Source organism: Lonchura striata, chromosome 32 (genome assembly GCF_050655825.1).
Source record: "Lonchura striata isolate lonStrDom1 chromosome 32, ASM5065582v1, whole genome shotgun sequence".
NCBI lineage: Eukaryota > Metazoa > Chordata > Aves > Passeriformes > Estrildidae > Lonchura > Lonchura striata.
Window position 1 is genome coordinate 3,222,021 of NC_140734.1, and position 141,878 is coordinate 3,363,898.

General features: G+C 50.4%; 4 protein-coding genes across 4 annotated transcripts in view; all 4 read right to left on the reverse strand.

Annotated features, from left to right (window-relative positions):
- Window positions 1–43,193: 43,193 nt before the first annotated feature.
- On the reverse strand, window positions 43,194–60,678 carry LOC110484333 (serine/threonine-protein kinase pim-1-like). Its single transcript, XM_085564035.1, has 6 exons — window positions 60,504–60,678; window positions 45,348–45,454; window positions 44,974–45,024; window positions 44,403–44,769; window positions 43,558–43,737; window positions 43,194–43,300 (listed from the first exon to the last, which is right to left on the reverse strand). The coding sequence occupies exons 1-6, from the start codon at window positions 60,676–60,678 to the stop codon at window positions 43,194–43,196; spliced, it is 987 nt and encodes a 328-aa protein (XP_085420161.1).
- Window positions 60,679–75,632: 14,954 nt separating this feature from the next.
- On the reverse strand, window positions 75,633–79,440 carry LOC144247957 (uncharacterized). Its single transcript, XM_085564025.1, has 2 exons — window positions 79,338–79,440; window positions 75,633–77,848 (listed from the first exon to the last, which is right to left on the reverse strand). The coding sequence occupies exon 2, from the start codon at window positions 77,828–77,830 to the stop codon at window positions 76,088–76,090; it is 1,743 nt and encodes a 580-aa protein (XP_085420151.1). The 5' UTR covers window positions 77,831–77,848; window positions 79,338–79,440; the 3' UTR covers window positions 75,633–76,087.
- Window positions 79,441–92,252: 12,812 nt separating this feature from the next.
- On the reverse strand, window positions 92,253–99,390 carry LOC146764620 (uncharacterized). Its single transcript, XM_085564061.1, has 6 exons — window positions 99,333–99,390; window positions 97,563–97,737; window positions 94,815–94,888; window positions 93,923–94,704; window positions 93,802–93,891; window positions 92,253–92,261 (listed from the first exon to the last, which is right to left on the reverse strand). Exons 1-6 carry the CDS (start codon window positions 99,388–99,390, stop codon window positions 92,253–92,255), a joined length of 1,188 nt encoding a protein of 395 aa, XP_085420187.1.
- Window positions 99,391–130,220: 30,830 nt separating this feature from the next.
- Window positions 130,221–141,878, reverse strand: part of LOC146764621 (serine/threonine-protein kinase pim-1-like) — a 17,816-nt gene continuing 6,158 nt past the window's right edge. Inside the window, exons 3-7 of the mRNA XM_085564062.1 lie at window positions 132,224–132,330; window positions 131,998–132,048; window positions 131,427–131,793; window positions 130,585–130,764; window positions 130,221–130,327 (exon numbers count right to left, since the gene is read on the reverse strand). Coding sequence (XP_085420188.1) covers window positions 130,221–130,327; window positions 130,585–130,764; window positions 131,427–131,793; window positions 131,998–132,048; window positions 132,224–132,330 — 812 coding nt within the window. The remainder of the gene's footprint in view (window positions 130,328–130,584; window positions 130,765–131,426; window positions 131,794–131,997; window positions 132,049–132,223; window positions 132,331–141,878) is intronic.

Consider the following 141,878-nt stretch of genomic DNA (forward strand, 5'->3'; position numbering starts at 1 on the left):
TTTCCAGAACAACTCAGGAATGGGCTGGGATGGGACAGAGGGAGATCAAAAATGGATGAGGGCAGCTTGGGGATACCCATGGGGAGAGGAGGAAGCAGTGGGATCTAGAGGGTGATAAGAGGTTTCCTCGTAGATGGTTGTTCTGGGGTCCTCTTCTCAGAACTTCTAGAAAGGGCTGACCACATCCTTACTACTGCCAAAGTTGCTGCATCGCTGTCTGGGTGTGAGGTGTAGCCACTGTCTTTCATCTCCTGTCCAGAAGCGTGACTGTGCAAAGAGAGAAGTGGCTGAGGCCTCAGCTGCCAGTGGCACACAGGGACCCTCCTGCACAGCAGGGCCCAGAGCTGGCAAGGCTCCCCAGCACGGCTGGAGCGGCTGGCACACCTTGGCCCAGCTGGACAGCTGCCCCTCGAGGCCCCGGCGAGCAGGGGACGGCTCTGGGCAGGCTCCCTGGCCAGGAGCGGGCCCCAGAGCGCCTCTGCCTTTCAGGGGCCATCTCGTCCCCGCTCTTTCTCCTCCCCACCTTGCTGTGCCTCTGCCCTGTGCCCCTGGGGCTGCTCGTGGCCAGGCAGCCTCAGGGGGAGCCAGCACTGGCTGCAGCCCCAGCGGCCCCCCAGGACAAGGCCCAGCAATGAAGAGGCCAAGGAAAGCACTGGGCAGCAGCAGAACCCTCAGCAGAGTTCTTTGCACAGCCATGGACTGGTCACAACTCCACTGCAGCCTCACTGGGAATCTTCCCTGACTATCAGCAGATTTTAAAGGAAGCTTTTGGAGAATGAGATCAGCAAAACACTCACCATTTTCTCATGCAGAAATACCAGATTCCAGCCGAGCACATCATCAGGCCAAGTGCTGCAGCAGCCACAATGGCCATCAACTTCATCAAACAAGATGTTCCCCAGCAGAAATCTCTTCTCATGCTTTTCCTGATTTTGTCAGCACGTGTTGAGGTGCCAGCTGCATCTTGGGAGCAATGGGAAGAGTGAGCCATTGCTATGCTGCACTGCTGAGCTGGCAGCACGATGGATACGGCCAGCACATTCTCTCTCTCTGTTTCCCCCAGAGCTGGGGCCTGCAGGCACCTTGCCGCCTCCTGGCACAGGACGGTTCAGTGCCCAAAGCCCTGAGCCTACATGCCATAATTCCTCTCTGCTGTGCTCTTCTGCTACCAGCAATACTTGTCAAAGAGGTGTATAAAGAGAAGGAAAATGCCCAGAGTTTTGGAGCTGCTCCAAAACTCCACCCTCCAGCAAACAGCTGCCTCTCTGCATCACCCCAGAGAGCAGGAAATTGCAGGCATCTCAGGCCCATGGTGTAGTTTGAGCTCCCTATCAGCTGGTGCCAAATGCCTTCTTGCAGAGGCTGGGGAGAAGCTGCAGCCAGCCCAAGCTGGGAAACAGCCCTGCAGGTCCTGAGAGCAGCAGCGGGGCAGTGAGGCTGCCATGGATCCCTTCCCACTGTGTCTGGCACGGCCTGTCCAGATGTGCAAAGAAAGGTCCCGGCTGCTGAGTCCAAGGGGAAGGGGGAGGGAAATGCACCCACCATGCTGTCTCTCCAGATCACTCAGGATTTCTTCCAGATGTTTGGATTCCTGCCGGGATTTACTACTTCCTCTATGTTTGTTCTTTCCTCTCAGGGGATCTTAAGAGAAATATTTCCATTTCCCAGGAATGGATCCCAGAAAACCCATGCTCAGCCTGTGGAGTCAGCAGGGACACACTACTCACCCCTGTGATGGAAGCTGGGCTTGCGAGCAACATCCACCAAAGGACCTGGGAAAGTCTTCTCTGCAGCCACACCTGAAACTCAACAGCCACAGGAGCTTCTGTCATCTCTGCAGATCTGCATGGGCAGCACTGAGCCCCAGGAGCGGTGAGGGGATGGCCCAGGGCCAGGGCACACAAGTGCGTGGTTCTGTCCTGGCACCTGCAGCAATGACGCCCTGGCCGAGCTTTGGGCTCTGAGCTGGCAGCTCTCGCAGGGGGAAAGGCCTTGACCTACCCTCACCATCTCCCAGAGGCTCAGTAATGGCTATGGGTTGGGAATCCAGATCCTCTTCATCCTCACGTTCAGCTGCAAAGAAAGGCAGGACAGTGACACTGCTGAAGATTCTCCTTCAGGCCACAGTGGCAGTGAGTGGCCCTGGGTGATTGGTGCCCTCCAAGGCATTCCCTCAGCTCTGCCTTCCACTCAGGAGCAGGGGCAGGGGACCACGGGCCCGCGGTGGCCCCGCACTGGGATGGAAGGAGCCCCTTGTGGGAGAGTTGGGGCAGAAAGGACTCCTTGGAGCTGCCAGCAGCTCTAAACCCAGCCCCAGCCGAGGCCAGGGCTTGGCAGCAGCAGCAGGAGCAGCTCAGGCTTCCTGGGGCAGGCAAAGGAGCTGTGAAAGGCTCAGCCCCGGGGCACAGCCCTGGGCCCGGCCCCTTCCGTCTCTGCTCTTCTCTGGGGCTGCACAGAGCACATGGAAGGACACACTGACATTGCACATGGGTGGAAGATGGGCAGCTAAATGCTCCTTCCTCCCACTGACAGTGATCCTCCTGTGGGATTGCTGTTGGGCAAAGGAGTAGGAATTTGGGGGACAGGATTTCCAGAATCCATCGAACTTCAAAGGATCTTAAAGGAAATCTCACATAAATATTTGTCTGGACAATGATTTCTCTGTTAGGAAAGGGTTGCTGATAACCTACCTTCACCAGACTCCAAGATCCTTAAACCGTGGTTTACCAGTCTTTCCAAACGCTGCAAGTCACGGTCCCAACCTAGAAAGGAGCACAGATGGGAAATGTTCCATGGTGTGCTGGGATCCCCCCCTTCTATAGGGAAGTGAGCACTTCAAGGGGCTCAGGTAATGCTGTGAGCCCGCACTGCCAAGCAGCAGAGAGGGCAGCTCAAGGCTCAGCAGGGCTCAGGCCCAGAGGCACAGCAATTACCTCCTGTGACTGTGCCTGGCAGCGCCTCCCTTCCTGCAGCAGAGGCTGCCAGTGAGCCACTGCTGCCTCTGGGAAGCTCAGCCTTCAGCACAGCCTCTCCTTCCATCTCTGGGGAAAGGAAAAGGGACAGCTGGATCAGGTGGGGCTGTTCCCCAGCAGGAAGGGGGCATCTAAAGGAGGCAAAGCTTGTCTAAGTCATGGATGAGATTCAGGATAAAGACAAGGATATTGGGGCTGCTCCAGGGCCCACCCTCCTCCAAACATCTGCCCCTCCAGATGTGTTCAGTGACTGGGAAATTGCAAGGGATCTCAGGGTGTGCTTGGGTCATGGGCACCCTATCAGCTGGTGCCAAATGCCTTCCTGCAGAGGAAGGGGAGAAGCTGCAGCCAGCCCAGGCTGGGAAACAGCCCTGCAGGCCATGAGAGCAGCAGTGGGCAGCGAGGCTGCCATGGATCACTTCCCACTGTGCCAAGCACAGCCTGTCCAGATGTGCAGGGAAAGGTCCCAGCTGCTGAGTCCCAGGGGAAGGGGGAGGGAAATGCACCCACCACGGTGTCTCTCCAGATCACTCAGCTTCTGCTCTATGTATTTGTATGTCTCTAGAGCCTTATTGTTTCCTGGAGGTTTGTTCTTCCCTCTCGGAGGACCTTTAGAGGAATATTTGCATTTCAGATGGATGGATCCCACAAAACCATGGCTCAGCCTGTGGTGTCATCAGGGACACACAACTCACCCCTGCGATGGGAGCCGGACTTGTGTTCAGCAACCAGGAAAGGAGCCTGAAAGGTCCTCCCTGCAGCCACACCTGCAACTCAATAGCCACAGAAGCTTCTGTCAGCTGGTTCCTGCCAGGTTGTCAGTGATTATTCTTTTAGGAACATTATCAGTATACCTGCACGAGCCTTAAGAGGCAGGAAATCTTCATGGAGCCAAGGTGCTGGAGAAGCCTTCCTAGCATGCTCATCTAGAAGGGAGCACAGATGAGAACCAGTTCCTGATGTGCTGGAATCCCCCTCTGCCTCAGGGAACTGGGCACTGCAAGGGGCTCGGGCAAGGCCATGGGATCCAGATGTGAAAGGACAAGGCCAAAGCTGCACAGGGGCCTGGGCAGCTCTGGGCTGTATCTTGGCCAGTCTCCACACTTTTGGTAGGCCCTGGGCCACATCTCTGGGAGGGCAGCTGGAGCAACCCAAGGCCCACGAGTCTTCACTCCCTCCCACAGAGGAAACACCTCCCTAAAGCCCAGGCGAAAACCATCCCCAGCGCTTCCCGGGGAGCAGGGAGCGCTGTCCTGGGAAAGGGCAGCCAGGCTGCCGGCTCACCTGCTCCCCGCGCTTGCAGCGGAGCAGCCTGGGCAGCCCTGGCAGGCAGGGCCACGGCCAGGAGGAGCAGGAGGAGGAGGCGCAGAGCAAGGGCCATGGTGCCTTGCCCTGTGCCAGTCCCGCCGCTCTCGCTGCCACCACTGTCCTGAGGCCGCTGTCCCAATGTCAGCACCACTGCTGCCACCGCCGCTGCTGCCGCAGCAGTTGTGCTCCAGGACTGCCTGCTGGGGCCTTGTGGTGCTCTGCAACCACGGGGCTCTGGGACCTCTGTGACCTCAGAGCCTGCTGTGAGCTCAGCCTGCTGTGACCCCAGAGCCTGCTGTGACCTCATGGCCAGGCTGGAGTTGCCTGGGGAGTGGGTTCTGCCTCCTCTGGGAGTGAGCTCATCCTGCCCAGCAGCTCTGCCCAAGGGCTGTGACACAGTCCCAGCCCAGCTGATCTCACAGTTTGGGGCATGAAGGGATGGACAGAAGCCAAGCCGAGGACTTGGGGCTCCTGCTAGATGAGAGGCTGGACATGAGGCAGACATGTGTATCCAAAGGAAAATGCCCAGCAGGTTGAAGGAGGTGATTGCACCGCTCTGCTCTGGTGAGACTCCACCTGGAGTACTGTGGAAGATGTTTTATATTGCTGGCCAGGGGTCTATGTACAAATCTGGAATGGAACAGGGCTGCTGAGGAACACATCTCGAGCTGTTTCTTTTCTAGCATCAGTCTCATTACATGGTTGTGACAATGGGTAGATGCCAGCAGCTCACATGCCCGGCAGCAGACAAAGAACTTTATGTTACAATGTACTTTAAAAGATTTTGACCAGTCATAAAAAGCAAAAGCATACTGACAATAGATTTATCCAACCACTATAAGCACACGTACCTTTGCTTAAAAAAAATGCTTGCTTCTTTCCAATACAATACCTACTTGTATTTTAAGCCTTAAAACCCAATGCCCAGAGCTCCATTAGTAAGCTTAGAACTTCCTAATATCTTGCTAGATATACTTTTCTGTAGATTAGGGAGTTCTTCTAGCCACGTGTTAATACACAGACCATTGTTCCATTTGTCCTTACTTTTCTACTTCTTACATAATTTTTCTGCTGACAAATCTTACTGCTTAGCTTTAGTCACAGTTTTGCTGTCTCTGAGGCCTGCCTTTTGCAGCTTTCCCAAAACCCTCTAATTTTAAAGATTCACGCAATTTACAGCAACTTTGGTGAGCCAGAGAGAAGTTTGATAAGAGGGTCCATGTTTAGCCCAAAAGAATTTTCTACCAAGAGCGTTGACATACAAACCAAGAAAGAAGGATGAAAAAGAGAAACCTGCAACTGCCTATTCCAATAAGTACTTTGCTTGTCTCTTGTGACCAATGAGTAAAGTGTAAACTTACACGCTTTGTAAGAATGTAGGAAAAGCATGCATGCTAGAATAAAAACAGGCTTTGAAGCCTTCTGGAAATGGAGTGTGTTGCTTTGCATTGTCTCCATCTCTACCACGACAAGAGTACTGCATCCAGCTCTGGTCCCCAACACATGAAGGACATGGTTCTGTTTGGTCTAGTCCAGAAAAGGGACAAAATGCTGTGACGGCTGGAGCCCTTCTGCTTTGGAGATAGGCTGGGAGAGCTGGGGCTGTTCCGACTGGAAGAGAGAAGACTCCAGGGAGACCTGATTGCTGCCTTTCAGTAGCTTCAGGGTAAAACTGAGGGGACAGAATTTTTAGTAGGGCCCTTTGTGACCAGAGCGAGGGGGATTGGTTTTAATCTAAAAGATGGTCGATTCAGATGAGACAAAAGAAACCCATTCTTTAAAACTGTAGGCTTTGAAACCCTGGCACAGGTTGCCCAGAGGTGGACATCAACCCTGCAGACATTCGAGCTCGTGCTCTGAGCAGCCTGACCTAGTTAAAGTTGTCCTTGCTCACTGCAGGGCATGGGACGAGATGGCCTTTAAATGTCCTTTCCAACCCAAGCCATTCTGTGCTCCTGTGCACCATCAAAGCAGTGCTGGATAAGTGCTGGGCTGATTATGCTGGCACCTGTATTTTGGTAGTTGTGCCATTTAGCAAATGGCCAAGAGAGGATTGATGGGCTGGGCAGTGAAGTCTGCAAATAATACACAGTGTGCTCAAGGAGAAACAGGAGAGGAACACGGTTTCCAGTTCAGACCAATGCCAGCATTTTGCTGCCCATTCCATGTTAAGAAATAAAGGAATGTCCTGAAAATCCCTTTCTCGTGTGGGTGTATTCTTGGCTGTATCAGTATTTGTGTTCTGTAGAACAGGTAAGTTGTTACAGCTTCTTGCCCCATTTTATTACTGGATAAAACCCAAATACTGCATTGCTCGCTATCTACTTTCTTCCAAGTCAAGGCAAATTTTGCTCATTTTTGAGTGGGACATAATCATCTGTTCACAAGCAAATTCTTGTTGCTATTCACACCATGTTGATTTGCTCTAATCAGACTGCAACTAAGGCCTACCTCTCACTAGAATTAATGTTGATGCATTGTGAGGCAAAGTGTCGAGTAATTTGTCCTGGTGTCTGGCACTGCAGAGGGTTTTTCTCTAATTGAATGACATTTGGAGACAGGTGTAGTCTACCATACTTCTGGCATCCTAGGATTGAAGAAACAGCCTTTGAAACAAGATTTTATCCTTCCTTCCTCCTCCTCCTCCCAGGAATATTGATCTCTGAGGTCTAAGCCCTTCAGCTGCCTCACAAACATTGTTTTAATTCAGAACAGGCATCCAGGCAGTGAGCCACAAATAAGGACTGTGGTTGTGAATCTTGAAGCAATATAGGTTTATATCACTAAAAATAATAATCCGTTACCCAGGTTAAGCCAAGCACTTCCCAAATAACTCTACCTATGCTCAGGGTCGTTTCCAAATGGATCACCATAAAAGTTGGCAGTGGAAGTTTCAGAAAGCATCACCCCCTTGTCAAAGCTTGGAGTGGGGAGTGAGACTGTCTTCAAAATTAAAAATGCAGATTTCTGAGATCTTTATATTCCTAGAAAAATAGAATCAGAATTGTTCATATTTGGAGCATTAATTAATGAATGACAGATTGTCAATATAACTGCTTGGGGAACAAAAAAAAAACATAAATAAAAATAAGTTTACATATAGATAATAAGTAAACCGTAATGCTAAGAGAAAAACCAGACTTAGCAAAACCAAAACCAATAAGGCTGTTTTATCTGTCTCAATGCAAAAAAACCACAATTGACTAGAATCAGAGATCCTCAAGGCCATTACTAGATACAGGAACTTCCAGGTATTGAGAAAAAAATGAAGGAAACGGTAGTGTGCAATTCAAAGAGGTAACCTGGAATTTATTGGTGGACTTGTTGGAAAAATTTCTGAGAGCACACTGGAAAACCATAGGGACTGATCAGACAATGTGTAGGCATTTCCAGCAGTGTGAGGGATGTTTCTGGGACCAACTGCAGGGAAGAAAAGCAGCACACAGTTACAGGGACGATTTCTTTTCTGGCTGTAGAATTGATGACGGTCTGTCCCCATTGGGCTGGGGGAGCTGTCACAGGGCAGGGAGGGCCAGGGCTGGCAGGGGCTGCTCAGGGATGGGTTTGGCCCCTGTCCCTCCAAGCAGCCACGGCCCAAGCAGCTGCGCTGGCCCCGGGCTCTCCTGCCGGCCTGCTGGGCTTTGTTGGGTGGCACAGCCTGTGCCAAGGGGCGGCAAGGTGCCTGCAGGCCCCAGCTCTGGGCAAACAGAGAACGTCCTGGCCGTATCCACCGTGCTGCCAGCTCAGCAGTGCAGCACAGCGCGGGCTCTCGCTCCCCATTGCTCCCACAGAAATGCTTGGCAAGTCCAGTACAAATGCCCTGAATCCACCGAGCACCCCAGGAATTGTCTGCCCCCAGCATGTGCACAGGTCCTGCATGATAGGCACGATGGTGACACTGTTCACTGTGCCACTTGTGCTGATGGGCTGCTATCTTGGCATTCGGAAGCTGTACGAGAGCAGATGGTCAGTAGCTGATTTTTCTCTCCACTTTTCTTGTAGCTCTGCTCATAGCACTGGTAGCCTGACTCGTACTCATGCTGCAGTGGAGTTGTGGCCAGTCCATGGCTGTGCAAAGAACTCTGCTGAGGGTTCTGCTGCTGCCCAGTGCTTTCCTTGGCCTCTTCATTGCTGGGCCTTGTCCTGGGGGGCCGCTGGGGCTGCAGCCAGTGCTGGCTCCCCCTGAGGCTGCCTGGCCAGGAGCAGCCCCAGGGGCACAGGGCAGAGGCACAGCAAGTTCTCAACAGTATTTGGGCAACACACATCAGGACAGGACACTGCTTATTTAGTAGCTCATGTAAAGTTTCATGGTAACAGTGATGTTACCGCACAAGCAAATTTGTTCCCATTCTGTGTTTAAAGAAATCCAACCTGATGAAGGTTTGGCTTTGGCCTTGAGGCTTTGCTCTTTGTGTGAGCCCTGTTCTGGATTGATTCCTACTCAATCTTGGAGCCAGTTTGGGGTGAAGGCTCATCCCAGCCCTGACCCTTGGCAGTTCTGGGCTCAAAGGGACCGCCAAGGCTGCAGTGCACATGACGGGGGTTCAGGGCTCCATTATCCAAGGACTTTGAGAAGTTTAAATAACTCTATTTTACCACATCGTTTTCTTCATGGAATTCCTTCCCTTTTTTTAAAACGTAGTTTTAACAATCTTAGTTTTAAATAAACCTCCTTTTCCAGAGCTTATTCCAGTTATTTGATATAGTGAATGATGACCTAATTACTCCAATGAACTAGAAAACAGTAAGTACAGTACAATAGTGGAGCTGTTTTTGGATAAGAAAATAATCCTAGTGACTAGAAAGCTATTACAGCTTCAAAACAGCCTTGGGACTAGAAACACATGAAGGTCCCCACCCCGACAGACATTACCACTTCAAGTAACATGGTTACTGACAGCTTTGCACCACTACAGAGTAAGCACAACCAAAATGCAATCATTACAGGTTTTTCTTCTTTCTTGGGCCTCACATGGGGTGCCAAAAATGGCTGGTTTAGGGTAAACTTGGGAGACAACTTTTGCAGTGGTTTTTTTAGAAAGCAGATTTAATTGGCCCATCCCCCAACTGGGATGGGAAAAAATACTTCTTTGGAGAGAAGTGGCAATAAGAGAAGGAGTTAACAAGAATGCAACTTCTTTATTGCTAATGTTCAATACTAAATTCTGTAATCTTAGGCTAACTAATCCTATGCTTTTAAGAAATAATCATCTACTCAATCCTAACTTGAAGAATCCTAAAACCTTAACCTTCTTTTAAAATAAAACAGCTCGGATTCATAGATGTTTCCTTGCTGAAGCAGACGACAGGTGCCAGGACTCCACTTGCTGCTTGCCAAATTCAGATACTCATTGCTGAATGTGGGACAGCTTTTTGTGGAGGTATTGGCATCTGCTCTTCATCTCAGAGTAGCTGGGGCTACCCTAGGAAGGAGAAATCAAAAGAAAATTAGGGCATGTCAACATTTCTGCAGAGTTTAGAATTTCATTACCTTTTCATTAAAATAGCCTTGAGGCAGACTCAGAGGCTACCAAGCCAGGCCAGTCTGGTTTTATTAATGTAAAAAAATAAAATTACTCTCAGTTTGACTTTGGACGTATTTTTCTTTGTGAGCCACCATCCTTCTGGGCCGTTGTGTATTACAGACCTAAAAATAAACTCTAGACAAGTCTGAAACCACAAGGACAACAACAACAACCACCCAAAGCACAGCAGCTCCTAAAGAGGGCAAAACTCATTAATGCTTAAAGCCACTGAAGGGAGTCAAACCTTCTTCAATCCCTTCTCCCTCAAATCAACAGGTGTGAGGTTTATCAAGTTCATGATACAAACCCAAGATGAGGTGGCAATGAGAATATTAGATGCCACATCCCAACACTGTCACACCAAAGCTTCTGCTCCTCTGGGACTGAAGATCTGGTTCTCTTTGCAATGGCAAAAAACAAAAACTCATTCCACATGGGAATAAACACTTCAAACCATCCTGAGATAAATATTTACAAGGAATAAATCTTTAACAAGTTAAAATTCAGTACAAGGACAGACAACAACATATGCCAGGGATGCATCCCAGGCCAGATGCACCTGACTGGTGTGCAGGATAAGTTTGAAAATAAAACTCCAGATGCTTTCAACAATTTGAGAGGTTCCCGAGAAGCAGTAACTTCGTCCACTGGCCTCTGCCCAGTGACATTTGCTAGCAAGAGCCCGAGCACAGGTCTCACTGCACTGCTGCCCTGCAGGGCCAGGCTTGCCCTCAGCCTTCCCCAGAGCATCCCTGGCTGTACCCAGCGGGGCCCAGGGCCCTGCCTGCTCCAAAGGCCACAGCTGCCCCAGAGCCCCAGAGCTGCAGGAGCCTGCCTGCCCTTGCCAACATCACTGCTCTGAGACAAGCTGGGAGCAATTCCCAGTGTTTTTTACCACACACACCCACACACATTTCTCCCTCCCCTCCTGCACTGCAAATACAATGAGGGGATGCAGCAGCACTGCTGCAGCTGAGCCTGTGCAGCTGCACTGCAGGAAGGGAGGGCCCATCCGGGCCTAACCCACCTCGGTGTTCATCTCAGCACTTCTCCCCACCTGGCCCATCTCCTCCTTTAGCTTTCTACCTCCTTAGCTGACATTTACTATTAATAATCTCTGTACTATTGACTCTGGAATATGGTCTTTCTTGCACCTTAATTCATGCAGAGGCTTCTCTTAATCATCAAATCTTTACTCCATCATTATCCACACTGGAGTTAGGAAAAGCTGCACATTGGTACCTTCATTGAAATCCAAGGGACACTACTGCTTCAGCCTCCTGAATTCTCTTCACATTCTTTTTGACATGGTAGTCTTCAACACACGAGTGCTATCATTGTAGAACTCAGAAATTTGTGTCTTTCTTGAACCTAAAGGGTGCAGGGGAAATGGAGCCAACATTTGGAGACAGGTAGAAGTAGGATGGGATGTCACAGCCAGCACCCAAGAAGAAGAGTGGCCACCAGGTGCTGGCTGGAGGTAACTGAGCTACTGCTCAATCCTCCGCTTCTTGCTCATTGCAGGACTGGTCAAGCCAGCATCCCAAGGCCGTCTCTACAACAATAAAAAAACAGTTCATTCATCTCTGACCCAGATCAGGTTTTGCTCCCATTCTACAAAAGTAGGATTTGTGAACTGGCAAAGGTTGAAAACACATGTTTTTTAAATAAAAATAGCTGTCAAACATGGAGGACCTCCAGGTAAATATCTGCTCTATTGCATTCCAGGCTTCTCATCTTAGGACTTAGCAAGTCCTTCTCCAAGTCTACTGCTAAAAGGCTTTGGGAAGTAGACACTCCCTTCAGCAGCTCCAGCAAAGCCTCCCCAAAGGGGAGGTCCAGTAAGTTTTATCTAGGTCCCAATTTCTGCTTGCACACACCAGGAAAAGACTCAGCTTTTGCTGTCAAACATCCACATGATTTACTGAAGAGGCCCCTGGCTGTTTTAGAGTTTTATGTGTTAAAAACCAGATTAGTGCTTCACTCTTAGAATCCAGGAGTACAGGGTGCAATGCTTGGTTGTGAATTCTCATCAGGATGAACAAAGACAGCAGCCACATGTCAAGAAACTCTTGTGTTTTTAGGAGGAGCTGTCTTCAATCCAGCAGGCTACCTGCTGTGCAGCCTCAAAAGCTCTTGGCTAACAAGCCCTTGAATTCGTACAAGAGTGTCACAAGTGGTTACCAACAAGCCCTCACTGTTGCTCAGTGCCCTTCAATCATCTCTCAGCTCCTCCCAAGGACCTTCTCACAGCTGCTGACTCACAAGCCACAACACAGAGCCACAAGCTCCCCACACCCACAGCAAACTTCCAAACTGAGGATGGAGCAGAACAGGACAGCCGTGTGTGCCCAGGCACAGTGAGGGAGGAGAGAAATAGAGGCAGAGGAGGGACTGAGGAAATATCACCATTCTGTAGCTCCTGTGTTGGTGCAGCCACGTGGATAGTGCAGAGCTGGAGTCAGCAATGAGAGTGACAGACAGACAGAGGGACAAGAGAGTGAGAGGGCCCCATCTGCCCCACCCTGGTGCGACCTCTTATGTACAGGAGACTTTTCTTGCAGAGCCAGCCCTTTGAGGCCTCCTCCAGGGAATGAGTTGAGGGTGGGGACTGAGCTCAAGTCTTCAGGCAGAGCAGAACTTTGGCTCAGGACAGTGCTGCTCCACCCTGCAGGATCCTCTCTTCTCATCACAGCCTTCCTGTCACAGCACTTGGAATGTCTGAGGCAAACCATGCTTAGGCCTGGCCCTGCACATTCACATCACCAGCATTTTATACCACCAGCAAGTCTGCTGAAACTTAATACAGAGTACAGAATGTTAAAAATGCACAAAATACCTGAGCAGGTCTTGCTGGAGCATCTCTCTCAGAAGGCCCTGGAGATGTTGCTTGGCTGCTGCTGGTGGGGTTCTGAGATGGAGCTGTTTTTCTGTAAGGATGGTCCAATATTTGAAGTTACAAAGCCTAAATATCAACTGTCATAGTCCTTTGCTTGCAGACCTTCAGTGCCAGGACTCAAGGAAACAGCATGAAGCTGAGTTGAGGGAGCTTTAGGCAGGATATCAGGAAAACATTGGTGCCCCAGAGGGTGCTTGAGCACTGCAACAGGCTCTCCAGGCCAGTGGTCCCTGCAGCAAGTCTTCAGGAAGTGTTTGGACAGCACTCTTGAGCACCTGGTGTGATCATTGTGGTGTCCTGTGCAGGGCCAGGATCCTGGCAGGTCCCTGCTGCCTCAGCATATTCTAAGAACCTAAGCTTCATTTCCCAGGGCTTTCTTCTGAAGAGGCTCTTTTCCTTCCCTAAAAGACTGAACTTACCTAGAAAGTATTAACTTCAATTTCACTCTCTCAGTTTTGCTGTAGCCAGGCCAATCAGTCTGAAGGGTTTGAAACAGATGTTCCTTCAGACTGAAGGAATTATCCTTTGCATTCAGGTCAGCAACCTACAGGCAGACATTTTGGAAAACAAATGTTCATTACACCTGTATATGCAAACTACAGAAACCTAAATGGGTTACTTCAGTTGGGATGGCAAAACGTGGCTCTCATTATATTGTGAATGTCTTCAGGGTGAAAAATCCCTGCCACTGCCCTGAGCAAACACAGCAACAGATCTCACAGGTTCAGGGAATCAGTTCCTTAAAGTCACTGTAGGATCAATTGAAAGTGTATCCATGTTAAATTTGAGTCCTTTGACTAGGTTCTAAAATGCTTTTTCCTAGCTAAAGAGGAAATATTCCTATTTGATATATTAATGCTTGCATTATTCAGCAAAAGCCTATGTAGATGGGGAATATTTAAAAAGGAAGGAAGGATCTACTGCATCTTTCAATGGGTGTGCATTTTATGAAAGCCTATGAGAAAGACATCCCAGTGGAACTTAACTCGAAGGAGTATTGGAAAAGTCTCTAATTTAAACAGGTGAGGAAGTAGTAAAATTATGAGCAGCAGAATAGCATGGTGGAAGAAGTGATGGCACATGCTCCACGATCTCACCTCCTGAAGGATTTTTCCAAGGGAATCCTTGTCCTTTTGCCTGACTCCATCTCTCAGCAGACGAGCAAGTAACTCCGGCTCCTTGTAATCCCTCAGAGCAAGTAAATGAATCACCCTGTCCCTGTACGGTCGGCCGTAAACAGCAGCGCAACCGCTCCAGTCAATGTCTGCAAGTCTCACAGACATCATCCTCTTCTTCTCAGGCACAGGACCTGAACGGCTTTGTTGGGCTCCTCTGACATCTGCTTTTTCTCCTAAAGAGAGGGAAAACCAGAAACAAATAGTTCATACTGGAGGTTTGGAGAAGGCAAGGAAGTTGATTCAAAAGGATGTACCAAGACTTTTGAGCCTCTATTTGCCCATAATTTACAGATCTCCAAGAATACAAACAGTAAAGCATTAAAAAGAAACAGTCATTAAAAGCTGGTAAAGGAGTGATACTGGATGGGAAGTTTTTATGGAAAACTATGTTTATGCATTTTGCTTTTATATGATTTCCCCAGTTGGTAAGCTCAAGCATTCAGCTATGTCTTCAATGACATTAAGTGCACCCTCAGCAAGTGCATCCTCTAGAATGGATTAGGTGCACCCTTAGCAAGTTTGCCCAAACCAGAGGAATGGGATGCCGTCTGGAAGGACCAAGAAGTGGGGTCTTTGGAACCTCATCAGATTCAACAAGGCCAAGTGCAAAGGGCTGCATCTTTGGGTTTGGGACATTCCCTGACACCAAGACAGGCTTGGGGATGAAGGTGGGGAGGACTTGGAGGTGCCGATGGATGGGAGGCTCGATATGACTAAAAAAACCATACAGATATCCAGTAAAAAATGAAATAGAAGCATATCTAAAAGTGGTCCATCAGTTTAATACCCTTTGCACTTGGACTGTGTGACTCCTTTTCTGCTTGTGTCCTGCACTTTCTGCTCATCTCTTTGGCGTTGCTCATGGCAAGCATTTTATCGAAATCCAAACGATGGGATTTTTTCACCCTGTCTAACTCTGTTTTCTCACCTTTGGAATAGGGAGTCTTCCCCTGCACCCTGACAGGAGCAGGGATTCCAGATGGAATCCGAATTTTATCTTTCTCTTGTAGCTGACGGGTGGATGTGGAAATGGAGCTGACACTTGGAGACAGGTTCAGAGTTGAGCAGGATGTGGAAGGCAGGTCCAAGGAAGAAGGAGAGCGGCCACCAGTTGCTACCTGGATACCACTGGGCTCTTGGTCAATCCTCTGCTTCTTGGTCATGACAGGATTGATAAAGGCAGAAGCCAGAGGCCGTTTCTGCAAAGATGATGCCAATTAGTTTTGCTCTGAAAAAGCAGCATTTCTGGCCTGGCAATGGTTGAACACACACCTTTCTTACCTAAAACGGCCTGTCATATAAGGAGGTGCTGCAGCTCAGTATGTTCTCTATTTCATTCCTACTTTCTCACCTGAGTATTCAGCAAGTTCTCCTCCAACTCTGTAGCTAAATGTCTTTGGAAGAAAGACATTCCCTTCAGCACCTCTATCAAAGGCTTCCCCAAAATGAGGAGCTCAGGCTGGTTTTATCTTGCTCCCTATTTCTGCTTAGACACACCAGGAACACACTCAACTCTTGCTGTCACACAGCCACACGATTCACTAAAGCAGCCCCAAGAAGCCGCCGGTGCGGTGCTGATCGCAGCGTGTCCAGTGCAGAGATGATAACAACAGAGAGAAGCCCCAGCCTGGCTGCAGGTCTCATTCCTGCTGTTCTCCAGAGGAAAGCCTGGATCACAGCCTCTTCCCTACCAGGCACACACTGCTCCCACCATCAGCAGCTCAGAGCAGGACTGCCAGACACAGCTCTGTGCCAGCCTGCTGACACAAGTGCTGTAGGCATGGAGGTAGGACATAAGAGGATGCTGGGCCCTGCAGCACTTCCTGCTCTGACTGGGAAAAGAGCTAGGGAAAACCAGGGCTGTTTAAAGAAAATTCTTTAAGGTACAGAAAATATACCTTGCATGCAGTATTTTCCAAGATTCTTTCAAAACTTTTTCCTTGCCCTCTTGTATTGGCCATCTCTTGGTGTTTAGCCTGACAAGTCCAAGGTATTCCCTAATGATTCCGAGTCCCCTCCTCACACATGGGATAGCCTGAATCAAAATGGGAGCCTAAATGCTGCTTAGGACAGAAAAACAAGGTTCCTACAAATGCCTCAGTACTGGAATTTGTCCTTATGCTAGACTTCCCTAAGATTTCTCTTCAAACAGTAGCACTGGCATTACCATGCATGATTTAGGTACTAGAGCTGCCATATCATCAAGAACACTGCACAGACATAGCTAGGTACCAAAACCATGTCCACATCTTGTCCTTAGCAGAGTTTCCTATGCACCATGAGAAACAAATCATGGGTGCAAGCTTGTTGCAGGCTTTGACATTGTAACCGTCTTGAAAACCATACAGGAATCCCGTTAGAAGTTACACACTTCAGGTTTATATGATGTACAGACAACACTACTGCTTCATATCACAGCTTGGACACCATGAGCAAGTGGGATAAAACATCATATATGGTAGAGAATGTTTAAAAATTCACAAAATACCTGAGCAGTTCTCAGTGGAGTATTTCTTTCACAAGGTCCCAGAGACAGTGACTGGCTGCTGCTGGTGGCATGTGGAGATGAGGCTGTTTTTCTGTAAGGATGGTCCAGCATTTCAGGTTACAAGGCAAAAATATCAACAGTCATTGTTCTTTCCTCACAGTGAAAACAGACCTTCATTTCCCAGAAGGTTTTTGGAAATGGTTGTTGTCCTGGCTGAACTTACTGAAAAAGGGTCACCTCCAATGTCTTTCTATCTCTTTCACTGAAGCCAGGCCAATCAACCTGAATGTCTTTGAAGAAATGTTCCTTCAGACTGAAAGAATTGTCATTTGCATCCAGGTTGGCTACCTATGGGCAGACATTTAAAATATCAATATTCATTACACCTAAAGGCAGACTACAGATGTAAAACTGGTAGTACAAAGCTAAAGCAAAGCTGAAAAGAAAATCATGCACCAGTTTTCCAGGCCTTTTGTTTGATGTGAAGAACAAAGCAGCTGTCATGTAAGAGGCAGCAATATTAAAGAGATGTGGTCCATTTGGGCTGTAGAAATTTGGATGTAAGTAAATGCCAAACTGCTGCAAGCATGGAGGAAATGGACACTATGAAAACCTCTCCCTGCACCAGGGATCCAGGTTTTTTCACCTTTAACGCAGCTTTGAGAATCAAGGTACACTATGCCAGAACTCTCAGTCTTCACCATTTGAAATACATGGAGAGACCAGTTTTTTCCTTTCTGTTTTCCTTTTCTTTTGAGGAGGACCTGAAGAACATCATCTCCATGAGCAAGTCCATATTTTTCCACCCTCCGAAGGACACCTGCTGCCCTCTTGTTTCACCCAGCTACATTGCCATGGCAGAACACAGCCTGGACCCGTAACGGGGCATGTTTTCATCATCCCATGACGCACCACAGGATGTTGGCATTTGTCTCTGCAAACAGAACTGCTTTTCTTTCTCAGGTGTCTGCTCAGAGGAAACTACAGCTTCCTATGGAACACTTATAGGAGATAACCTACCTAGAGCTACACTTCAACAGCTTAAAAGTAGCAAAGGTACCCAGAATCAGGAATTCACTTTTTAAAAGCAGAACTAAGGCTGTGTTGGAAGAGAAGGAAGGTTGTGAATAGAAGAGCTCAGCAAGTTCTCCCTACTGGTTTTTCATGTATAGCAAAAAACAACACCACCTCCCTATGAAGTTAAGAGAAATGTGAGTAACAGTTTTCAGGATGTAGTGCTGTTCACACAGCCCTTTCAGAATGCAAACCAGTATCACCAGGCAGTTCACACTGCAAACAAGAAAATACTCCTTCAAAATCTCCTTAAACATCAACAAGAATAAAAAGAAAGGAGACATTTTTTTCATCTCTTACCCTCGAAGGAGCTGAGCTTTGAAATCTTATCATCACCTTTTTCGTAGCTCAAAAGGAAATATTGCTACTTGATATGTTAATGCTTGCATAATTCAGCAACAGCCTACACTGATGGGGAATATTGAAAAAGGAAGCAAACAGCCACTGCATCCTTCAGTTCATGTAAATCATATGAATGGCTGTAATAAAGAAATACCAGTGGCACTAAAAAGACAACTGGAAATTTATGAGAAATAATAGGTGCCAAGGAAGTCAAAGACTCAATGCACACAACAGGAATGAAAATCTGTGTTCAAAGTTGGGCCACCATCTTTATCATGTAGGATTTGCCTGGAACACCCTTCCCTGGAAGGCAATCCCCACAGACCCCAGTAGAAGCAAATACCATTGAGAGGCCACCAAGTCCCTTCAAATGAAACACTGCCCTATGCAGCTACCAAAATTCTCTCCTCTGAAACTTGTCCCAGGATATTTTAAGGACCTCAGTGAAGTGTTTCACCCAGTTGAGGGTTTCACCCTTTGAAGTTACTTCATGAAGCAGTTTACCAGTGCAAGGAAAAGAGGGAGGATTAAAATAATTCATGAGAAGGAACAAATTTACAAAGAATTTACATTGTAAGCTATTCTAGAAAAACAGCAACAAGGCCTCCAAAGTTTTGAAGATTTCTTTCTTTTTGTCACATGGACTTGCAGTTGGGTGGAAACTGGGTAAAATGGATGGAAAAATGCAAACAAAGAGCATTTCCTAAACTTCTCATTAGATTCTAATTGAAACCCTGAAGTAAGACTGCTAAGAGTTAGCATTGCTGGCAGCAGCTCCAGGATCTCACCTCCTGAAGGATCTTTCCAAGGGACTCCTTGTCCTTTTCCACAACTCCCTCCCTCTCTAAGCAGGCAAGTAGCTCTGACTTCTTGTAATTCTTCAGAGCCAGTAAATGAATCACCCTGTCTCTGATGGGTCGTTGACAAACAGCACTGAAAATTCTCCGGATATATTTTGCAGGGTTCATGGGCATCGTTCTCTTCCTCTCGGGCACAAGATCTGGACAGCTGTGTGGGGCTCTCCTGAGCTCTGGTATTTTCACTTCAGTAAAGAAAAAAACAGAAAACAAATTGTCAGATGGGGAGTAGGAGGAAGCAAGGTAGTTGATGCAAAAGGATGTACCGAGACTGTTGAAACTCTATTTGTTCAGAATTTATAGATCATTACGAATCCAGACAGTAAAGCACTAGGAGGAAACAGACATTAAAAATACCATGTGAAGGAGTGGTACTGGAGGTGAGGTATTGATGAAAAACTCTTTATATGCATGGTGGTTTTCATTTGATTTCTGCAGTTTGTCAGCTCAGGCACTAAGCTATGTCAAGAATGATATGGACAGTGGGATTAAATGCTTCTTTGGCAAGTTTGCCAACACCAGAGGCCTGGGATGCCATCCAGAGGGACATGGAGAACTTTGGCAAGTAGGGCCCTGGGAACCTCATCAGATTCAACAAGGCCAAGTGCAAAGTGCTGCATCTTTGGGGTTGGGACATGCCCTATCCCAGCTGGGCATGGATGCTGGGATGGGATGAGGAGCCTGGGATGAAGGTGGGGAGGACTTGGGGGTGCTGGTGGATGAGAGGCTGGGCATGAGCTAGCAGCATGTGCTGGCTGCCCAGAAAGGAAACCATGTCCTGGGCTGCATCAGGTGAAGCGTGGCCAGCAGGTCAAGGGAGGGGATATGACACAGCAAGCACTGTTTTGAAACCAGGAACTCCTGCTTAGTGGCTGATGGAGACTTGATGCATATTGGTGAGAAATCCGGGAGCTCTGTCTCTTCCGTCACACACACAGGGACTGACCTTTCTTGACACGCTCCTTCAGTCTTTCAATGTAGCTCAAATTTTTAATGCCTTTCTCCACTTCCTGTTCCTTGGACCATGCCTCTCTGATATTTGTCTGCAAACCTAATTGCACAAACATCACACGCTTCAATTATTTAGAATACTGTAAACATGCCAGTTGTCGGGTGAAGATACTGCTAATGTTCTGAGAAGTTCAATCCAATGTGGATAGAGAAACTTCCCACAGCATTCAAACAAAACACCTCCTAAAACCATATCCCTGAATGACTTCTAAAGAAAATTACCTGAAGCCATAAGCAAGCATTAAGATGGAAATTAGGTAAGAGTTCTTCACCCAGAGGGTGATCAGGCATTGGGACAGGCTCCCCACAAGACTGCTCATGGTCCCAAGTCCACTAGAGCTCGGAAAACATTTGGACAAGTTCCACAGGCACCTGGTGGGATTCTTGGGGACAGAGCTGCACTTGCATATCCTTGTGGATCCCTTCCAAGTCTGATTCTGATTCTCTGATTCTGTGACAAAGCCCAGTCCCTAACTGGTACAGCATGGAGCATGTTGCAAAGGCACCCTGTACCCTAGCAGCAACCAGACCTGTCTCACCTGAGTTTCTCTGTGCCAGCCTAAAGCCAAAGCGGCGCCAAGTTCCACAATTGTCTCACTACTGCCAGTCCCCCAGTTACCTAATGCTAAATATTCCGTTAGGATCTGTGCACACCACCACCAAGAATCACACAAATCATCATTCACATGCAAAACAGAATGTCCCCAATGAGAAATGTGAAGTTTAGTTTTGTCTCTGCAAAAAGCCACCATGGTGCTAGTTTAAAATGCTCTGCAGTAGGCTAAGGCAGAGCAAGAGCTGCACTTGCAGTGGCAGGGAAGTCCCAGCAGGCAGGTGCCTGCAGCCACAGCCAGGTGAGAGCCTGCTTTTCTCAGGGCAGCTGGCTGTACCTGGCTCAGCTCACTGCTGCAGGCAGCACCACTGAGTGCCTGTAAGGGGAATGTGCACCTCGAGTCTGCCTGAAGCCAGGCTCCTTGGGGAAACAGCATTGAGAACAGATTAATAACAAATGACATCACCTAAGTGCATTGTGCTTTGGGGGAAATGATGGAATCCGTGGGGAAGATGACATCAATATCTTCCTTTCAATTTCCTTGACAAAAACCCAACACAGTGTTGTGGCAACACTCATGTATTAATGACCGAGAGAAAAAAATTAAATCAAGCAAAGTTTCCCACACTGACCTTATGAAATTCTCTATGCAACATTCTCAAGGTTGCATAGGTTTACCCATTTAAATTTAAAGGATAATGACACTGCCTAGATACTCCAAAAGCAAAAGCTTAGCTACCAAGGCTGTGAATTTAGGAGTAGTCTAAACCTTGACCTCAATGTTCCAAGTTGCATCCCATCAACCAATATGCCAACAAGGAAGGACTAGCAGGTTTTCACAGGGCAAAAACAAACCAGTGGCTAAGTGCAGTGACAAGAGACTGCAAGGTTGACCTGAGGGCATCCCAGCTCCAGCTGAGATCTCTGAACACAAGAGATCCCCTGTCCCAAGAATATGCTGCAAAAATGAATTACCAAGGTGAAAATCTTGCAGACATTGAGCAAAATGTGAAAGGCAATCATACCTCCAGCTGGGTTATACAAGTTGACATTCTGCGCACTTCCATTGTGCGATGCCTCGCTGGCATTTGGCTAAAAGGAAAAAGATATTTTCTGTAAAAACTTCAGCCTTCTCTCCATTACTGCTGATTAACTAGGCCCTTTGTTTTAAACAAGAGCTGTCTTTGCAAAGGTTTGATGTCACATCACTAGAAAGGGCTGCTTTGACACAGTTCTCCCTCTGCAAGCAGCCGGCTACAGAACTGCCCTGAGAGAGCAACCCTCACCTGGCCTCTAACGCAGCCAAGCGTTCAAGTAGCAAGTCACCCTTTCCCAGTTGCTGGAATTTATAGGCACAGGCTTCCCTTGAAATCAAGCACCTGAGTAGAACTGAACTGGCCAGTGTTCAGCTAACAATCCAGGTGAGAGTGGTTCACAAAAAGATAAGAATTTTGGATGCAACCTGATGCTGGGACTTATTTGGTACTAAGGAAGCACATCTTGGAGTCAGCTCCAAGAAGAATTTCATCTGCATAAGGTGAATTTTGACTCGCAATAGGCATGAAAACCCTTGCTCTTGTCCTCAGCTCTAGATGCAATACTTTGCAGCTGTGAAATGGAAGCAGTTTATCCTAGGTTAATCAGATATAACAAAATTTGTGTTGCTTGGCCGATCTCATAATTTAATACAGAATGTATCACATTCTGCGGGAGGTTAAAAATTACTAAAATGTTCATCAGCCTAAGTACATTTTTTAACGAAAACAACTACTGCCATCCAACTGCTTCATTCTGTAGGCAAAATTGTCTGTTATAAAATCTAAAAAGCTATGATGAATGGACTGAAAGATGTGAATGAATTACCACCAGAAGGGAGACATCAATACCAAAGAGAAGATAGAATATTACTTAATTGAAGAAATTATGTAATTTGGAACCAATGAAGATTAATATTTTGTTTTCAAAAAATGCTGAAATTTCTTTGTTTGGAATAGCTTTGTAAATGGTGTGCATGTGGCTGGAGTTCTCCACTATGCATCACAGCTGAGAATAAAGAAATGGTTATTCGTAATGCTAAAAAATACTGTTAGAGAGTTTCCTTTATCCTGACATGTTTGGTGAGTGCAGTGCAAACATGGAGCAATGAGAAATCCATGCATTTTGACCAAGAGCCATGGCCAGAGCATGAATTTCCTGAGTGTCCCAGCATTGAGAACATCTGACTTTCACTGGCACCTCCTCAGTGTCATCCCTGAGAAACACATCCATCAGAGAACTTCCCTCTTCCACTGGCACCTCTTCCGTGTCATCCCTGTGAGTGGCTTCCCCAGGGCAGCTGCCTCAAAGGGGCCCTTGGAGCACCAGTGGGGCCCCAGCCCTGCCCAACAGGTCCCGCGGGGTCGACAGCACTGACACCAACACCATGGCCAAGCCCCCACCCGCTGGCAGCCCGCAGAGCCCGACACCTGCCCCTCACCTCTTGGTCCTGGCACCTCTGGGTCACCCTGACGGGCACGGCAGTGCTGTCGGGGGCCCTGCGGGACGCAGTGCAGACCGGGGCCCTGGGGAACGCTCTGGATCGTGCCCAGGCCCACAGCTCTGCCATCCTGCTCTGCCTCGGCTGCTCCAGCTCCCACACAGCCACTGGTCCTGCTGGAGAATCTGCAAAATGCAAAATGTTTGTAAGGAAAATGTGCTCTTTGATGTTTGTCCTTTGTGGCTTTCAAGGCTCATCAACAAGAAGGGAGATTATTCCCATGCAACAAGAAGTAGCCAAGGAGTGATGGCCAGGCCTTTGAAAGGCAGGTTACTTCTTGGCTGAATTGCCTTGTTGAGGTGTAGGGCTTGACAGGCTTCAGCTGCCTCAGACACCGGGGAGGTTAGCAAGGCTTGGGAAGAAGGATGTACCACTGATGGTGGGCACAAAGAATGCAGAATTTAGGGGCACAAGGACATTTGGCAGAACCCCCAAGGAAAGGAACAAACTGATAAAGCCAATGCAGAAACTGTGCTGAATCACCTCCTGTGAGATAAAAGGCCATTCCAGCAGGGGCAGACCATGGCCATGCGCTCAAGAAACCATTGACATAAAAGAAGGGAGAGACTGAGCATGCAGACTAATGAACATGAGAAGTGAGAGGATCATTACCCAACAGCAGACAAAATACTAATTATGAAGAGAACGTGGGAACTTGCAGTCAATGAACACTAATTCCTTTCTTTGCTAAAATGTAGAAATACTAAAGACACTGTACTTCTTGTGGTGCTGGCTTGGTCAATTTGTCCCTGAGCCCCCCATTTCTGCACAGAACTGTAAATAATTACCTCCACTCAGTGTGTGGATCAGCCCCTTGACCAACGTGTGCTAGAACCAGCTAAGCTGGACCAACACTCGCTGTCGCTCTGACACCTCCGCTCTCACCGCAGCTGCCGAAGGGTCTGAGTGGTCCTGCTGTGTGCTGGTGACAATGGCCACGTGTCCTTGGAAACGGGGAGTTCCATGTTCCAGGCTGGGCGGGATGTCACTGAGGAGCGGAACGTGACACAGTCGGGGAACAGGGAGTTCAAATGTGCACACGTGGGGAATGCCCTGCCTTAGCCCATGACTGACTCAGCTCATTTCCAAGTGCAGAAAGGGCTGCTCTGGCCACACCAGTTGCTGCAGTAGCTTTGCAAACCAGGGCTAATGAAGTGTTTCTGCACAAAAGTGCTGCACTTGGCTCTCTCTGAGGCAAAGGAGCAACTTAACACCCCTAACCAGGGCAGCAAGGTGCTGTCTCCCCAGCACTGGGCCATCCTGTCATGGGCCAGTCAGTCTGTGAGGCTTCCAGCACATGCACAGTCATTCAAATATCATCTCTTTGACAAAACCCCTGGACCTTTCCTCATCCCAGTCTCCTAAAAGGAAACAAGCCAGCAGCATGCCCAGGCCCCCATGTGCTGTGCAGGAGGAGCTGACAAGGAAAGGCCCACACTGGCCCTGAGCACAATTATAGGCTGATAATTGAGCTGAATGCAGCTGGCCATTGAAATTATAGACACATGTAGATAAACATTTTATACTCAGTTTATGATGGTTTTATTGTCATTCTCCCCCTACCCAAGATTATTCCTGATTTGAGTCAGCTGGCACCAAAAATAAGTGTTGTCCAGTCATTACAGGGAGAGAAAAGAAGAGCATGTAGTTGAGAATGTTGAATATTACCATCCAAAGCACATTTTCTATGACACCTTGTGTTTGTTTTCAAGACCATGTCTATATCTACCCATGTTTTATCTCCTGGCTGCCCCACTCACAAGGGAAAGAAAGTTTGGGGAAAGAAAGGGAGGAAGCAATTTGTCAAACACCAGAGCCCACATCTGTGTCCCTTTTTGGGAGTGACTGTGTAGTAGATAGGGACAGGCAAACGGAAGATTTCGGGATGTGACGGAAAGAAAGACCCCTTCCCCCTCTCACCCTGCAACATGTTATCCATTACCCCAAAGAATGTAACCACACCTAACCCAGTAGTTTTCCACTCCTGACTAACCCTAGAGACCCTACCAACTCCCCCTGACGTAGCAGAGTCCCCCAAGACTATTTAAACCCATGAGATAAGATAATAAACGCTTTTCAACCGTCCACCACATTGGTGTCCAGCGCGTGTTGTTAGCCCGAGTGGCCCAGGGGAGACTGGGCTGCCGTGCTGTTCCTTGAAACCAGGTCGCCTTGCCTTCCCCTGAAGGCAACAGACTGGATGGTGCCGAAGCCCAGGAATAATTCGCTCGGGCAGCGGGTGTCACCTGGACAAGAGCAGCGGCCAGACCGGTAAGACCGTGTTCTCGGCAAGGGAGACATCCCAGGAACCCGCGATCGTCATGGACGCCATCGCCAGGGTCGTAAGTGAGGTTCATAAGCAATGTGGAATTGAGTGTAAGCTCAAAGACTTTTATCTTGCTATAGCAAGGCTGCTTGAGCTTGGGGCAATTGAACGCCCTGTGGATGTTTTGCATCCGGAGATATGGGAAAAATGCACAGCCGTGCTGGCTGAGGACACGAAATCCTCAGGCAGCGGCAAATGCCTTAAGGCGTGGGGCAAAGTAGAGAAAGCCCTGCGCAGAGCAATAGAAGAGCAGGAGACATGGAGCGCAGCGCGTACGTGTTTATTGGTTACACCCAAGCTACGGGTAGGAGTGGCAACGCAAACTACCCCTGAGGACGATCCGCCTGGGAGCCTGGATCCGGGGGGGACCGGCGCGTCGCCCCCCTCCCCGGGCCGGGGCCCGGGACCCCCCGCGGAGCCTTCCCAAAGATCCGCGGCTTCCCCATCCGCCCCGCCACCGCCGGTCAGTGACCCGCTGCCGGAGGTGCAGCAGCGCGCAGAGCTCTGTCGGCGGAGGCTGGCGGGGGAAGCCAGAGGCGCGGGAGCCGCGGCTCGGGGGGAGATCCTGCCCATGCCGCCTCCATACCCCTTTGAATATGGCACCGGCAGCCAAGGGGAGGGGCGGGGCGTGGGCAGTCTCGGCGCGAAGAGCCCAGAGGCGCGGAGTTTTGCTAATGCACATGTGCGGGAGAAACAGGAGGAGAGTAGCAGAGGGCTCGGAGCCGATCGGCAGCCGCGCCTGACGCCGCTACCATGTAAGGGAGAAACCCTCCCCTGCAGGAGGCAGGGCGAGCCCGGGGGGCGGCAGCGGCGCCACCCCCGGGGGGAGGAGTGGGGTCGGAGCCGCACAAAACGGCACCGAGCCCCGGAAGTGCGCTGGCATTCGACTTCCGACTCTGAGTCCAGCAGCAGCTCCGGCAGCTCAGAAGAGCTGCCAGGAGCCGGCTGGGACTCTAAGACGAAGGGAACAGAGCTAACGCAATTTAAAACAAAACCAAGTAAAGCTTTAAGTCGCACCGAAAAGCAGCCACAATACGAACCAGCCCAGTTTACCGACTGGGGAGAAATAAAAATAGCCTGTGCCGAATGGTCCCCAGCGGCTGCCATCCAAGCCTTCCCAGTGAGGATCACCGTCCCGGAAGGGAACCAGCAGAGGGTATATGCCCCGGTAAACCCAAAAGATGTACAGTCAATTGTCAAAGCCATTGCAGAAAAAGGAATCAATTCGGCCATGGTCTCCACATTAATTGATGGTCTTTTTAGTAATGACGACCTGCTTCCCTTTGATATCGAGCGATTAGGTTGCATGATACTTGATGGTGCGGGAATGATTGTGTTTAGACAAGAATGGGAGGATAATTGTACAAAGCTATTAGCCCAAGCATCTGGCGCGAGGCAGCCACTAAACAGATCGACTTTATCCAGGCTTATGGGAAAGCACGATGATATGATCACGCCTCAGCAACAAGCCACGCAGATGCGGGCTGAGGAGGTCAGGGCGACCACTCGGGCTGCTAGGGAGGCTATTCGTGCAGCTTCCCAGGTCGTAGCCAAGCCGTCGCCATGGTCCACCGTGGGGCAGGCAGAGAGCGAAAGCTTCACGCAGTTCGTAGATCGCCTGCAGGCAGCAATAGACTCCTCTACCCTGCCGGCAGAGGCAAAGGGCCCCGTGGTAGCTGACTGCTTCTGCCAGCAGTGCAACTCTGTCACCAAAGATATCTTACGTTCCCTGCCAGCCGGAGCCAGCCTGGCTGACATGATCAGACATGTAGTGAGGGAAGAACACCTGACACCCATTCAGGCAGCCATCCACACCCTGACCAGTGCCATGGCGTGTTTCAAGTGTGGTGAGGCAGGTCACATCGCGGTGAGCTGTCCCCAGCCAACACGGCAGCCCGCCGCAGCGCCTTCACCCCAAACACGCCCGAGAGGAGCCTGTTGGAGCTGCGGGAGGAAGGGTCACCTCGCTAAGGAATGCAGGTCCCAGCCCCAAGGAAACGGGAGAGGGAGAGGGCGTGCGGGCTGCACTCAGCCTCCTCCCGCTGCGAATGCAAGGCGGCCCATCTATGCCAACCCCCAGTGGGGCGGGGCACCCTTATACCCCACACCCCCACAGGAGACAGCCAGCTTCGTACCCTCGCCAGCGAATTTCGCAACACAGCCTGCGGTACCTTCGTACCCACTACCGCCGCAAGCAGCGCCTGTGCCACAGGGTCAGCAGGGGACGCCCCAGAACGGGACCCCTGGGTGGCCCTGGCCATGAAAATAGGGAAGGAGCCACCGAAGGTGTGGGGGACATGCCGCCTTTATGGCAGTCAGGACCCCCATGTCATAGGGCTTCAGTTTTGGGCAGACACAGGAGCAGACTGCTCGATTTTTCCCCAAGCACTGTGGCCCCAATACTGGCAATACAAAGAAGTCCCCCCAGTGAACAGAGTGAGAGGGCCGTCCCGGACTTAAAAATCACCAGACTCCATATGGGTCGAGCAGTGGCCCCTGTCAAAGCCTCGAATGGCAGCCTTGCTGGAACTGGTCGACCTCAAGCTACAAAAGGGTCACATAGAACCCTCCACCAGCCCGTGGAACACCCCTGTGTTTGTATGCTAGAAGCTACCTTTCTAACCCTAAACGAAACCAAACCAAACCTGACTAACTCCTGTTGGCTTTGTTATGATGTTAAACCCCCTTTCTACGAAGGCATCGCTTTAGACACCCCCTTCAGTTACTCCACAGCCAGTGCCCCCCACCAGTACAGATGGGACACTCCCCGCAGAGGAATCACCCTGAGTCAAATCACAGGACAAGGCAAATGTTTTGGCAATGCAACTTTAGCAAAGCAGAAAGGCAACTTCTGCACTAAAGTTGTCAAGCCCAACAGAAAGACCAATAAGTGGGTGGTCCCATCCGCATCTGGGATGTGGGTTTGCCAGCGATCCGGAGTGAGTCCTTGTGTGTTCCTTGCCAAATTTAATGACTCTATTGACTTCTGTGTCCAAGTTCTGATTGTTCCTAGGGTCCTGTACCACTCAGATGAAGAAGTGTACCACCTTTTCGAAGAACCTGACAGACTGCACAAAAGAGAAATAATCACAGGTATAACTATCGCAATGCTGCTCGGCCTGGGAGCAGCTGGTACAGCCACTGGTGTCTCAGCCATCGCAACCCAACAGCACGGACTCTCTCAGCTGCAAATGACCATCGATGAAGACCTGCAGAGGATTGAGAAATCCATCTCCTATCTAGAGAAATCAGTCTCTTCGCTTTCAGAAGTAGTTTTACAGAATAGGCGAGGACTGGACCTCTTGTTCATGCAACAAGGAGGACTGTGTGCAGCTTTGAAAGAGGAATGCTGCTTTTATGCAGATCATACGGGAGTCGTTAAAGACTCCATGGCAGAACTCCGAGATAGACTGGCTCAGAGAAAGAGAGACAGGGAAACCCAGCAGAGCTGGTTCGAATCCTGGTTCAATCAATCACCTTGGCTCACCACTTTAATTTCCGCCCTGGTAGGTCCACTGGCAATACTGCTTTTAGCTGTTACCATAGGACCATGCCTGCTGAACAAGCTGCTCTCGTTTGTTCAGGCCCGTCTAGAACGGGCAAACATTCTGTTTGTAGGCCAGCAACAAATGCTGTAAACCAAAAACTGCGAACACAGTCAGCTGCAAAAGCCTTCAAAACTCACCTTGTGAGATTTACTCAGGTTTACCAAAAACCCTTTTTTCCTTACCAAGTTACAAGTTTGTACCTCACTCCAGTGCCTATATCTACGACTACCTCATTTCACTTATGAAAAGGAGGGGGGAGATGTAGTAGATATAGGTATGTATAGATGTAGGAGATGTAGGCGAACGGAAGATTTCGGGATGTGACGGAAAGAAAGACCCCTTCCCCCTCTCACCCTGCAACATGTTATCCATTACCCCAAAGAATGTAACCACACCTAACCCAGTAGTTTTCCACTCCTGACTAACCCTAGAGACCCTACCAACCCCCCCTGACGTAGCAGAGTCCCCCAAGACTATTTAAACCCATGAGATAAGATAATAAACGCTTTTCGACCGTCCACCACATTGGTGTCCAGCGCGTGTTGTTAGCCCGAGTGGCCCAGGGGAGACTGGGCTGCCGTGCTGTTCCTTGAAACCAGGTCGCCTTGCCTTCCCCTGAAGGCAACAGACTGGATGGTGTTGATGATGGATCCCCAGTTATGAACTATTGGAAAAGCCTGTGTATGAATCATGAAAGAAATCCATGGAGGTGTTACACTGGACTCCAGAATGTCCAGCAGCCTTTCTATATATTTTTTAGGTTATTGATGACAACCCCTGCTCTGGAGTAACCAGGTTTGACTGACCCCTTTGCACTGTTCATATGTGAGTGCCTTTGCCTTGCACAATAACTCCATCTTTAGCTCCAAGAATGGGAGTAAGGGAAGTAACCCTGTGGTATTTTGAGCCTATTTCTCAAAAGACAACCAAACAATGTACTACAGAAATGGCCAATGCACCTCAGAGCAGGAGCCACCATGGTCCTGATTGATAGGATATGGTTGAAAATAAATGGGGAAAAAAGTGACAGTTGATGTGCCACACATGGTTATGTCTCATGTAGAACAAAAAGAAGGTCACTGGTTATCCCTGAGCAGAATCTGAAAGTAACAGGTGGTACTCCTGGAACAAAAGACCTTGAGACCCTGGCCCCTCAAAAACTTTCTTTGTCCTTGCTGCACGTGTGCCTAGAGTGACATGTGGGGCACATTCCTGCCAGTTCAGAATGTGCAGAACTGCACCTAAGTGCTACTTCTGTTCAAAGTTTTCTGGAGGCAAAAAGGGAGCTGGGACAGGGGCAGAAGGGGGAATGTCCATAAGTCATAGGTTGTCCTGAAGTCCCTTTTGCCAGGCAGATGCCATGGGGGGCTCTCACCCAGGGGAAGAGCCAGGACCCACAGGGCAGATCCCGTGTCCTGGATCTGGCCAGGACAGGGGTAATTTTTGCAGCAGCCAGGAGGTGCACGGCCAGGACCTTGGGGTAACTGGATATCACCTGCCACGTGGCAGGGGGAAATGGAAGGGGCTTGTTCTTCCTCCGCCGGTGTGCCGTAAATCGTGGGGTGTGCCCAGTTCTGTATGGTGAACAATCATGTGTGACTCTTTCACCTCTTGTACACTCTCCTTTTAGTGTTGTTATTACCATTTGTGGTTTTTTTTTCTCTGCTGTTTCTAGTAAATTGTTCTTAGCTCAACCTCTGATCTTTACCTGCTTGTGCTCTTCTCCTGCCACAGGAAAAGTGGTGGGGAAGTCAGTGAGTGGCACATGGTCTGAGCTGTATCAGGGTGAGCACAAAACTGGAGAATACCATTCCTACACTGCAACAATGTGGAAAAATCAATTTCCTAAGTTACTTTCCTTGTCTAGTCCTACAGGAAAATTAGCCTGCTGAAAAGCAACTGCTGTAATTGAACTGAAAACCTGCTAGGTAATGCTTGTTTTAAAGTACAGATTTAATAAAGTTACACAGAAAGCAAAAATTAAATATTGATAAATAGTCTTTATAATGGCGTTTTAAAATATTTTAAAATCTATGATGGGAGAAATTTCTGTGATCTTTTTCCAGTCCCACAGTGACTAAGTATTCTATAAAGCAAATTACAACTGAATGCTTTCAGCCTCTAAAAATAAGTTAAGCAAAATAGTAGAAAGAGTTACATTTGAGTTGCATTTCCAAAGCAGATGCTTGACTTTAATGCTTAAGGTTAAAGAAGGGGAAATCAGAGAATCTGTGTGCTGAAAAAAATATCCACCCATAATAGTGTCCTGGTTTGCAAGATAAGCTTGTATTCTATTTGCCATCTCTTGGAGGTTGGGTAGGTTTATTATCTCTTCCAAGAATGATGGTTTGCTCCGAAAAGGTAATGGTTTGTTAATGGGCCATTGACTGACTCACTGCAGGGCTGGTAACGTTACACCATCCCATTGTGAGATGCTCCACCCAGAGGGGGAAGCCAAGCACTCTTTTATTGTATAAAGTGGCACCTTTTGGGAGACAGAGCAGCTCTCTCTCTTTGCGGGACTCCCAGAGAAGCGGCCCCTTCGGCGGGATTCCCAGAGGAAGACTGGCCCAACTGCCACCAGATCTTCAGAGAAAACTATACCCTTCTAAAGATCACCACTTCAGCTGCAATTCATCAGCCACTGCAAGAGGAGCAGCTGTCATTTCAACTGGACTGCTACCAACACCCCGACTCCTCAGGGTGTCAGGTTGTGGACTTTATCACTAGCTCTGTTTGTACCAATTGCATTTGCCTTTTTAAATTGTTATTTAGTTTTCTCCTAGGAAAGAATTGTTACTCCCATTCCCATATCTTTGCCTGAGAGCCTTTAACTTTAAAAATCCTGGTAATTCGGAGGGAGGGGGTTTACCTTCTCCATTGCACAGGAGGCTTTAGCCCTCCTTCACAGACTCCTGTCTTGTCAAACCAAGACAAATGGAACTGTGCAAATGCATTCTGTTCCTCCCTGAAATGGAAATTCTCATATTCAAAATGTCATTGAAAGTTGAGGCCATAATTTCAAGTGATTTAATGGCAATCAGCTGTGTTAAATCATTAAAGGGAGCATTACTGATCTGGCTTCACAGGTGTCTGAATGAATGACAAACAGAAAATTGATACATTCCATATTATGTTTTCTTGGATAAGTCAGATTTTCCAGAGGATTCAGTAAACAGGTTTGGGTTTGGTGTTTTCTCCCTCTAAAAAATGGCCAAAAGAGTTCATGCTTTCCCTTAATTCTGAAGGGTCACTCGGCTAGTATCAGGGGCAAAGATAGCAGATTCCAAAAAGATGTCCTTGATTTTCAGACTTTTCACATGCAAAATACCATGAAAGAAAAAATTAAAATCAATTGAATGCAGACACCACTTTGCTCTCCATTTAACCACAAACCCACACTCTAACCTAACCCTAAACCCACACTCTACCCTAACCCTAACCCTTCTCATTAATACAAACACAGAAACACTGACAGCCTTGGTTGGCAGAAAAAGGAAAACTGTAATTTCTCGACAACTCATTGAGAGCAGTCCATGTTAAAGCCCCTGCCCTGGGTTTCACTGCCACTCCCCACCTGTGCCCATCCCTGCAGGGCAGGACCAGTATCAGGAGGACCTGTGGCCAGAGGTGGTGACAGCAGCAGGTCCCTCTGCCCGGGGCAGAAGGCACAGCACCTCTGCTCCTGGCTGGAACAGGGGCTCCTTGCCCAGGGGGACATAGTGTCCCAAAAAGAGGAGGGGCCTCAGCAAGAGGCCAATCCCCCAGCAGCTCTAGCAGGGTTCTTGCAATTCTTTATTCAAGGAAAAGGAAATAAATTGTTATTTCCCTCACACAGTCCCTAGACGCTGGTTTCTCTCCCTTCTAATGCCCTTCACCTTCCCCCCATGCCCCGCTGTGGGTGACACCCCTGTGCTGGAGGGCACAGCCACGGGCCCCTGGAGTCCCAGGGCTATGTCAGCAGTGGTACCTCTTGCCACAGGAAATCCTGCTGCAGCTGCCATACCCTCAGTAGAGCAGATGCCAAAGGCAGAGCAGCAGCAGGAGCAGCTGGTCTGTCAGAGCACCAGGCCCCTAGACTTCCTATCCAAATATCTGGATACGCAGTGACTCCACAACCCGATGTAATCGAATTGGGAGCACTCCTCTCTAATGTTTCAGCCCAGAAAGTAGAACTAATTTCAGTCACTTGAGCTTTGGAATCAAGTAGAGGAAAATTAGTTTACATTTGAAATTATTCAGAATATGCCTTTGGTATGGTACATGCACATGGGACTTCTGGAAAGAAAAAGACCTTTTGACATATCAAAGCTCCGATCAAAAACAGAGAACAAATCTTGGGTTCACTTGAAAGTATTTAGAAACCAGAGGAAGTTGCCATCAGGCATTGCAGAGCACACCAAGTACATAAGACTAAACTGGAATTGGGGAAACATTTAGCCAACGAGGGTGCAGAAGAAGACATATTAGAAAACATGTTAGAAAACAAAGTTTTCCTATGCTGCAAAATGAAATATAAGTATTAAGAAACTAGTTCCCATACGGAAGTGTGTCTCAGGAAAAGGGGGGACTTGATAAGGACCATAGAACAGATTGTCAGCGTTCAGGAACACACATAATCATGGGATATGATTATATGCAGGTGCTTTTATTGAGAGCTCTGGGAATCAGGGGTACAGACCCAAATTTGACTCCACATGGCTTTTGAGCTGAATTTATTTTATATTCTATCATTATATAACTTACATATTAATGATTAACTTTATACTGTTCTATTGTATACATTGACTTTATTCAAGCATGAGTTTCTCATGATCTTTCTGAGGCCCCTGACCACAGTTTCTCATGATTATTCTTACGATTGAACAGTATTTATATTTAGTTACTAAACAATCATCACATATAACAAGTATATCATTTATCATGTACTAGCTACACAGGTGCAGTTCTAGCAAGGTACAAGGCCTACATGTACCTAGGTTTTTTTTTTTTTCCAGGGCTTACTAAGCTTAATTTTCCTTTTAACCCTAAATCCCCAGGATTTAAAAACCCTTTTACTATGAAAACCATCATCAGCACTTGGGGGTGGCACAATTCCAGTAGCACAAACAGTGCCTTGAGGCCACTTCACTCTGTTATAAATGCCTAATGCAATGGTTGGCTCTTGCAATTCAGAGATTAATATTATATGTATGTTAAGGAAAGTTTATTGACTTATAGTTGCATTGTTGTGATTTGTTGTTTAGATGTCCTCTGTTCTCCCCATAGTCCATCTTCCCCAGCCCGTACAGTTGCCAAGAGAGGGCCTCAGTAGTCCAGGCATGAGGAAGGAGGGTGCGTACCTGTGGCTTTGCAGAAAACATTTGAGAAAAGGGCGAGCTTGTTACTAGGAAGTGCAGCATGACAACACCTCACCTCCCATCAAGTGGCAAGAAAGAAACCTCCACGGATGAACGGCAAAGAAGAGTCAACTGACACACCTTGGCAGGGGCCAGGGTTGCCTGAGGCAACCCCCAGGGGTACAAAAATGGGAGCAGCCAATTTATAGATAAGCTCATGGCTGCCGGGGTTGCCAACTCCCAGCATTGCACCATCCTTTTTCCTTATTCAGACCTTTGTTGTATTTTGTTAAAGTTTTTAGTAAACCTTTAAAATCCTTAAAAGTGAACGTCGCTTCTCACAACTCAGAGAGTATCATCCTCTGGGAAACCACCTAAATTCTTTCCTGCAATGTGCTGAGGGCTGCATGGAGAGAAATATCCAGGGCAGGGAGGCTCCAGGGGAAATGCTCAGGACAGCCATGGACTGCACAGAGGGACATTAGAGTGGTGGGTCTGCAGGGAGAAGTCACAGCTGCCTCCCTTCTGAACCACCCTGAGGACCTGGACAGGGCTGTGCCTTGCCCTGGGCACTGACCTGTAACTGAGGGATGTGGCAGAGGCCTTTGGTGTCAGGTATGTTGAGAAGGCTGGGCAGTGTCACGGTGAGACCTCTCTCAAAGCCCCTGGAAAAGCCAGAGCCATCCCAGAGGGTCCTGGGCACTTGGGAAGGGCAGACATAGAACCAGTCTGCAAACAGGGCAGGGAGGGGATGGGGACAGTCACAGACTGGTCAGGCTCAGCAGGGAAGGGGATGTGGCAAATCCTCCTGCAGCCATTCCACGGACTGGCAGCACAAGGCAGGGACTGCAGAACCCACGTGGGAAGGAAAAGAAGGGGATGTTGTTTGCCCAGACCTTAGCAGGGTCTGTGACATGGTCTGCTGGGTCTCCTCAAAGCCAGATTGAAGAGAGATGGGCTGAAGGAATGGAACATGGGGTGAGTGGGAATTTGGCTGAACAATGAGGGTCAAATGCTGTCCATGGAACAGAGTCCTCCTGGCAGCCACACCCTGGTGACATCCCGCAGTGACCAGCCCTTGACTACAATGGAATATTCATATATTCCCTGTGCCATGGGACAAAATGCACTTCCAAGTCCTTTGTGGATGATGCCAAATTGCTGGAAACCCTTGCGCAGCTGCATCTGGTTAATGCTGCCTGTTAGAGAAAAGCTGAGCCGAACAACACTGGCAGGTTAAATGTGTGCGGCCATCAGGGGCCCAGCGAGCCTCTTTCTCCCTCTCTCTCTGTGATCTCCCAAACTTAAGGCAAAGGAGACACCCATGTTTTGTAGATGCTCGTGGCTGAAAGAAATTAAAAAGCTCAGAGAGTCCACAAAGGCCTATAAAGTTTTATTAATTCATTATGCATTTGGCATAGAAACTGGGATGTCAGTCCCTGAGCTATAAAAGGGCATGTCAGTATGTTTTGTATAAAGGCACAAGAGGAAAGGTGAAGGGGAAGAGAGACACAGACAGGAGAGACACAGAGATGTGAATCAGAGGGGCAGAGAGAAAGGAAATTAGAGAGAGAGGAGATCCCCAGTCCTGGTTCCAGCATTGATCCAGCCAATGGGATGTCCTGGGTGCTGGGGCACAAATGTGCCTGGGCTTGGTGGGAGGACCTCTTCACTGATCACTTTTCCCTGCCCTGGCAATAAGTGTCTCACTTTCTGTGCAAATGACTTATCACGTGCAGTTTGTTCTGCTGAACCTTTCTGGAAATGGCTCAGAGGCTTTGGGGGTCTTTGGTGGTGTTGATCCCCCCACAGTCCATGCCCACTTCTCATTCCTGCACTTGGGCCATGTCCTGCATATGCCCAGGAGCCAGAGCAAGGATGTTTGTCCTGGAAAAGTTCTGCCTTTATCTGCATGGCCCCTTCTGCAGCCACAGCCTGTTCTTCCTCACAGTGTGTTATTGCCAAGAAGTCTTGGCTGTCCTTACCAATCCTTGGTTGGTCCCACAGCCATCCAGTTTTTGATGTTTGGGATACGCAAACCAGGTCCTGATCTTATGGGCTTCTACACCCTCCTCAGCAAGGGCTTCAAAAGGCAAAGGCCACAGGTGGAAGCAAAGAAACAACAAATGAAATCAATCCCCTATTGCTGATTCCCATCAGCAGACAATGTCCAGCCACCTCCTGGCAGGACAGGATCAAGAACGTGTACTTTGTGTTTTGTATGAGAAATGTCTTGATAGAAAACATCCACAGCTCTCCCTGCCAGCCCTATCCCCTTCCTTTCCCTCAGTTTATTGCTGACCGTGACATTGCATGGAATGGGAGATCCCTTGGGTCAGTCCAGCCCAGCTGTCCCCTCCCTGTGCCCTCAGGAACACTTGCCCACCCCCACCCATGGTCTGGGGGGACTGCAGACATGGCCTGGGCATGGCAGGGGCAGGGCAGAGCTGGATATGGCAGGGCAGGGCCTGGGGGCAGCGAGATGGGAGTGTGCAGCCTTCAGGGACACAGCAGAGCTGTGGGACAGCGCAGGACAAGCTGTGCTGGACATGGCCAAGGGCCCTGGCAAGGCTGGCAGTGGCCAGGAGAAGCCAAGCCTTGGTGTCCTGGGGCCCAGCAGCGTCTTGCCACCAAGGGCTGTGAGGAGGAGACACCTTGTCCTGAGGCACTGGGGCCTCCTGGCACAGCCCCAGCCAGGCTGGGCACTGCCATCCCTTGTCCTGCCCTCAGCACCCCTCCATGTGCCAGTGCTCCCGGCAGAGCCCTGAGCAAGCGGGCAGGGACAGGATCTGCCTTCCCTGGGCTGGGGCTCAGGCCTTGGCCTTTCTGCTGCCTCCAGCCAGCCCAGGCTCTGCTCAGCAGCTGAGCTGCCCACACAGAGCCTTTGCCTCCCTGCACTCCTGGCCTGGGCAGCCTTGGGCAGCAATGGCCCTGGGCCCTCCTTCATGCTCCCAGGGACTGCAGCTTCTTCAAAGGACTCGGGCTTTGCCTTGGAGTCCCTGAGAGCTTTGTGCAACCATGGCCTCCAATTATCAGCTGGAATTGGTCCCTGGAGATTCTTTGTCAGTAACAACACTCAATGGGGCTCAATGATGCTTGAAGGTGCTGCAGTTCTTTTAAGGTACTTCCCTTTTTCCTTCCCACACTGAGTCTCTGAGAGGTTTGTGCCATCCTGGCCTCCAATTCTCTTCTCCAATGAGTCCATGAGGGGTCTGTGTTGTGGATGGACCTCAGGGGACCCATTCATGCTTTGAGACACTTTGGGTTTTCCCTCGGACTTTGACTCCTGGTTAGGTTGGCGCAATCTCCTCTCAGGCCCTGAGCTTCCAGGGCTCAGCTCTAAATGCACCATGGGGCTCACTGGGATCAAGCAAGTCCTGACAAACCATGGCTCTGCCCTGATTTCCCTCTGCTCTAGTGCAGTCCATTAGGAAGGTTTCCTACAATACTGATGGAAAACTATTTGCAAGAGCTTCCAATAAATCCACATTCCTCTTTGAAGAGTATATTTTATGATTGTTCTATTTAGAGCAGAGGTGGCTGCAGCATTCAGCAACTGATACTAGCCCAGGGACTCTCCTGAGGATGTCTGGCCTAGTCAGAGAAGCTGTGCCTTAAGGTCTGAGGCAGTGTGGACAACCTTGCTCCACATAGCCCAAGCCCGTCCTGTCTCTGCTCAGTCACCTGGGACCTGCTGTGCTTGAAGAAATCGCTGCGCTCAGGCAAAGAGGGGTTTTCTTCTTTTATTTTTTGAAGCAATCTAAAACTCGTAAGCTTCCTTATTTAAAACAGACACACTCCTCAAGTGTGTGCCAAGTCCTAGGCACCTCAAGGAGGTTCCCCTTCCCCAAGGCAGAGCCCTGCAAGGAATGCTGTAGACACACAGGAAGTTCTGCAATGAACACAAATCCAGAGTTGGCTCAGGGCAGAATGAGAGCAACTCCTGAAGGACAGACCAGCTTTGCACTCCTTGCAGCTCAAAGCTCCCAGTGGGTCCTTGGGAGGTGTGTGAGTGACTCAAGAGTGAGGGAAGGGAAATGCAGAGAGCCCTGGAAGTGCTTCTGTGCAGACAGGCTGTGGGGAAGGGCACCGCACACCTGCCCTGGGCCGGCTGTGAGGGTGGATCATCATCCCAACCTGCACTGGCCATTGCAAGGGACTGCTGCCATGGACACTGCACCGACCCCACTGCGCCAGCCCATTGCTCAGGGCTGCTGTCACTGCCCAGAGCCAGAGGGGAGCCCTTGCTGTGGGTTTGTGCCGTGGCCGCCTGCCCTGTGCCGCGCGGGCCGGTCAGGCGCCGCGGAACCAGCACCAAACACCAGGGCCAGGGCCAAGGCCGGGTCAGGCAGACAGAAAGGGGCAGTGCTGGGCACTGTTTGCATGGCAGCCCTCACTGGGACACCACACCTGGGTCACCTGGCCTGGCAGGTGCCATGGAAACCCCTGGCAGGGACTGATGGCACAGACCCTGGCACTGAGACGCTGCTGGGCCGGGTGCTGAGCACAGGGCTGGGCACACAGAGATGCTTTTGCTCTTGCTCAGCTCCCACTGAGCCAAAGCCTGGCCTGCCCCTCCTCTGGCCACGCTGGAGAGGGGCTGGGGCTGTGGGAGAGCTTGGGAGGGGACACAGCCAGGACAGGTGGCCCCCACTGACCCCGGGGATACCCCAGACCATAGGGCATCACGCTCAGGGTATAAAGTGGGGGGAACAAGGAGGAAGGGGGGACATTTGGAGTGATGGCTTTTCTCTTCCCACGTAACACTTAGGCTGGAGGGGGCCCTGTTTCACCACTGGGCAGGGTCAGCACCAAAGACACAGACACCAACTGAAGGAATTGTGTCATTTATATCATGCACAGCTGCAAAGAATTACAAAAGGATAAGCTCAGCAAAGCACATCATCATTAGCAAAGCATTACAAAAAAGCTCAGCAATGCATCCAGTCATTGTTACCAGAGATTGCCTGGAGTGATTAAGGAAAGATCCATCACCAGTTAGCCTCAGGCTTTACCATCATCCACAGCCACACATCAGCTGGGGAAAGCCAAGGACTGGAGAGCCACTCCCAGACACTGGGAATTCCTGCAGGTGCCTCCACGTCTGCAGCCAATGAAGCTCCAACCCCAAAGCTGGGAGAGGACCCAGCTTTTACACTGTTTAACAAACAAGCTGGCATCACTGCTAGTGTGAGAACATCTGCTTTCATTCTCCTGACTGCTTTCTCCCAAAGCCTGGCCAGGGCTGAAGGAGGAACCAAGGGAGTTGACTTTGATCCTTCACCCCCAAACAAGGCCACATGGGGCTTTGTCTGTTTCTAAATACAGAAAGATAAATCCATGTTTTATCAAGGAACACATACATGGATCATGTTGTTAATCATGCTTCGTTAATGAGTGGATACAAATAAAACATTTGCTTGGAAGGTTCATCTAGAGGTGACCTTTGCCTCAGGACCTGTTCAGGCCTTGGTACTTTGATTGGTCCTGAGACCTATAATCAACTACAACCTTCGTAACAATTCTTTCAGTAACACAGCTTACATTTAAGTATTAAGCAAAAAGGCATCTCCTCTTGTTCTACAATTAAGTGCAGTGTAAGTTCATTACTCAGAGCTATTCACATTCCTTTTAAAACATGCCTAAATTGTTGCCATTCTCCCTTATTTACCAAATGCCTCTCTTTTCTTGACACTGTATCTTTTAAGGAAGGTCTCAATACTCCACTTCCCAGCACAAAGTGTCCCAGCAACTCACCAAGTGCACACACTGCAATGATCACAGGCCCTGCCACGAATGCATTTCACAGCAGCCTCTAATTTGGCAGCCATGAAGCCAATCCCACCAAGAAGAATTTTCTTCTTTCTGCCACTCTTCTACTGCTCTTTCTGTCAAGGTGATTCCTGGCTGTTGGCCTTCAAACCCATCACTGCTAGCAGTGCAACATCCCCGTCCCCTGATAGCCCAGGTTCCTCCTTGGCCAGCAAGAAGATAATCCGAGGCCATGTGGTTCTCTGGAGTCCCCATTTGTGTTTGTTGGAGCTCATAGGATGTGCTATTGGACATTTTAACAGCATCATTTGCTACCTATTCTAATAATCCATTCAGCTCATTCATGTCAACTCCACAGGACAGGGCAGCGCACATGGGGCGCAGGGTGAACCAGAATCTTTTGCTTTCTGAAACCCAAGGCACTCTTTGGGTGGAAAATGTTCTCTGAGCCCTAAGTCTTCTCTGTGCTTGTTGCTGAAGGAGCCTAAATGGTGGCCCTGCAGCTGGGAGTGGTGTGACACTGACACTGACCAGCTGCAGCACCCCAAGTTCTACTGACATTGGCAGTGATGGTAAAGCACAGAAATCTTCTGACACTGTTGCCTCTAGAACTATAACAGGGTTGGGTTTCTCCTGACGGGAAATCTGAGTGAATCCTGTCTCACTGATCATTGTATTCCTGTGTCCCACAGCAGAGTTTTCTGTAACTGTCCCTTCACTGACTCCGTTACGAGGCAGAGCCCATTGACAGAGTTCTGGCCACCACACAGGGTGAGCCCTCCAAGGGAACCCCATTCCTCCCAGCTTCAGCTGAGAACATACCCAGCAATTAGTGACACTGAGTGCTTTGGCTACCTTGGTCTTTACATTTTCAAAACATTTTTGATGACTGATCCCTTGGTGAAACTCTGGAGGTGTTTTGGCAAACAAAGTTTCTGGCTGACTATCAAGGTACAAATTACAGACATCAGTAGTACTTTAGTGACACAATTCTTCATTCTTTTTGCTCAATCTCATTCAAGTTAGGAACAATAATTCTGTTGTCCATGGAGCTGGCACCTTTTTAATTCCAGAATAATGCCCACAAGGTCCTTTAGTGTTCAGCTTTACCATGTTATCTGTGGGTAACAAGGCTTGGTGGGGCCCTTTCCCCTTTGGCTGGAAGAGGGCCAGGACCTCTATTTAGAGAAAAAAAAAGGAAAAAGAAAAAAAAACAACAATTAGATTAATTGTAAAAGATACAAATAAAATCCAAGTGTTAGTGAAACATCTTCTGTAACTTTGCATTAGGAGGTAAATGATCTTTTTAAAAAGAGAACTCAGTTATTTACATTGTAAATGTGTGATGGCATGGATCCATCTTACTGACCTCAGCAGCCTTTTTTAAAGTTTTTGGGGGTTGTTTCCAACATTGTTATTTTAAATTGTGGTCAAAGCAATAGGAAATTGATTGGGGCCCTTCCAACTCCAGACAGGACTGGGAATCTAAACTCTGTCAAACCCCAAATCCTTTAGAAGATGACCTTCCTTCTCACTCTGTGAATGAGCTGCACATTCCCTCTGAAATTGTCAGGGGTTTCTTACAGATGAAAAATCCCACTTACGGCCTTTTGCTCTGGTTTGGAAGTGGGAAGGGCAACTCTCCATCCATCAGCTCCAGACTGCACTGCCTCAGGAACACGGCTCACTTGCCAGCTTTGGCCACTCATGGCACTTCTAGAGGAGGAAAAAAGTGCAACTGCACAATTCCAGCCAAAAAGAAATGAAGAATGAATAGTGGAGATCCAGGCATTCCTGCGGAGATTCAGGGGTTCAGCTGGGACTGTGGAGAGTTTGGGTCCTTGCCAGTTGGATGTGTGTCCCCAGCTGCAATCTCCTGGCCTGCGGGAGAGTCTCACTCACCTGCCAAAGCAGAAAGCTCAGGCACTGTGCTCAAACGGGCTCGTCTGATGCAAAGCTGTCAGAGCAATGGGAGGGCAGAGCCAGCCCAGCTGTGCCCAGGGCAGAGCCCAGCAGAGCCCTGGCAGAGCCCAGGGCAGCCTCAGCACCCGCAGAGCCCGGCTGCAAGGAGAGAAACCAGAAACCACGCGTCAGCTGAAGGCTCCTGTCCCCTTGCCCCAGCTGCCCACAGAGCCCAGGCCATGCTGGCTGTGTCCAGAGCCGTGCCCAGAGCTGCCCATCACTGCTGCCTTTGGGAGCAGAGCAGGAGGGCAGGACATTCCCAGCCTACAGCCAGCCACAGCACATCCAGCCCTCAGCAGCTGCCCAGAGCAGGAGACTCCTTGTGCTTGTTGCCATCTCCCAAAAGCTCTGATCCCACCATGCCAAGCAGACGGGGACTCACCTCACGCCATCCTCTGCTGGGAGAAAAGCTGGTCCCAAATGATGTCCTCAGCCTTCTCCAAGGGCACGGCCCATCCACTCTGCAGCTGCTCCCAAGCACTTCCCAATCCCGACTGGACCTTACATTGAACGTTTCCTCAAGAAAAACAAACAACAAACTGTTGAAAAGTGATTAGAGACAGGGGGAAACAAGAAAACAACCCTTATCTCTGTCAGGGGTCTGAGGAAGGCCCAACTCCCATATGCTAGGGAAAATCCCACCCATGGGGGAGAGAAGCCCACACTTTCTCTCTTCCCTCCTGAACTACCCCCCAAAATAACAGTGATCACAAAGCAAACAAGGGCAGTGGAGCAGGCCAAGCCATTCCTTGCCTGCAAAGCAAAGCAGCCCCTGCACAGGTTCTGGAGTCCCACCTCTGCTCCCACCATGGGGGTTTGTTTGTGTCGGGCTGGCTGCCCCAGCCCCAGCCTCAGCCTAGGCCATGCTGGGTGGTAGGGGCTTTTAGCAGGGCCAGGAGCAAACTCCCATTTTGTATCCACCCCAACCCATGCCCCCAGCCCTGCCAAAAAGCAGCTGGCAGCCAACTGAAGTTGCATCTGCCCCAGAACAAGGAGAACCTTTTGTTCCCAGCCAGTCTGAGCAATGCCCAAATCTGGGAGCATTTCCCCGGCTGTGGACTCATCTGCAAATCCGCTGTGGAGCCTGGCTTTCGAGAAGGTGCCAAAAGTTCATCATCTTCAGCTGCCAGTGTCCAAGTTGAGGAAGAGGTTGTCATCCTTGATGTCGTCCTCGCTGTCTCCAGCAGCCCCACCTGGTACAGCTTCTCCAGGGGCTCCTTATCCTTCCCTGGGGGTCAGACCAGGCTGTCAGGGCTCTGCCCAGGGCCCCAGCTGTCAGGCAACTGGGACAAGCAAAACCACCTTGGATGGCAGCCACCAGTGCTGGGCAGAGCAGCTCAGCTCCAGCACAAGGGCTGCGTGTTCCCACCCAACAACCCCAGTGCATTGATATAGGCAAGGAAAAAAGTCTGGGTTTCCTTGATTCTGATTGCCAGGGCATGTGTGGAGCTGTAACTTACCAGGGCCCTGCAGCAAAGTGTGCATGAGGCTCTCTCCCTTCATCTATGACAGGTGACTATCCTGTATCCAAGGTTCACAGAACAGGTCTTCTAAGGAAGGTCTGTCCAAGAAGTGCATGGATAAACACCACCTGATAAGTTCTTGGCACTCTGGGCAGAGAAACCAGAAACCACCAGTCAGCTAGAGAAGGCTCCTGTCTGCTTTGCCCCACTCTTCCCATGCCCAGGCCATGCTGCTTTTGTGCTCCCAGCTGGGCCTAAACTTTCCCATCAATTCCCTGTTGTGGAGGAGAGCAGGAGAGCGGGACATGTGCCACCTCCTCAGCAGCTGCCAGAGCGAGATGCTCACGAGCCCGCTGCTGTCTCCCAGCACTGGTATTCCCCCGTGGCCAGAGATGAGGATCCACCTGGAGAGAGCCGCTGTGGCAGCGAGAGCTGATGGTCCCAGCTGATCTTCCGGCCCCTCCTGAAAGGGTGCTGCCCGCAGACCATCTGGTGCAGCAGGATGCCCAGGGACCAGATCGTTGCTGCCTCGCCATGGTACCAGCCCAAGCGGGTCCATTCTGGGGGGCTGTATGACAGTGTTCCTGTGGAATACAGATGGAGTTCATCAGGGGGATGCTGCTGCTGGCCCCAGCATCCCTGGGCATGCAGGGGCTGCCGCAGTGACACACGGAGTGACTGCTGCACTCTCGCCAGCACCTGGGACTTGTGTACAAACTCAGGGCTGGACAAGAAGCCACTGGTGTTGGAAGAGGGCAGCAGAAGCCCCAGCAAGGCCTGACCATGACATGTAAAGCAAAAACCCATTCAGGGCTGGGGGAAAAAACAGGTCCTTATCCTCCCTGCCTGCAGTGCCCCAAAAATATTATGAAGCCAATATTTTATGTTTTCATAAAATATTATGAAAACAAGGTGAATGGAGCAGTTCAAGCCCTTCCTCTCGCCTGCACACCAAACTGGCTGGTGCACTGGTCCTGGCCCCCTCCTCTGCTACCCCCACCCACGGGTGCTTTTGTCAGGCTGCCTGCTGCTGCTCCAACCCCAGCCCCAGGCAGAGTAGTGGGCAAAGGCCGCCAGCAGGGCTGAAAGATGCCTCCCCACCCAGCCCCGCTCAAAAGCAGCTCAGGTAAAGACTCAGTACCCTGACTGGCAGCAAAAGGGAGAATCCTCGCTGCCACACCCAGCTTGGCCTGTGAGATGTTGGGCCATGAGATGGTGGGACCGGGAGCACACCCCTGCCCGGGCTCACCTGCAAAGTCAGTGTAGGCTGTGTCCTGCAGGTAGGTGCCACAGCCAAAGTCGATCAATTTTGCCTGGCCAGTGGCCAGGTCAACCAGGATATTCTCTGGTTTTATGTCACGGTGCAGGACCCCGCGGCTGGTGCAGTGCCGTACGGCCTCCAGCACCTGGCGGAACAGCTCCCGTGCCACCTCTTCACACAGGAACCTCCGTGCCCGAATGAAATGCAGGAGGTCCTGAGACCGCTCCGGCCGCTCCAGCACCATCACGATGCTGTTGGGGAGCTCAAACCACTCCAGCAGCTGGACCACACCAGGGAAGCCAGTGGACACCTTGTCCAGCAGGACGATCTCCAGAGGTGCACTGGTGCCGTCGGGCTGCGGGAGGACCACGGTGCCACCAGTGGGACTGATGTCGTGCCAGGGCAGGGGAACCCCTCAGCCAGCCCGGGATGCTCTGCGCCCTGCGCTGGCCCCACGCCCGCTCCCCATCGAGGCGTCCTGGTGGCTTCCCCCATGCCGGGCCTCGCCTCATCCCCGCCCGGCACGGCCCGGCTGTTCCCGCTGGCCCCGCTCACTCACCAGCTCGCCCCAGCGCCGGACGCGGTTCCGTGGCACCCTTTTGATGGCCACCTGCAAGCCAAAGGCAGCAGCGGGCTGAGCTCGCCGCCCGCCCTGCCGAGCCCCATCCTCCTGCCTCCTTCTCCTCCTCCTTCCTCCTCCTCCTTCTCTTCCTCCTCCATCCGCCTCCTCCTGTCCCTCCTTCCTCCTCCTCCTCCTCCCTCCTTCCTCCTCCCTCCTTCCTCCTCCTCCTTCTCTTCCTTCTCCATCCTCCTCCTCCTTCTCTTCCTTCTCCATTCTCCTCCTCCTCTCCCCATTCCTCCTCCTCCTTCTTTTCCTCCTCCTCCTCCTCCTCCTCCTCCTCCTCCATGCCAGCCGCCGGCCCCGCCGCTCACCGGGGCGCCGTCCGAGAGCCGCGTGGCTGCGAACACTCTGCCGAAGCCGCCGCGCCCCAGCAGCGAACCCACTCGGTACCGCTCCTGCAGGGCCTCCTGCGCCTTCCCTGCGGGCGGGACGCGGCTGTCAGCGCTCGGCCCGGGGCCAGGAGCGGCCCCCGAGCGCCCCCCGAGCGCCTCGGGCCGGCCATCCCCAGGCCTTCGGTCTCGGCAACGGGACACGGGAGGCTCGGGGCCGGCGGCCGCGCTGCCGAGCGGCGGAGCTCGGGCCGGGGAAGCCGCAGCGGGGGCGGCGGGAGCGGCCGTGCCGCGTGTGTCCTCCGCGGGGCCCGGGAGGCGCCGGCGGCGGGGCCGGACCCTGCGGCGGGGCCGGGGCCGGGCTCGGGCCAGGCGGAGCCAAAGGGCGGCGATGCCGGCCCAGCCCCAGGCACTGATGCCCGCCCGGCAGCGCCACCGCCAGCACGGCCAGAGCCGGGCGGAGGCGAGACCGCGGCGGGGCGGGCGGGGCCGGGGACGGGGCAGCCCCGCCCGGGGCCGGGGGCGGGCCGGGGGCATGGCCCGGCCCGGCATGGGGAGAAGGAGGCGGGGAGAGGAGAGGGACACCGGCTAAGGACACCGAGGGGAAGGTGTCCGACAGCGGGAGAGAGAGAAGAGAAAGAGAAAGAGAAAGAAGAGAAAAACTGCTTTTGCTGCCGCTGCTGCCGCCGCTGCTGCCGCCGCCGCCGCTGCTGCCTCTGCAACTGAAGCACCGAGGCCGTTTGTCCGCGTGTCCGTTCCCCGCTCGCCCCACGAGCCCCACGGCCGAGCCCCGCGCGCCCCGGGGACAGCCCCTTCGTCTGTCCAGACACGGGAACTTTGCAGTGTGGAGCCCAGATCCAGAGTCCTGACTCCTGCACACTGGCAGAGGAATCCCCTCTGCTGTGTCGCTGCTGTGCATTGTCCTTGCTGAGGCTCAAACACCCTTGGGGCACATTCCCTTGCTGTAGGATTCCTACCTGACCCAAGCACTGCACTTATGTCTCCAGCGTTGCTTTCCAGTAAAAACAGGGGAAGGAAAACTGCGTGTAGCTCATGGTATTTTAGAGTGTTTGGAATTTGCTAAGTGACCCATCTTAGAGGTGAGATCCATTTGGAATTCACGGCATGGAGAAGTCGTGCAACATGGAAAAGGGGAGCATAGAAATAAAGAGGAAAACATCTTAGATACTTTCTTTCATTTTCATTTCACTTCTGCAACGCTGTTCCACTTCTCCAGGAATCTTCTCCTGTCTGCTCTTGACAAGAACCTCTCATGGAGAACAAGGTTGAGCTTCTGTCCCAAGATTTGCCACCTGCTGCAGCTTCTCTTGGCTTTCCACACTGCACTGTGTGTGCAGCGCGACTTTTGCAGCAAAGCAGGCCAAGTGTTTGGAGAACTTTACATGTCCTTTCTTTTCCTGGGGGGCTGGGGAGTTGTGCCACTGGTGAAGTGGCACAACTGTGACTGTTTGTCCTGGTTTAGGGCAAATTTTGTGAGGAAACCTCCAAAAGGAGTCCGTCTACAAATCAAGTTCAAGCGGCCCCTCTCTCTACTATTTCAGGAGAAGACTTCCCTGGAGAAAAGTGGAAAAAATCAGTTTATTTAACAAGTATAGTGTTCACAAGCATGAATAATATGAAATAAACCCCCTCAGAGTTCTGAAGAGATGGCAATTCAGAAAGTCCTTTTTGTGGGTTGTAGTTGGCTCACTCGGTCTCTTCTCAGTCCCTCTGGCACTGGAATGCAGGGTCCCAGAGCTCGGTGGGCCACAGGTGTGAGCTGCTGGTGTTTTTCTGGGTTTTCAGTCCAGAGCAGGTTTAAACAGTTCCAAGAAAAAGGAAAGTCTGTGATGGTTACTAAATTGTTCAAATGTTCAACTCCTGTTTGTTGGCAAGAAACCTTTCTGTGCCTCTGAGTGTCACCATCCCTGAGCCCAAAGGACACAAACCTGATGAGTTGTGGTTTCCACTGCAGGGGCACTTGGACCTTGGCTCTGCACAGGAGAGCTCTTCATCCACTTTCTCTCTTTTCCCCCCTCTGGGCATGGAGGGAGCTTCTGACTTCAGCACGTGACTCGTGTGTGGAAAGAGCAAATTTGGGCAGAATTGGGGCAGGGAGGGTTTGGGGGGACCTTGGGATCTGTGCTGGGCACAGAAAGCGTTTTCCATTGCTCTGAGACTGACTACTGTGCAAAGTGGATTTAATAGCCAGCAGAGGAATGACTTCTGCATTTGATGGAGCTGTGCCTTCCCTTGGCTTTGTTGGCTGACAAGAATTGAACATCCCTCTGTGTCTCAGGCAGCTCTTACTCCAAGGAAAGCAGGTGGGGGTTGGAGCCAAGGAGCTGAAACCTGCAGGTGCAGCCTGGGCTGGAGGGAGCTCAGATTTGCACAAGGCTGCTTTGAGTGCCAGGGCTTGGATGGGGGAAATGGTGGGGTGGGGGTAGGGACAGAGTCTGATGGATTGTCAGCCATCAAGGGTCTTGATTTTCATATCTATTTCAACTGCATGAGGAGGTACTTGAATTCAGTGTCAAGTGGAGATTGCACATATTCATTTATGTGGAATAAAAAGATGAAACAGGACCTAACAAATCTTTTCTGTGTCTTTATAAAAATAAAGCATTCACTTTGAATACACTACTAAAGCCTGCCTAATTAATCACAAAAGATTTAAAAACTTAAATCAAATTATTCCCAAAGGCTTGGCTTGTTCAAGCATTCTGAATGTTAATGAGCTTTGGGGCACTATTTCTCCAGTGAATCTAACTCAGAGTACACAAATTATTGTAATTCCTTTTAAATGTCTCATTGAGAGAGTTGCTTGGGGGATGAGGGTCAGGGCTTGTGTGTCCTGCTTGGCACAGTCCAGGCAGGGCTTTCACAGCCCCATCCCACACTCCATTTCCCAGCTGGAGCTGCTGGTGCCTCTGAGTTCTGCTGCCCCAGCCCCAGGGAGGACTTGGGGTCATTTGGTCACTCAGGAGCTGGGCTGGGAGCTCCAGACGTGGCTGTGGAGCATTGCCTGTGCTGTGCCAGGGACTGGCAGACACTGCTGGGCTGGGATAGAGGCTCTGGGGGGATTGGGGTTCCAGGGCAGGGCAGTGCTGGGGCTCCAGGGCAGGGCAAGGCTGGACCTGCCCCTTCCTCCCCCACACACAAAATGTTTCCAGCCAACAATCTCCTCCAGTCTTTCACACCAGGCAATGTTGGAGGTGTAATCCCAATTCTGGACATAGGCACCTGGATAAGAAGAGTTCTGTTCCATAGGAAGCAAAGCACAGAGCCCCAGTGTTTGGAAGGCAGATGAGAGCCTCACAAGGCCAAGGTCAGCCAGACTTGTCAGGAATGGCAGATTGTCTGCAGGCAGCCTCTGGATATAGGGAATTTTGGAGACAGAATCCAAATTTTGGCCATGGGCACCTGGAGAAGCAGGACAGTGTTGCAATGCGGGCAGCCTCTCTTGCCGCGATACCCCGAGCAGTGGTGTGCTGGGGGGTGAGAGGGAAGAGAACGGGCGGCTGCTCCCCCTGTGAAGCTCTGCAGTCCCACTTGGCGTGGGGAGGCAACACGGGACTTGGGGGTGAACAGGATGGTTTCATTCAGTGAGCCCCAAGACCCTCTGGGGAGGGCGAACAAAGGTTTTATACCAGAACTCAAGAGGCAGGGTATAGGAACAGCAACCACTGAGGGTACGCCTGGGGAAGAGTCTAAGGAGGAACTAACAGAGCACAAACCTATCAGGGGAAACAGGGGAGAGGAGTAACACAAAGTAACCAAAAGGGTGTTGAGCCTCACTAAATAGACAGGGAATGCTCTGGAAGCAGGGGAGGAGGCTAGGAGGAGTGACAGGGAATGTTCTGGGGAAAGGGGCAGGGAAAGGGAGGATTGACAACTTGGAGAGGAGGGGGGTAGGGAAGAGCTTGGGAAGATTGAAAACTGGGGAAGGGAGGAGATTAGGGGTTGGGGGTTGAACATACACAGAACAAATATCAAACTAAAGAAAAACACACAACAGGACAATTCTTTCCCATAGGAAGGAAAGCATGGAGCCTTCCCCAGTGTTTTGGGCACAGATGAGAGGTGACCCTCATGAAACCACTTCCAACCAGACTTGTCCTGGCAATATTCCTATGGGAACAATCCCTGGATAAAAGGACATTTGGACGTAAAATCCCAGTTCTGGCCATGGGCACTTGGAGGAGAAGGAGAGTTCTTTTCCACTGAAAGGAAAGCAGGGAGCCCCAGTGTTTCCTGTCCCAGTGAGCCCCAGTAGCAGAGAAGAGACCTTTAACATGCCAAGGTCAGCTGGACCAGTCAGGCAGTCCACGGGAGGCCAAACCAGCCAGACCTGTTCTGTGTTCCTTTGGTTGCATGGGGTCCCACAGTGTCACAATAGCCCCTGGGTTCCATGAGACCTCCTAGTTTCTCAATGGTTCCAATGATTCCATGAGGCCATGGAGTGTCCCAATGGTCTCCATGGTTCCCCAGGCCCCACAATGACATGTGAGTCCTCTGATCCATGAGGCCCACAATGTCACAATGGACCTTTGGACCATGGGGGTTTGCAGTGTCACAATGGTCTCCTTTGGCTCCACAGTGTCACAATGGACCACTGATGACACGAGGCCCCACAGTGTCACAATGGTCCTCTTGGTTCTGTGGGGACCCCAGGGTCACAATGGTCTCACTGGTTCCATGTAGCCTCACAGTGTCACAATGCTTTGCTGATTCCATTGGGTATCATAGTATCCCAATGGTCTCCATGATCCAATCTGTCCCCCAAGTGTCACAATGGTGTCCATTGTTCCATGGTGCCTCACAGTGTCACAATGGCCCCTTGGTCTCACAGGCCACACAGTGTCACAATGGCTCCTTGTTTCCATGGTTCCTGTGCTGGTGCATTCCCTCCTCCCCTTCTCAGGCTGCCCTGCCAGCTGAGAAATGCTCACTGGGCCTCGGTCTTGGCCAGCAGCCCCTGGGCTCAGCTCCTCTGGAGCTCATCACAAACACTGTCTGCTCCAGGCACTGCTGCTGCCCAGCCAGCTCCTGGTTACTTTAGGAGCAGCCCTGGAACTGTTTGTGTCCCCTCAGTGGCACAACATCCCTGTTCTCACCCTGCCAAAGAAAGCTGCTGATGCCAAGTGTGGCCAGGATGAAACATGGCTGGGACTGCAGCCCCTCTCTAGGGGCCCTACAAACAGCGCTCCAAAAGGAGCCCTTGGAGCTCTCCTGGGCCAGCGACTCCCTCTGAGTGGGGCCTCTCCGAGCCGGGAACTCTCCCGTTTGCTGAATTCGGGGATCCCGAAACAACGAGGGAGCCTGGGCCGATCCCCCGACTCCTCCAGGCTCAACCCTTCCCTGCTGGGGAGATGCCAAAGCATCCTCAAGGAGCATTTCCCCGCCCTTAGGGGAATTTCTCACAGGTGCCTTGCACTGACTCTCTGTGTCTGTGTGCACACAGGAGTGCCTGTGCTGGGGAATGTGGCAGAAATGCTGCTCTCTGAGGGCTCTGAGTGCCCTGGATAGCTGAGCCTGTCAGGCCTGTAAGTGAGGTCAAGTGATGCAGCCTAAGCTAAGTTAAATGCTGCTAAGAGTTGTTTTTTGCTATAAGTTATAAGCTGAGCTAAATCCTGTTAAACGATATTCCTCTGTTAAATTGAAAAGTCATAGGTTATGTTAAATACTGTTAATATCTGTTCTTTTGCTAAATTTTGAAGTTGAAGGTAGAAGTTAAGGTTAAGGTATAAGTTAAGTCCTGTTAAATTTGAGCTCTGTTCAGCTTTTGGCCCATATTCCTTTTATCCTTGCCCTCACTGTTCTATGTGTCCCTGTGCCACATAAAGGGACAGTTCTCTGATCATTTCAGTTTGATTGCCTGGATTTTGTTTGGATTTGTGGTTGATTTGTTTCCTAGGGGTGCCTTAAGTGTGAAGTGTTGTCCTGGGTTGTAAGATAAGCTTGTATTCCATTTGCCATCTGTTGAAGGCAAACCGGTTGGACAGGTTTTTGTTATCTCTCTCAGAGACAATGGTTTGCCCCGTAGAGGCAATGGTTTGTTTATACACCATTGACTGATTCAATGCAGGGCTGGTAAATGTAACACCGTGAGGGGTCCCACCCAGAGGGGGGAAGCCAAGCACTCTACTGTTGTTTAAAGGGGTAGCTTTTTGGGGAGAGGAGGCAGCTCTCTGGGCGGGACTCCGAGAGAAGCAGCTCGCTCTCTCTCTTCGCGGGATTCCCAGAGAAGCAGCTCGCTCTCTCTCTCTTTTCGGCGGCACTCGCAGCGAAGCAGCCGGCGCGCGCTGAGGCGACGGCAGCGGAGCTCAGAGGCAACCCCAGCGCAGAGGAAGACCGGCCCCACTGCCACCAGATCTTCAGAGGAAAACTGTACCCTTCTAAAGATCACCACTTCAGCTGCAACTCATCAACCATTGCAAGGGGAGCAATTGTCCCAGCAGAACTACTGGCACCCCGACTCCTCAGGTTCTGGACTTTTTTCACTGGTTTTGTTTGTACCGATTGCATTTGCCTTTTTAAATTGTTGTCTAGTTTTCTCCTAGTAAAGAATTGTTACTCCGATTCCCACATCTTTGCCTGAGAGCCTTTTAATTTAAAGATCCTGGTAATTCAGAGGGAGGGGGGTTTGCCGTTCTCCATTGCACAGGAGGCTTTGCCCTCTTCCACAGACTCCTGTCTTGTCGAACCAAGACAGAATTTGGCGCCCAACGTGGGGCCCGACGGCATTGAGAGGGAAAAAGGATTAACAGTTCTTAAGTAATTTGGTTTTTTGTTGTGTGTAAAAACATCTTCAGCATCACAATGTGGTCTAGTTTACCTTGGTTTGGGTGGCACGTGATCGTAGCTATACTTTTCCCATTTGCAGACCCTTATCTAAAAATGGGTCCTATAACTAAGGCTACGGTGTCTGTTATCAAGTTTGGCTTCTGGGTTAATTGGGTGAGGAATTCATGGATCTTTAATTTCCTCTGGAAGGCAGGTACATGGATTTATAGCTATCACATGTTAACTGTATGTTTTTGGGGTTACTTTAATAACGGTACCTACTGTGAGGAAATAGCACCTGGGCAAACTTTCTCCCAACCTTTTAACCATCTTTTTGGGTCTGCTCCACCAGTTCTCAAAGGGTTAAGATCCTTTCTAAGTGCTAATGATACCATACAATGGGTGGTGTTGCTGATAGTCCTGTTATATTTAGCATTCAGAGATAAGGGAAGATTAACCTGGATAGCTACCCTCACACCTACACCACAGACTCGAGATGCTGCTGCTCCAGAGCCTGACCCTGCCCCACAGCCCACCTCAGAAATGAACCGCCCAGATTGGGTGAGGGTTCTGGTTAAGGAGATACGAGAGATGCTGAAGGAGTGCATTTCCCCAGCTGGTGAGAAACTGGCCCTTTGCCTTGAGGAAGGACAGTCTAATAGTACAGCTGTGGAACCCACAGATGTTACAACTGTCCAGGTTCCAGCTGAACCACAAAGGCAGTCACGGTCAGCAGCAGTGGCCCCGGTAGAAACAAGGAAGTCTAAGGTGAAAGCAGAGCACCCTGCAGATAGGGACAGGAATGGAGGAACCTCACAACCCACAGGGGACCCAGAGATTGCTATCATCACCGAGTCCCTGACGTACGAAAGTCTTCGTAATCTGCATAAAGACATTGTGCGACGAGGGCGTGAGGCTTATGCTACCTGGCTACTCCGGGTTTGGGATCTTATGGGTACAGGCGTGCAGCTGGACGGTGGTGAGGCAAGGAACTTGGGACCCTTGACCCAGGACTCGGGTATAAATCAGGTTTTTGTAAGGGAACCAGGATCCCTTTCTCTCTGGGAGCGGCTCTTAATGAGTGTCAGGGAGAGGTTTGTCCACAGAGAGAGAATGCAAGAGCACCATCATAGAATGTGCTGGAAGACCCTCGAGGAAGGGATCCAACAGCTGAGGGAAGTGGCAGTATTGGAGGTACTCTTTGGGAGGGATGGACGACACAATAATGACCCATACAAGGTCAGGTGTACGGGACAAATGCTGTGGAGTCTGGCAAATCTTGGGCCATCTCAATACACCTCCTTCATTGCAACAATCAATGCTGACGCCCACCAGGAGACAATAGGTTCTGTTGCCAACAAACTTAGGAATTATGAGAGTATGATTAATGGCCCAATGCAGGCTCATATCTCAGCTGTGATTAAGGAGTTTAAAGAGGAGATGAGGGAGGAGATAAGGAAGGTTAATACAGCACCCGTGAGAGTCACAGGCCCCAGAATCAGCGCCCAACATTCCCCAGCTAGAGAGAGAGGGTACACCCCAAGGGCTAATCTGTGGTTCTTCCTGCGTGACCATGGGGAAGACATGGGGAGGTGGGATGGGAAACCCACTTCTGTCCTGGCAGCACGGGTCCGTCAACTTAAGGAGGGAAACTCTAACCAGGGGAGTTCCACCAAAGTGAAGGTAGCCTCAACCTCCCGTGACCAAGCTTGTGGGTACGATCTGTCAGACCCCCTTGAAGGGACCTCTAGTATGTATGCCCAGGAAAGGAATGATAACCAGTGTTAGAGGGGCCCTGTCTCTAGCCAGGGAGAGGCATGGGAAAACCGGATCTTCTGGACAGTGTGGATCCGATGGCCTGGCACATCAGAGCCACAAAAATATGATGCTTTAGTTGATACTGGTGCACAGTGTACTCTGATACCATCGGGACATGTGGGGGCAGAGCCTGTTTCCATTGCTGGTGTGACAGGGGGATCACAACAATTGACTCTGGTGGAAGCCGAGGTGAGCCTGACTGGGAAGGAGTGGAAGAAACATCCTATAGTGACTGGCCCAGATGCTCCGTGTATCCTAGGCATAGACTTCCTCCGGAACGGATATTACAAAGACCCAAAGGGACTCAGGTGGGCTTTTGGAATAGCCGCTGTAGAGGCAGAAGACATTAAGCAATTGAACACCTTGCCTGGACTGTCAGAAAACCCCTCTGCAGTAGGACTCCTAAGGGTGGAAGAACAACGTGTGCCAATTGCGACCTCGACAGTGCACCGCCGGCAGTATCGGACGGATCGAGATGCCGTGATCCCCATCCACAAAATGATTCGGGAGCTGGAGAGCCAAGGGGTGGTCAGCAAAACCCACTCACCCTTCAACAGCCCCATCTGGCCTGTGTGCAAATCTGACAAAGAATGGAGATTGACTGTGGACTATCGTGGCTTAAATGAAGTGACTCCACCGCTGAGCGCTGCTGTGCCGGACATGCTGGAACTCCAGTACGAGCTGGAGTCCAAGGCAGCAAAGTGGTATGCCACCATTGATATTGCTAATGCGTTTTTCTCCATTCCTCTGGCAGCAGAATGCAGGCCTCAGTTTGCTTTTACCTGGAGGGGCGTGCAGTACACCTGGAACCGACTGCCCCAGGGGTGGAAACACAGCCCCACCATCTGCCATGGACTGATCCAGGCTGCACTAGAAAAGGGTGAGGCTCCAGAACACCTGCAATACATTGATGACATCATTGTGTGGGGGAGCACAGCGGCAGAAGTGTTTGAGAAAGGTGAGAGGATCATCCAGATACTACTAGAAGCTGGCTTTGCCATCAAGAAGAGCAAAGTCAAGGGACCTGCCCGAGAGATCCAGTTCCTGGGAGTGAAATGGCAAGATGGACGGCGCCAGATTCCCACTGAGGTCATCAACAAGATCACAGCTATGTCCCCACCAACCAGCAAAAAGGAAACACAAGCTTTCCTGGGTGCCATAGGTTTCTGGAGAATGCACATTCCTGAGTATAGCCAGATTGTGAGCCCTCTTTATCTGGTTACCCGAAAGAAGAATGATTTCCACTGGGGCCCTGAGCAGCAACAAGCCTTCACCCAGATCAAGCAGGAGATCGCTCATGCTGTAGCCCTTGGCCCAGTCAGAACGGGACCAGAGGTCAAGAATGTGCTCTACTCTGCAGCCGGGAACCATGGGTTGTCCTGGAGCCTTTGGCAGAAAGTGCCTGGGGAGACTCGAGGCCGACCACTGGGATTCTGGAGCCGAAGTTACAGAGGGTCTGAAGCCAACTACACTCCCACAGAGAAGGAAATCTTGGCTGCCTTTGAAGGAGTTCAAGCCGCCTCGGAGGTAATTGGCACAGAAACACAACTCCTCCTGGCACCCCGACTACCGGTGCTGGGGTGGATGTTTAAAGGAAAGGTTCCCTCTACCCACCATGCCACTGACGCCACATGGAGCAAATGGATTGCCCTCATCACTCAACGCGCCCGTATTGGAAACCTGAATCGCCCTGGGATTTTGGAGATAATTACGAACTGGCCAGTAGGTGAAAACTTTGGTCTCACTGATGATGAGGAGCAGGTACAAGTGGCAAGGGCTGAAGAAGCTCCACCATACAACCAACTACCAGCAGAGGAGACCTGCTACGCTCTTTTCACTGACGGTTCCTGTCGCATCGTAGGGATGAACCGGAAGTGGAAAGCAGCCGTATGGAGCCCCACACGCCAAGTTGCACAAGCTACCGAAGGAGAAGGTGGATCGAGCCAACTCGCCGAACTCAAGGCCGTTCAGCTGGCTCTGGACATTGCTGAAAGGGAGAAGTGGCCAAAGCTCTACCTTTATACTGATTCATGGATGGTAGCCAATGCTCTGTGGGGCTGGCTGGGAAGGTGGAGGAAGGCCAACTGGCAACGTAGAGGAAAGCCAATCTGGGCTGCTGATATATGGAAAGACATTGCCTCTCGGGTGGAAAAGCTGACGGTGAAAGTCCGTCATGTAGATGCCCATGTCCCCAAAAGTCGGGCTAATGAGGAGCACCGAAACAACGAGCAGGTAGATCAGGCAGCAAAAATAGAGGTGTCAAAGATAGACTTAGATTGGCACCATAAGGGGGAGTTGTTCCTGGCTCGATGGGCTCATGATGCCTCAGGTCATCAGGGCAGAGATGCCACCTACAAGTGGGCACGAGACCGAGGGGTGGATCTAACCATGGACAGTGTTTCCCAGGTTATCCATGACTGTGAGACGTGTGCTGCCATCAAACAGGCCAAGAGAGTGAAGCCCCTATGGTATGGTGGGCCGTGGTCCAAGTACAAGTATGGGGAGGCCTGGCAGATTGACTACATCACACTGCCCCAGACACGCCAAGGCAAGCACTACGTGCTGACCATGGTGGAAGCCACCACTGGATGGCTGGAGACTTTCCCTGTACCTCATGCCACTGCCCGGAACACCATCTTAGGCTTGGAAAAGCAAGTCCTGTGGAGACACGGCACCCCTGAGAGAATTGAGTCTGACAACGGTACCCATTTCAAGAACAGCCTTATCAACACCTGGGCCAGAGAACATGGTATCGAATGGATATATCATATTCCCTATCATGCTCCAGCTGCCGGCAAAGTTGAACGGTGCAACGGACTCCTTAAGACTACCCTGAAGGCACTTGGTGGGGGAACATTTAGAAACTGGGAAATTAACCTGGCAAAAGCAACCTGGATGGTCAACACCCGGGGGTCTGTCAATCGAGCTGGCCCTGCTCAGTCAGAACCCTTACACGCAGTAGATGGAGATAAGGTCCCTGTAGTACATATGAAAGGTATTTTAGGGAAAACTGTTTGGATTAATCCCACCTCAGGCAAAGACCAACCCATTCGTGGGATTGTCTTTGCTCAAGGACCTGGTTACACTTGGTGGGTAATGCAGAAAGATGGGGAGACCCGCTGTGTACCACAGGGAAACTTGGTCTTAAGAGAGAACTGGGTGTAAGATTTCATGGTGTGCAGATGGAAATAGAATAAGGGGTGGATAATGTCCTGGGTTGTAAGATAAGCTTGTATTCCATTTGCCATCTGTTGAAGGCAAACCGATTGGACAGGTTTTTGTTATCTCTCTCAGAGACAATGGTTTGCCCCGTAGAGGCAATGGTTTGTTTATACACCATTGACTGATTCAATGCAGGGCTGGTAAATGTAACACCGTGAGGGGTCCCACCCAGAGGGGGGAAGCCAAGCACTCTATTGTTGTTTAAAGGGGTAGCTTTTTGGGGAGAGGAGGCAGCTCTCTGGGCGGGACTCCGAGAGAAGCAGCTCGCTCTCTCTCTTCGCGGAATTCCCAGAGAAGCAGCTCACTCTCTCTCTCTTTTCAGCGGCACTCGCAGCAAAGCAGCCGGCGCGCGCTGAGGCGACGGCAGCGGAGCTCAGAGGCAACCCCGGCGCAGAGGAAGACCGGCCCCACTGCCACCAGATCTTCAGAGGAAAACTGTACCCTTCTAAAGATCACCACTTCAGCTGCAACTCATCAACCATTGCAAGGGGAGCAATTGTCCCAGCAGAACTACTGGCACCCCGACTCCTCAGGTTCTGGACTTTTTTCACTGGTTTTGTTTGTACCGATTGCATTTGCCTTTTTAAATTGTTGTCTAGTTTTCTCCTAGTAAAGAATTGTTACTCCGATTCCCACATCTTTGCCTGAGAGCCTTTTAATTTAAAGATCCTGGTAATTCAGAGGGAGGGGGGTTTGCCGTTCTCCATTGCACAGGAGGCTTTGCCCTCTTCCACAGACTCCTGTCTTGTCGAACCAAGACAAGTGTTCAGTCAGGAGCAGAGTGACTCTTGCCAAGGAACTTTGTGGTGCTGTCGCTTAATATTAAATCTGGTTTTTGCTGCTCCCTTGCCGGGGACTTTTCAGCGCTCTCAAGCCCTCGTTGGTAACAGGGTGAAGGAGCCCTGGCCAAGGCTCTGGCCCTGGGGGACACAGGGACAATGCCAGGGGGTCCCTGTCCCCCCGTCCCACCCCCCACAGCCCCAGCCCCCGTCCCTGTGTTGGGCTATGGGGTTGATCTCGTGGAACATCCTCTGGGGGAGGCTGCGGCGACGGGGGCGGGGGGACCCGGGGGGACAGGGGACCCCCCTGTGCATGAGCAGTGTTGGACTTCTCTGGGGGAAATTGGGGCAGAGTGACCTCCTCAGTGAAATCACACAGCCCCTGGGATGTCACAGAGCCCCAGTGATGTCACACAGCCCCTGGGATGTCACACACCTCCTGTGATGTCACACAGCCCCCGTAATGTCACAGGACCCCTGGGATGTCACACTGGCCCTGTGATGTCACACAGACCCAGTGATGTCACACAGCCAACTGTGAAGTCACACAGCCCTTGCGATGTCACACAGCCCCAGTGATGTCACACAGCCCCTGCGATGTCACACAGCCCACTCTGAGATGTAACAGGCCACCTGGGATTTCATACAGCTGCTCTGTGATGTCACAGCCTGCTCTTTGAGGTCCCAGTCTGCTCTGTGATGTCACAAAATCTGCCCTGTGGCGTCACAGCCCAGCCTGTGATGTCACAGTCTCCCTTTAATGTCACAGCCTGCGCTGTGATTTCACAGTCAGCTCTGTGATGGCACAACCCACTCTCTATTGTCTCAGCCTTCTCTGTGACATCACACAGCTGCTCTGTGATGTCACAGAGGCCTTATCTATGATGGCAGAGTCTTCTATGTAGCCTCACATCCCATTCTGTGATGACACACAGCCAGCCTGAAATGTCATAGACAGCTTTGTGACATCAGAACCTCTTCTGTGATGTCCAACCTCCTCTGTGATGTCACAGCCTGCTCTGTGATGGCAAAACCCACTTATCATGTCACACAGCACCTCTTGGCCTCACAGACCCATCCTGTCATGTCACAACACCTTCAGTGATGTAACACAGCCACCCTATAATGTCACAGCACACTCTGTGACCTCACAGCTTGCTCTGTGATGTCATACAGACATCCTGTGATGTCACAGCCTGCTCTGTGATGTCACATAATCACAGAAACCAGAATTACTGGGTTGGAAGAGACCTTTAAGGTCATCAAATCCAACCCATGCCCTAATACCACTTCAGCTGAGCCATGGCACTGAGTGCCACATCCAGTCTTTTTTTAAACATATCCAAGGATGCTGACTCCACCACCTCCCTGGACAGACAATTCCAGTACTTTATCACCCTTTCCATAAAAAACATTTTTCCTAATATCCAATCTAAATTTCCCTTGGTACAGCATAAGACTTTGTCCTCTGGTTCTGTCAGCTGCTGTGAGGAGAAAGAGACCAACCCCCACCTGACTGCAACCACCTTTCAGGGAGTGTAGAGAGTGGTAAGGTCACCTCTGAGCCTCCTCTTCTCCGGGCTAAACAACCCCAGCTCCAACACTTGTTCCTCACAGGACTTGTGTTCCAAGCACATCACCAGCCTTGCTGCCCTTCTCTGGACATGCTCCAGGTCCTCCATGACCTTCCCAAACTGGGTGGCCCAGAACTGGACACAGCACTTGAGGTGCTGCCCAACCAGGGCAAGTACAGGGGAAGAATCACTGCTCTGCTCCTGCTGGCCAAACCATTCCTGATCCAGGCCAGGAGCCATTGGCCTTCTGGGCCACCAGGGCACCCTGCTGGCTCATGTTCAACCGGGCTTTCGACCAGTGCCCCCAGGTCCCTTTCTGCCTGGGCACTGACCAGCCACACCATCCCCAGCCTGTAATGTTGCAGGGGGTGTTTGTGGTCAAAATGCAGGGATGGGCACTTGGATTTACTAAGCTTCATCTTATTGGACTCTGCCCATCCCTCCAACTCTTCCAAGTCTCCCTGCAGAGCCCTCCTACCTTCCAACAGATGGACACACGCTCCCAGCTTAGTGTCATCTGCAGATTTACTAAGGAAAGGCTCAATCCCCTCATCCATGTGGTCAATAAAAACATTGAACAGAGCTGGCCCAGCGCAGAGCCCTGAGGGACACCACTGGTGACTGTCCCCAGCTGGATGCAGCACCGCTCACCACCACTGTCTGGGCCGGCCATGCAGCCAGTTCTGAGCCCAGCACAGAGTGCTCCTGTCCCAGCCGTGGGCTGCAGCTTTTCCAGGAGTGTGCTGTGGGAGACAGTGCCAAAGGCCTTGCTGGAGTCCAAATAGACACATCCACAGCCTGTCCCACATCCACCAGGAGGGTCACCTGGTCATGAAAGGAGACCAGGTTGGTCAAACACGACATACCCCTCCTAAACCCCTGCTGGCTGGGTCTGACACCCTGGCCATCCTGTAAGTGCTGTGTGGTGACACTCAGTGTAAACTGCTCCATGACCTTACCGGGTACTGAGGTCAGGCTGACTGGCCTGTAATTACCAGGATCCTCCTTCTCACCCTTGCTGTGAATGGGCATCACATTGGGCAGCTTCCAGTCATCTGGAACCTCCCCAGTGAGCCAGGACTGCTGGAAAATGATGGAGAGCAGCTTGGCAAGCTCATCTGACAGCTCCCTCATCGCCCTGGGGTGGATCCCATCTGGTCCCATGGATTTATGAACATCCAAGCAGCTCAGCAGTTCTCTGACTGCCTCCCCCTGGATAACAGTGGCCCACTCTGCTCCCTGACACCATCTACCAGCCCAGGAGGACAGTTGTCCTGAAGGCAAATCGTCTTCTCACTAAAGACTGAGGCAAAGATGGCGTTAAGCACCTCTGCCTTCTCTCCATCTGCAGTTATTAAATTCCCTTCCACATCTAATAAATAACAAAGGTTGACCTTACCCTTCCTTTTACCATTAATATATTCATAAAAACATTTTTTATTAGCCTTTACTGAAGTTGCCATTTTAAGGTCAAACTGAGCTTCGGCCTCCCTAATTTCTTTCCTACATGCCCTAGCAGACCCATTAAACACTTCCTGAGGGACCTGACCCTCCTTCCAAAGATGATACATCCTCTTTTTATTCCTGAGTTCCTCCAAAACCTCCTTCACCATCCAGGCTAGACGTTTGCCTCGTCGACTCATCTTTCAGCACACAGGGACAGTCTGTTCCTGTGCCCTTCATATCTCTATTTTGAAACATGCCCACCTTTCCTGAACTCCTCTGTTTTTAAGGGCTGCTTCCCAAGGAACTGTCTGAATAAGTCTCCTAAATAGGCCAAAGTCTGCCCTCTGGAAATCCAATGTAAAAGTCTTATTAGTGTTCCTCCTGACTTCACCAAATATTGAGAATTTCCAACCACCACATCTCTCACCATCCAATCCCTATTTGCAAACATCAGATCTAACACAGATCTCCCCTTGTAGGCTCACCCACCTGCTGTGACAAAAAATTGTCTTCCATCAACCCTAAAAATTTCCTGGACTGCCTCTTTTCAGCTCTATTAAGTTTCCAGCAGATGTCCACCAGGTTGAAATCACCAAAAGAACACGTGCTGATGATCCAGAAACATTCCCTAGTTGCTTACAGAATGAGTTTTCCACATCTTCTTCCTGGGTGGGTGGACGATAACACACTCCCAGTAGGATGTCAGCCTTGTTGGCCTTCCCCCTAATTCTCACCCATAGACATTCAATTTCATCATCATTAGGTTCAACACCCATAGCAACAAAACCCTCCCTAATATAAAGGGCCACTGCTCCACCTCCTCTCCCTTTCCTGTCTCTCCTGAAGAGCTTGCAGCCATCTAATGCAGCACTCCAGCCACGTGAGCCATCCCACCCTGTTTCTGTGATGACAATTCCATCACAGCTCTGCTGTTGCACCATGGCCTCCAGCTCTTCTTGTTTGTGACCCATGCTGTGTGCACCTCAGCTGGGCTGCTGATTTCACCCCTCACTCAGGCTTACCACCCTTGGGCCTGCTTTCAGACAAACCAGCTACATCTCCCTCCCCCTTCAGACCTAGTTTAAAGCCCTCTCAACAAGTTCTGCCAATTCATGAGCTAAAATTCTTCTGCCCTTACCAGAAAGATGGAGCCCATCTGGTTCCAGCAGGCCAGGTGCTGTAAAAGTCACACCCTGATTAAAGAATCTGAAATTTTGCCAATGACACCAACCTGTGGGCCACTTGTTGATAATGTGAGCTCTCCTATTGCTTTCACCATTTTTCTCAGACTCAAAAGGGACTGAGGAAAAGAATGTCTGTGCCCCTGTCCTATTAACCACCTGACCCAATGCCCTAAAGTCCCCTTCCATTGCCCTGACACTCCTCTTTTCAATCTCATCACTGCCAGCCTGGGGTATCAGCAGTGGGTAATAATCAGAGGGCAGAATCAGCCCAGTCAGTCTCTCAGGGATATCCCGTACCCGGGCCCCAGGGAGGCAGCAGACCTCTCTGTGGGATGGCTCTGGTTGACATATGGGGCCCCCTGTTCCCCTCAGAAGGGAGTCACCTACCGTGATTGCCCTTCTTTCCTTTTTGATGTTAGAGATTGTCCTGGTTTAGGGCAATTTTGGGAGAAAACCTCCGGAAGGAGCCCCCGGAAAGCAAATCCCCACGGTCCCTCCTCCCTGACCTGGTTCGGGAAGACTGTCCTCAGAGAGAAGTGAATAAAACCTGTTTATTTAACAAGCAAAACACTCCCCAGCACAAAAGAAAAAATAAAAACAACAACAACAAAAAACCAACATCAAATGACAAAAACTCTTTCACCACTCTGAAGAGATGACAAATTCAGAAAGTCCACTCCTGGGAGTGGTTGCCCAGCTCTCAGTGTCTGGAGCTGGGCTGCCTGCTGCAGATCACAAAATGCAGACTCTCGGTGTTTCCTAGGTCCCAGTCTGGAGCAGGAAAGAATGATGTCCAGGAAAGGGAAAGGAAAAAAACAGTCTAAAGAAAAATTTGCAGTGCTTAGCTAAACTAACTAATAAGCAAAAGCAAAGGCAAAAGCAAAAGCAGGAGCAAGAGCAGGAGCAAGAGCAAGCAAGCAACAAAGCAAGCAAGCAAAGCAAGCAAGCCCTCACCTCTCCTAGACAACAGACCATGGGGGGAGGTGAGCCGGCTGATAACAAGACAAAACAAACCTTCACTTTCAGAGTCAGTTCTGAAAGCACAGAACATAATATCAAACATAAACAGAACACACGACTGGGGATACAAGCACCTTGATGTCACCCTAGGACAGAGCTGGTGATCTGTCTCACAGATGAATCATAATTGGGAGGCTCACTGGGCAGATAATTTTCTTCTAAACCATCTGGCTGACTCTCCAGATCCAGGGGATCATACCTAATCTGAAGTGGCACCTGGCTTGGCACAGGGGGTTGGGAGGAATTTTTATGATTGCCTCCTTGAGTAGGTACCCACTGCCACTCCCATCATTGACCAGGTATCCTTGTAAAGCCTGACAGTGGGAGGCATGGGAGACAGCAGGAACCAAGGAGAGCATTGCTGCCCTGCCCGACCTCAAGGAACCAAGGATCCACAGTGACACTGCAGGGCCTTGGGGGACCACGGTGACATTGTGACACTGCAGGGCCGAAGGATCCGAGGGACTTTGTGACACCAAGGGGTCCCATGGAACCAAAGGGACATTGGGACACTGAGAAGCCTCATGGAATCATGGAGACCATTGGGACACTCTGGGGCCTCATGGAACTGTGGTGACACCAAGTTGGCTGGGAGTGTTGATCTGCTGGAGGGTAGGAGGGACAGGGACCTGGACAGACTGGATCCAGGGCCTAAATCCAACAAGGTGAGGTTTAACAAGTCCAAGTGCCGGGTCCTGCACTTTGGCCACAACAAACCTGCAGCGCTACAGGCTGGGGACAGAGTGGCTGGACAGCAGCCAGGCAGAAAGGGACCTGCAGGGACAGAGGGACAGCAGGCTGGACATGAGCCAGCAGAGTGCCCAGGTGGCCAAGAAGGCCAATGGCTCCTGGCCTGGATCAGGAATGGTGTGGCCAGCAGGAGCAGGGCAGTGATTCTTCCCCTGTGCTGGGCACTGGTTGAGCAGCACCTCAAGTGCTGTGTCCAGTTCCAGAGGCCTGGAAGCCGAGGCGCCTCCAGCTTTGGCTGCTGCCGGGCCGTGCAAGGGCAGGGCCTGGGGGAAGAGCTGCTGCCACACAGCCCCGCCGAGGGCTGAGCCCGGCTGAGCCCAGCACAGCAATCACCTCCTGTGCCTGTGTCCGTGCCTGGCATCGCCTTCCTTCCTGCAGCAGGGGCTGGCACCGATGAGTGACTGCTTCCTTCAGGAAATGCTGCTTTCCACAGAACAGGGACAGTGAGAACATACCTGCAGGAGGCTCCAAGTGCTTCACAACTTTATGCAGCCAAGCGAATGGAGAAGGCTTCGCAGCAACCTCATCTAGACTGGAGCACAGATGAGAACATTTTCTATGGTGTGCTGGGATCCCCCTCTGCCTCAGGGAACCGGGCACTGCAAGGCAGCTGGGAAAGGCCGTGGGAGCCAGATGAGAATGGACATGGCCAAAGCTGCACAGGGGCCTGGGGAGCTCTGGGCTGTGGCTCCTGGTGTCACCTGTGGCTCCTGGACACTCTCACATTCTATCCCTGCCTTGTGCAACATCCCTGGAGGGGAGGCTGGAGCAGCCCAGGGCCCTGGGGGATCTCTCACTGCCACAGCTGAAACTCTTTCAAAAGCACTGGGGAAAACTGCAGCAGGCAGTGCCACAACTATCCCTCTGGCCCTCTGGCTCTCCTGCTTTTGTCACTCCCATCCTACATTCTTCCATCTCTCCATCCCACTTTCCTCTGGGATAAATCCCCAGCCCAAGGGCTCATACCCAGGCCCTCTCAGGACACACTGGAGCCTTGCTCTCCCCCTCTGAATATCCCCCACCATGGGCACCCCGTGCAGTCACTCCCAGGTTTCGGGATGTGTCTCCCATAGAGGGACCCCAGCAGGACTGCTCAGTACCCTGACTGCCCTGAGCATAACAATTCCTCTGGGCTGTGCCAGCCTTGTCCGGGCTGTGCCCGCACTGCCAAGCAGCAGAGAAGGCAGCTCAAGTCTCATCAGGGCTCAGGCCCAGAGGCACAGCAATTACCTCCTGTGACTGTGCCTGGCAGCACCTCCCTTCCTGCAGCAGTGGCTGCCAATGAACCACTGCTTCCTCTGGGAAGCTCAGCCTTCAGCACAGCCTCTCCTTCCATCTCTGGGGAAAGGAAAAGGGACAGCTGGATCAGGTGGGGCTGTTCCCCACTGGGAAGGTGGCATCTTCAGGAGGCAGTGAATGTCAAAGTAATGGTTAAGAATTAGGAAATCTCTAAAAACTATTTGGGTGGCCATGGCTCATAGTTCTCCAAACAGGTGCCCTTTCTGATCAACCCAGAGAACGGGAAATTGCAGGGTATCTCATCCCCTTGGTGCCATTTGGGCTCCCTTTCAGGTGATAGAAAATGCCTTCCTGCAGAGGCTGGGGAGAAGCTGCAGCCAGCCCAGGCTGGGAAACAGCCCTGCAGGCCATGAGAGCAGCACTGGGGCAGCGAGGCTGCCATGGATCCCTTCCCACTGTGCCAGGCAGGGCCTGTCCAGATGTGCAGAAAACGTCCCTGGCTGCTGAGTCCCAGGGGAAGCCTGAGGGAAATGCACCCACCACGGCATCTCTCCAGATCACTCAGGATTTGTTCCAGATGTTTGGATTTTTCCAGGGACTTACTCCCTCCTGTAGGTTTGCTCTTTCTTCTCAGGGGACTTTAAGAGAAATATTTCTATTTTCCAGGAATGGATCCCACAAAACCAGAGCTCAGCCTGTGGGGTGAGCAAGGACACATTACTCACCCCTGCAATGGGAGCTGGACTTGTTTGCAGCATCCAGCCATGGAGTAGTAAAAATCCTCCCTGCAGCCCCACCTGTAATGACCAGGAGCACAAAGCAGGGAGAAACTGATAGATTTTAATTAAGACTGAAAGTAGCTGGATTGGGCTTTGTTGACTTTTTTTTTCTTTTTTTAATCACATAGAGGTGATCAGCAACTAAAGCTACTTGACCTTTGCCAAATACAGAGGACAAGGAAACAATCTCTGTAGTTTTTAATACCTAGCTATGCATTCCATTTTCAAACTAGTCACTATCATGTTATTGCACAAGTTTCTGTATAGCTTTAATGTCATCCCTATGGTCTGTACTCAGGAGTCAAGAAGTTTGCTGAAAAAGATTTTGCCACGTCCCTGCCCCAGACCCCTGTCCTCAGCCCCGGCTAGCTCTGCTGCGGGGTGAGTAGGGCGAGTGGAAGCACCCTCCACTGTACCCGGCGGGGCTTTGGAGAGTGCTTGGTGGGTCCTGAGGTCGCTGCTGATTCCCCCGGCGAGGAAATGAGGAGAGGCACTTGTTGGGGGCATGTTTATGGAGGTCCTGGGGATCCAACAGCATTGGAGGGGGCCAGCCAACAAGTGCAACTCAGGGGTGCTGGCAACATGTTCCATAGGGAGAGGGAGGGGGGCCGATCAGCCAGTGGGGAACAGACAGGAGTGACTCTTGTGGGGATTGACATCTGGGGGATCCAGTGAGGGAAAGACAGGGGAGGGGTCCCAGGACCTCATCCAATCACTCGGTGCCCTGGATGGAAGTTTCCAGAGGTAGGGGAAGGGGCACCGAGTGACAGACAAGGCACTTGGGAGAGGGCAGGGAACTGACTCGGCACCTTCCAGGGAAACCGACACTTGGGGAAAGGCAGGAAAACTCAGAGAGAAACCAATACAGTATGGGGGTATACTGGAACAAACCATGACAGAATAAAGATGTAATAAAACATATAAAACCGCAACTCCACATCTCCCTCTTTTTTTTTGTTTAAAAGGAAAGGGAAGAGAGAAGTAAAAATAACCTTTATAATACTAAAGCTAATGACAAATACAACAAAGGCTAACAAAAGTGAAAGTCCAGTTTGAACCAGGGTTTGGACCCAACCAGAGTCCCCATCCTTTGAAAAGAGACCCCAGCCAGTCTGATGATTCTTTCTTGAGATGTGTTATCATAGTCCACACGTTAGCCTGAGGCTGAGGAATAATCCATGCCTGCTGGGGTCTTACGTTGATCGTGATGGTGAGAAGGATGAGGCTCAGTGTGGGTGACATCCTGGGTTGGATCTAAACTGGGACAAAATCTGAAAAATAACTTCAAGATACATTAACAATCAGGGTAGGGGAGGTCCAGCTCAAAAGGGAACAAAGAACCAAGGGAACTGGAAAGGGAAGAGGTAGACCCAAAAAGGGAAGATTTTTTCCACCTTCTGAAGGCAGCATGTCCCACCTGAGTACTCTCCGGTTTGGCTTGGGCTTTGGGGACATACGGCCTGACAAATTTGGAGGGGACCCATCTCAGGCCTGAGGGCGTGGAGACACAAGCGTATCCTGGTCCCCAGGTGACTAAGTCATAGGGCCCCTCCTGCCTCCAGGTCTCGGGATCTTTAATGAGGACCGGCAACTTTTCCCTGACCTTGCCCTGCTCGTAGTTGTTAAAGTGCCGAGTGATTGGCAGATTTAAACATTCAAAAGAGCAGTTAAGAAAGTTAATGGTAAAGAGGGCCCGCACTAATTGAACCTGGTGGGACTCTACCTTCATTACCGGCTGTTGTTGTTTTAACATCTGTTTAAGACTCTGGTGAGTCCTCTCCACCACGGCCTGGCCTGATGGGGAATAGGCAATGCCAGTCTTGTGTTCTATTCCCCATTGCTGTAGGAAGCTGGCGAACTCCTTGGAGGTGTAACCTGGGGCATTATCTGTTTTGATTAATTTGGGACGCCCAGCATAGAGAAAGCCTGTATCAGATGTTTTTCGATATCTGAGGCTTTCTCCCCTGTGTGGGCAGAGGCAAAAACTGCCCCAGAGAAGGTGTCAACGGAGACATGGATGTACTTCATCCTCCCAAAGGAATGGATGTGAGTAATGTCCATCTGCCACACCTCACAGGACTTCAGACCCCTATGGTTGGCCCCTGCGCTCACCAATGGTAGGGGGAGCGACTTACAGGACGGGCATGTGGCCACAATGGCCCGAGCCTGGTCTCGGGTAAGGTGGAACTGTCTTACCAGACCTGGTGAATTTTGATGGTAGAGCTGGTGGCTTATTTTAGCCTGTTGGAATTTATCAGGGAGTAGCGCCATTTGCACGGGGGCGGCAGCGAGGGAATCGGCACACCTATTGCCCTCGGCCAAGAACCCCAGCAGGTCAGTATGTGACCTGAAGTGCATCACATAGAACGGCTGCTCTCGGTGGGAGACTAACTTAGTTTTGAGAGCAACCTATTCAAGGCATCATTGGAAACACCTTGCAGGATTGCATCCTGCGCTCTAGACACTACACCTGCTACATAAGCCGAATCGGTGACCAAATTAAAGGGTTCAGAGAACCACTCAAAAGCTCTAACGACGGCGGCCAACTCAGCTATCTGAGGGGAGCCTTCCACCTCAACAACATCTGCCTCCCACCGCTGAGTTTGAGGATCTTTCCAAGTCACCACAGACTTGTGGGACCCTCCGGATGCATCAGTAAAAACTGTTAGGGCTTTCAAGGGTTTCTTGCTCTGAATTCGCTTTGTTGATAGTGTGAATTGAATCTCTGAATTAAAAATTTTGTGGGCCGGTCTCAAAAATGAAATTTTGCCTGTGTAGCTATCTAGAGCAAATTGTAATGGTTCATTTTCCTGTAACAGGTGTTCCAACATAGCCTTTGTGAATTGGCCCGATTGTAATTTAATGGGAACGTGAATTCATTCAAAATCACATCCCGCCAACTCCCGAATCTGCGCTCTAGCCTTGCGGATTAGATCTGCCACCAGCTCTTGTGGTCGTGTCATTCTCTTGGACCGGTGGTGACTTAGGAAAACCCACTCTATGATGGAGAGTGGGTCCCTTTGGTCCTTGGTTACCCTTCCCTAGGGTGTCTGTCCACTGAAAGATAACACCGTGGAGGTGTGGCAGTCTGCCCAATATGATGAATTTGAAGGGCAGACCCAGATCATACCTGTGGGCCTGCCTGGCAGATATTGTCTCCTGAACCCTCTCTAATGTAGCCTTGGCCTCTGGGGTGAGTTCCCTGGGAGAACTAGGCTCTTCCCCCCCTTTCAATAAATCAAAAAGGGGGGCTAGGTCTTCGTTGGTGATAGCTAACCAGGGTCTCACCCAGTTCAAGGATCCACACAGCTGCTGAACGTCAGCTAGGGTGCGAATGTTATTTTTGATTGCCAATTTTTGCGGAACAATGGTCCGCTTGTTTATTTCCAAACCAAGGTACCTCCAAGGTGGCATCCGTTGAATTTTATCTGATCGCAGCTCGAACCCCACAGCAACCAACACATCAGTTGTCAGGTTAAGCGCGTATGTAAGTAAATCGCTGTTGGGGGCACAAATGAGTATGTCATCCATGTAATGTTGTATTATCACGCCCTCGGTGGCTGCACGCACAGGGGACAGCAATGAAGAAACGTACCACTGGCACATTGTGGTGGTGTGACAGTTTTACAAGGATTTATAAGGTTTTGGTAATTAAGTTAGAAATTAGTTGTTAGACAGGTCTTGTTGGTATGTTCCATGTGTCCCCTATTCCTCCCTAGAAAGGTTTTTCCCCACCTGCTTGCCACAAAGTTTTCTCGCCACAGGTTTGTCAATCTCCCTCTGTACCTAACAATACCCCTGTCAGTCCAAGTTGTACAGCCCCCTCTCCCTGTCAATCCCTGAAACCACCCCCATTTTCTTCTAGAATGTTCGATGTCAGTCATCCCTGTTCTTGTTAGTATTGGTCCCTGGAAGCCTTTCCCCTCCTAGGTTCTCCTCATTGGCCCCCTGCACTGATGTAATCCCTTCCTATTGGTTGCACTGTGTTCACCCCCCTCACGCCCACACCCTTTATAATCCCCTGTCAGACCCCAGGTAGAGAGACATCTGTCACTGTCCCGGTTTGGGAGAATAAAAGCTCTGCAGACCTCATACAGGTGTCGGCTCCCTATTCCTTTGCTTTGGATCTTCGTAGCTTTGCTGTGCCTTTGTCACCCACGCCGAGGCAATCACTGCCACCCGGTGCTCTAAGTGAGGAGCCGGGGGCAGCCACACTCGTAGTTCCCTCCAGTCACTTGAAGGGGACAAGCTAGCCGGCACAAAAGATCCCTGTGACTGGGCAAGCGAAGGCTACAATCCATGTAATGTTGTATTATCACGCCCTCGGTGGCTGCACGCACAGGGGACAGTAATGAAGAAACGTACCACTGGCAGATAATAGGCCAATTTTTCATGCCTTGTGGTAGACATCTCCAGTGATATCTCTCCATTGGGGTTTCTCGGTTGGTGGAAGGAACCGAGAAGGCAAAACGTGGTGAATCTTCAGGATGTAGAGGAATTTGGAAAAAACAGTTTTTTATATCAATGACTGCCAATTCCCAATTTTCAGGTAACATCGTGGGGGACAGTATCCCTGGTTGGAGAGGACCCATGTCTTTAATGACTTTATTTATTGCACGAAGGTCGTGGAGGAGGCACCACTCGTCTTTGCCACGTTTTTTGAGAACAAAGATGGGGGAATTCCAGGGAGATGTTGTTTCCTGGATGTTCCCCTGAGCGAGCTGCTCATCCATGAGCTCCCGGAGCGCTTTTAATGTTTGTTTGTTGAGCGGCCACTGCTCTACCCAGATTGGTGTATCTGTAAGCCAATCCAACTTCTGAGTAGGACACTCCTCAGTGGCCGCTACCCGAAAAACCTGGGGGATTGGTATGTCAATTGTGACCCCCCATTGGGCCATTAGGTCCCTCCCCCACAAGGGTTCCGTATAGTCCAATACAAACGGACGCAAATAAGCTGATTGTCCTTTTGGCCCCTCAAATTTTACGATGTTCTTTGATTGTTTGGCCAATTGAGAACCCCCTACACCCTGAATCTGTCCTGCCACATCCTGCAATTCCCATTGTGATGGCCAGTCCCGTGAGGGGATGACCGTCACGTCTGCCCCTGTGTCGAGAAGTCCATTGAGATATTTGTGCTCCCCACCTTTCCACACGTAGCACGAAATTTTAGGTCTTTTCTTCCCCAGTATCTGGGCCTGACACGCCTGGTAGATTTTGTCGGGTGTCTGCTTCCATATGTCTTCGGGGAAAACTGGAGGCCCAGATACAGGAATGGCTTGGGCGATGATTTGGCCCTTGGGGAGGAAGACTGGCGAATGAGCACAGTGCAGCCACAAGACCAAGTGTTTAGGATGTGCAGATGTCAGACTTGGTGCAATGGTGATGTCAAGTGGCTTGAACTTTGTGTCCCCAAGAACGATACACTTACTGTGGAGGTTCCTCCAGGTTCCGGGGTCCTTGGTGTCAACAGTAATAAAGTGCCAGTCGGTATCCTTCAGATGTAAAGGTTTGATCAGGGCCAACCTATAGGGAGAGAAATTGGATTGAGTATTAAGAATGGGCGTGGGGTGGTTGGGATTCCGGCCAAGCCAGGCTTTTGAAATGAAGTTCACATCCTCCCCCATATAGGCTGGTTTGTCAGCCGTAGTCAAATCCGATAGGGTGTAGTTTCTAGTGGTTATGTCTTTGTCCCTCCCCTTCTCGGATGTTGATTGTCCCACCATATTTATTTCTGCGCGCAGGGAGAGACTGCGCTGGTCTATTACTTTTTTTGGTTTCCCCCTGGGTTGGGGGCACCTCGCCCTTGCTGCTGCTGTCAGAATTTTAAAAAGTCATCCCTCAGTGGGCATTGTGGAGCCCAATGGCCTCTTTTATTACAGAGATTGCAGGGTCTATTTGAATTAAATCCTCTTGGAGGTGGCCTTGAAAAGCAGCGTTTGGGAGCAGGAGTAGTTGATGGGGTGACGGCTTCAGCGAAGGAGACTCTCCTGGATGGTGCTCGGGGAGTCCCCTGAGAGTCTCTAGGTGGGATGGTCACCTTGCGGGAGCAGACGTCCAGCATGCTTTGTAATGTAAGCTCCGGATCGAGAGGGAGACTCAAGACGGCTTGCCTGCATGCCTCGTTGGCATTTTGCCTGGCAACCTCGGTGATCATGCCTCTCCTGAGGCCCTCGTCCGGAACCTGTGCCTCAATGGCTCAGCATAGACGATCCACAAAACTCACAAATGACTCTAATAGCTCCTGCTTTATAGATAAATAGTTAATAGTTGGGCCGGCAGGCCTTAGTTTAAAAAAGGCCTTCTCCGCTGCCTTCGCAGTGACTACTAAAGCCTCCCTGGGAATTTTTTCAGCCTGCTTTGGCCCAAATTCCCAGTCCCCCGCCTCACACAGATGGTCAATTGATAACATTCCCCCATCCACATCCGTAGAGGTTTCTGCGTTGGCCCAGAGGTCTGCCAAAAACTCCCTCACTTCCCGCCTCCATGCGGACTCCCAAACTAAAAACTCAGCCTGAGTTATTAAACATGAAAAGAGACTTCGCATGTCTGCGGGAACATACTCTGCAGAGGCAAGTGTTGCCTTTAACATCCCTCTAAAAAACTCGCTTTCACGACCGAATTCCTTCTGGGCCTTGCAGAGGTCTTTGATGACTTGTTGTGGAATGGGGGACCACTGTGCGAGGGGCCTGCCCCCCTGCCGTGGGGTGAAGGTGACAGGGGCAGCAGAGAAGGCAGGCAGGGAATGGGGCAGGCCAGAGTTCCCACGCTCCCCCTGCTCCGAACCCCAAAGCGAGGGAACCAGGGGAGGAGGAGGAGGCAGAGTCAGGGCCAGGGGGAGTGGCTGATGGAAAGCTCTCCCCAGAGGTGGAGCTGGGGGAGATGTTAAATAATTCAACAGGGGAGGTGACTGAGGTGGGTGGGGGAGAGAAGTGGGAGGGAAAATCTGGGGAGTGGAAGGGGTTGGCTGTTGGTCGGAAGGGGTTTCAGGAAGAGCCTGGAAAGGGATTGTGGGAAGAAGGAACACATGTGGAGGGAAAAGCCATGCGGTCCCTGCCATCTTGTGTCCTTTGAGAATAGGGGAAACCATTTTGTGGACTGTGGGATAAGGGGTTAGGAACAGAATCAGGGAGACTAAAGCTTACAGAATGTCTACGGGATGGGACTGTACATTGCAGGGAAACAGGGGAACTGGGAGAGTCCAGAGCAGTGCCAGCACTGTCCTGGTAGGGGTTCCGAGGATTCTCAGAGGGGCCAGAATCTGCCTGTGGATATAGCCAGGATGCCTGTCTAAGAATCCCCGGTTTTTGGAAAGAGAGAGAAGAGAGAGGGGTAGGATTTTTAGAACTGGGGTTTGGTTTGTCAGCTCATGGCTGTGGCAGAGCTTCATAATTGTTTTTAATAATATTCCTAATATGCAGTGCCAAATAAGTAAATTTGGACAAGGAAGGATCCCCCTGCTTGAGGATTTCCCTTCCAACCTGGTCCCAGAAGGGGACTTGGTATAATATGGTTGCAGAAATATCTGGGAAGCTCTGTGACACCCACCGGACAAACCTTTTAACATCTGATTTTTTAAACTTTTTATCCCCCCCAACTAGGATGCCCACAACTTAGGAATACAGTCTCCTCTGTGGCAAGGTCAGCTTTGCACCCATGCTGACAGATTTTAAGGTGTGCCACAAAGTCTACAGCCAGGAGAATTACAACAAAAAAGAAAAGACCACCCTGAACAACTTAGACCACCTGCCCTTCAAGCTCCCCACACCCCGGGAAAGGGAGCTATAGCAAAAGAATGTGGGGTCTTTCCCCTACACCCAGGGAACAAGAACAACCCCCCAAAGAGGGAATCCCTCCCCCCAACCCTGGGGAGAAAAGGAAAACCCTTAAAAAAAGCAGGAATCTAAGCCCCAAGGACCCCCTCACTCACCAGCAAAAAGGGTCGGGTCACGTCCAGGCAAAAACAAAAAATCCAGGCTGCAGACACACTGAAGGGGGCACCGACTCCGGTGGTGCCTGTTATGAGTGAGCACAAGAGGCCATCTGATCCGATAACAGAATTTATTTAATTCATTTAAGAGAGTATATGAGAACAAAGCAAAAAGCAGCGCTGCGGCAACAGAGGGGAGCAACCGCTCCGCCAAACTGCCGCCCTGTGATCCCCTAGCTCGCTCTTCTTATCTCCTTCCTTAGTTCACTCGTTTCTTCTGCGCAGTCGCATTCTGTTGCTAGGTGGTCGTTTTCTGCCTCCTGGTGGTCGTGGGATGAAGGCTGGTTGTCTTCCTCACAGGTGTCCTTTGATCTGGGGATTCTCACAGTCTCAAGTATACGTGTTATCATAGAAATGCATGTTATCAGTTAAGCACTGCAAAGCCTATTGCCTACTACCGCTGTAAAAGGTTAGGAATGCGTATTATCAGCAATTCACAGCCTGTTGCCTATTACCGCTGTAAAAACAAACTTCTTTGAAACAAATTACTATCTGCAGCTGCATCGAACAAAAAGATCACCCTTCTCTTACAATTTCTCCCCTTTTTTTTTTTATCCTTCTTTTTGTTCGTTGAACCGTATTAATTCTTTTCTACTAAGCTCTAGATAGTTTTCGGCCTCTACCTGAGTGAGTGATTCATATTTTGATCTTACTATCATTAAATGAGCGGCCTCTAACCTACTCTTTACTATAGCAATAAGCTTATTAAAGATGCAGGGTCCGAAAGTTAGCACTAAGATGAGCAGAATTGCCGGTCCTGCAATGGTAGACAAAAGAGTTGTTAACCAAGGGGAATGAGTAAACCATGATTCATACCAGTTTTGCTGAGCTTCTTGCTCTTTTTTTCTTTGCTCTATTTGTTTGCGTAATTCTGCCATAGTATCAACCACAATTCCTGTGTGGTCTGCATAAGTGCAACATTCTTCTCGTAAGGCAACACAGAGCCCCCCTTGTTGTAAAAATAATAAATCAAGTCCCCGTCTATTTTGTAACACAACCTCAGAGAGGGATCTGACTGATTTTACTAACCCATCTATGGCCTTTTCGATTCTGCTTAAGTCTTCATCTATGGATACTCGTAAATTTTTCATACCTTGTTGTTGATTTACTAGGGAGGCTACCCCCGTTCCCACTCCAACTCCACTTACACTAAGCAAGATTGCTACTGTTAATGCTGTGAATGGTTCTCTTTTGACTAGATGGTGTTCGGGAGTTGTTTGATGCTCTAGTACATACTCCTTTGGGTGATATGATATGCGAGGGACAATTAACACCTGTACACAATAATCTGAACTTTCATTGAAAAGCCTTATGGATAAGCAAGGGGTGGTTCCGAGTTTATTACATACCCATTTGGTGTTGAGCGCTGGCAGGAGCCATTCTGCCAGTTTATCTTTTCTCTTGATGCTGATTGTCGTCTCACATAAGTGTTGCATTATTGCGGGTACCTGTTGCTTCTCTTTCGACCGCCACTTTGCTCTCGGGGGTTTCTCACCGCTGTCCCCCGTCCCTCCCCGGCCCCCCGGGACCCTCCGGCTAGCTGTCCCCTCTCGGGGCCGGGGTTTTCCGCGGTCCCGCTGCCCTGGGCTTACCAGGCAGCGTCTGGGTTAGCACGGTCCGAGCTGCAGCGCTGCCTCAGTCGCCGCAAGGGTTCGAGATAAAGAGACCAAGAGAGACCAATGGTATGCTTGTCCAGAGAGATTGTATTGCCTGAAGCATTGCAGTGACCAAAGGCCCTGGGCTATTGCCCAGATACAGTTTTATACAGCAAAATTAAGAGATAAGGTCTTAAACAATAGAGACAGTGTTCAACTAAGGCACATCAGAACCACCCCAGGGGCCAGGTCCAATGGGAACTGCTCAGGGGTGGGGAGAAGGGGGTCTACAGAGGAATGCTGAAGCGGGACTTTCCCGAAACAGTGGAGCATACATAAATGTATCTTTTCCCTCAGTTTCTCATTCCCAAAGCCTTTCTAAAACAATGGGGCATACATGAATGTATCCTTTTCCTCAGTTTACCATTCCCAAGGCCTTTCTAAAACCTTCCTCTACGCTACCATGCCAGCATGACTGCAACAATTCCCCGCTTTTCAATTACTAAGATGAACGATGCCTTGGGAGAAGGTAAACTGTGGCTCTTAAACTGCAGTGTCTTTCTGCTTGTCGTCTTCCCACCAATCGCTTTCCGTGGCGGCAGCAGCGATGAAAACCGGCGCAGAAGCCTTCGGCTTCGAGGTGATGACCTTGGAGACGATCCGCTTCAGAATCCCAAATGCTAACAGAACTAAAAACAATGCAACTAGAAAGTAAAAGATGTCTTTTAAAAGAGACACTGCCCACCCAGAAAGGTCCCAGTCTTTGAACAGATTTTTAAACCAATCCTCATTTTCTTGCTTCACATTCCCAATGAGGTTTCTCATTTCCTGAATGGATGAGTGGACACTCTGTCCTTTAGATGACAGATCAAAACAACACAACCCATCAAATTCTTTACATCCATGACCATGTGCCAACAGCAGGAAATCAATAGCTGCCCTATTTTGGAGGCTAGCCTTTCTGGTTATTTCCTCGTCTTCTAGGAGGTCACTCAGGGCCACTGATGTTAAATTTGCCTGCTTGGTCACCCAGCATTCTAGATTGCCTAATTCACTCAATGCTTTGGCTGCTGCAACCCATGGTAAAAACACAGAGACAGCAACTCTTTTGGATTTTGCCCAATGATAAATTTCTGCATCACAATGTTCATCAAATTGGCTTGCACTCCGCTTAGTAATTTTTTTCCCACTTTTTGCTTGCCCAATTGGAATTTGGGTCATGTTGGGGGAAGCAAGGGTCAGATGCCCAAAAGTACATGGACCTCCAATAAGACGAGATGGGATTCCTGGGTATGCTCTGTCCCCACAGATAAGAAACATTCCCTTGTCCAGCTTGCGAGGACGGAAATCAGTGGTGGATGCAAATTTCAGCTTGTAGACAGCTGTGCACCATTGACCCGCTCTGAATTCTACCTTGTACTGTTTGACATGCTCATATAATTTTACTTCTTTGGTTGGGGAAAAATCAAATTGAATGCAAAATTCAGCTTTTGCAGAGCCTAGGAGTTCTAATTCCTGGGGCTCCCCCTCAGCAGTGGGCAAATGTGAAACCCACCCTTGCCACAAAATGAGGGGATTTTGCACTTGTGCTTCAACTTGTCCTGCACCTTTAGGTATTTTATTTTCGTTCACCTGCTTTTGCAAACGGACCAGACCAATTGGAAACTCATCCCCCTTACTTGGAACCCCTATTAAACATGTGGACATCGGATTTTCTGCTGAGGCAGTGGACAAACACATATGATCCTGTTGCAAGGCTTGGGCTAGCGTGACCCACACATTTTTCTTGGGCTGTGGAACAATCCATGCATCCACCGTGGAAGGGTAGATGACCATTCCCTGGAACCAAACGATGAGCAGGAATGTGGAAATTGACATTCTGCTAGTCTGAAAGAGAGATAAAATCATACAACAAAGTGAACTAACTCTGAAAAAGATACAATTTGCTCTGCCAGTATAAAGGAAAATGATTCTCCCCCCTCCCACTTTCCCCCCTTGTCGAGGAGGCCCTTCAGACCCTGGAGTCCTGGGGGTTGCTGCTGCTGAAGCAACCACCGTTTCCCGTGGCTTTATCACTGAGTCCTCTGTCATCAGCATAGCTTTCCTGGTGCACTCCTTGGTGAGCTGATCGAGTGTGGGGGGAGGCGATGATGGAAGAGCTAGGATGATTCGCTGACAGACTTCATTTGCATTTGTGGTGACCAGTTCTAATATAAGTTGGTCTTGGAGCTCTGGATTTTGCACCCTTTTTTCCACAGAGGCTCGCACTCGATCCACAAAATCCATGAATGGTTCTGAAACAGACTGCTTTAAAGCGGTATATGAGACAATAGGGTCTTTAGAAGGCATATTAAAAAATGCACGTTCTGCTGCATCCCTGGACAGGTCTAACACTGCTCTGGGAATGCCTGCTGCTTGCTTTTCAGCTTGACTCCAATCACCCTCACCCACTAGATGTTCTAAAGTGATTTCCTCATCCTCTATATCTGTGGAAAGGCTTGGACTTTGCAGAATCTCTGGGAGGAGATCTGCTGCAAGTCTTTTCCACGTTCTTTCCCACAATCTAAACTCAGACTGAGGGAGCAAGCAACTGAAAAGACGTTTCAAATCAGCGGGGACAAATGTCTTGGAGCATATAGTAGCTTTCAAAATGCTCTTAAAAAATTCACTTCTTTCCCCAAACTCACGCTTCGTTTTGCAAAGTTCCCTAATACTATCATACGAAAGGGGCTCCCATTTGGCGTTCTGTCCCCTGGCATTATAAATCACAGGGGCTAAGAACGCAGGCTCGGTCTCTCTGAGCACTTCCCGGCTGACAGCCTGGGCGCTGCCGTTGCCAGGGAGATCGGGAGAGGGAGAGGGAGGAGGAGGAGGGCCGGCTTGTGAGGGAGTGGCCGCAGCCGGCGGGGCTGCGTGGAGCGGGGCAGGGACAGGGACAGGGGGTGGCGATGCAACTGCGAGAGGAGGAGCTGAGGGCTGGACCGGGGGCTGGAATGTGGGCTGGATCATGGGCTGAACCGCCGCAAGGGAGGAGGGGTTGGGGTCAGGGACAGGCGGAGGGGGGAATGCGAGGGCTGGGGGCATGTTCTGGGCTGGCACAGGGAGCAGGGAATGCGGGGATGGAGAAGGGAAAACCGCGTGGCCACCTCCATCTTGTGGGGGCTGCACGGGAGGGGGAATGGGGGGTGCAAAGCATGGATTTTCAGCTGTGGGAGCAAAAGCAGGAGGCGGAGAAGGGTTAGAAACTAAATCTACATCTGCACGGTTAGTTTTCTCACCGCAGGGGGTGCGGGGGGGCACCGGGGACGCGACAGGGCGCTTTTCTGCTCCCTGGGCGCCATGAGTGTCCGCACTCTCTTTCACAACATCGTAAACGACCAAAAACATTCTCATAAAACCTTCTTTCACTGAAGGATCTCCTGCCTTTGTCCTTTCACTCAGCACTGCACCAACACGCTTCCAAAATCGTCTTTCTTTCACTACTTGCTCTGTTATCTCCGGAAAACTTACTGATAACCATCTGACAAACTCTTTTACAAGGCTCTTCGGAAATTTGACACCTGCACTCAGCAGGGGCTCCTGAACTTGTTTATAAATCTCTTTCTGCTGTGTAGTCAGCCTAACACCCACGGCTGGCTTCACAGCAAATCTCAACCAATTACTGCAGCAAACCCAAAGTTCTAAAGCTACGACGGAGACTCCCGTCACGCCTGCGCGCTGGCGTGTCCCCCCACGGGCACACAGGAGCCGATGTCTCCTGGCCAGGCCCCTGCCCCCCAGTACCGAGACTCACCCACCGCCGTCCTTTAGACACCACTGCAGCAACGGTTCCCGAACCCCGGGTGGTCTCCCGGGTGTGGAGAGGTGCCGTCCGACCCGTGGCGACCTCGCCGGACAGAAATCGGCGTCTGTCTCCACGGCAACAGTCCCGCTGGGCTGTGCGGAGAGGCAAGTGCCTCACACCACCAGCGTGATCCCAGAGCTTCTCCCCGCGGAGCCGACAGCCTGCGTAGCGATTTATTCACACCGCTCTCCGCTCTGCAGCTCGCGGTGACACTGCAAAGTGTCTGGAAAAGCTCCTAGCCAGTGCACTGTCCACGACAGCTGCGGCAGGCTTGCTCAGACCAGTGCAAAGCCCAACGTTGGTGCGCCACTTGTTGCTTCTCTTTCGACCACCACTTTGCTCTCGGGGGTTACTCGCCGCTGTCCCCCGTCCCTCCCCGGCCCCCTGGGACCCTCCGGCTAGCTGTCCCCTCTCGGGGCCGGGGTTTTCCGCGGTCCCGCTGCCCTGGGCTTACCAGGCAGCGTCTGGGTTAGCACGGTCCGAGCTGCGGCGCTGCCTCAGTCGCCGCAAGGGTTCGAGATAAAGAGACCAAGAGAGACCAATGGTATGCTTGTCCAGAGAGATTGTATTGCCTGAAGCATTGCAGTGACCAAAGGCCCTGGGCTATTGCCCAGATACAGTTTTATACAGCAAAATTAAGAGATAAGGTCTTAAACAATAGAGACAGTGTTCAACTAAGGCACATCAGAACCACCCCAGGGGCCAGGTCCAATGGGAACTGCTCAGGGGTGGGGAGAAGGGGGTCTACAGAGGAATGCTGAAGCGGGACTTTCCCGAAACAGTGGAGCATACATAAATGTATCTTTTCCCTCAGTTTCTCATTCCCAAAGCCTTTCTAAAACAATGGGGCATACATGAATGTATCCTTTTCCTCAGTTTACCATTCCCAAGGCCTTTCTAAAACCTTCCTCTACGCTACCATGCCAGCATGACTGCAACAGGTACCTTTCCCACACATTTCCCTTTCCCTCTTACTTGTGCTAGGGTTATTCCTGGGGTGCTATCTTTTCCCTGTTTCCACAGACATTCTCTTGGGTTTGTCCTATTAATTCTTCTGGTTTTGGCAGAGGATCCTATCGCCTCATAAAAGGGTGGATTCATCATGTAACAGAGACAGCAACCCTCTGTCAGGTTTGGGTATGTATAGTTTAAAATGCCAAATGTGGCTTGCATTATTTTCCACAAGGTGGCATGCTCGGGTTTAGGAACACCTGGCTCATCTATGTTAATATGGCTGGTAATAACCTCTGTCTCTGTGTAGTTAATTGTCTTAGTTTTAATGTCACTTATTACTTTGTTGGGTCCAATTGGTGCAGGGTCATAGGGAATAGGTTCTTTCTTAATAATTATTAGGTTTCCCAAATCGTGTCCCTCTATCCAATGCCTAATTCCCCATGTCTTTCCCAACAGCCACCCCGGGTCATTTGGATGAGTAACATTGAGGTATATGAAAGTACAGTTCCCCAGTAAATCTTTCCCTGTCCATGGCCATTCTTGTGGCTTTACACATCCAGCTGGTCCATATCCCACCCTTAGGTATTTATCCGACCCTCCTCCCGGGGCCCATGCTGATGCTATTGTCTCACAACCCCAATAACCACAGTAGTAATGCCTGGGGAGGTTACAATATGACCTCCCTAAATTTGAAGCAGGGCACATATAGAAACTTGTCAAATTTAACAGCCGCCCACAGCTTGGATTTTTGGTCATGTTACATACTCCAGCTTTAAAGCTTGGTGCCCCGGGGGTTATCACAGTCTGCAGGTTATAATGAGTATCATGATTTTCCCACCTACTTAATGTCCATTTAAAGGGTTCATGGGTTTCAGTAGCAACACTTTGGAGAGGAAAGCATATCATCACAAATGTAAGAATCTTTAGGGCTGAGTAGTACGCACTGCAGGGGATGCTGCTTATCATGCCCAATTTCACATTCCTACTTTTTCTCATTCCATTGTCACCATTCCCGTGCCTATGGTGGTCAGTGTTTTTTCTTACGATTTGGGAGGGTCCCTCATCCCCACTAGATATCTCTCTGTCTCTCCTGTCAACTTGGTTGCTACAAGCTACAGGGTAGGCCATCTTCTTGACAGCAGAGATATTCTTCAGGGGCGGGATTATTTCCTCTCTCCTACTTTGACCTCCGGGAGTTCCACTTTTTCTCATTTAATTGTGGGGTGTCGCACCTCAGTCCCTTGACCAGCCTGCGACACTTGACCTGGACTATGTCCGTAAGAAATGGACTTGAAAGCTCGTTGGAGTGGTAGCAATGGAATTCAGGATTTATTCCCTTCACAAAAATTTCCCACCACTCGAGAGATTCTTTAGTCAATTCCCGAGTGGCGACCTTATAATTCAATATTTCAGAGGTCAACTTGCGTTGTTCTAGCCAGCAGCGCTGACACACACTTTTTGGAGCCCTCCCCTTTCTACAGTGAGCCCACCACAGCCCTTTACAAATTTTACAAGAAAAGCAAGCAAAAGGGAAACAATTACAATCTAACCAGCTACATTTTATTCTAATATCTTCATGCTCGGCATGACCCTCCCCTTCCCAAGGTCTCTGCTCCCTTTCGAGTCGGATGGGCCGATAATAGGGCTGCTGAGCTAAGTCTTCTAAATGCTTACAGTATCCTGGGGGCTTTGTTTCTCCTATCAGTTGTGTTTGCAATCCCCAGTCATTCCCGACCCAAATGTCCCCGGAACTGGCAGTGTCCATTAAGATTACTTGAGGGTTCTCTTTACTGTTAGCTTCAAATCTCCCGGCTTCCCATCAGTCTTCCAGCTCGTCTCTCTGGAAGTTGCATGAAATCGAGTCGGGTCCACTGGCCCCTTTATTCTGCTAGCATGGGTCCATCCCTTTTCTGCCGTACGAACTGCGGAATCAGTGGTGATTAAAACCAGATATGGTCCGTCCCACCTGATTGAATCTTCCTTCCAGCTTCAGATGAGAACCCAGTCGCCGGGTTGTACCTGGTGTAATACAAGATCTAGTGGTGGTCTTTGGGCCCACATCCCCTTTTCCCATAACTGTTTCTTGTATTTCATTAAAACAGTTAAATATTTGCTAATACTTTGGTCAGTGATATTAGGATTAGATTGAACTTTTTCTAGGGAGTAGGGCATCCCATATAACATTTCAAATGGGGAAAGCCCTATGTCTGATCATGGTTGAGTCCGAATATTTAATAATGCTAGTGGCAGACATTTTATCCAAGATAACTTAGTTTCTAGTACCAATTTAGTGAGTTGTTTCTTAATTTCTCCATTCATTCTTTCCACCCTCCCGGAACTCTGGGGGTGCCAGGGAGTATGTTGTTCCCATTTTATGCCCAGGGCTTCTGCCAGCAGCTGTGTTATTTTTGAAGTGAAGTGGGGGCCTTTATCGGAGTCTATTGTTTCTGGGACCCCATACCTGGGTATTATTTCTTCTAGCAGGGCCTTTGTCACCGTTCGGGCTGTCTCCCTAGCGGTGGGGATTGCTTCCACATAATGTGTTAGATGATCTATTATAACTAAAAGATATTTTATCCTCCCCACTTTGGGAAGCTCTGTAAAGTCTACCTGTAAATTTGTAAAAGGCCTCTTTGCCACGGGTCTCCCTCCCAAGGGTGGCTTCCTTAAATTCTTCCTTATTTACACGTAAACAGGTTGGGCAACCCTTAGTAATACTTTTTGTTAGATCATGGAGACCCACAGTCATATAATGGGTGGCAAAGTGGTCTACCAGCCCTTGAGCGCCCCAGTGTGTTTTCTGGTGTAATTTATTAAGCATTTGCTGGGCTATGGCCCTAGGCAGAACCTCCCTCCCATCTGTTAACAGCCACTTCCCCGATTCTTCTTTTATCCCCAATTTTGCAAGTTTCTCCCGCTCTTCTACAGTAAATACAAATTTCTCCTGGGTGGTTAACCCAGGATTCTCTGGGGTATCTGTAGGATCCCTCCTGGCTCTCTCGCTCAAGGTCAGTGCCTCGATAATTGCAGTCTTCTTCGCTTCATGGTCTGCCGCGTTGTTACCCCTACTCCGGTAATCCATTCCCCGCTGATGCCCTTTTAAATGAACTACAGCTATCTTTGCAGGGCCTCTCAAGGCCTTCAGGAGGGCTACTATTAATCTCTGATGCACCAGGTTCTTTCCTTGTGAATTCACAAGGCCCCTTTCCTCCCATAATTTTCCAAATGTATGTACTACCCCATACCCATATTTAGAGTCTGTATAAATGGTTCCCTCTTTTCCCTTTAATAATTCCAAGGCTCTTAGGATGGCGTATATTTCACAGGCTTGGGCTGACCATGTTTTGTCTAGGGCTCCGGACTCAATTACTTCCAGGTCAGGTCCCCCTACTATGGCATACCCTGATTTTCTTTGGCCCTCTACTATTCTGGATGATCCATCTACAAACAGCTTTTCTCCAGTCTCTAACTCCTCTTCTTCCAAGTCAGATCTAATTTTAGTTTGCTCCTCTATAGTGATCACACAGTCGTGAGTCAGTGGGTCAGTCTCTGGCTCTCCGAAGAGGAAGGAGGCTGGATTTTGTAATGAGGTGGTTTCTAAAGTGAAATTAGGGGTTTCTAATAGAATCCCCTCAGACTTTAGGAGCCTGGCATCAGATATCCATTTGTCTGCTTTTTGCTGCATCACACTCCGTATGTTATGTGGAGTTAACACCTTCAGAGTGGCATTAAAGGTGATTTTCCTTGTTTCTTCTACTAACTCTGCACAGCCTGCAATTATTTGTAAACAGCCCGGCCATGCCCTACTTACAGGGTCTAGAATTTTAGATAGATATGCAATAGGTTTCTTTTTCCCCGCCCAGTCCTGGGTAAGTACTCCATAAGTTACCCCATCTGTAATATTGACAAATAAAAAGAAGGGCCTCTTTAAATCTGGGAGGCTTAGGACTGGAGCATGGACCAGAGTTTCTTTTAATTCTTGGAATTTAGATTTTTCCTCTTCTGTCCACTTAAGGTGCCCATCTTGGGTAATTTTTTGATACAGAAATCTTGCCTTCCCGCTATAGTTTTTGATCCACTGCCTACAATACCCTGTAAGTCCTAATATCTGACGAATTTGTCGTTTATTTTGCGGTAAAGGCAGGGGTAGGATTGCTTCTACTCTATCTGGATCAATTTTCTTTTCTCCCTTTTTCAAATAATGTCCCAGGTATCTAACTTCCTCTTCTACAAATTGTAGTTTTGCTTTAGAAACTTTTAATCATTTCAGTCCCAGGAAATTTAATAGTTTGATACTTTCTTTCCGGACTTTGTCTTCTTCTTTACCTGCTATTAACAAATCATCCACATACTGAACTAGCTTTACCTCTGGGTCTGTTTTATAATCTTGCAAAATTTGTTCTAGGGCTTGCCCGAATAAATTGGGAGATTCCGTAAATCCTTGAGGTAATACCGCCCACCTGAGTTGCTGTCGCCTCCCCGTGTCAGGGTCTTCCCATTCAAAGGCAAAATAATCTCGACTGGATTCGTCCAGAGGGCAGGCCCAAAAGGCATCTTTCAGGTCTATGACACTATACCACTCGTTTTCAGGTCCTAATTTACTCAAAAGGGTATGGGGGTTTGCCACTACTGGGAACCGAGCCACGGTTCGCTTATTAATTTCCCTAAGGTCATGCACCAGCCGATAGGATCCGTCTGCCTTTTTAACTGGGAGTATGGGGGTGTTAAAAGGCGACATACATGGTTCCAATAATCCTTTATTTAGTAATCTTTCAATTTCGGGTTTCAATCCTTTCCTTCCCTCTAGTGAAATAGGGTACTGTTTTATTCTCACCGGGACCTCAGGGTTTCTGATCTTTACCGTGAATGGAGTCATATTCAATTTGCCCACGGTTCCCAGATTGTACCATACTTCAGGATTTATTTTCTCTTCATCTTCCAATTGAAGAGGGCAAAGCCTGATTTTCAATTCCTTTTCTACCACTTCGATTTGAATTCCCAGTTCAACAATTAAATCTCTCCCCAATAGGTTGTAATCTGTTTCAGGGACTAATAAGAAGTCACCCACCCCCATTTTAGTTTCTGATTCTACCATTACCTCTTTAATAATTTGTACTTCAAATGGTTCCCATTTTGCCCCTACTACCATAGCTGTCTGTTTTGACAGGGTACAGCCTTGGGGCAGGAATTGAATGGTAGATCTTTCCGCCCCTGTATCGACCAAGAATTCTATTTCCTGGCTTTGGGGACCCACCTTTAATTTTATCAAGGGCTCTTCTTGATGTCTCCGGGTCCCCATAAAGTAGAGCCCCTGACCCCCCTAGTCGGCCTTGAATTCTTTCTCATCTCTAAGTGTAGTAGATAGGGACAGGCGAACGGAAGATTTCGGGATGTGACGGAAAGAAAGACCCCTTCCCCCTCTCACCCTGCAACATGTTATCCATTTACCCCAAAGAATGTAACCACACCTAACCCAGTAGTTTTCCACTCCTGACTAACCCTAGAGACCCTACCAACCCCCCCTGACGTAGCAGAGTCCCCCAAGACTATTTAAACCCATGAGATAAGATAATAAAGGCTTTCGACCGTCCACCACACTGGTGCCTGCGTGTGTCGTTGGCCCGAGTGGCCCAGGGGAGACTGGGCTGCCGTGCTGTTCCTTGAAACCAGGTCGCCTTGCCTTCCCCTGAAGGCAACATAACTGGTGCCGAAGCCCGGGAATAATTCGCTCGGGCAGCGGGTGTCGCCTGGACAAGAGCAGCGGCCAGACCGGTGAAACCGTGTTCTCGGCAAGGGAGACGTCCCAGGACCCGCGATCATCATGGATGCCATTGCCAGGGTCGTAAGTGAGGTTCATAAGCAATGGGGAATTGAGTGTAAGCTCAAAGACTTTTATCTTGCTATAGCAAGGCTGCTTGAGCTTGGGGCAATTGAACGCCCTGTGGATGTTTTGCATCCGGAGATATGGGAAAAATGCACAGCCGCGCTGGCCGAGGACACGAAATCCTCAGGCAGCGGCAAATGCCTTAAGGCGTGGGGAAAAGTAGAGAAAGCCCTGCGCAGAGCAATAGAAGAGCAAGAGACATGGAGCGCAGCGCGTACGTGTTTATTGGTTACACCCAAGCTAGGGGTAGGAGCGGCAACGCAAACTACCCCTGAGGGTGACCCGCCCGGGAGCGGGGATCCGGGGGGGCCCGGCGCGTCACCCCCCTCCCCGGGACGGGGCCCGGGGCCCCCCGCGGAAACCTCCCAAAAATCCGCAGCTTCCCCATCCGCCCCGCCACCGCCGGTCAGTGACCCGGTACCGGAGGTGCAGCAGCGCGCAGAGTTCTTTTGGCAGGGACTGGCGGGGGAAGCCAGAGCCGCAGGAGCCGCGGCTCGGGGGGAGATCCTGCCCACGCCGCCTCCATACGCCTTTGAAAATGGCGCCGGCAGCCAAGGGGAGGGGCGGGGCGCGGGCAGTCTCGGCGCGAAGAGCCCAGAGGTGCGGAGTTTTGCTAATGCGCGTGTGCGGGAGAAAGAGGAGGAGAGCGGCAGAGGGCTCGGAGCCGATCGGCAGCCGCGCCTGACGCTGCCACCATATAAGGGAGAAACCCACCCCTGCAGGAGGCAGGGCGAGCCCGGGGGGCGGCAGCGGCGCCACCCCCGGGGGGAGGAGCGGGGTCGGAGCCGCACAAAACGGCACCGAGCCCCGGAAGTGCGCTGGTATTCGACTTCCGACTCGGAGTCCGGCAGCAGCTCCGGCAGCTCAGAAGAGCTGACGGGAGCCGGCTGGGACTCTGAGACAAAGAGAATAGAGCCAATGCAATTTAAAACAAAACCAAGTAAAGCTTTAAGCCGCACCGAAAAGCAGCCACAATACAAACCAGCCCAGTTTACCGACTGGCGAGAAATAAAAATAGCCTGCGCTGAGCTGTCCCCAGCCGGCACGGCAGCCCGCCGCGGCGCCTCCACCCCAAGCACGCCCGAGAGGAGCCTGTTTGGGGCTGCGGGAGGAAGGGGCATCTGGCCAAGGAATGCAGGTACCGGACCCAGGGAAACGGAAGAGGGAGGGGGCGTGCGGGCTGCACCCAGCCTCCTCCCGCTGCAAATGCAAGGCAGCCCATCTATGCCAACCCCCAGTGGGACGGGGCGCCCTTATACCCCATACCCCCACGGGAAGCAGCCAGCTTCGTACCCTCACCAGCGAATTTCGCGACACAGCCTGCGGTACCTTCGTACCCACTACTGCCGCAAGCAGCGCCTGTGCCGCAGGGTCAGCAGGGGACGCCCCAGAACGGGACCCCTGGGTGGCCCTGGCCATGAAAATAGGGAAGGAGCCACTGAAGGTGTGGGAGACGTGCCGCCTTTATGGCAGTCAGGACCCCCATGTCATAGAGCTTCAGTTTTGGGCAGACACAGGAGCAGACTGCTCGATTTTTCCCCAAGCACTGTGGCCCCGACACTGGCAATGCAAAGAAGTCCCCCCAGTGAACGGAGTGGGAGGGCCGTCCCGAGCTTGGAAAAGCACCCAATTAGTAGCCATAACGCTTCATACAAAAAAGGGACCAGAACAAACAGTAGCAATCCACCCCTACATTTTGCAAAACTCTCCACCCCTGATAGGAAGGGACATCCTTGCTATGTTAGGAGTCAGGATTACAAATTTATAATAAGGGCCACTGCCGTACACCCACTGCTGCCAATCAAACTGACTTGGAAATCACCAGACCCCGTATGGGTCGAGCAGTGGCCCCTGTCAAAGCCTCGAATGGCAGCCTTGCTAAAACTGGTCGACCTCGAGCTGCAAAAGGGTCACATAGAACCCTCCACCAGCCCGTGGAACACCCCTGTGTTTATATACTAGAAGCTACCTTTCTAACCCTAAACGAAACCAAACCAAACCTGACTAACTCCTGTTGGCTTTGTTATGATGTTAAACCCCCTTTCTACGAAGGCATTGCTTTAAACACCCCCTTCAGTTACTCCACAGCCAGTGCCCCCCACCAGTGCAGATGGGACACTCCCCGCAGAAGAATCACCCTGAGTCAAATCACAGGACAAGGCAAATGTTTTAGCAATGCAACTTTAGCAAAGCAGAAAGGCAACTTCTGCACTAAAGTTGTCAAGCCCAACAGAAAAACCAGTAAGTGGGTAATCCCATCCGCATCTGGGATGTGGGTTTGCCAGCGATCCGGAGTGAGTCCTTGTGTGTTCCTTGCCAAATTTAATGACTCTATTGACTTCTGTGTCCAAGTTCTGATTATTCCTAGGGTCCTGTACCACTCAGATGAAGAAGTGTACCACCTTTTCGAAGAACCTGACAGACTCCACAAAAGAAAAATAATCACAGGTATAACTATCGCAATGCTGCTCGGCCTGGGAGCAGCTGGTACAGCCACAGGTGTCTCAGCCATCACAACCCAACAGCACGGACTCTCTCAGCTGCAAATGACCATCGATGAAGACCTGCAGAGGATCGAGAAATCCATCTCCTATCTAGAGAAATCAGTCTCTTCGCTTTCAGAAGTAGTTTTACAGAATAGGCGAGGACTGAACCTCTTGTTCATGCAACAAGGAGGACTGTGTGCAGCTTTGAAAGAGGAATGCTGCTTTTATGCAGATCATACAGGAGTCGTTAAAGACTCCATGGCAGAACTCCGAGATAGACTGGCTCAAAGAAAGAGAGACAAGGAAACCCAGCAGAGCTGGTTCGAATCCTGGTTCAATCAATCACCTTGGCTCACCACTTTAATTTCTGCCCTAGTAGGTCCACTGGCAATACTGCTTTTAGCTGTTACCATAGGACCATGCCTGCTGAACAAGCTAGTCTCGTTTGTTCAGGCCCGTCTAGAACGGGCAAACATTCTGTTTGTAGGCCAGCAACAAATGCTGTAAACCAAAAACTGCGAACACAGTCAGCTGCAAAAGCCTTCGAAACTCACCTTGCGAGATTTACTCAGGTTTACCAAAAACCCTTTTTTCCTTACCAAGTTACAAGTTTGTACCTCACTCCAGTGCCTATATCTACGACTACCTCATGTTACTTATGAAAAGGAGGGGGGAGATGTAGTAGATAGGGACAGGCGAACGGAAGATTTCGGGATGTGACGGAAAGAAAGACCCCTTCCCCCTCTCACCCTGCAACATGTTATCCATTTACCCCAAAGAATGTAACCACACCTAACCCAGTAGTTTTCCACTCCTGACTAACCCTAGAGACCCTACCAACCCCCCCTGACGTAGCAGAGTCCCCCAAGACTATTTAAACCCATGAGATAAGATAATAAAGGCTTTCGACCGTCCACCACACTGGTGCCTGCGTGTGTCGTTGGCCCGAGTGGCCCAGGGGAGACTGGGCTGCCGTGCTGTTCCTTGAAACCAGGTCGCCTTGCCTTCCCCTGAAGGCAACACTAAGCCGCACTCTGCACTCTCTCTTGAAATGTCCCTTTTTGCCACAATAATAACAAGTCTTTTCTTCCGTTCCCCCCCCCTTTTCTTTGTTACCCGCTTTGTCTCGAGTAAACTTCTTCTGTCCTGTCTCTATGCTCCTACTTTCCCGTACCGCAGCAACCATAATTTTAACTTGCCTCTTCTGACTCTCTTCCTCTCTCCGGACGTACACTTTCTGCGCCTCCCGCAGCAGCTCTGCCAAATCCCTATCCTGCCAATCCTCCATCTTTTGTATCTTCTTTCTAATATCGTCCCAAGACTTGGATACAAAATGCACTTTTAATATTGCCTGCCCCATTGGATCATTCGGTCTTAATCCTGAATATAATTGGAAGTTCTTTCGCAGCCTCTCCAGCCACTCAGTGGGTGTTTCATCTTTCCTCTGTCTGTCATTGAATGCCTTATTGATATTTTGACCCCTGGGGACCGATTCCCGAATACCATCAATTAATATGGTTCGGAAGTCCCGCATATTGGCCCTATGATCCTGGTCTTGGTTATTCCAATTAGGATTTTGAAGAGGCCACTTAGTGTCAGCTGGGTGTTGAGCATGTGCCGGCTGGGCATCCCAGACCCGCATCCCAGCTGTCCTAATCATGTTCTTTTCTTCAACCCTAAATAGGATATTCAGTATGGACTGCAGTTCTTCCCAAGTGTATATATTGGGGCCCAAAAATTGATCCACTCTTTCTGCCACACCTAAAGGATCCTCTAATAGGCTTCCCATCTCCTTCTTGAAATCTCTCACATCTCCCGAACTCAAGGGAACAGAAATGAATCCTATTCCTGGTTGTGGCCCCCCCATGGGCATTTCCCTCAGGGGAAACAGTTTGCCTTTTGCCCTGCTCCGGGTGACTGGGCCAGTCTATTCAGAATCTGAGTCAGACTCATCATCCGATGAGGGGAGAGGGGGTGCTCGTGGTACAGGAGGAACATAAGGAGGTGGGGCTACTATCAGTTCCTCTGGTCGTCCCTTTCTTTTACCCTTAGGTTTTTCGGAAAGTTTGAATACAAGCACCTCTGGTCGACTCACCCAGATCTTAGCATAGTCACTCTCCTCTGGGCTAGGGGGTTGTTTAGTGCTCACCCAGATGTTTAGAGCTTGTCTAACCCATTCCTCTGAGGACCCGAATATGGGCCAGAATGCATTTTTGGAAACTTCCCTCCCTCCCCACACTTCTATACAGTAATGTATCATTTTTGCTTTATCCTTTCCCCTCGTTCCTGGGAACTGTTCCCAATTGGTCAACATGAATCCCAGGGGACTGTCCTTAGGAACCGAAGGGAGTTTTACCCCCACTGGGGAGGGGGATTTACTCTTCCCCTGCCCCATTCCTCCGGAGTGCCTTCTAACACACACAAATAATCAAAGAATCACAATCACTTCCCCTGGTTCGTGGCCCAGGCCCTCGCGGGCTTTGGGAACCGCACTACTGAGGGTTCCGCGTTCACTTGGGGCGTCCGGCTGCCGGCTCCCCTCTCATGCAACTTACACACTCACCACACTCCGGGATCCCGACCCCGCCCGAACGGAACCCTTATACTTACGCGTCCTGCGCCTTCGTCGGGACTTTGTGCACAAAATTTAAGGGGTATCTTGGGCCCGCTTCCCTTTCTTTGATTTCCTCTCAAGGCTTTTGGGTTCGTCGGTCGGGATGAGGACAAGACCCCCAGTCTGAGTCCGCTCAAAAGAGCGGAGTTGTGGCGCCTCTCCCAGAGAGGGGTCCTCCAAATCCACGATCCGAGTCACGGCACCAAATTGTTATGAGTGAGCACAAGAGGCCATCTGATCCGATTAACAGAATTTATTTAATTCATTTAAGAGAGTATATGAGAGCAAAGCAAAAAGCAGCGCTGTGGCGACAGAGGGGAGCAACCGCTCCGCCAAACTGCCGCCCTGTGATCCCCTAGCTCGCTCTTCTTATCTCCTTCCTTAGTTCACTCGTTTCTTCTGCGCAGTCGCATTCTGTTGCTAGGTGGTCATTTTCTGCCTCCTGGTGGTCGTGGGATGAAGGCTGGTTGTCTTCCTCACAGGTGTCCTTTGATCTGGGGATTCTCACAGTCTCAAGTATACGTGTTATCTTAGAAATGCATGTTATCAGTTAAGCACTGCAAAGCCTATTGCCTACTACCGCTGTAAAAGGTTAGGAATCCGTATTATCAGCAATTCACAGCCTGTTGCCTATTACCGCTGTAAAAACAAACTTCTTTGAAACAAATTACTATCTGCAGCTGCATCGAACAAAAAGGTCACCCTTCTCTTACAGTGCCGACTGGAGCTGCCGGTGCCTTCTCCGGGAGTGCCGCCCACTAAAACGTGGGTCTGCTCCCACCGGGGTAATTTGACGGCCGAAAGGATAAATCCACGGGTCTCCTGGACTCCGAGGGTCCTCTGCCGTGGGGTCAGGCTGTCTTCTGGCCCCCCGGCAGGCGCCAAATTGCCACAGCCCCGCCCCAGAGCACTGTCCTCAGTCCCGGCTAGCTCTCCTGCGGGGCGAGTAGGGCGAGTGGAAGCACCCTCCACTGTACCCGGCGGGGCTTTGGAGAGTGCTTGGTGGGTCCTGAGGTCGCTGCTGATTCCAACGGCGAGGAAATGAGGAGAGGCACTTGTTGGGGGCATGTTTATGGAGGTCCTGTGGATCCAACAGCACCGGAGGGGGCCAGCCAACAAGTGCAACTCGGGGGTGCTGGCAACATGTTCCATAGGGAGAGGGAGGGGGGCCGATCAGCCAGTGGGGAACAGACAGGAGTGACTCTGTGGGGATTGACATCTGGGGGATCCAGTGAGGGAAAGAGAGGGGAGGAGTCCCAGGACCTCATCCAATCACTCGGTGCCCTGGATGGAAGTTTCCAGAGGTAGGGGAAGGGGCACCGAGTGACAGGCAAGGCACTTGGGAAAGGGCAGGGGACTGACTCGGCACCTTCCAGGGAAACCGACACTTGGGGAAAGGCGGGAAAACTCAGGGAGAAACCAATACAGTATGGGGGTATACTGGAACAAACCATGACAGAATAAAGATGTAATAAAACATATAAAACCGCAACTCCACAAGATTTCCAATGAAATTGTGTTCAGAAGAGAGCATGGAGCAGCGGGGGGTGTTCTGGGGCTCTCCTCTTTGTAGTTTTCATTCTTCCTGGGACCTCAGACTGGTGACTTCATGGCTGCTGCTGATTTCCTTTCCCTTTTTTAGATGCAAATGGTGAAAGTATCTTTGACCTGCCTTACTGGACATTGTGAAGAGAACAGTCATCTACTGCAAGTGGAAGTGTCACAGGTGGAGCAGGGTTCTGTGAGTGCTGTGTGAGTATCAAATCAGACCTGGTCACACCTGGTCAGAGCTGCCAGAACAATTGGTCCACGCTGCCCTTCCCTGCTCTGCCTGTTCCACACTATTTCATGCCAGAGTAATGGAACTGCTGTTAAGTGTGTCACTCGAGCCAGGACAGCAGAACCAGCAGAAGCCAGCCCCGGAATTAATAGGACTCTGCAGAGGAGCCCCAGACTGTTCATCAGTCTGCCTGCAGAACTGGCTCCAACTCTGAACTCTTGTAACACACACTCTGAAGAAAACATCCTTCTAATATTTCTTATAGGCACTTCTGACTGAGAAACTGCATCTGCTTGTGCAGGTAAGAATCCAAAAGTTCTTACTTCAGGAAAAACCCTGTGGTGGTGCACATCCAGCATATGCTATCAGCACATCCTGACTGCACGTGCAGTAGAAGAAGCAGCAGCATTGTACAGGTGGGTTTGTTTAGCTGAGCTCCCCTACACTTTAAACAGAGTGCTAACCACAACTATAGTTAATGGCACACCGGTGCCATACCTTGCTCCTTAAAGCCTCCCTGTAACTCAACTTTGCAAAAACAAGTTAATGCCGAGGCTGAACGAGCAACTGCGGTCTCGGTCCGGCAGTGGAGGGCTGACAAACACTGACTTTCCGAGAGCAGCATCTCTCCTGCAGCATTCGGGCCCGGCCGAGCCGCCCCCGGGAGGCCGGTGCAGAAGCCGGCCCGGACTCACCTGCAGCGCCATGCACCGCGCCCCGCTGCTCTGCAGGGCGGCGCGCATGTGCTCCAGCAGCTCCCGCAGGTGCCGTTCTCCTCCCGCAGCCTGGCCATGCGCTCCTCGGCCGTTCCAGCGCCACCATCTCCTCGCAGCGCTCTCGGCAGCGGGGCCCCGGCGGCCGCCGCTCGGCGCTGCCCGCGGCTCCGCGGCCGGCGGGGTCGGCGCGGCAGCGGCGGCGGCGGCGGGGGCTGCGCAGGCGGATCTGGGTCTCGATGTGCTCACTCTCCCGGCCCGGCAGCAGCCGCGGCCCCGCGCAGGTGCTGAAGTGGCCGCAGAGCCGCGCGTGGAACTGGCAGAAGGTGAGCTCGGCCGAGAGCCCGTCCCACAGCCCTGCGCACTCCTCGGGCTCCGCCGCCTCCTCCAGCCCCAGCACCCGGCACAGCGTGCGGCAGTCCTCGCCGGGGATGCGGCCCGCCCCGGCGCAGCCCAGGCGCTGCAAGATCTCCTGCAGGTAGCGGTCCAGGCCGGTGGCCAGCACGGCGATCTCGTTCTCCACGCCGCGCTCCAGCCCGTAGTGGGAGGCGAGGGCGCTGACCAGCCACTGCGTGCGCCGGGCCGGCCGCCCGTAGGGGTCCCAGCCCTCCGGCGGCTCCATCGCGCCCGCCCGGCCCGCGGCGCTGCCCGAGCATCCCGAGCGCCCGCCCGGCCGAGCGCTCGGCCCCGGCCCGCGGCGGGGCGGGACGGGCGGGGCGGGGCCGCTGCCACTCCAGCGCCGCTCGCCGAGCAGCGTCCGCCTTTGTCCGGCACCAAAAGGGATTCCGGCAAAGCGGCCCGGTGCCGCCCTGCTCCGTCTGGCTGCCGAGCCTGCGCCCCAGGTGCGTCTCTCATTTCTTAACTCCTTTCTCCCCTCTGTTTCCTCTTGAATGCGAGCAAGACAGCAGCATCGCACAATCCACTTGGGCAAGTAAGGCTCGTGAACGAGTGAATGCTTCTGCTAAATTAAAAGCCCAATGTGCTTGAAAGCCGACCTTCTGTTCGCTCAGACCTGCTCATCTCTGTCGATAAGCTGACTTTATGTGTTGCTGTGTGGCTTTTCAGGGGTCTGGCATAGAGATGAGTAAGCGTTAAACTCGCTCAAAGGAGCTGCCCAAAGCAGTGACTTTAGTCTCTCTTTGGCTGGCGAGTAGGACCGGCCTTGTTGAACACAGGCAGCAGCACAAGCAGGGATCCTCCACCAGCAAAGACATGCCACAAGCCAGGACAGGTGAAGCAATACACAGAATAAATAAATAGACTCCACAACTCGATGTAGTTATGAAGTGGGTATGTATGACAGCGCTCGGCACAAGTGAGATAGCTCTCCAAAACCTTTTGCCCCGAGCTGGAGTTTGTCCCACAATTTTATTCACAAAGGTGTTCCATATGCAATACATTACACAACTTTTCTATGCATATTCAACCCGTGGCCCCGCCTGTCTTTGCCTCTCATGCTAAATAGGTCCACACCCTTCTGGGCATGCATGGTTGTTTGTGGTGGTCTTTACGGAGGTCTCTGGTGGTCTTTTGAGGCTGAAACCATAGCCTTCCTCTGCATTGAAATTTTGAACTCTTCTCCTCTGTGCATGCGCTTTTGGCCTTCTGCTCTGTTATCTGGATAAGTCCATCATCCTTGACAGAGGGGCCTCCTTATCTGAGTTCTTTGCATTCCTGGTCTTCTCTGGTATTTGTCTTTTTGCAAGAAGCATAAAGTTTTTGGTTTTGTTTTTTTTTTTTCTCTCTTTCCTATGCCTTTTGTGCCATGGCAGAGGTTTCTTAAAATTCAACAAATGATTCTACAAATATGATACATTCATTTTTGATACATTCATTTTGTTAGCTCAAGTGATCTCTGGAAAATCTCTTATTTCACGGGCACCAGAGGGGACTGTGGCACCAGAGGGGACCGTGGCAGCAGCCATGCCCCGCTACCATGACCAGGGTGGCAAAGCCAGGTACTGCTAACAGGCAGGCAAGGCATCATGAGGAGCCAGGTTTGGGGACCATCCAAGGAGTCCTGTTTGAATATTCTCTCTAGGACAAAAAAAAGCAAACCAAACCTGCTGATATGTGAGGAAAGTGAATTCAAGTTCATTTAAAGTGCTGCTCAATCCAGGGCTGGGTTTCTTTTGAGTGAACTGATGCTAATAAATATTTTGTTTCATATGGTGGGGTTTCTCTGCAAACAGGCTTTGATGAGAAATTTCTGACCCCATTTGGTTTTGCTCTTTTAAGATAAATCCAGAACCTGAGTAGCTTTGTTGAGGAATGAAGAATTGTTTGTAGCTCAGTTTTTTCTCAGGAAGAGCCTTACATTTTAGCACAGGAGGAAGGTAAGGCAAAGGTTTAAAAGCTTTCCCCTCCTGGAGTGCCACATTCTCAGAGGAATCTGTGAGGAGAAGTCCCCTCAACCAAGGCCAGGGCTGTTTGCCTCCTCTGCAGGCTCAGTATTCTGGGAGTTCCACAAGCCTCAACTGCCACTGTATTTTCCTCTGAATATTTCTTGTTGTGCAGTACACAGGGAGAATATTTTATGCTAGATTCCCCTCTGGGCATTGAGGGAAATCTCAGTAATTCTGGTGCCTTTTAAGTCCAGATGAACTTTTTATGAATAGTAAGGAAAAGGGAAGAAGTACTATGGAAAATTAATTGCTCAAAATGTGAGTGGCCCAACCACACTAAAAACGAAGTCTAAACTGAATAAATTTTTTTATTTTTTTTCCCCTGATAGGTGGGGTACATGCAGTGCTAATAAAGTCTTTAAGAGATACAGCCAGCAGCCAACTGTATGAAATCTAAGAGGTAAAGGATTAAACAGAACAGGGAAGAATCGTCAGCCCTTCCTGTTGAAGGTAGAACAATATGAAAAGTGACTCTGGCTGTTGTCCATGGGTAAGGTGTGTTATTTGTAAAGGAGAGCAGGTGCCCCAAGCTGTTGGTGGCCCGTGCCCTGCCGTGGCTGGCCCACATCCAGTCCTAGATGGACCAGGGCGGGTGGCTCGGGAGGGGAGGAGGTGGGGGGATCTCAGGAAGCTTCTGCATCACAACCGGTCTGGGGGGCCGTGGGGGAGGCACGGAGCGCTGGGGCTCTGCTTTCTTGGGCAGCTGCTGCTGCTGAGGCGATGTCTGAGAGCTGCCAGACCCGTCGCTCTCTGGGCTCCCTGGGGGCGAGGGGGAGTCACGCCTTCTCGGCCGGGATGCTGGAGCTGCGGCAGCGCTGCTGTGGAGAGAGCAGTGGCTGAGGCCCCAGCTGCCAGAGGCACACAGGGACCCTCCTGCACAGCAGGGCCCAGAGCTGGCAAGGCTCCCCAGCACGGCTGGAGCGGCTGGCACACCTTGGCCCAGCTGGACAGCTGCCCCTCGAGGCCCCGGCGAGCAGGGGACGGCTCTGGGCAGGCTCCCTGGCCAGGAGCGGGCCCCAGAGCGCCTCTGCCTTTCAGGGGCCATCTCGTCCCCGCTCTTTCTCCTCCCCACCTTGCTGTGCCTCTGCCCTGTGCCCCTGGGGCTGCTCCTGGCCAGGCAGCCTCAGGGGGAGCCAGCACTGGCTGCAGCCCCAGCGGCCCCCCAGGACAAGGCCCAGCAATGAAGAGGCCAAGGGAAGCACTGGGCAGCAGCAGAACCCTCAGAAGAGTTCTTTGCACAGCCATGGACTGGCCACAACTCCACTGCAGCATGACTGGGAATCTTCCCTATCAGCAGCCTTTGAAGATACTGGAGGGTACAAATCCGCAGCAACTTACGGTTTCTGTTCCTTCCACCAGCGGAACCCGACATAGCACAGGACCACAGAAAGTGGCACAGTGAACAGTGTCACCACCGTGCCTATCATGCAGGACCTGCGCACATCCGGGGGGCAGAAAACTCTTGGCGTGCTCGGTGGATTCAGAGCATCTGTACTGGACTTGCCAAGCATTTCTGTGGGAGCAATGGGGAGCGTGAGCCCGCGCTGTGCTGCACTGCTGAGCTGGCAGCACGGTGGATACGGCCAGGACGTTCTCTGTTTGCCCAGAGCTGGGGCCTGCAGGCACCTTGCTGCCCCTTGGCACAGGCTGTGCCACCCAACAAAGCCCTGCAGGCTGGCAGGAGAGCCCGGGGCCAGCGCAGCTGCTTGGGCCGTCGCTGCTTGGAGGGACAGGGGCCAAACCCATCTCTGAGCAGCCCCTGCCAGCCCTGGCCCTCCCTGCCCTGAGACAGCTCCCCCAGCCCCAGGGGACAGAGTCAGGCCCTGTCAGGACACACTGGAGCAATTACCTCCTGTGCCAGTGCCTGGAACTGCCTGCCCTCCTGCAGTAAAGGCTGGCACTAGGCCACTGCTTCTTTCTGGAACAGCCACCATCTGTACAGACTTTTGCTTCATGGCTTGAGAAAGAAAAGGCACAGCTGGATGAGATGGGACTGTTCCCCAACTGGGAGGTGCCATCTTCATGACTCAGTACTGGTCAAAGTCATGGAGAATGATCAGGAAATCAGATGAACTTTTGGGATTAGAATGAACCTTCCCTTCTCCAAAACACCACCCCTCCTTATCTGCCTGGAGACCAGGAAATTGCAGGGGATGTCAGGGTGTGCATGGGCCATGGTGCAGTATGGGCTCCCTGTCAGCTGGTGCCAAATGCCTTCCTGCAGAGGCTGGGGAGAAGCTGCAGCCAGCCCAGGCTGGGAAACAGCCCTGCAGGCCATGAGAGCAGCAGCAGGGCAGCGAGGCTGCCATGGATCCCTTCCCACTGTGCCAGGCACAGCCTGTCCAGATGTGCAGGGAACACCCCTGGCTGCTGAGTCCCAGGGGAAGGGGGAGGGAAATGCACCCACCACGCTGTCTCTCCAGATCACTCAGCATTTGGTCCAGATGTTTGGCAGCCTCCAGGGATTTCCTGTCTCCTCTGCCTTGGTTCTTCTCTCTAGCAGGACCTTAACAGAAAGGTGTGGCACGTCTCCCTCAGGTTGGAGTGGCAGTGAGTGGCCCTGGGTGATTGGTGCCCTCCAAGGCATTCCCTCAGCTCTGCCTTCCACTCAGGAGCAGGGGCAGGGGGACCACGAGCCTGCGGTGGCCCCGCACTGGGAAGGAAGGAGCTCCTTGCGGGGCAGTCAGGGGAGAAAGGACTCCCTGGAGCTGCCAGCAGCTCTAAACCCAGCACCAGCCGAGGCCAGGGCTTGGCAGCAGCAGCAGGAGCAGCTCAGGCTCCCAGAGGCCAGCAAAGGAGCTGTGAAAGGCTCAGCCCCGGGGCACAGCCCTGGGCCCGGCCCCTTCCCTCTCTGCTCTTCTCTGGGGCTGCACAGAGCACACAGAAGGACTCACTGGCATTGCACATGGATGGAAGATGGGCAGCTAAATGCTCCTTCCTCCCACTGACAGTGATACTGTGGAATCACTGTTGGGCTCTAGAAGGGAGCAGGGCAAGTTTTCCAGAATCTTTCAGCCCTGAGATAATGTTCAGGTAAATGGATCATGAGTGAGCTCTTGTCAGAATGACATTGATTATTCTTTTAGGAAAGACACACGGAGTACTTGCCTCCACCACGATCTAGATTCTCCAAACCATCATTCACCAGATTTTCCATATAAGCCATCTTATGATACCAATCTAGAAGGGAGCAAAGACCAGAACCAGTTCCTGATGTGCTGGGATCCCTCTCTGCCTGTGGGAACTGGGCACTGCAAGGGGTTCAGGTAAGGCCATTGGATCCAGATGTGAAAAGGCACAGCCAAAGCTGCACAGGGGTCTGGGGCACTCAGGGCTGGCTCCTGGCCACTCTCCATTCTCTTTTCAGGCCCTGTGCAACATCCCTGGGAGGGGTGGCATGAGTACCCCAAGGGCCATGGGGCCCTCTCCCTCCCACAGAGGGAAACATCCCCAAAGTCCTGGGGATAAGTGCAGCAAGTAGTGCCAGAACCATTCCTTCCCTCCTGCACTCCCTCTCTCCCTCCCTCTGTTGCAACTGCTCCTCCAGCCCGAGGGCTCATACCCAGGCCTTCCTCTCCCCCTCTGCCCTTTCCCCACCATGGGCACCCCGTGCAGTCACTCCCAGGTTTCGGGATGTGTCTCCCATGGAGGGACCCCAGCAGGACTGCTCAGTACCCTGAGTGCCCTGAGCATAACAATTCCTCTGGGCTGTGCCAGCCTTGTCCGGGCTGTGCCCACTCTGCCAAGTAGCAGAGAGGGCAGCTCAAGGCTCAGCAGGGCTCAGGCCCAGAGGCACAGCAATTACCTCCTGTGACTGTGCCTGGCAGCGCCTCCCTTCCTGCAGCAGAGGCTGCCAATGAGCCACTGCTTCCTCTGGGAAACTCAGCCTTCAGCACAGCCTCTCCTTCCATTTCTAGAGGAAGGAAAAGGGACAGCTGGATCAGGTGGGGCTGTTCACCAGTAGGAAGGTGGCATCTTCAGGAGGCAGTGAATGTCAAAGTAATGGTTAAGAATTAGGAAATCTCTAAAAATTATTTGGGTGGCCACAGCTCTCTGCTCTCCAAACAGGTGCCCTTTCTGATCAACCCAGAGATTGGGAAATTGCAGGGCATGTCAGGCCCATGCTGCAGTTTGGGCTCCCTGTCAGCTGGTGCCAAATGCCTTCCTGCAGAGGCTGGGGAGAAGCTGCAGCCAGCCCAGGCTGGGAAACAGCCCTGCAGGCCATGAGAGCAGCAGCGGGGCAGTGAGGCTGCCATGAATCTTTTCCAGCTGTGTCGGGCACAGCCTGTCCAGATGTGCAGGGAACGCTCCTGGCTGCTGAGTCCCAGGGGAAGCCTGAGAGAAATCACCCACCTTGTCCTGCCTGTTCCATTTCCTTCAGCATTTGCCTCATGTTTTCAGATGGCTCATGGTGCTTCTTGTATCCTGGAGCTTTTATGTTCCCTGTTGGAGGACCTTAGTACAAAACATTTCCATTTCTCAATGGATCCCACAAAACCAGTGCTCAGCCTGTGGAGTCAGCAGAGACACACTACTCACCCCTGCGATGGGAGCTGGGGTTGTGGACAGTATCCATAAAAGGAGCTAGAGAAGTCCTCCCTGTAGCCACACCTGTAACTCAACAGCCACAGGAGCTTCTGTCATCGCTGCAGATCTGCACGGGCAGCACTGAGCCCCAGGAGCGGTGAGGGGATGGCCCAGGGCCAGGGCACACACGTGTGTGGTTCTGTCCTGGCACCTGCAGCGATGCCCCCCTGGCCGAGCTTTGGGCTCTGAGCTGGCAGCTCTCGCAGGGGAAAGGCCTTGACCTACCCTCACCATCTCCCAGAGGCTCAGTAATGGGGATGGGTTGGGAAGCTGCACCACCTTCACCAACAGGTTCCTCTGCAAAGAAAGGCAGGACAGAACAGCTCCCGTGGTGCTGCAGGAGATCCTCAGGCTGCACCCAAGGCTCAGCCCCGGGGCACAGCCCTGGGCCCGGCCCCTTCCCTCTCTGCTCTTCTCTGGGGCTGCACAGAGCACACAGAAGGACACTCTGGCATTGCACACAGGAGGAAGATGGACAGCTAAATGCTCCTTCCTCCTACTGACAGCAATCCTGTGGGATCACTGAGGGCTTGAGAAAGGAGCAGGGCAAATTTTCCTGAATCCATCAACCTTCAGAGGAACTTAGGACAGAAGGGAGCTCTTGCCAGATTGACACTGATTATTCTGTCAGGAAAGGTACATTGAGAACTTGCCTTCAGCATCTGGAAAGGTCTTGAAGTCGTCATTTACCAGCATTTCCAAATCACCCAAGTCATGATCCCAATCTAGAAGGGAGCACAGATCAGCCCCATGTCCATGGTGTGCTGGGATCCCCTTCTGCCTCAGGGAACTGGGAACTGACAGGGGATCAGTAAGGCTGTGGGAGCCAGGTGGCAATGGACACAGCCAAAGCTGGAAAGAGACTTGGGAACTCTGGGCTGGCACCTGGTCACTGCCCACCCTCTTTGCAGACGCTGTGCAACATCCCTGGAGGGGTGGCTGGCACAGCCCAGGGCCCAGGGGGGCTCTCTCCCTCCATCAGAGGAAACCCTCCCTAAAGCCCAGGGAAAACCATCCCCAGCGCTTCCCGGGGAGCAGGGAGCGCTGTCCTGGGAAAGGGCAGCCAGGCTGCCGGCTCACCTGCGCCCCGCGCTTGCAGCGGAGCAGCCTGGGCAGCCCTGGCAGGCAGGGCCACGGCCAGGAGGAGCAGGAGGAGGAGGCGCAGAGCAAGGGCCATGGTGCCTTGCCCTGTGCCAGTCCCGCCGCTCTCGCTGCCACCACTGTCCTGAGGCCTCTGTCCCAATGTCAGCACCACTGCTGCCACCGCCGCTGCTGCCGCAGCAGTTGTGCTCCAGGACTGCCTGCTGGGGCCTTGTGGTGCTCTGCAACCACGGGGCTCTGGGACCTCTGTGACCTCAGAGCCTGCTGTGAGCTCAGCCTGCTGTGACCCCAGAGCCTGCTGTGACCTCATGGCCAGGCTGGAGTTGCCTGCGGAGTGGGTTCTGCCTTCTCTGGGAGTGAGCTCATCCTGCCCAGCAGCTCTGCCCAAGGGCTGTGACACAGTCCCAGCCCAGCTGATCTCACAGCTTGGGGCATGAAGGGATGGAGAGCAGCCCAGCCAAGAAGGACTTGGGGCTGCTGCTAGATGTGAGGCTGGACATAGGCCAGCCATGTGTATCCAAAGGAAAATGCCCAGCAGGTTGAAGGAGGTGATTGCACTGCTCTGCTCTGGTGAGACTCCACCTGGAGTACTGTGGAAGATGTTTTATATTGCTGGCCGGGGTCTATGCACAAATCAGGAACGGAACAGGGCTGCTGAGGAACACATCTCGAGCTGTTTCTTTTCTAGCATCAGTCTCATTACATGGTTGTGACAATGGGTAGATGCCAGCCGCTCACATCCCCGGCAGCAGACAAAGAACTTAATGTTACAACATACTTTAAAAGATTTTGACCAGTCATACAAAGCAAAAGCATACTGACAATAGATTTATCCAACCACTATAAGCACACGTACCTTTGTTTAAAAAAATCTTTGCTTCTTTCCAATACAATACAATACCTACTTGTATTTTAAGCCCTAAAACCCAATGTCCAGAGCTCCATTAGTAAGCTTAGAACTTCCTAATATCTTGCTAGATATACTTTTCTGTAGCTTAGGGAGTTATTCTAGCCACATGTTAATACACAGACCATTGTTCCATTTGTCCTAGCTTTTCTACTTCTTACATAATTTTTTTGCTGACAAATCTTACTGCTTAGCTTTAGTTGCAGTTTGTGAGAACCCCATCCTTGCTTTGGGTCCTCATGTGGTGGTGAAATTCCTCCTCCAACCCGTGCTTCCAAAGAAAAACTCCGCAGGCTTAGCTGTTCGGTCTCAAGGCAGTTTATTGCTAGTTATCTATCAGATTATGTTCTTGGACTGCGGCTATTTGATCAGCGGCCTGGGTAGAGGCACACACACACACTGACATCTTCTCTATCTGCTGTCTTCTTCGTCTCTCCCCCCGCCCAGGGTTGCTGCTATCTTTTATAAGATATATTACGTATAACATGTTTACAATTATTCCCCAATACCTACTACCTACGTTGCCAAGTGTTTTTCTACTCTAAACCAATCTGTGAGTGCCAACATCACCAAGAACATGGAGGTAAGGAAGAAGAAGGAGGAAGAACAGGATCAGCCCACTTTCCTCCATCTTAGAACTTCTGACCCCCATGTACAAAGTGAAAACCCCCCTGTACATGTGTTAAAACCCCCCTGTACAATACTAAAAAAATTTCCCCTCTACTTTGTAACTACTTTTACTATACTATCTAACCTTTTCTGATTGCTTGTTCTACCTCCAAAGTTGGTAATTCATTCCAGGGCTCAAACTCAAAATCACAGCTGTTTTTCAGCTGTCTGCCAGGGTCTAGAATGCTTCTGACCAAGGCCTGGAACCTCTAAAAATGTCTGAGAGACATTTTGAGTTCCCACAGCAGTTTTGCTGTCTCTGAGGCCTGCCTTTTGCAGCTTTCCCAAAACCCTCTAATTTAAAAGATTCACGCAATTTACAGCAACTTTGCTGAGCCAGAGAGAAGTTTGATAAGAGGATCCATTTTTACCCCAAAAGAATTTTCTACCAAGGGCGTTGACATACAAACCAAGAAAGAAGGATGAATAAGGGAAACCTGCAACTGCCTATTCCAATAAGTACTTTGCTTGTCCCTTGTGACCAATCAGTAAAGTGTAAACTTACACGCTTTGTAAGAATGTAGGAAAAGCATGCATGCTAGAATAAAAACAGGCTTTGAAGCCTTCTGGAAATGGAATGTGTTGATTTGCATTGTCTCCATCTCTACTATGACAAGAGTACTGCATCCAGCTCTGGTCCCCAATACATGAAGGACATGGTTCTGTTGGGTCTAGTCCAGAGAAGGGACAAAATGCTGTGAGGGCTGGAGCCCTTCTGCTTTGGAGATAGGCTGGGAGAGCTAGGGCTGTTCCTCCTGGAAGAGAGAAGACTCCAGGGAGACCTGATTGCTGCCTTTCAGTACCTTCAGGGTAAACCTGATGGGACAGAATTTTTAGTAGGGCCCTTTGTGACCAGAGCGAGGGGGATTGGTTTTAATCTAAAAGACGGTTGATTCAGACTAGACAAAAGAAACCCATTCTTTAAAAGTGTAGGTTTTGAAACCCTGGCACAGGTTGCCCAGAGAGGTGGACATCAACCCTGCAGCCATTCGAGCTCGTGCTCTGAGCAGCCTGACCTAGTTAAAGGTGTCCCTGCTCACTGCAGGGCATGGGACGAGATGGCCTTTAAATGTCCCTTCCAACCCAAGCCATTCTGTGCTCCTGTGCAGCATCAAAGCAGTGCTGGATTAGTGCTGGGCTGATTATGCTGGCACCTGTATTTTGGTAGTTGTGCCATTTAGCAAATGGCCAAGAGAGGATTGATGGGCTGGGCAGTGAAGTCTGCAAATAACACACAGTGTGCTCAAGGAGAAACTGGAGAGGAACACGGCTTCCAGTTCAGACCAATGGCAGCATTTTGCTGCCTGTTCCAGGTTAAGAAATTAAGGAATGTCCTGAAAATCCCTTTGTTGTGTGGGTGTACTCTTGGCTGTATCAGTACTTGTGTTCTGTAAAACAGGTAAGTTGCTACAGCTTCTTGCCCCATTTTATCACTGGATAAAACCCAAATACTGCATTGCTCCCTGAAGAGAGCTTGACAGAGGAATGGTTGAACGACAAGGGACATGGTACTGTAAAATTAATCCAAATAGGGAGGGCTACGTGACTGCTGCAAAGTTCGCATGGCCCTGAAGTGTAGATGGTGTGCAGAAAGCAGGATATTGAAACTGCTTGGTATGTAGAAGTAGATAGAGAAGAACAAAGGGGTACTAAGCTGTTCTAACTGCAAGGCCAGCTGGACAGGCATGTATCGATCACAAAGATACTTTTAAGTAATAGTACAAGTCACATAGCAACCAATCATGAGCTTGGCTTTTGCAATATGTATGAGCTAATTAACGAACATAATATAAACTGTGTAATCTGTCACAATAAACTGAGACTTGATGATCATGATATCATGAATCTTGTCTCCCGCAGCATTCCCTCTAACAACTGGCGCCCAGAAGCAGGGACCTGATCCGAGCCTAAGGCGAGAGAGGTGCTGCGTTGGAGTGCGGGTCCTGCGGCTGGAAGGACGGCGAAAATAAAGAGAAGAGGCGAAACGCTCTGCTCCGCGCCCTGAGTGACCGCAGCGGCGAGCTCAGCCGATACGTGCTGCCGAAGCCTGAAGGAGCCAGCAACGGTACGGACGTAATCATGGAAAGGCAAGCAGCATATGATTTATTTAGTGCTTCTCTTAGAAAAAGGCAGATTAAGGGGATTGACTTAGATAAGGATCTCCCTTCGCTATTGCATCATGCTGAGTCTTACGGCTTTTTCGTTAACCCCCATAGTGTTCATAAACTTTCAGAATGGAGAAGATATAGGGATAAGTTGTGGGAATTAGTGTTAGATGAGGATAAACCGGGCAAGAAAATGAGTAAACTTTGGAGAGTGGTTGATAACGAATTGTTAATGTGTCAGGCAGAAAAGAGGGCGGTAGAAGTGATACAGACAGCTCTGGAGAAAAATAAGGAATGTAAACCCTCGCTTCTCTCCAGTGAGCCAAACCCTCCGGTTCTCACAAATTTTCCCATTCCCATCTCTGCTTCTGAAATGCCTGTACCTCCCATAGACACTAGTAGCATTGAGGTGCTGGAAATTGAGATCCAAATTGCTTTATGGCAACGGGACTGGGATCCCAAATTCACTTTGTGTGAACGGGGATCAGGTAGAACGGAGCAGGCGCGGGGCCAGACAGAGCGGGGCCGGCCAGCACCGAGCCGGAGGCGAGCCCGGGGCGGAGCGGACATCAGCCGAGAGACGGAAGGCTCCTCGCTGCCGAGCAGCAGCGCAAGGGGGGAGAGGGGCGTTCCTGGGGCTCAGCCGCGCTGGAGCCGGAGCAGGCGGGGCGCGGCCGTGGCGGGGGTGTCTCTTCTCCCATCCACAAGGTGACACAACAAGGACGGGAGCGAGGCGGCGCCGCCCCTCATCGCCCCGCAGCGCCCAGCAATGGCGGCGGAGATGGCGGCACAGTCCTGGTTGCCATGGCAGCGACAACGCCGAGAGCAGCAGCGCCGCCGATGGCGGGATCGCAACACTACAGCAAAAATTTCAACAGCATCTTCCCAATTTCTTACAAGAGTCAGAGACGTAATGAAAAAGTACAGCAGGACCGAGTGTTTTCCAAGATACCAAAAAGGCTGAACATTATGTGAATCAATGTTATTTCAAATATGATATAGATAAAAATCACTGTATAAAGATAGAAATGTTAGTAATGATTTAATTACCAAAAATGTCTCTGCAAACAAAGAGTTGAGAAAATGTCATCTGATGGAATTTTAGTATTGAGTTTGTAATCTCTGTCTTTGGGTTTTTATAGATAATAATATAAGTAATAGTGATTTTTAAGTTTTATAGATAATACGATAAATAGTGATTGTTAAGTTTTTGTAAGTAATGATAAGTAGTGATTGTTACTAATGTTATATGAGTGCTTTAAAAGGATTGTCTTAAACTATTTTAAACATTTCTTGTTAATAGGTTGATCATAAAATGTGAGTTGTCTGATTTTTGTGATAAGAATTATTATTAAGGTATTAAGGTATTAAGGTGTTGTTATAGTATTTACAGTCAGTTTTCATATGTTTTATTGTCTCTTTAGGTGATTGATTACAAGATGTTTTTTCAGGATCCTGTGTTTTTGATTTTTTAACTACTCATGTGTTTTCTTTATCCAATCTTTTATGCAGCTGCAATTCGTCTTCCTTTAAAAATTCATTATCCAAATTTTAATTCAAAATTTCAGACTTCAAATTTTCAGATTTCTGAAGAAAGGGTTTGTTGTATTTAGAGAATTTTTGTCTTGAAAGAGATTTTAAACAGGTTCAATTATTTAATAGTTTGATAAATTTTTAATAATAAGGTTTTTTACTTATAACTGTTATTTCTAGGACTTTTGTTTTATAATGTGTTAAAACATATCCTCCAATTAGAGTTTGAGCTCTGGCCAAGCTCTGGCTCTACGTGGATGGTGTGATTGACCCAGGTGTTTTCTGCATCAAAAAGTATTCAAGTCCTTTTGGCTTGACAATTTGACCATATAAGGCAGCTGAGCCTCAAAAGGAGTTTTGGAGAAACATGATCCGGACATGTTTTATCCAGATCTCTGTTGTTTTAAGGTTTATCAGCTGCTGCAGACTCTGGGATGACAATTTGATAGTGTAGCACTTGGTAACTGTGATTTTATATGTAATATTAATTGTGTATTATCTGATTGATTTTTATTTGTTATTAGTTTCTTTACTATATGCATTGTTTTATTCTTGATGTTTTTTCATGTTTATTATAAAGATGTTGATATTTCCATTTCTTCATGCAAATTTTAAGAAACGGAATTGAGAGAGGACCCTCCAGTCCCTGTGGGGAGTGTTGAGTTTGTTTGTGTTTTAGCAGGTACAGAATCTGGATAAATTTCAGTGAAGAATGTTAAACTTATCAATTTCAAGAAAACACTAATCTCTCCACAAGTAAATCAGAGGATGCACAGCAAAAGTGGATTGTGCAAAGATTTGTGTTTCACCCACAAAAGATTGTATATTTTTAATTATGTTACAGACTTTTTTACTAAGTTTTAATAAGTTTTAGTAATGCCTGTGATTTTTCTGTTCATTTTACCATTGCTTTTCAATGGCAAAAGAAAAAGAGGAACAATCAATTAGATAATCAAAAGCATAACATTAAGTTTATCATAAATATAGTTTGTATTTAGAATTAAGTTTGTTCCTTTCATGTTAAACAGAACAATCAAAACCATGAGAAATATGAAGTGGGGTGCACTTCTGTAATACTAACCTCATTTTTCACCCCACGAGTTGCTTCAGTGCAAGCTCTCACACAATTGAAAATCCTAGCCTACTGGACAAAAAGGTAAATTAGTATTCCATCTAAAATGTTGAGTGAGCTTGCCACAAATATAAGTAGTATCTGTCATGCAGTTCTGCAAAACAGAGCAGCTACCACTAATTTACTTCTTCTAGCCCAAGGTCATAGTTGTGAAGAATTTGAAGGAGTGTGCTGTATGAACTTATCTGATCACTCTACATCTATCCATAAGCAAATACGAAAATTGACCGAGCTAACTCAACAGTTAAAGGTAGAAGATAGATTAGATTTAAAAAGATAGCTAAAAAGATTAGGGATCGGACCATAGTTAAGAGACATTATCAAATACAGCATAATAGTTCTAAGCATAATTGTGATACTTTTGCTTGTTTTGCCCTGTGTGTTTACTTGCTTGCAAGGCTTGATGCAGCAGCCTTTGCAAAAAATGCTGAATGCACACCTTCTTGTACAAAAGGAAAACGGGGGAGATGAAGAGAGCCTGACAGAGGAACGGTTGAACGACAAGGGACATGATACTGTAAAATTAACCCAAATAGGGAGGGCTATGTGACTGCTGCAAAGTTCGCATGGCCCTGAAGAGTAGATGGTGTGCAGAAAGCAGGATATTGAAACTGCTTGGTATGTAGAAGTAGATAGAGAAGAACAAAGGGGTACTAAGCTGTTCTAACTGCAAGGCCAGCTGGACAGGCATGTATCGATCATAAAGATACTTTTAAGATAATAGTACAAGTCACATAGCAACCAATCATGAGCTTGGCTTTTGCAATATGTATGAGCTAATTAACGAACATATATAAACTGTGTAATCTGTCACAATAAACTGAGACTTGATGATCATGATATCATGAGTCTTGTCTCCCGCGGCATTTTCCTCTAACACACCAGTTTTCCAGGCCTTTTGTTTGATGTGAAGAACAAAGCAGCTGTCATGTAAGAGGCAGCAATATTAAAGAGTGTGGTCCATTTGGGCTGTAGAAATTTGGATGTAAGTAAATGCCAAACTGCTGCAAGCATGGAGGAAATGGACACAATGAAAACCTCTCCCTGCACCAGGGATCCAGGTTTTTTCACCTTTAACGCAGCTTTGAGAATCAAGGTACACTATGCCAGAACTCTCAGTGTTCACCATTTGAAATACATGGAGAGACCAGTTTTTTCCTTTCTATTTTCCTTTTCTTTTAAGGAGGACCTGAAGAACATCATCTCCATGAGCAAGTCCATATTTTTCCACCCTCCGGAGGACACCTGCTGCCCTATTCTTTCACCCAGCTACATTGCCATGGCAGAACACAGCCTGGACCTGTAACATGGCATGTTTTCATCATCCCATGAAGCACCACAGGATGTTGGCATTTGTCTCTGCAAACAGAACTGCTTTTCTTTCTCAGGTGTCTGCTCAGAGGAAACTACAGCTTCCTATGGAACACTTATAGGAGATAACCTACCTAGAGCTACATTTCAACAGCTTAAATGTAGCAAAGGTACCCAGAATCAGGAATTCACTTTTTAAAAGCAGAACTAAGGCTGTGTTGGAAGAGAAGGAAGGTTGCGAATAGAAGAGCTCAGCAAGTTCTCCCTACTGGTTTTTCATGTATAGCAAAAAGCAACACCACCTCCCTATGAAGTTAAGAGAAATGTGAGTAACAGTTTTCAGGATGTAGTGCTGGTCACACAGCCCTTTCAGAATGCAAACCAGTATCACCAGGCAGTTCACACTGCAAACAAGAAAATACTCCTTCAAAATCTCCTTAAACATCAACGAGAATAAAAAGAAAGGAGACATTTTTTTCATCTCTTACCCTCGAAGGAGCTGAGCTTTGAAATCTTATCATCACCTTTTTCGTAGCTCAAAAGGAAATATTGCTACTTGATATGTTAATGCTTGCATAATTCAGCAACAGCCTACACTGATGGGGAATATTGAAAAAGGAAGCAAACAGCCACTGCATCCTTCAGTTCATGTAAATCATATGAATGGCTGTAATAAAGAAATACCAGTGGCACTAAAAAGACAACTGGAAATTTATGAGAAATAATAGGTGCCAAGGAAGTCAAAGACTCAATGCACACAACAGGAATGAAAATCTGTGTTCAAAGTTGGGCCACCATCTTTATCATGTAGGATTTGCCTGGAACACCCTTCCCTGGAAGGCAATCCCCACAGACCCCAGTAGAAGCAAATACCATTGAGAGGCCACCAAGTCCCTTCAAATGAAACACTGCCCTATGCAGCTACCAAAATTCTCTCCTCTGAAACTTGTCCCAGGATATTTTAAGGACCTCAGTGAAGTGTTTCACCCAGTTGAGGGTTTCACCCTTTGAAGTTACTTCATGAAGCAGTTTACCAGTGCAAGGAAAAGAGGGAGGATTAAAATAATGCATGAGAAGCAACAAATTTACAAAGAATTCACATTGTAAGCTATTCTAGAAAAACAGTAACAAGGCCTCCAAAGTTTTGAAGATTTCTTTCTTTTTGTCACATGGACTTGCAGTTGGGTGGAAACTGGGTAAAATGGATGGAAAAATGCAAACAAAGAGCATTTCCTAAACTTCTCATTAGATTCTAATTGAAACCCTGAAGTAAGACTGCTAAGAGTTAGCATTGCTGGCAGCAGCTCCAGGATCTCACCTCCTGAAGGATCTTTCCAAGGGAATCCTTGTCCTTTTCCACAACTCCCTCTCTCTCTAAGCAGGCAAGTAGCTCTGACCTCTTGTAGTTTTTCAGAGCCAGTAAATGAATCACCCTGTCTCTGATGGGTCCTTGACAAACAGCACTGAAAAGTCTCCTGATGTATTTTGCAGGGTTCATGGGCGTCGTTCTCTTCCTCTCGGGCACAAGATCTGGAGAGCTGTGTGGGGCTCTCCTGAGCTCTGGTATTTTCACTTCAGTAAAGAAAAAAACAGAAAACAAATTGTCAAATGGGGAGTAGGAGGAAGCAAGGTAGTTGATGCAAAAGGATGTACCGAGACTGTTGAAATTCTATTTGTTCAGAATTTATAGATCATTACGAATCCAGACAGTAAAGCACTAGGAAGAAACAGACATTAAAAATGTCTTGTGAAGGAGTGGTACTGGAGGTGAGGTATTGATGAAAAACTCTTTATATGCATGGTGGTTTTCATTTGATTTCTCCAGTTTGTAAGCTCAAGCACTAAGCTATGTCAAGAATGATATGGACAGTGGGATTAAATGCTTCTTTGGCAAGTTTGCCAACACCAGAGGCCTGGGATGCCATCCAGAGGGACATGGAGAACTTTGGCAAGTAGGGCCCTGGGAACCTCATCAGATTCAACAAGGCCAAGTGCAAAGTGCTGCATCTTTGGGGTTGGGACATGCCCTATCCCAGCTGGGCATGGATGCTGGGATGGGATGAGGAGCCTGGGATGAAGGTGGGGAGGACTTGGGGGTGCTGGTGGATGAGAGGCTGGGCATGAGCTGGCAACGTGTGCTGGCAGCCCAGAAAGGCAACCGTGTCCTGGGCTGCATCAGGTGAAGCGTGGCCAGCAGGTCAAGGGAGGGGATATGACACAGCAAGCACTGTTTTGAAACCAGGAACTCCTGCTTAGTGGCTGATGGAGACTTGATGCATATTGGTGAACAATCCGGGAGCTCTGTCTCTTCCGTCACACACACAGGGACTGACCTTTCTTGACACGCTCCTTCAGTCTTTCAATGTAGCTCAAATTTTTAATGCCTTTCTCCACTTCCTGTTCCTTGGACCATGCCTCTCTGATATTTGTCTGCAAACCTAATTGCACAAGCATCACACGCTTCAATTATTTAGAACACTGTAAACATGCCAGTTGTCGAGTGTAGACACTGCTAATGTTCTGAGAAGTTCAATCCAATGTGGATAGAGAAACTTCCCACAGCATTTAAACAAAAAACCTCCTAAAACCATATCCCTGAATGACTTCTAAAGAAAATTACCTGAAGCCATAAGCAAGCATTAAGATGGAAATTAGGTAAGAGTTCTTCACCCAGAGGGTGATCAGGCATTGGGACAGGCTCCCCACAAGATTGCTCATGGTCCCAAGTCCACTAGAGCTTGGAAAACATTTGGACAAGTTCCACAGGCACCTGGTGGGATTCTTGGGGACAGAGCTGCACTTGCAAATCCTTGTGGATCCCTTCCAAGTCTGATTCTGATTCTCTGATTCTGTGACAAAGCCCAGTCCCTAACTGGTACAGCATGGAGCATGTTGCAAAGGCACCCTGTACTCTAGCAGCAACCAGACCTGTCTCACCTGAGTTTCTCTGTGCCAGCCTAAAGCCAAAGCGGCGCCAAGTTCCACAATTGTCTCACTACTGCCAGTCCCCCAGTTACTGAATGCTAAATATTCCCTTAGGATCTGTGCAGAGCACCACCAAGAATCACACAAATCATCATTCACATGTGAAACAGAATGTCCCCAATGAGAAATGTGAAGTTTAGTTTTGTCTCTGCAAAAAGCCACCATGGCGCTAGTTTAAAATGCTCTGCAATAGGCTAAGGCAGAGCAAGAGCTGCACTTGCAGTGGCAGGGAAGTCCCAGCAGGCAGGTGCCTGCAGCCACAGCCAGGTGAGAGCCTGCTTTTCTCAGGGCAGCTGGCTGTACCTGGCTCAGCTCACTGCTGCAGGCAGCACCACTGAGTGCCTGTAAGGGGAATGTGCTCCTCGAGTCTGCCTGGAGCCAGGCTCTTTGGGGAAACAGCATTGAGAACAGATTAATAACAAATGACATCACCTAAGCACATTGTGCTTTGGGGGAAATGATGGAGTCCGTGGGGAAGATGACATCAATATCTTCCTTTCAATTTCCTTGAAAAGAACCCAACACAGTGTTGTGGCAACACTCATGTATTAATAACCGAGAGAAAAAAATTAAATCAAGCGAAGTTTCCCACACTGACCTTATGAAATTCTTCTATGCAACATTCTCAAGGTTTCATAGGTTTACCCATTTAAATTTAAAGGATAATGACAGTGCCTAGATACTCCAAAAGCAAAACCTTAGCTACCAAGGCTGTGAATTTAGGAGTAGTCCAAACCTTGACCTCAATGTTCCAAGTTGCATCCCATCAACCAATATGCCAACAAGGAAGGACTAGCAGGTTTTCACAGGGGAAAAACAAACCAGTGGCTAAGTGCAGTGACAAGAGACTGCAAGGTTGACCTGAGGGCATACCAGCTCCAGTTGAGATCTCTGAACACAAGAGATCCCCTGTCCCAAGAATATGCTGCAAAAATGAATTACCAAGTTGAAAATCTTACAGACATTGAGCAAAATGTGAAAGGCAATCATACCTCCAGCTGGGTTATACAAGTTGACATTCTGCGCACTTCCATTGTGCGATGCCTCCCTGGCATTTGGCTAAAAGGAAAGAGATATTTTCTGTAAAAACTTCAGCCTTCTCTCCATTACTGCTGATTAACTAGGCCCTTTGTTTTAAACAAGAGCTGTATTTGCAAAGGTTTGCTGTCACATCACTAGAAAGGGCTGCTTTGACAAGTTCTCCCTCTGCAAGCAGCCGGCTACAGAACTGCCCTGAGAGAGCAACCCTCACCTGGCCTCTAACGCAGCCAAGCGTTCAAGTAGCAAGTCACCCTTTCCCAGTTCTGGAATTTATAGGCACAGGCTTCCCTTGAAATCAAGCGCCTGAGTACAACTGAACTGACCAGTGTTCAGCTAACAATCTAGGTGAGAGTGGTTCAAAAAAGATAAGAATTTTGGACACGACCTGATGCCGGGACTTATTTGGTACTAAGGAAGCACATCTTGGAGTCAGCTCCAAGAAGAATTTCATCTGCATAAGGTGAATTTTGACTCTCAACAGTCATGAAAACCCTTGCTCTTGTCCTCAGCTCTAGATGCAATTCTTTGCAGCTGTGAAATGTAAGTAGTTTATCCTAGGTTAATCAGATATAACAAAATTTGTGTTGCTTGGCTGATCTCATAATTTAATACAGAATGTATCACATTCTGCGGGAGGTTAAAAATCACTAAGATGTTCATCAACCTAAGTACATTTTTTAACAAAACCAACTACTGCCATTCAACTGCTTCATTCTGTAGGCAAAATTGTCTGTTATAAAATCTAAAAAGCTATGATAAATGGACTGAAAGATGTGAATTACTTGCCACCAGAAGAAAGACATCAATACCAAAGAGAAGACAGAATATTACTTAGTTGAAAAACTTATGTAATTTGGAACCAATGAAGATTAATTTTTTGTTTGCTGAAAATGCTGAAATTGCTTTGTTTGGAAAAGCTTTGAAAATGGTGTGCATGTGGCTGGACTTCTCCACTATGCATCACAGCTGAGAATAAAGAAATGGCTATTCCTAATACTAAAAAATACAGTTAGAGAGGTTCCTTTATCCTGACATGTTCACTGAGTGCAGTGCAAACATGGAGCAATGAGAAATCCATGCATTTTGACCAAGAGCCATGCCCAGATCATGAATTTCCTGAGTGTCCCAGCATTGAGAACATCTGACTTTCACTGGCACCTCCTCAGTGTCATCCCTGAGAAACACATCCATCAGAGAACTTCCCTCTTCCACTGGCACCTCTTCCATGTCATCCCTGTGAGTGGCTTCCCCCGGGCAGCTGCCTCAAAGGGGCCCTTGGAGCACCAGTGGGGCCCCAGCCCTGCCCAACAGGTCCCGCGGGGTCGGCAGCACTGACACCAACACCATGGCCAAGCCCCCACCCGCTGGCAGCCCGCAGAGCCCGACACCTGCCCCTCACCTCTTGGTCCTGGCACCTCTGGGTCACCCTGACGGGCACGGCAGTGCTGTCAGGGGCCCTGCGGGACGCAGTGCAGACCGGGGCCCTGGGGAACGCTCTGGATCGTGCCCAGGCCCACAGCTCCGCCATCCTGCTCTGCCTCGGCTGCTCCGGCTCCCACACAGCCACTGGTCCTGCTGAAGGATCTTCAAAATGCAAAATGTTTGTAAGGAAAATGTGCTCTTTGATGTTTGTCCTTTGTGGCTTTCAAGGCTCATCAACAAGAAGGGAGATTATTCCCAGGCAACAAGAAGTAGCCAAGGAGTGATGGCCAGGCCTTTGAAAGGCAGGTTACTTCTTGGCTGAATTGCCTTGTTGAGGTGTAGGGCTTGACAGGCTTCAGCTGCCTCAGACACGGGGGAGGTTAGCAAGGCTTGGGAAGAAGGATGTACCACTGATGGTGGGCACAAAGAATGCAGAATTTAGGGGCACAAGGACATTTGGCAGGACCCCCAAGGAAAGGAACAAACTGATAAAGCCAATGCAGAAACTGTGCTGAATCACCTCCTGTGAGGTAAAAGGGCATTCCAGCAGGGGCAGACCATGGCCATGTGCTCAAGAAACCATTGACATAAAAGAAGGGAGAGACTGAGCATGCAGTCTAATGAACGTGACAAGTGAGAGGATGATTATTACCCAACAGCAGACAGAATACTAATTATGAAGAGAACGTGGGAACTTGCAGTTAATGAACACTAATTCCTTTCTTTGCTAAAATGTAGAAATACTAAAGACGCTTTACTTCTTGTGGTGCTGGCTTGGTCAATTTGTCCCTGAGCCCCCCCATTTCTGCACAGAACTGTAAATAATTACCTCCACTCAGTGTGTGGATCAGCCTCTTGACCAACGTGTGCTAGAACCAGCTAAGCTGGACCAACACTCGCTGTCGCTCTGACACCTCCGCTCTCACCGCAGCTGCTGAAGGGTCTGAGTGGTCCTGCTGTGTGCTGGTGACAATGGCCACGTGTCCTTGGAAACGGGGAGTTCCATGTTCCAGGCTGGGCAGGATGTCACTGAGGAGCGGGACGCGACACAGTCGGGGCACAGGGAGTTCAAATGTGCACACGTGGGGAATGCCCTGCCTTATCCCATGACTGACTCAGCTCATTTCCAAGTGCAGAAAGGGCTGCTCTGGCCACACCAGTTGCTGCAGTAGCTTTTCAAACCAGGGCTAATAAAGTTTTTTTCTGCACAAAAGTGCTGCACTTGGCTCTCTCTGAGGCAAAGGAGCAGCTTAACACCCCTAACCAGGGCAGCAAGGTGCAGCCCCCCCAGCACTGGGCCATCCTGTCATGGGCCAGTCAGTCTGTGAGGCTTCCAGCACATGCACAGTCACTCAAATATCATCTCTTTGACAAAACCCCCCGACCTTTCCTCATCCCAGTCTCCTAAAAGGAAACAAGCCAGCAGCATGCCCAGGCCCCCATGTGCTGTGCAGGAGGAGCTGACATGGAAAGGCCCACGCTAACCCTGAGCACAATAACAGGCTGATAATTGTGCTGACTGCAGCTGGCCATTGAAGCTACTAACACATGTAGATAAACATTTTATACTCAGTTTATGATGGTTTTATTGTCATTCTCCCCCTACCCAAGATTATTCCTGATTTAAGTCAGCTGGCACCAAAAATAAGTGTTGTCCAGTCATTACAGGGAGAGAAAAGAAGAGCATGTAGTTGAGAATGTGTTGAATATTACCATCCAAAGCACATTTTCAATGACATCTTGTCTTTGTTTTCAAGACCATGTCTATATCTACCCATGTCAGATCTCCTGGCTGCCCCACTCACAAGGGAAAGAAAGTTTGGGGAAAGAAAGGGAGGAAGCAATTTGTCAAACACCAGAGCCCACATCTGTGTCCCTTTTTGGGAGCGACTGGAGGGTGTTGATTATGGATCCCCAGTTATGAACTATTGGAAAAGCCTGTGTATGAATCATGGAAGGAATCCATGGAGGTGTTACACTGGACTCCAGAATGTCCAGCAGCCTTTCTATATATTTTAAAGGTTATTGATGACAACCCCTACTCTGGAGTAACCAGGTTTGACTGACCCCTTTGCACTGTTCATATATGAGTGCCTTTGCCTTGCACAATAACTCCATCTTTATCTCAAAGAATGGGAGTAAAGGAAGTAACCCTGTGGTATTTTGAGCCTATTTCTCAAAAGACAACCAAACAATGTACTACAGGAATGGCCAATGCACCTCAGAGCAGGAGCCACCATGGTCCTGATTGATAGGATATACTTGAAAATAAATGGGGAAAAAAGTGACAGTTGATGTGCCACACATGGTTATGTCTCATGTAGAACAAAAAGAAGGTCACTGATTATCCCTGAGCAGAATCTGAAAGTAACAGGTGGTACTCCTGGCACAAAAGACCTTGAGACCCAGGCCCCTCAAAAACTTTCTTTGTCCATGCTGCACGTGTGCCTAGAATGACATGTGGGTCACATTCCTGCCAGTTCAGAATGTGCAGAACTGCACCTAAGTGCTACTGCTGTTCAAAGTTTTCTGGAGGCAAAAAGGGAGCTGGGACAGGGGCAGAAGGGGGAATGTCCATAAGTATTAGGTTGTCCTGAAGTCCCTTTTGCCAGGCAGATGCCATGGGGGGCTCTCACCCAGAGGAAGAGCCAGGACCCGCAGGGCAGATCCCATGACCTGGATCCGGCCAGGACAGGGGTAATTTTTGCAGCAGCCAGGAGGAGCACGGCCAGGACCTTGGGGTAACTGGATATCACCTGCCACATGGCAGGGGGAAATGGAAGGGGTTTGTTCTTCCTCCGCCGGTGTGCCGTAAATCGTGGGGTGTGCCCAGTTCTGTAGGGTGAACAATCACGTGTGACTCGTTCACCTCTTGTACACTCTCCTTTTAGTGTTGTTATTACCATTTGTGGGTTTTTTTTCTCTGCTGTTTCTAGTAAATTGTTCTTAGCTCAACCTGTGATCTTTACCTGCTTGTGCTCTTCTCTCCTCCTGCCACAGGAAAAGTGGTGGGAAGTCAGTGAGTGGCACATGGTCTGAGCTGTATCAGGGTGAGCACAAAACTGGGGAATACCATTCCTCCACTGCAACAATGTGGAAAAATCAATTTCCTAAGTTACTTTTCTTGTCTAGTCCTACAGGAAAATTAGCCTGCTGAAAAGCAACTGCTGTAATTGAACTGAAAACCTGCTAGGTAATGCTTGTTTTAATAAGGTTACACAGAAAACAAAAATTAAATATTGATAAATAGTCTTTATAATAGCGTTTTAAAATATTTTAAAATCTATGATGGGAGAAATTCCTGTAATCTTTTTCCAGTCCCACAATGACTAAGTATTCTATAAAGCAAATTACAATTGAATGTTTTCAGCCTCTAAAAATAAGTTAAGCAAAATAGTAGAAAGAGTTACATTTGAGTTGCATTTCCAAAGCAGATGGTTGACTTTAATGCTTAAGGCTAAAGAAGGGGAAATGAGAGAATCTGTGTATTGAAAAAAATCCACCCATAATGGAACTGTGCAAATGTATTCTGTTCCTCCCTGAAATGGAAATTCTCATATTCAAAATACCATTGAAATCTGAGGCCATAATTTCAAGGGATTTAATGGCAATCAGCTGTGTTAAATCATTAAAGAGAGCATTACTGATCTGGCTTCACAGGTGTCTGAATGAATGACAAACAGAAAATTGATACATTCCTAATCATGTTTTCTTGGATAAGTCAGATTTTCCAGAGGATTCAGAAAACAGGTCTGGGTTTGGTATTTTCTCCCTCTAAAAGTGGCCAAAAGAGTTCTTGCTTTCCCTTAGTTCTGAAGGGTCACTCAGCTAGTATCAAGGGCAAAGATAGCAGATTCAAAAAAGAGGTCCTTAATTTTCAGACTTTTCTCAGATAAAATACCATGAAAGAAAATATTAAAATCAATTGAATGCAGACAACACTTTACTCTCCATTTAACCACAAACCCACACTCCAACCTAACCCTAACCCTAATAAACCCACGCCCTATCCTAACCCTAAACCCACACTCTAACCTAACCCTAACCCTTCTCATTAATACAAACACAGAAACACTGACAGCCTTGGTTGGCAGAAAAAGGAAAACTGTAATTTCTCGACGACTCATTGAGAGCAGTCCATGTTAAAGGCCCTGCCCTGGGTTTCACTGCCACTCCCCACCTGTGCCCATCCCTGCAGGGCAAGACCAGTATCAGGAGGACCTGTGGCCAGAGGTGGTGACAGCAGCAGGTCCCTCTGCCCAGGGCAGAAGGCACAGCACCTCTGCTCCTGGCTGGAACAGGGGCTCCTTGCCCAGGGGGACATAGTGTCCCAAAAAGAGGAGGGGCCTCAGCAAGAGGCCAATCCCCCAGCAGCTCTAGCAGGGCTCTGGCAATTCTTTATTCAAGGAAAAGGAAATAAATTGTTATTTCCCTCACACAGTCCCTAGACACTGGATTCTCTCCCTTCTAATGCCCTTCACCTTCCCCCCGTGCCCCGCTGTGGGTGACACCCCTGTGCTGGAGGGCACAGCCACGGGCCCCTGGAGTCCCAGGGCTATGTCAGCAGTGGTACCTCTTGCCACAGGAAATCCTGCTGCAGCTGCCATACCCTCAGTAGAGCAGATGCCAAAGGCAGAGCAGGCAGCAGGAGCAGCTGGTCTGTCAGAGCACCAAGGCCCTAAACTTCCTATTCAAATATCTGGATACGCAGTGACTCCACAACCCGATGTAATCAAATTGGGGGCACTCCCCTCTGATGTTTCAGCCCAGAAAGTAGAACTAATTTCAGTCACTTGAGCTTTGGAATCGAGTAGAGGAAAATGAGTTTACATTTGAAATTAATCAGAATACCACTTTGGAGTGGTACATGCACTTGGGATTTCTGGAAAGAAAAAGACCTTTTGACATATCAAAGCTCTGATCAAAAACAGAGGACAAATCTTGGGTTCACTTGAAGGTATCCAGAAACCAGAGGAAGTTGCCATCAGGCATTGCAGAGCACACCAAGTGGATATGACCAAACTGGAATTGGGGAAACATTTAGCCAACGAGAGTGCAGAAGAAGACACGTTAGAAATAATGTTAGAAACCAAAGTTTTCTTATGCTGCAAAATGAAATATGGATATTAAGAAACTAGTTCCCATACGGAAGTTTGTCTCAAGAAAAGGGGGGACTTGATAAGGACCATAGAACAGATTGTCAGCGTTCAGGAACACACATAATCATGGGATATGATTATATGCAGGTGCTTTTATTGAGAGCTCTGGGAATCAGGGGTACAGACCAAATCTGACTCCACATGGCTTTTGAGCTGAATGTATTTTATATTCTATCGTTATATAACTTACATATTAATTATTAAACTTACATTGTTCTATTGTATACATTGACTTTATTCAAGCATGAGTTTCTCCTGATCTTTCTGAGGCCCCTGACCACAGTTTCTCATGATTATTCTTATGATTAAACAGTAATTTTATTTAATTACTAAACAATCATCACATCTAACAAGTATATCATTTACCATGTACTAGCTACACAGGTGCAGTTCTAGCAAGGTACAAGGCCTACATGTACCTAGGGTATTTTTTTTCAGGGCTTACTAAGCTTAATTTTCCTTTTAACCCTAAATCCCCATGATTTTAAAACCCTTTTACTATCACAACCATCATCAGCACTTGGGGGCAGCACAATTCCAGTGGCACAAACAGTGCCTTGAGGCCACTTCACTCTGTTAGAAATGCCTAATGCAATGGTTGGCTCTTGCAATTCAGAGATTAATATTATATGTATGTTAAGGAAAGTCTATTGACTTATAGTTGCGTTATTGTGATTTGCTGTTTAGATGTCCTCTGTTCTCCCCATAGTCCATCTTCCCCAGCCCATACAGTTGCCAAGAGAGGGCCTCAGTAGTCCAGGAATGAGGAAGGAGGGTGCGTACCTGTGCCTGTGCATAAAACATTTGAGAAAAGGGCGAGCTTGTTACTAGGAAGTGCAGCATGACAACACCTCACCTCCCATCAAGTGGCAAGAAAGAAACCTCCACGGATGAACAGCAAAGAAGAGTCGACTGACACACCTTGGCAGGGGCCAGGGCTGCCTGAGGCAACCCCCAGGGGTACAAAAATCGGAGCAGCCAATTTATAGATGAGCTCATGGCTGCCGGGGTTGCCAACTCCCAGCATTGCACCGTCCTTTTTCCTTATTCAGACCTTTGTTGTATTTTGTTAAAGTTTTTAGTAAACCTTTAAAATCCTTAAAAGTGAATGTCGCTTCTCACAACTCAGAGAGTAACATCCTCTGTAAAACCACCTAAGTTCTTTCCTGCAATGTGCTGAGGGCTGCATGGAGAGAAACATCCAGGGCATGGAGGCTCCAGGGGAAATGCTCAGGACAGCCACGGACTGCACAGAGGGACATTAGAGTGGTGGGTCTGCAGGGAGAAGTCACAGCTGCCTCCCTTCTGAACCACCCTGAGGACCTGGACAGGGCTGTGCCATGCCCTGGGTACTGACCTGGAACTGAGGGATGTGGCAAAGGCCTTTGGTGTCAAGGATGTTGAGAAGGCTGGGCAGTGTCACTGTGAGACCTCTCTCAAAGCCCCTGGAAAGGCCAGAGCCATCCCAGAGGGTCCTGGGCACTTGGGAAGGGCAGACATAGAACCAGTCTGCAAACAGGGCAGGGAGGGGATGGGGACAGTCACAGACTGGTCAGGCTCAGCAGGGAAGGGGATGTGGCAAATCCTCCTGCAGCCATTCCATGCACTGGCAGCACAAGGCAGGGACTGCAGAACCCACGTGGGAGGGAAAAGAAGGGGATGTTCTTTGCCCAGACCTTAGCAGGGTCTGTGACATGGTCTGCTGGGTCTCCTCAAAGCCAGATTGGAGAGAGATAGGCTGAAGGAATGGAACATGGGGTGAGTGGGAATTTGGCTGAGCAATGAGGGTCAAATGTTGTCCATGGAACAGAGTCCTCCTGGCAGCCACACCCTGGTGACATCCCGCAGTGACCAGCCCTTGACTACAATGGAATATTCATATATTCCCTGTGCCATGGGAAAAAATGAACTTCCAAGTCCTTTGTGGATGATGCCAAATTGCTGGAAACCCTTGCGCAGCTGCATCTGGTTAATGCTGCCTGCTAGAGAAAAGCTGAGCAGAACAACACTGGCGGGTTAAATGTGTGCGGCCATCAGGGGCCCAGCAAGCCTCTTTCTCCCTCTCTCTCTGTGATCTCCCAAACTTAAGGCAAAGGAGGCACCCAAGTTTTGTAGATGCTCGTGGCTGAAAGAAATTAAAAAGCTCAGAGAGTCCACAAAGACCTATAAAGTTTTATTAATTCATTTTGCATTTGGCATAGAAACTGGGATGTCAGTCCCTGAGCTATAAAAGGGCATGTCAATAGATTCTGTAGAAAGGCACAAGAGGAAAGGTGAAAGGGAAGAGAGACACAGACAGGAGAGACACAGAGATGTGAATCAGAGGGGCAGAGAGAAAGGAAATTAGAGAGAGAGGAGATCCCCAGTCCTGGTTCCAGCATTGATCCAGCCAATAGGATGTCCAGGGTGCTGGGGCACAAATGTGCCTGGGCTTGGTGAGGGGACCTCTTCACTGATCACTTTTCCCTGCCCTGGCAATAAGTGTCTCACTTTCTGTGCAAATGACTTATCACGTGCAGTTTGTTCTGCTGAACCTTTCTGGAAATGGCTCAGAGGCTTTGGGGGTCTTTGGTGGTGTTGATCCCCCCACAGTCCATGCCCACTTCTCATTCCTGCACTTGGGCCATGTCCTGCATATGCCCAGGAGCCAGAGCAAGGATGTTTGTCCTGGAAAAGTTCTGCCTTTATCTGCATGGCCCCTTCTGCAGCCACAGCCTGTTCTTCCTCACAGTGTGTTATTGCCAAGAAGACTTGGCTGTCCTTACCAATCCTTGGTTGGTCCCACAGCCATCCAGTTTTTGATGTTTGGGACAGGCAAACCAGGTCCTGATCTTCTGGGCTTCTACACCCTCCTCAGCAAGGGCTTCAAAAGGCAAAGGCCACATGTGGAAGCAAAGAAAAAACAAATGAAATCAATCCCCTATTGCTGATTCCCATCAGCAGACAATATCCAGCCACCTCCTGGCAGGACAGGATCCAGAACGTGTAGTTTGTGTTTTGTGTGAGAAATGTCTTGGTAGAAAACATCCACAGCCCTCCCTGCCAGCCCTATCCCCTTCCTTTCCCTCAGTTTATTGCTGACCGTGACATTGCATGGAATGGGAGATCCCTTGGGTCAGTCCAGCCCAGCTGTCCCCTCCCTGTGCCCTCGGGAACACTTGCCCACCCCACCCATGGTCTGGGGGGACTGCAGACATGGCCTGGGCATGGCAGGGGCAGGGCAGGGCTGGATATGGCAGGGCAGGGCCCGGGGGCAGCGAGATGGGAGTGTGCAGCCTGCAGGGACACAGCAGAGCTGTGGGACAGCGCAGGACAAGCTGTGCTGGACATGGCCAAGGGCCCTGGCAAGGCTGGCAGTGCCCAGGAGAAGCCAAGCCTTGGTGCCCTGGGGCCCAGCAGCGTCTTGCCACCAAAGGCTGTGAGGAGAAGACACCTTGTCCTGAGGCACTGGGGCCTCCTGGCACAGCCCCAGCCAGGCTGGGCACTGCCATCCCTTGTCCTGCCCTCAGCACCCCTCCATGTGCCAGTGCTCCCGGCAGAGCCCTGAGCAAGCGGGCAGGGACAGGATCTGCCTTCCCTGGGCTGGGGCTCAGGCCTTGGCCTTTCTGCTGCCTCCAGCCAGCCCAGGCTCTGCTCAGCAGCTGAGCTGCCCACACAGAGCCTTTGCCTCCCTGCACTCCTGGCCTGGGCAGCCTTGGGCAGCAATGGCCCTGGGCCCTCCTTCATGCTCCCAGGGACTGCAGCTTCTTCCAAGGACTTGGGCTTTGCCTTGGAGTCCTGAGAGCTCTGTGCAACCATGGCAATTATCCAATTATCTGCTGGAATTAGTCCCTGGAGATTCTCTGTCAGTAACAACACTCAATGGGGCTCAATAATGCTTCAAGTTGCTGCAGTTCTTTTAAGGTACTTCACTTTTTCCTTCCCACACTGAGTCTCTGAGAGGTTTGTGCCATCCTGGCCTCCAATTCTCTTCTCCAACGAGTCCATGAGGGGTCTGTGTTGTGGATGGACCTCAGGGGACCCATTCATGCTTTGAGACACTTTGGGTTTTCCCTCGGACTTTGACTCCTGGTTAGGTTGGTGCAATCTCCTCTCAGGCCCTGAGCTTCCAGGGCTCAGCTCTAAATGCACCATGGGGCTCACTGGGATCAAGCAAGTCTGACAAACCATGGCTCTGCCCTGATCTCCCTCTGCTCTAGTGCAGTCCATTAGGAAGGTTTCCTACAATACTGATGGAAAACTATTTGCAAGAGCTTCCAATAAATCCACATTCCTCTTTGAAGAGTATATTTTATGATTGTTCTATTTAGAGCAGAGGTGGCTGCAGCATTCAGCGACTGATATTGGCCCAGGGACTCTCCTGAGGATGTCTGGCCTAGTCAGAGAAGCTGTGCCTTGAGGTCTGAGGCAGTGTGGACAACCTTGCTCCACATAGCCCAAGCCCGTCCTGTCTCTGCTCAGTCACCTGGGACCTGCTGTGCTTGGAGAAATGGCTGCACTCAGGCAAAGAGGGGTTTTCTTCTTTTATTTTTTGAAGCAATCTAAAACTCCTAAGCTTCCCCATTTAAAACAGACACACTCCTCAAGTGTGTCCCAAGCCCTAGGTACCTCAAGGAGGTTCCCCTTCCCCAAGGCAGAGCCCTGCAAGGAATGCTGTAGACACACAGGAAGTTCTGCAATGAACACAAATCCAGAGTTGGCTCAGGGCAGAATGAGAGCAACTCCTGAAGGACAGACCAGCTTTGCACTCCTTGCAGCTCAAAGCTCCCAGTGGGTCCTTGGGAGGTGTGTGAGTGACTCAAGAGCGAGGGAAGGGAAATGCAGAGAGCCCTGGAAGATCTGTGCAGACAGGCTGTGGGGAAGGGCACCGCACACCTGCCCTGAGCCGGCTGTGAGGGTGGATCATCATCCCAACCTGCACTGGCCATTGCAAGGGACTGCTGCCATGGACACTGCACCGACCCCACTGCGCCAGCCCATTGCTCAGGGCTGCTGTCACTGCCCAGAGCCAGAGGGGAGCCCTTGCTGTGGGTTTGTGCCGTGGCCGCCTGCCCTGTGCCGCGCGGGCCGGTCAGGCGCCGCAGAACCAGCAGCAAACACCAGGGCCAAGGCCAAGGCCGGGTCAGGCAGACAGAAAGGGGCAGTGCTGGGCACTGTTTGCATGGCAGCCCTCACTGGGACACCACACCTGGGTCACCTGGCCTGGCAGGTGCCATGGAAACCCCTGGCAGGGACTGATGGCACAGACCCTGGCACTGAGACGCTGCTGGGCCGGGTGCTGAGCACAGGGCTGGGCACACAGAGATGCTTTTGTTCTTGCTCAGCTCCCACTGAGCCAAAGCCTGGCCTGCCCCTCCTCTGGCCACGCTGGAGAGGGGCTGGGGCTGCGGGAGAGCTTGGGAGGGGACACGGCCAGGACAGGTGGCCCCCACTGACCCCGGGGATACCCCAGACCATAGGGCATAACGCTCAGGGTATAAAGTGGGGGGAACAAGGAGGAAGGGGGGACATTTGGAGTGATGGCTTTTCTCTTCCCAGGTAACACTTAGGCTGGAGGGGGCCCTGTTTCACCAGTGGGCAGGGTCAGCACCAAAGACACAGACACCAACTGAAGGAATTGTGTCATTTATATCATGCACAGCTCCAAAGAATTACAAAAGGATAAGCTCAGCAAAGCACATCATCATTAGCAAAGCATTACAAAAAAGCTCAGCAATGCATCCAGTCATTGTTACCATAGATTGCCTGGAGTGATTAAGGAAAGATCCATCACCAGTTAGCCTCAGGCTTTACCATCATCCACAGCCACACATCAGCTGGGGGAAGCCAAGGACTGGAGAGCCACTCCCAGACACTGGGAATTCCTGCAGGTGCCTCCACCTCTGCAGCCAATGAAGCTCCAACCCCAAAGCTGTGAGAGGACCCAGCTTTTACACTGTTAAACAAACAAGCTGGCATCACTGCTACTGTGAGAACATCTGCTTTCATTCTCCTGACTGCTTTCTCCCAAAGCCTGGCCAGGGCTGAAGGAGGAACCAAGGGAGTTGACTTTGATCCTTCACCCCCAAACAAGGCCACATGGGGCCTTGTCTGTTTCTAAATACAGAAAGATAAATCCATGTTTTATCAAGGAACACATACATTGATCATGTTATTAATCATGCTTCGTTAATGAGTGGATACAAATACAACATTTGCTTGGAAGGTTCAACTAGAGGTGAGCTTTGCCTCAGGGCCTGTTCAGGCTTTAATCACAACCTGTTCAGGCCTTGGTACTTTGATTGGTCCTGAGACCTACAATCAACTACAACCTTCGTAACAATTCTTTCAGTAACACAGCTTAGATTTAGGTATTAGGCATAAAGGCATCTCCTCTTGTTCTACAATTAAGTGCAGTTTAAGTTCATTACTCAGAACTATTCACGTTCCTTTTAAAACATGCTTAAATTGTTGCTATTCTCTCTTATTTACCAAATGCCTCTCTTTTCTTGATACTGTCTCTTTTAAGGAAGGTCTCAATACTCCACTTCCCAGCACAAAGTGTCCCAGCAACTCACCAAGTGCACACACTGCAATGATCACAGGCCCTGCCACAAATGCATTTCACAGCAGCCTCTAATTTGGCAGCCATGAAGCCAATCCCACCAAGAAAAATTTTCTTCTTTCTGCCACTCTTCTACTGCTCTTTCTGTCAAGGTGATTCCTGACTGTTGGCCTTCAAACCCATCACTGCTAGCAGTGCAACATCCCCGTCCCCTGATAGCCCAGGTTCCTTCTTGGCCAGCAAGAAGATAATCCAAGGCCGTGTGGTTCTCTGGAGTCACCATTTGTGTCTGTTGGAGCTCATAGGATGTGCTATTGGACATTTTAACAGCATCATTTGCTACCTATTCTAATAATCCATTCAGCTCATTCATGTCAGCTCCACGGGACAGAGCAGTGCAAATGGGGCGTAGGGTGAACCAGAATCTTTTGCTTTCTGAAACCCAAGGCACTCTTTGGGTGGAAAATGTTCTCTGGGCCCTAAGTCTTCGCTGTGCTTGTTGCTGAAGGAGCCTAAATGGTGGCCCTGCAGCTGGGAGTGGTGTGACACTGACACTGACCAGCTGCAGCACCCCAAGTTCTACTGGCATTGGCAGTGATGGTAAAGCACAGAAATCTTCTGACACTGTAGCCTCTAGAACTATAACAGGGTTTGGTTTCTCCTGACGGGAAATCTGAGTGAATCCTGTCACACTGATCATTGTATTCCTGTGTCCCACAGCAGAGTTTTCTGTAACTGTCCCTTCACTGACTCCGTTACGAGGCAGAGCCCATTGACAGAGTTCTGGCCACCACACAGGGTGAGCCCTCCAAGGGAACCCCATTCCTCCCAGCTTCAGCTGAGAACATACCCAGCAATTAGTGACACTGAGTGCTTTGGCTACCTTGGTCTTTACATTTTCAAAACATTTTTGATGACTGATCCCTTGGAGAAACTCTGGAGGTGTTTGGCAAACAAAGGTTCTGGCTGACTATCAAGGTACAAATTACAGACATCTGTAGTACTTTAGTGACACCGTTCCTCATTCTTTTTGCTCAATCTCATTCAAGTTAGGAACAATAATTCTGTTGTCCATGGAGCTGGCACCTTTTTAATTCCAGAATAATGCCCACAAGGTCCTTTAGCGTTCAGTTTTACCATGTTGTCTGTGGGTAACAAGGCTTGGTGGGGCCCTTTCCCTTTTGGCTGCAAGAGGGCCAGAACCTCTATTTAGAGAAAAAAAAAAAAAAGGAAAAAGACAACAAACCCAATTAGATGAATTGTAAAAGATAAAAATAAAATCCAAGTGTTAGTGAAACAACTTCTGTAACTTTGCATTAAGAGGTAAATGATCTTTTTAAAAAGAGAACTAAGTTATTTACATTGTGAATGTGCTGATGGCATGGATCCATCTTACTGACTTCAGCAGCCTTTTTTAAAGTTTTTGGGGCTTGTTTCCAACATTGTTATTTTAAATTGTGGTCAAAGAAATAGGAAATTGATTGGGGCCCTTCCAGCTCCAGGCAGGACTGGAAATCTAAACTCTGTCAAACCCCAAATCCTTTAGAAGATGACCTTCCTTCTCACTCTGGGAATGAGCTGCACATTCCCTCTGAAACTGTCAGGGGTTTCTTAGGGATGAAAAATCCCACTTACGGCCTTTTGCTCTGGTTTGGAAGTGGGAAGGGCAACTCTCCATCCATCAGCTCCAGACTGTACTGCCTCAGGAACACGGCTCACTTGCCAGCTTTGGCCACTCATGGCACTTCTAGAGGAGGAAGAAAGTTCAACTGCACAATTCCAGCCAAAAAGAAATGAAGAATGAATAGTGGAGATCCAGGCATTCCTGCGGAGATTCAGGGGTTCAGCTGGGACGGTGGAGAGTCTGGGTCCTTGCCAACTGGATGTGTGTCCCCAGCTGCAATCTCCTGGCCTGCAGGGGAGTCTGACTCACCTGCCAAAGGAGAAAGCTCAGGCACTGTGCTCAAACGGGCTCGTCTGATGCAAAGCTGTCAGAGCAATGTGAGGGCAGAGCCAGCCCAGCTGTGCCCAGGGCAGAGCCCAGCAGAGCCCTGGCAGAGCCCAGAGCAGCCTCAGCACCCGCAGAGCCCGGCTGCAAGGAGAGAAACCAGAAACCACCCGTCAGCTGAAGGCTCCTGTCCCCTTGTCCCAACTGCCCACAGAGCCCAGGCCATGCTGGCTGTGCCCAGAGCCGTGCCCAGAGCTGCCCATCACTGCTGCCTTTGGGAGCAGAGCAGGAGGGCAGGACATTCCCAGCCTGCAGCCAGCCACAGCACATCCAGCTCTCAGCAGCTGCCCAGAGCAGGAGACTCCTTGTGCTTGTTGCCATCTCCCAAAAGCTCTGATCCCACCATGCCAAGCAGGCCGGGACTCACCTCTCGCCATCCTCCGCTGGGAGAAAAGCTGGTCCCAAATGATGTCCTCAGCCTTCTCCAAGGGCACGGCCCATCCACGCTGCAGCTGCTCCCAATTGCTTCCCAATCCTGACTGGACCTTACATAGAACGCTTCCTCGAAAAAAACAAACAACAAACTGTTGAAAAGTGATTAGAGACATGGGGAAACAAGAAAACAACTCTTATCTCTGTCAGGGGTCTGAGGAAGGCCCAACCCCCTCATGCTAGGGAAAATCCCACCCATGGGGGAGAGAAGCCCACACTTTCTTTCTTCCCTCCTGAACTACCCCCCAAAATAACAGTGATCACAAAGCAAACAAGGGCAGTGGAGCAGCCCAAGCCATTCCTTGCCTGCAAAGCAAAGCAGCCCCTGCACAGGTTCTGGAGTCCCACCTCTGCTCCCACCATGGGGGTTTGTTTGTGTCGGGCTGGCTGCCCCAGCCCCAGCCTCAGCCCAGGCCATGCTGGGTGGTAGGGGCTGTTAGCAGGGCCAGGAGCCAACTCCCATTTTGTATCCACCCCAACCCATGCCCCCAGCCCTGCCAAAAAGCAGCTGGGCAGCCGACTGAAGTTGCATCTGCCCCAGCACAGGGGGAACCTTTTGTTCCCAGCCAGTCTGAGCAATGCCCAAATCTGGGAGCATTTCCCCGGCTGTGGACTCATCTGCAAATTCGCTGTGGAGCCTGGCTTTGGAGAAGGTGCCAGAAGTCCATCATCTTCAGCTGCCAGTAGCCAAGTTGAGGAAGAGGTTGTCATCCTTGATGTCGTCCTCGCTGTCTCCAGCAGCAGCCCCACTTGGTACAGCTTCTCCAGGGGCTCCTTCTCCTTCTCTGGGGGTCAGACCAGGCTGTCAGGGCTCTGCCCAGGGCCCCAGCTGTCAGGCAACTGGGACAAGCAAAACCACCTTGGATGGCAGCCACAAGTGCTGGGCAGAGCAGCTCAGCTCCAGCACAAGGGCTGCATGTTCCCACCCAACAACCCCAGTGCATTGATACAAGCAGGGAAAAAAGTCTGTGTTTCCTTGATTCTGATTGCCAGAGCATGTGTGGAGCTGTAACTTACCAGGGCCCTGCAGCAAAGTGTGCATGAGGCTCTCTCCCTTCATCTATGACAGGTGAATATCCTGTATCCATGGTTCACAGAACAGGTCTTCTAAGGAAGGTCTGTCCAAGAAGTGCATGGATAAACACCACCTGATAAGATCTTGGCACTCTGGGCAGAGAAACCAGAAACCACCGGTCAGATAGAGAAGGCTCCTGTCTGCTTTGCCCCACTCTTCCCATGCCCAGGCCATGCTGCTTTTGTGCTCCCAGCTGGGCCTAAACTTTCCCATCAATTCCCTGTTGTGGAGGAGAGCAGGAGAGCAGGACATGTGCCACCTCCTCAGCGGCTGCCAGAGCGAGATGCTCACGAGCCCGCTGCTGTCTCCCAGCACTGGTATTCCCCCGTGGCCAGAGATGAGGATCCACCTGGAGAGAGCCGCTGTGGCAGCGAGAGCTGATGGTCCCAGCTGATCTTCCGGCCCCTCCTGAAAGGGTGCTGCCCGCAGACCATCTGGTGCAGCAGGATGCCCAGGGACCAGATCGTTGCTGCCTCGCCATGGTACCAGCCCAAGTGGGTCCATTCTGGGGGGCTGTATGACAGTGTTCCTGTGGAATACAGATGGAGTTCATCAGGGGGATGCTGCTGCTTCCAGAGCCTGGCCCCAGCATCCCTGGGCGTGCAGGGGCTGCCCCAGTGGCACACGGGGCGACTGCTGCACTCTCGCCAGCACCTGGGATTGTGTACAAACTCAGGGCTGGACAAGAAGCCACTGGTGTTGGAAAAGGGCAGCAGAAGCCCCAGCAAGGCCTGACCATGACATGAAAAGCAAAAACCCACTCAGGGCTGGGTCCTTATCCTCCCTGCCTGCAGTGCCCCAAAAATATTATGAAGCCAATATTTTATGTTTTCATAAAATATTATGAAAACAAGGTGAGTGAAGCAGTCCAAGCCCTTCCCCTCGCCTGCACACCAAACTGGCTGGTGCACTGGTCCTGGCCCCCTCCTCTGCTACCCCCACCCACGGGTGCTTTTGTCAGGCTGGCTGCTGCTGCTCCAACCCCAGCCCCAGGCAGAGTGGTGGGCGAAGGCCGCCAGCAGGGCTGGAAGATGCCTCCCCACCCAGCCCCGCTCAAAAGCAACTCAGGTAAAGACTCAGTACCCTGACTGGCAGCAAAAGGGATAATCCTCGCTGCCACACCTAGCTTGGCCTGTGAGATGTTGGGCCATGAGATGGTGGGACCGGGAGCACACCCCTGCCCGGGCTCACCTGCAAAGTCAGTGTAGGCTGTGTCTTGCAGGTAGGTGCCACAGCCAAAGTCGATCAATTTTGCCTGGCCAGTGGCCAGGTCAACCAGGATGTTCTCTGGTTTGATGTCACGGTGCAGGACCCCGCGGCTGGCGCAGTGCCGCACGGCCTCCAGCACCTGGCGGAACAGCTCCCGTGCCACCTCTTCACACAGGAACCTCCGTGCCCGAATGAAATGCAGGAGGTCCTGAGACCGCTCCGGCCGCTCCAGCACCATCACGATGCTGTTGGGGAGCTCAAACCACTCCAGCAGCTGGACCACACCAGGGAAGCCGGTGGACACCTTGTCCAGCAGGACGATCTCCAGGGGTGCGCTGGTGCCGTCGGGCTGCGGGAGGACCACGGTGCCACCAGTGGGACTGATGTCGTGCCAGGGCAGGGGAACCCCTCAGCCAGCCCGGGATGCTCTGCGCCCTGCGCTGGCCCCACGCCCGCTCCCCATCGAGGCGTCCTGGTGGCTTCCCCCATGCCGGGCCTCGCCTCATCCCCGCCCGGCACGGCCCGGCTGTTCCCGCTGGCCCCGCTCACTCACCAGCTCGCCCCAGCGCCGGACGCGGTTCCGTGGCACCCTTTTGATGGCCACCTGCAAGCCAAAGGCAGCAGCGGGCTGAGCTCGCCGCCCGCCCTGCCGAGCCCCATCCTCCTGCTTCCTTCTCCTCCTCCTCCGCCTCGTCTTCCTCCTCCTCCTTCCCTTCCTCCTCCATCCTCATCCTCCTCCCTCCTCCTCCTCCATGCCCGCCGCCGGCCCCGCCGCTCACCGGGGCGCCGTCCGAGAGCCGCGTGGCTGCGAACACTCTGCCGAAGCCGCCGCGCCCCAGCAGCGAACCCACTCGGTACCGCTCCTGCAGGGCCTCCTGCGCCTTCCCTGCGGGCGGGACGCGGCTGTCAGCGCTCGGCCCGGGGCCAGGAGCGGCCCCCGAGCGCCCCCCGAGCGCCTCGGGCCGGCCATCCCCAGGCCTTCGGTCTCGGCAACGGGACACGGGAGGCTCGGGGCCGGCGGCCGCGCTGCCGAGCGGCGGAGCTCGGGCCGGGGAAGCCGCAGCGGGGGCGGCGGGAGCGGCCGTGCCGCGTGTGTCCTCCGCGGGGCCCGGGAGGCGCCGGCGCCGGGGCCGGACCCTGCGGCGGGGCCGGGGCCGGGCTCGGGCCAGGCGGAGCCAAAGGGCGGCGATGCCGGCCCAGCCCCAGGCACTGATGCCCGCCCGGCAGCGCCACCGCCAGCACGGCCAGAGCCGGGCGGAGGCGAGACCGCGGCGGGGCGGGCGGGGCCGGGGACGGGGCAGCCCCGCCCGGGGCCGGGGGCGGGCCGGGGGCATGGCCCGGCCCGGCATGGGGAGAAGGAGGCGGGGAGAGGAGAGGGACACCGGCTAAGGACACCGAGGGGAAGGTGTCCGACAGCGGGGGAGGGAGAAGAGAAAGAGAAACAAGAGAAAAACTGCTTTTGCTGCTGCCGCCGCCGCCGCTGCTGCCTCTGCAACTGAAGCACCGAGGCCGTTTGTCCGCGTGTCCGTTCCCCGCTCGCCCCACGAGCCCCACGGCCGAGCCCCGCGCGCCCCGGGGACAGCCCCTTCGTCTGTCCAGACACGGGAACTTTGCAGTGTGGAGCCCAGATCCAGAGTCCTGACTCCTGCACACTGGCAGAGGAATCCCCTCTGCTGTGTCGCTGCTGTGCATTGTCCTTGCTGAGGCTCAAACACCCTTGGGGCACATTCCCTTGCTGTAGGATTCCTACCTGACCCAAGCACTGCACTGATGTCTCCAGCGTTGCTTTCCAGTAAAAACAGGGGAAGGCAAACTGCGTGTAGCTCATGCTATTTTACATTGCTAAGTGGCCCATCTTAGAGGTGAGATCCATTTGGAATTCATGGCATGGAGAAGTCGTGCAACATGGAAAAGGAGAGCATAGAAATAAAGAGGAAAACATCTTAGATACTTTCTTTCATTTTCATTTCACTTCTGCAAAGCTGTTCCACTTCTCCAGGAATCTTCTCCTGTCTGCTCTTGACAAGAACCTCTCATGGAGAACAAGGTCGAGCTTCTGTCCCAAGATTTGCCACCTGCTGCAGCTTCTCTTGGCTTTCCACACTGGAATATGTGTGCAGCACGACTTTTGCAGCAAAGCAGGCCAAATATTTTGATAACTTTACATGTCCTTTCTTTTCCTGGGGGGCTGGGGAGTTGTGCCACTGGTGAAGTGGCACAATTGTGACTGTCCTGGTTTAGGGCAAATTTTGTGAGGAAACCTCCAAAAGGAGTCCGTCTACAAATCAAGTTCAAGCGGCCCCTCTCCCTACTTTTTCAGGAGAAGACTTCCCTGGAGAAAAGTGAAAAAAAACCAGTTTATTTAACAAGTAAAGTGTTCACAAGCATGAATAATATGAAATAAACCCCCTCAGAGTTCTGAAGAGATGGCAATTAAGAAAGTCCTTTTTGTGGGTTGTAGTTGGCTCACTCAGTCTCTTCTCAGTCCCTCTGGCACTGGAATGCAGGGTCCCAGACCTCGGTGGGCCACAGGTCTGAGCTGCTGGTGTTTTTCTGGGTTTTCAGTCCAGAGAAGGTTTAAACAGTTCCAAGAAAAAGGAAAGTCTGTGATGGTTATTAAATTGTTCAAATGTTCGACTCCTGTTTGTTGGCAAGAAACCTTTCTGTGCCTCTGAGTGTCACCATCCCTGAGCCCAAAGGACACAAACCTGATGAGTTGTGGTTCCCACTGCAGGGGCACTTGGACCTTGGCTCTGCACAGGAGAGCTCTTCATCCACTTTCTCTCTTTTCCTCCCTCTGGGCATGGAGGGAGCTCCTGACTTCAGCCTGTGACTCGTGTGTGGAAAGAGCAAATCTGGGCAGAATCGGGGCAGGGAGGGTTTGGGGGGACCTTTGCCGCGCCACAACATATGGTTAACGTAACTCCACAGACCTTGGGATCTGTGCTGGGCATAGAAAGTGTTTTCCATTGCTCTGAGACTGGCTACTGTGCAAAGTGGATTTAATAGCCAGCAGAGGAATGACTTCTGCATTTGATGGAGCTGTGCCTTCCCTTGGCTTTGTTGGCTGACAAGAAATGAACATCCCTCTGTGTCTCAGGCAGCTCTTACTCCAAGGAAAGCAGGTGGGAGTTGGAGCCAAGGAGCTGAAACCTGCAGGTGCAGCCTGGGCTGGAGGGAGCTCAGATTTGCACAAGGCTGCTCTGAGTGCCAGGGCTTGGATGGGGGAAATGGTGGGGTGGGGGTAGGGACAGAGTCTGATGGATTGTCAGCCATCAATGGTCTTGATTTTCATATCTATTCCAACTGCATGAGGAGGTACTTGGATTCAGTGTCAAGTGGAGATTGCACATATTCTTTTATGTGGAGTAAAAAAGTGAAACGGGACCTAACAAATCTTTTCTGTGTCTTTGTAAAAATAAAGCATTCACTTTGAATACACTACTAAAGCCTGCCTAATTAATCACAAAAGATTTGAAAACTTAAATCAAATTATTCCCAGGGGCTTGACTTGTTCAAGTATTCTGAATTTTAGTGAGCTGTGGGGCACTATTTCTCCAGTGAATCTAACTCAGAGTACACAAATAATTGTAATTCCTTTTAAATGTCATCTTGAGAGAGTTGCTTGGGGGATGAGGGTCAGGGCTTGTGTGTCCTGCTTGGCACAGCCCAGGCAGGGCTTTCACAGCCCCATGCCACACTCCCAGCTGGAGCCGCTGGTGCCTCTGAGTTCTGCTGCCCCAGCCCCAGGGAGGACTTGGGGTCATTTGGTCACTCAGGAGCTGGGCTGGGAGCTCCAGAGGTGGCTGTGGAGCATTGCCTGTGCTGTGGCAGGGACTGGCAGACACTGCTGGGCTGGGATAGAGGCTCTGGGGGGACTGGGGTTCCAGGGCCGGGCAAGGCTGGACCTGCCCCTTCCTCCCTCATACACAAAATGTTTCCAGCCAACAATCTCCTCCAGTCTGTCACACCAGGCAATGTTGGAGGTGAAATCCCAATTCTGGAAATGGGCACCTGGATGAGAAGGAGAGTTCTGTTCCATAGGAAGGAAAGCACAGAGCCCCAGTGTTTGGAAGGCGGATGAGAGCCTCACAAAGCCAAGGTCAGCCAGACTTGTCAGGAATGGCAGGTTTTGTCTGCAGGAAGCTTCTGGATATAGGGAATTTTGGAGACAGAATCCCAATTTTGGCCATGGGCACCTGGAGAAGCAGGACAGTTCTTTCCCATAGGAAGGAAAGCATGGAGCCTTCCCCAGTGTTTTGAGGACAGATGAGAGGTGACCCTCATGAAACCACTGCCAAACAGATTTGTCCTGGCAATATTCCTATGGGAACAATCCCTGGATAAAAGGACATTTGGATGTAAAATCCCAATTCTGGCCATGGGCACTTGGAGGAGAAGGACAGTTCTTTTCCATTGGAAGGAAAGCAGGGAGCCCCAGTGTTTCCTGTCCCAGTGAGCCCCAGTAGCAGAGGAGAAGAGACCTTTAACATGCCAAGGTCAGCTGGACCAGTCAGGCAGTCCACGGGAGGGCAAACCAGCCAGATGTGTTCCATGTTCCTTTGTTTCCATGGGGCCCCACAGTGTCAGAATTGCTCCTTGATTGCAAGAAGACCTACAGTATCACAATGGACCCTTGGTTCAATGGGGTCCCACAGTGTTACAATAGCCCCTGGGTTCCATGAGACCTCCTAGTTTCACAATGGTTCCAACGATTCCATGAGGCCATGGAGTGTCCCAATGGTCTCCATGGTTCCCCAGGCCCCACAATGACACATGAGTCCTCTGATCCATGAGGCCTACAATGTCACAATGGACCTTTGGACCATGGGGGTTTGCAGTGTCACAATGGTCTCCTTTGGCTCCACAGTGTCACAATGGACCACTGATGACACGAGGCCCCACAGTGTCACAATGGTCCTCTTGGTTCTGTGGGGACCCCAGGGTCACAATGGTCTCACTGGTTCCATGAGGCCTCACAAGAGTCACAATGCTTTGCTGATTCCATTGGGCATCATAGTATCCCAATGGTCTCCATGATCCAATGAGGCCCCCAAGTGTCACAATGGTGTCCATTGTTCCATGGTGCCCCACAGTGTCGCAATGGTCCCTTGATCTCACAGGCCCCACAGTGTCACAATGGTCCCTTGATCTCACAGGCCCCACAGTGTCACGATGGTCCCTTGATCTCACAGGCCCCACAGTGTCACAATGGCTCCTTGTTTCCATGGTTCCTGTCCTGGTGCATTCCCTCCTCCCCTTCTCAGGCCGCCCTGCCAGCTGAGAAATGCTCACTGGGCCTCGGCCTTGGCCAACAGCCCCTGGGCTCAGCTCCTCTGGAGCTCATCACAAACACGCTCTGCTCCAGGCACTGCTGCTGCCCAGCCAGCTCCTGGCTGCTTTAGGAGCAGCCCTGGGAACTGTTTGTTTCCCCTCAGTGGCACAACATCCCTGTTCTCACCCTGCCAAAGAAAGCTGCTGATGCCAAGTGTGGCCAGGATGAAACATGGCTGGGACTGCAGCCCCTCTCTTGGGGCCCTACAAACAGCGCTCCAAAAGGAGCCCTTGGAGCTCTCCTGGGCCAGCGACTCCCTCTGAGTGGGGCCTCTCCAAGCCGGGAACTCTCCCGTTTGCTGAATTCGGGGATCCCGAAACAACGAGGGAGCCTGGGCCGATCCCCCCACTCCTCCAGGCTCAACCCTTCCCTGCAGGGGAGATGCCAAAGCATCCTCAAGGAGCATTTCCCTGCCCTCAGGGGAATTTCTCACAGGTGCCTTGCACTGACTCTCTGTGTCTGTGTGCACACAGGAGTGCCTGTGCTGGGGAATGTGGCAGAAATGCTGCTCTCTGAGGGCTCTGAGTGCCCTGGATAGCTGAGCCAGTCAGGCCTGTAAGTGAGGTCAAGTCATGCAGCCTAAGCTAAGTTAAATGCTGCTAAGAGTTGTTTTTTGCTATAAGTTATAAGCTGAACTAAATAGTGTTAAATGATATTCCTCTGTTAAATTGAAAAGTCGTAGGTTATAAGTTAGGTTAAATACTGTTAATCTCTGTTCTTTTGCTAAATTTTGAAGTTGAAGGTAGAAGTTAAGGTTAAGGTATAAGTTAAGTCCTGTTAAATTTTACCTCTGTTCAGCTTTTGGCCCATATTCCCTTTATCCTTGCCCTCACTGTCTTATGTGTCCCTATGCCACACATAGGGACAGTTCTCTGATCATTTCTGGTTTGATTACCTGGATTTTGTTTGGATTTGTGGTTGATTTGTTTCCTAGAGGTGCCTGAAGTGTTCAGTCAGGAGCAGAGTGACTCTTGCCAAGGAACTTTGTGGTGTTGTCGCTTAATATTAAATCTGGTTTTTGCTGCTCCCTTGCTGGGGACTTTTCAGCGCTCTCAAGCCCTCGTTGGTAACAGGTTGAAGGAGCCCTGGCCCAGGCTCTGGCCCTGGGGTACACAAGGACACTGCCAGGGGGTCCGTGTCCCCCCGTCCCACCCCCCACAGCCCCAGCCCTTGTCCCTGTGTTGGGCTCTAGGGTCGATCTCGTGGAACATCCTCTGGGGGAGGCTGCGGTGACAGGGTCGGGGGGACCCGGGGGGACAGGGGACCCCCCTGTGCATGAGCAGTGTTGGACTTCCCTGGGGGAAACTGGGGCAGAGTGACCTCCTCAGTGAAATCACACAGCCCCTGGGATGTCACAGAGCCCCTGTGATGTCCCACAGCCCCTGGGATGTCACACAGCCCCTGTGATGTCACACAGCCCACTCTGAGATGTAACAGGCCACCTGGGATTTCATACAGCTGCTCTGTGATGTCACAGCCTGCTCTTTGAGGTCCCAGTCTGCTCTGTGATGTCACAAAATCTGCCCTGTGATGTCACAGCCCAACCTGGGATGTCACAGTCACCCTTTAATGTCACAGCCTGCTCTGTGATTTCACGGTCAGCTCTGTGATGGCACAACCCACTCTCTATTGTCTCAGCCTTCTCTGTGACATCACACAGCTGCTCTGTGATGTCACAGAGCCCTTATCTATGATGGCAGAGTCTTCTATGTAGCCTCACAGCCCATTCTGTGATGACACACAGCCAGCCTGAAATGTCATAGACAGCTTTGTGACATCACAACCTCTTCTGTGATGTCAAACCTCCTCTGTGATATCACAGCCTGCTCTGTGATGTCAGAACTCACTTATCATGTCACACAGCACCTCTATGGCCTCACAGACCCATCCTGTGATGTCACAACACTTTCAGTGATGTAACACAGCCACCCCATAATGTCACAGCACACTCTGTGACCTCACAGCCTGCTCTGTGATGTCCTACAGGCATCGTGTGATGTCACAGCCTGCTCTGTGATGTCACATAATCACAGAAACACAGAATTACTGGGTTGGAAGAGACCTTTAAGGTCATCAAGTCCAACCCATGCCCTAACACCACCTCAGCTAAACCATGGCACTGAGTGCCACATCCAGTCTTTTTTTAAACATATCCAAGGATGCTGACTCCACCACCTCCCTGGACAGACAATTCCAGTACTTTATCACCCTTTCCATAAAAAACATTTTTCCTAATATCCAATCTAAATTTCCCTTGGTGCAGCATAAGACTGTGTCCTCTGGTTCTGTCAGCTGCTGTGAGGAGAAAGAGACCAACCCCCACCTGACTGCAACCACTTTTCAGACAGTGTAGACAGTGATAAGGTCACCTCTGAGCCTCCTCCAGGCTAAACAACCCCAGCTCCTTCTGTTGTCCCTCACAGGACTTATATTCCAAGCACCTCACCAGCCTTGCTGCCCTTCTCTGGATACGCTCCAGGTCCTCCATGACCTTCCCAAACTGGGTGGCCCAGAACTGGACACAGCACTTGAGGTGCTGCCCAACCAGTGCAAGTACAGGGGAAGAATCACTGCCCTGCTCCTGCTGGGCACACCATTCCTGATCCAGGCCAAGAGCCATTGGCCTTCTGGGCCACCAGGGCACACTGCTGGCCCATGTTCAACCGGCTTTAGACCAGTGCCCCCAGGTCCATTTCTGCCTGGGCACTGACCAGCCACACCATCCCCAGCCTGTAATGTTGCAGGGGGTGTTTGTGGTCAAAATGCAGGGATGGGCACTTGGATTTACCAAGCTTCATCTTATTGGACTCTGCCCATCCCTCCAACCCTTCCAGGCCTCCCTGCAGAGCCCTCCTACCTTCCAACAGATGGACACACGCTCCCAGCTTAGTGTCATCTGCAGATTTACTAATGAAAGGCTCAATCCCCTCATCCATGTGGTCAATAAAAACATTGAACAGAGCTGGCCCAGCGCAGAGCCCTGAGGGACACCACTGGTGACTGTCCCCAGCTGGATGCAGCACCGCTCACCACCACTCTCTGGGCCGGCCATGCAGCCAGTTCTGAGCCCAGCACAGAGTGCTCCTGTCCCAGCCGTGGGCTGCAGCTTTTCCAGGAGTGTGCTGTGGGAGACAGTGACAAAGGCCTTGCTGGAGTCCAAATAGACACATCCACAGCCTGTCCCACATCCACCAGGAGGGTCACCTGGTCATGAAAGGAGACCAGGTTGGTCAAACACGACATACTCCTCCTAAACCCCTGCTGGCTGGGTCTGACACCCTGGCCATCCTGTAAGTGCTGTGTGGTGACACTCAGTGTAAACTGCTCCATGACCTTACCGGGTACTGAGGTCAGGCTGACTGGCCTGTAATTACCAGGATCCTCCTTCCCACCCTTGCTGTGAATGGGCATCACATTGGGCAGCTTCCACTCATCTGGAACCTCCCCAGTGAGCCAGGACTGCTGGAAAATGATGGAGAGCAGCTTGGCAAGCTCATCTGCCAGCTCCCTCATCACCCTGGGGTGGATCCCATCTGGTCCCATGGATTTATGAACATCCAAGCAGCTCAGCAGTTCTCTGACTGCCTCCCCCTGGATAACAGTGGCCCACTCTGCTCCCTGACACCATCTACCAGCCCAGGAGGACAGTTGTCCTGAAGGCAAATCGTCTTCTCACTAAAGACTGAGGCAAAGATGGCGTTAAGCACCTCTGCCTTCTCTCCATCTGCAGTTATTAAATTCCCTTCCACATCTAATAAATAACAAAGGTTGACCTTACCCTTCCTTTTACCATTAATATATTCATAAAAACATTTTTTATTAGCCTTTACTGAAGTTGCCATTTTAAGGTCAAACTGAGCTTCGGCCTCCCTAATTTCTTTCCTACATGCCCTAGCAGACCCATTAAACACTTCCTGAGGGACCTGACCCTCCTTCCAAAGATGATACATCCTCTTTTTATTCCTGAGTTCCTCCAAAACCTCCTTCACCATCCAGGCTAGACGTTTGCCTCGTCGACTCATCTTTCAGCACACAGGGACAGTCTGTTCCTGTGCCCTTGATATCTCTATTTTGAAACATGCCCACATTTCCTGAACTCCTCTGTTTTTAAGGGCTGCTTCCCAAGGAACTGTCTGAATAAGTCTCCTAAATAGGCCAAAGTCTGCCCCCTGGAAATCCAATGTAAAAGTCTTATTAGTGTTCCTCCTGACTTCACCAAATATTGAGAATTTCCAACCACCACATCTCTCACCATCCAATCCCTATTTGCAAACATCAGAAATAACACAGATCTCCCCTTGTAGGCTCACCCACCTGCTGTGACAAAAAATTGTCTTCCATCAACCCTAAAAATTTCCTGGACTGCCTCTTTTCAGCTCTATTAAGTTTCCAGCAGATGTCCACCAGGTTGAAATCACCAAAAGAACAAGTGCTGATGATCCAGAAACATTCTCTAGTTGCTTACAGAATGAGTTTTCCACATCTTCTTCCTGGGTGGGTGGACGATAACACACTCCCAGTAGGATGTCAGCCTTGTTGGCCTTTCCCCTAATTCTCACCCATAGACATTCAATTTCATCATCATTAGGTTCAACACCCATAGCAACAAAACCCTCCCTAATATAAAGGGCCACTGCTCCACCTCCTCTCCCTTTCCTGTCTCTCCTGAAGAGCTTGCAGCCATCTAATGCAGCACTCCAGCCACGTGAGCCATCCCTCCCTGTTTCTGTGATGGCAATTCCATCACAGCTCTGCTGTTGCACCATGGCCTCCAGCTCTTCTTGTTTGTGACCCATGCTGTGTGCACCTCAGCTGGGCTGCTGATTTCATCCCTCACTCAGGCTTACCACCCTTGGGCCTGCTTTCAGACAAACCAGCTACATCTCCCTCCCCCTTCAGACCTAGTTTAAAGCCCTCTCAACAAGTTCTGCCAATTCATGAGCTAAAATTCTTCTGCCCTTACCAGAAAGATGGAGCCCATCTGGTTCCAGCAGGCCAGGTGCTGTAAAAGTCACCCCCTGATTAAAGAATCTGAAATTTTGCCAATGACACCAACCTGTGGGCCACTTGTTGATAATGTGAGCTCTCCTATTGCTTTC

What these genes read in the sequence shown, in the direction of transcription:
- LOC144247957 (XM_085564025.1), bottom strand. Translation starts at nt 77,830, where the DNA reads ATGGATTTTGTGGATCGAGTGCGAGCCTCTGTGGAAAAAAGGGTGCAA.
- LOC146764620 (XM_085564061.1), bottom strand. Translation starts at nt 99,390, where the DNA reads ATGGCTTATATGGAAAATCTGGTGAATGATGGTTTGGAGAATCTAGAT. An exon ending in GAATCTAGATCGTGGTGGAG is followed by an intron (nt 97,738 to 99,332) that starts GCAAGTACTCCG and finishes TTGCTCCCACAG; the next exon opens with AAATGCTTGGCAAGTCCAGT. An exon ending in TGGTGGAAGGAACAGAAACC is followed by an intron (nt 94,889 to 97,562) that starts GTAAGTTGCTGC and finishes TCTCTATGCCAG; the next exon opens with ACCCCTGAAAAGCCACACAG.
- LOC110484333 (XM_085564035.1), bottom strand. Translation starts at nt 60,678, where the DNA reads ATGAGGGAGCTGTCAGATGAGCTTGCCAAGCTGCTCTCCATCATTTTC. An exon ending in CAGCCTGACCTCAGTACCCG is followed by an intron (nt 45,455 to 60,503) that starts GTAAGGTCATGG and finishes TCCCGCCCGCAG; the next exon opens with GGAAGGCGCAGGAGGCCCTG. An exon ending in GGCTCTCGGACGGCGCCCCG is followed by an intron (nt 45,025 to 45,347) that starts GTGAGCGGCGGG and finishes TTTGGCTTGCAG; the next exon opens with GTGGCCATCAAAAGGGTGCC.